Genomic DNA, 135,818 nt, shown 5'->3' with positions numbered 1-135,818 from the left:
GTAAGGTGACAAGGCAACTTTCTATCAATTATTTGAGAATTAGGAACTGATTTCAAGAGGTTTACCCACTTGAAGCAAATATTTTTTTTCAAGTTTATTTTGAGAAAGTGCGTGCAGGTGCAGAGGGGCAGAGCGTGAGGGGGGAGGGGAGAGAATCCCAAGCAGGATAGGATCCAAACTGTCCACACAGAGCCCGATGTGGGGCTGGGTCTCACAAACCATGAGATTGTGACCTGAGCTGAGGTCAACAGTTGGACGCTTAAGCCACGGGCTACCCAGGGGCCCGCAAATGTTTTCCTGATCCTTTAGTATTGCATACGAGCAAAAAACCCCACAAAACATGAAAAAGGAAAGCAGCCAAATGCAAAAGTCTTGTACAAAAATGAAATCATTAAAACTCTCCAAACACAACGCAAAACAAACAAAAATCTGCACATTACATGAGCTACAAAAATTCCTTAAACGTTCACAAAATTAAAAATTAACATCTTTGTCTAAACCTATAGAATTGGAAGTGTCTCACAATTATAAGGACACATGCACTAAAACATGTTAACTTATTTAAAAATACTGATGAGATATAAGGATTTCTGGAAAAATATAAATTGCTTAAATTAATGTTGGAAATGAGTGAGAGGTAAGATACGTGGGGAGAAAAAACAGCTCACCAATGAGCTACCGGCCTCAAAGACAGGCTTCCTAGCACGTACCCTCTTAGACGTTTAAGGAAAAGATGAATCTACAGCGAATGAAATGGTTCCAGGTTCTGAAAAAAGTCTGTGTTGAAGAGATATGATAACATCCAATGAAGGAAGCATGCTCCTTGTACACCTCTGGTTCATGCAAACTGTGTTAGATGAGAAACTTTTAATGAATAAAGTAAATAGGACATTTTTGGTGAATGTTGGCTATCTTTCATTTATGAAGTCAGGAAGCCCGAGCAAGCACTTAGTCAAAGAAATGTAATATTCCACTGGAATCGGGCTGTGGAAAAATGGGGCATGGGGGGGATTAAAGACAAATGATACTGGGAAGGAACTAGGACAAAGAAGGCTTGATGCTGAAGCCCAGAAGTGGAAATAATTATACCTGATCACCATCGAAGGGGGTGAACGAAGAGCACAGGGGTTAAATGAGCAATCGTGCTCGAAGGTTAGGAGACAGTCCAAACAAGGGGAAGCGCCTCACCGCTACGAGTTAACGGGTTACACAAGCATGTAATCCGGGAATGACAGCATTGATAAAATTCAAATATGCACATTTATATTCAATTCTTTTTACTACAACACACATTAAGAAATACATTTCAGGGTCGCCTGGGTGGCTCAGTCAGTTAAGTGTCCGACTTCAGCTCAGGTCACGATCTCACAGTTGGTGGGTTCGAGCCCCACATCGGGCTCCGTGCTGACAGCTCGGAGCCTGGAGCCTGCTTCGGATTCTGTGTCTCCCTCTCTCTCTGCCCCTTCCTGGCTCATACTCTGTGTGTCTTTCTCTCTTTCAAAAATAAACATTAAAAATATTGTTTTAATGAAAAAAAGAAATACATTTTATATTATGACCGAGGTCACACTGGGAAATACACACGCATACCAGTAACTACAAGGAAAGATTTTGGAAACAGCACGCCATTGTGGAAGGATTCTGAGATTGCTCTTCTCCATCATTCTGTTTTGTTCTACTGTTTCCTGGCATCTCCTACTTCATGAAGGGTTCACAACCTGCTGTGCAGAACACTGGGATGATTAAGAACGGCCAAAGCAGCCACGGCCTGCAGATTTCGCCAGTAAAGGAAGCGCACTCTCTGAGCCGCAATGAGTGGCAATGCTGCCTGAGCCGAGCCACTAAGAACGTTCCCTGAGACTTCCAGCCTGGAGTGTGAAGGGACGCATCCAGGGCTGCAGGGCAGTCTGAAGACTTTAGAAACTTGATCCAGAGATGCCAGTGGCTGAGTCTCTCTTGCTCTTAGAGAAATTTAACAAAATGAAGGTGACACCAGAAAAAAAAAAAATGTGTGGCTGCTGAAAGAGAATAGAGGAGGTCTATGTTTCTGTGTCAGTCCCAGCAGCTTTGATTTCCGTTCTAAGGGTAACCACAGCAGAAGACCCTTAACGCCCTCCTCTCTGTACTTAATCTATTTCAGTGATGGGTTTCTTTCACTTGCAAGCACATTTTTGTCTGGCAAATTCATGTGGTACAGCACAAATCCTATCTCCAGCACCATGGTCAATTAAATGCGTTTGGTCTTTAATCCTGGCCCCTCATCACAGTACTCTTTTGGGTGAAATGAAATGGCCTTTTTTACTTTAATGTGCATTTATTTATGTATTTATTTTAATTTTTTTAACGTTTGTTCATTTTTTTTTATTTTTAAATTTTTTTTTTTTTCAACGTTTATTTATTTTTGGGACAGAGAGAGACAGAGCATGAATGGGGGAGGGACAGAGAGAGAGGGAGACACAGAATCGGAAACAGGCTCCAGGCTCTGAGCCATCAGCCCAGAGCCCGACGCGGGGCTCGAACTCACGGACCGCGAGATCGTGACCTGGCTGAAGTCGGACGCTTAACCGACTGCGCCACCCAGGCGCCCCTAACGTTTGTTCATTTTTGAGAGAAAGAGAAAGAGAGAGCAGGAGAGGGGCAGAGAGAGAGGGACACACAGAATCCGAAGCAGGCTCCAGGCTCTGAGCTGTCAGCACAGAGCCCGACGCGGGGCTCGAACTCACGGACTGCGACATCGTGACCTGACCTGAAGTCGGACACATAACCGACTGAGCCACCCAGGAGCGTATTTATTTTGAAGGGGGTGGGGGCAGAGAGAGAGGGAGAGTGAATCCCAAGCAGGCTCTGTGCTATGAGCACAAACCTCGAGATCATGACCTAAGCCAAAATCAAAAGTCAGAGACACTTAACCAACTGAGCCACCCAAGAGCCCCTGAAATGGCCTGGTTTTTAATCAAGGGTATCACTGAGAGATAACTGGCGAATAAGGGTGAAGAGGCAGAGAAACAACATGAATGTTAGCTAAGGGATGGAATTTTCCTCTTTCTTCCAATAGTATAAGGCAATTAAGAAAACTTAACGCCAACATGGGGTATGGCTGGCCGTCTGAGGCTATTTTTGGATCGACAGAACGTTGTGACTCTATTCTATGGGGTCATCAACCCAATCCTATCCTGTGCTGCTAGAAGCCATATGAGGGCAGTGACATAAGCCGGTCTGTCACTTATAGTTTCTTCCCTTGCCCCACGAGTACTCTGAAATCCTGATATTTACCAGAACTGGACCACATTTAACTTTCTACTTAGTAGAAATAAAAGTGGCATATAATTTTCTTCCCATCTTAAACTACTGGATGTTCTTACACAGTGTGTTAATCAAGCAATACTATATGACCATCATGTAACAATGACACCCAAATAACACGATGCTGAAAATAAGAACAAACTTGTTGCATTCCCTGGAAAATAACAATATTGTTGGATCACTGACAGTTTCCCTTTAAAATCTGGCAGCAAAATTTGGGAATCCCCAAATGAATCTCCTCTCCCTTTATCACAGAGAAATTAAATATACAAATTAAATATATATATACATATATATTTATATATACATATGAACATATATATAAATTAAATAAGAGTCAAGTCATTTCATTCCTAACATCTTTCTTCTGATTCTCCTGAATCCCAGCCATTCACGTTCTGCTTGGATTCTAGGTTGGTATGTGTGTTCTTTCTGGGCAATCTAGGATCTCCTATCATCTTAAGGGCCCCAGAAGGGTCTCTAAGTTCAATAACAAGTGTCCTTATAAGAGACCAAAGAGAAGACACAGAGAAGAGAAGATTATGTGAAAGATGAAGGCAGAGATGAAAACAATATGGTTTCAAACCAAGAAACGCCGAAGATTCCTGGAAGCCACCAGAAACCAGGAGGGAAGCACGGGACAAATTCTTTCTCTGAGCATAAAGGAACCAATTCTGCCAACACTTGATTTTGACTTCTTCCTGCCAGAACTAAAGAAGAATAATTTAGAACTAAAGAAGTGATCATTTGCTATGACAGCCACAAGAAACTAATACCCTCTCTTAAGGGGATGAAAAGACAAGCTATCGACGCAAAGAAAATAGCTGTAAAACACACACGTGGCAAGGCACTAGCATCTAGGATATATGAAGAACTTCCGAAACTCTACCCTAAAAGCTACCGAACAATCCAAATAGAACATGGATGAAAAACATGACGGACTTTTCACCAAAAAGGATACACAGATGGCAAATAAACACATGAACTATCACTTGTCAGTATCCTATGTCATTAGGGAATTTCAAATTAAAACCATAATGAGATACCACTATATACCTACTGGAATGACCAAAATCCAAAACACCAACACCATCAATTGTGGCCAGGGGTTGGAATGACAGAAATGACCATTAATCGCCGGCTGTAGTGAAAATCTGCACAGCCACTTTGAAAGACACCGTTGCTTACAAAAGTAAATGTTAGCTTTCTGTTGGATCCAGCAAGATATACGTCTATCTCCCAAATGTTTATAGCAGTTTTATTCACCATTCAATTCAATAGGTGGCTGGAGCAATAAACTATGGTACATCCATATAAGGAAGTATGATTCAGTGATAAAACAAGAAATGAGCTATCAAGCCATGAAAAGGCAGTAGGAATCCTAAAAGCATATTGCTGAGTGAAAGGAGCCAGTCTGAACAGGCAACAGACTGCAGGAGTCTAAGAACATCCTGGAAAAGGCAAAACTATAAAAACAGTAAAAAGAGCCGTGGTTGTCAGGCTTTGGCGCTGGGAGGGGGCAGGGACGAACAGACCGAACACGGGCAAGTTTTAGGACAAGGAAACCATTCTGCGTAATACTCTACAGCGGACATGTGACCTCACGCGTCTGTCAAAACCCATAGACACACAAACCTGCACGACAGAGAGTGAACCCCAATGTGAATTATGGACGTTAGTTAATAATAATATATCAATAGCGGTGCATTAATTGTAACAAATGCACCACACTAATGTAGAGGCGGAGGAGGTATACGAGATATGTGCACTTTCTGCCCAATCTTTCTGTCAACCCGAAACTGCGTTTAAAAATAAAGTCTGTTTTTAAAAAATCAATTGCAAAAGATTACCCTCCTGTAATAATTCAATTTATAGAAACGTTCTTGCAATGACATAGTTAAAGAAACTGAGACTATATCCGTGGCCCAAGAGTTGAGAGGGAGTGTGGGTGGCAGAGACGTGTCTGTGCTAAAAAAGGAAACATGAGAGATCCTTGCTGTGATGGAAGTATTTTGTATTTGACTATATCAAGGTCAACATCGTGGTTGTGACATTGTACTGTTTTGCAAGACGTACCTTTTGGGAAAACTGAGTAAACTACGTGGTATCTGTAATATTTTTTACAACTGCATGTGAACCTACAGTTATCTCAAAGTTTAATTTAAAAAAATTGTAGGATGCAGTCAAAAGAAAGGGAAATCCAGCACGAAACGTTTATATCAGAAAAGGAGAAAGGTCAGGGTGCCTGGGCCAGACTCTCGATTTCGGCTCAGGTCCTGATCCCAGGGTCGTCGGATGGAGCCCCGTGTTGGCTCTGAGGTGAGTGCGGAGTCTGCTCAAGATTCTTTCTCTCCCTCTGCCCCTCCCCCATCTGCTCACGCGTGTGTGTGCATGCTCTCTAAAATTTTTTTTTTAATTTTTAAAAAAAGAAAAGGAGAAAGTTCTCAAACCATTACTACAAACTTCTACATTAAGATACGGAAAAAGCAAAGTTCAGTGCAAAAAGAAAGATAAGAAGATAACTCGATGAGATTAAAAACAGAAAAACAACAGCAAAACTACTGAAACAAAATGTCTTTTTTTTTTTTTTTCAACGTTTATTTATTTTTTTTGGGTGGACAGAGAGAGACAGAGCATGAACGGGGGAGGGGCAGAGAGAGAGGGAGACACAGAATCGGAAACAGGCTCCAGGCTCTGAGCCATCAGCCCAGAGCCTGACGCGGGGCTCGAACTCCCGGACCGCGAGATCGTGACCTGGCTGAAGTCGGACGCTTAACCGACTGCGCCACCCAGGCGCCCCCAAAATGTCTTTAAAAAGGGACAATATAGGGACACCTGGGTGGCTCCGACCTCGTGGTTCGTGAGTTTGAGCCCCGAGTCGGGCTCCGTGTTGACAGCTCAGAGCCTGGAGCCTGCTTCAGATTCTGTGTCTCCCTCTCTCTCTCTGCTCCTCCCCACTCATGCTCGGTCTCTGTTTCTCAAAAAAAATAAACGTTAAAAAAATATTTTTTTAAAAAAATCAATACTGTTGAGAAGCTCTATCAAGATTGATGATAAAAGAGAGAAGGCACAATTTGCAAACACAAATTAGTGAATCTCAGAATGAAAACAGGGGATATAACAGACCATTAAAATGATAAGGTAATATGACAAGCAATCACAAAACCAGAAGAATTCATCCAAGATAAATTAGAAAAATTGAATATTTTTATATCTTTTAAAGAAACTGAAATAGTAACGAAAAACCTTCACCAAATAAAATCTGTAGACCCAGATGGTTTCACTAAAGAATTCTACCAAATGTTTAAAGAAGAAATAACACTGATTTTACACAATTTCTTCCAGAAAATGAAAGAAAAAATACTTTCCAACTCCATTTATGATTCCAAAATTAGCCCAATACTAAAACAATACAAAAACAGTACAAAATAAAACTACAGACCAATATCCCTTATGAACACAGAAACAATAATAGCAAATCAAGTCCAACAATGTATATAGATCAGGAATGCAAGACAGGTTCAATATTCAAATTCAGGTCATCTACCATATTAAGAGTATAAAGAAGAAAACTATGATCATAGTAATGAATGCAGAGAAAACATCTGACAAGTCACTATCCCTTCCTGATTAAAAACTCTCAACAGACTAGGAATAGCAGAGAACTTCCTGAGTCTGAAAAAGGACATCTACAAATATTCTACAGGTAATGTCATCCTAATGAAGAGAGACTCAGTGCTTCCCAGTAAGATCAGGAACAAGGCAAAGATGTTCATTATCACCATTAAATTCAACCCCTGGGGCACCTGGGTGGCTCAGTTGGTTAAACATGCGACTTCTACTCAGTTATGATCTCACAGTTCATGGGTTCAAGCCCCGCGTCGGGCCCTGTGCTGACAGCTCGGAGCCTGGAGCCTGCTTCGGATTCTGTGTCTCCCTCTTTCTCTGCCCCTCCCCTGCTCATGCTCTCTCTCTCTCAAAAATAAATAAACATTTTAAAAAAAATTATAAATTCAACCCCTGAAGTCCTTCATAGCACAATGAAGCAAGAAAAAGAGATTAAAGGCTTATGGGTTTGAAAGGAAGAAATAAAACTCCCTCTGTTTAAAGACAATGTGATTGTCTATGTGGAAAATCACAAAGAATTTACAAAAAAAAGAAAAAGAAAACAAAATTCCTAAAACCAATAACTGAACCAGAATATCAAACGATTTTGAAAAGAAAGAATACAGTGGGAGGAATCGCTCTCCCCAATTTCAAGACTTATTATATAATACAGTGATCAAGACTGTATAGTAATAGGAAGGGATAGATAAAACAGAACCTACAAATAGTCCTACACGGGTAGGGCCAACTACCCTAACACGGGTAGTTTTTGACCATGATGAAAAAGAAATTTAAGGGAGGAAGTATACTCTTTTCAACAAAGACCAACAGGCAAACATATGAAACTCAGCCTAAGCCTCACACCTTCTGCAAAAATTCACTTGAAACTGATGATGGTAGATTTAAAGGTAAAATGTAAAACTGTAAACCTTTTAGAAAAAAAAGAAAAATCTTTGGGATCTGGAACTATGCAAAAAGTTCTTACACATGAAACCTAAATCATCCAGAAGAGAAAAAAATTGGTAGATCTCATCAAAAGTAACGACCTTTGTTTTGTGGAAAGTCCTGCAAAGAAGTTTAAAAAGAGAAGCTATGCACATAAAGAAAATATCTGCAAACTATATACATGACAAAAAGTCTGTATTTAGAATATATTAAGACTTTCTGGAGCTCTAGCTGGCTCAGTCCATAGAGCATGTGACTCTTGATCTCAGGGTAGTGAATTCAAGCTCCTCGTTACGTGTGGAGTCTATTTAAAAAAGAAAAAAAATTAGAGGATATGAACTTTTCCAAGCTCAATAGTAAAAAATCCAAATTATCCCATTCAAAAATGGGCAAAAGTCATGGAAATTAATAACCTTTAGCATTAATGACCATTAGGAAACTGCAAATTCAGATTATGATAAGATACCAATATATACCTATGAGGCAACTAAAATAAAAAATAGTGACAACACTGAATGCTGGCACAAATGTGGAGAAATTCCATGTCTCATACGCTGCCAGTGAGAAAATAAAATGGTACAGTCACTGGAAAATATCTTGGCAGTTTCTTAAAAAGCGAAATGTATGTTTACCATATGATCCCACACTACACTACCAAGCATTCACCCAAGAGAAATGAAAAGTTACATTTACACAAAGACCTAAAAAGGTCCTTTAATAGGTGAATATTAAACGGGCTGTTGTTTATCCCTACCACGGAACGCTACTGAGCAACAAAAAGGAAAAAGCGACCTATACATGCAAAAATCTGGGTACACCTCTGTGGAATTATGCACAGTCAAAATAAAGCCAATCCTAAAAGATTACAGATGATATGATTTCATGTATATATCTCAAAATAAAATTATAGCGTATAAATCAGTGCTTATTTCCAGCTGGTGTCTTCGGTGGTCATCACACAGGAAACATCCATCTGATGAAAGAACTTCCAGGTCTGCAGAAAGCCTTCGCTTCTAGTGAAATTGCCTAGCACGACCCTCGGGGAGCAGAGAGGCTCCCGCCTCCTGCCACTGCCCCATTCCCCAGGAGACTCGGCGCCCACTACCCTCGCTGACCTTTAGGGCAAAGTTGCTTTGGGGTCAGGCCCAACAAACAAAACTCCTGTTGTGATGTCGACGGTGGCGGCCCTGGCATTCCTCATCGCCTTCCCCAGAGACTCACAAAAACCTCGCAGAGAATCAACCACAAGAACGCAAGTTGCTAAGAGAGCCTCGTCACTTTTGGGGACTCAGTGGAAGACTGGTATTTACAGTCCGCGTATTCAAATGAGGATTGAGACAACCAGGTCTGATTGGACAAACGATAACAACAGACTACACACGGAAACGCAGGGCTGCCCGTTCGACTCTCTGGTTGGATAGACGCCTACCCGACCTCAGCCAATCAGAGCACCAAGCGCGCTCCATTGCCGCACCCAAAGTTGCCTGAGGATCCTTCCCTCCGTTGAGCCTTAAGTGCCCTTATTTTTGTTTTCTCTGTTTTTGAAGGTGGGAAGCAGGTAGGCGAGGCTGACCGGAAGGAGGATGGAGCTGGCCCACGGCGTGACAGCTGCGAGGGCAACACCGTCCTGCCTGACCTGGCAGCCACCGTGCAGCCCTGTCCACCGTCCAAGAACACCAGGGACCACCACTGCAGAGGCAGGTATGGCTGAGTCTCCAGCCAGTAAAGCCCAGCGAGGAATATGCATTTCTGGGAAAAGGAGACCACAGCAAACCAAACACCAAAGGCTCTTTCTCAGAGCCGTGCACCCAATTTCAGAGAAAGAGCTTGATTCCCAAGAACAATACACATTTCAATAAATCAGTCCACTTAATATGTTCGCTTGTAAATTATTAGTTATATATAAATAATTATTAATAATAAATAATATATTTCCTCTAAATTAATCTAGGAGAATGGGTTTTACTCGAAACTTAAGACTGTCTGAATAGATTTTAATCCCGTTCTAACCCTTCTCATTACAAATATGCTCTAGGTACCCACTAAATTGATTTCAAGGCACAGCAGAACACTGCAATTTGAAAAATGCTGAGACAGGGGCACCTGGGTGGCTCAGTTGGTTAAGCTTCCGATTCTGGATTTCCACTCAGGTCACGATCTCATGGTTTGGGAGTTGGAACCCTGCGTCTGGTTCTGTACTGACTCGGGATTTTCTCTCTCTCTCTCCCTGCCCCTCCCCTGCTCGTGTTCACACACTCTCTCTCTTTCAAAATAAATAAATAAACTTAAAAAAAAAAAGATAAAAGAAAAATGCTGGGACAATCGGTGGCAAAAGAGTAGTGCCATTCTCCTACTCGCCCCAGACTTACCCCCGCATTCAAAAGCTTTAAGGTAAAGACAGTTGAAGCAGAAAGTGTTCAGGCAGAGTCTGAAGCCGTGTGTGACCTTCCTTAAGAGAGCGCTGGTATTAAGAAAAAAATAAAAGAAAATCTGCTTTTGCTTCGACTCCAAGCTAAGATTAGAATGCTGAGGTGGTTGAACCAAGAGGAAGGAAAATACAGAAAATTTAAGGGAAACTTTTATTTTCTAAAAGATGGAGGGTATGAGGAGAACCCAACAGCTAGGCTCAAGGCTGGAATCCTGACACCATTCCTTATAAGTAGGTTGCTTAATCTCTCTGTGAAGCAAGGATAATGGCAGGTCTATTGCAAGAATTAACAGCATAAGTGTACGTAAAGTACTTGGAACACTGACTAACATACGGAAGTGCTATATAAACGCTCTCCAGAAGAGCACCAGAAACGGATAAAACAGAAGTCCAGGAATCAGAAAGAATAAGGGCACAGTTTTACTTTCTGTAGACAACAGAGTAACTTTCTTGGAGAAAACTCAAGAGAGCCAGTGAAAAGCAAGATAATTTAGTGCAGTGGCAGGATACGAAATGAACACAAAAATCAATAGCAATATTTATAACTATTACCATTTAGAAGATAACAAAAAAGAAAAAGACCAAATTTTTAAAAAATGTTTATTTACTTTTGAGAGAGAGAGAGCAGGGCAGGGGCGGAGAGAGAGGGGGACAGAGGATCCAAAGCAGGCTCTGTGCTGACAGCAGAAAGCCATGAACTGTGAGATCATGATCTGAGCCGAAGTTGGACGCCCAAGCGGCTGAACCACCCAGGCACCCCAAGACCAAATTTTTAAAGGACACAAAATAGTGCATATAAAATACTTAGGAGCAAATTTCATAAGAAATATATAGGCATACCTCAGAGACGTTTTGTGTGTCTGGTTCCACACCAGTGGGATAAAGCCAATATCACAATAAAGTGACTCAAATGAATGTTTTGGTTCCCCAGTGCATATAAACGCTATGCTCACACCATGCTGTAGTCTATTAAGCATGCAATGGCATTATGTCTAAAAAACAATGGATGTACCTTAATTTAAAAGCCTATTTCTTTTAAAAAAGGCTAACCATCATCTGAGCTTCCAGGGAATTATAATCAATGATCGCAATCACCATAATAAATATAATAACAAAGAAAATGTTTGAAATTTCGCAAAATTACCGAAACGTGACACAGAGGCACAAAGTGAGCAAATGCTGCCATAGGCAAACGGCGCTGACAGATTCGCTCCGCGCAGGGTCGCCACAAACCTTCAGTTTGTAAAGATGTGTGCCTGTGGAGTGCAGTAAAGCAAAACACAATCAAACGATCTGTCTGCATGCAAAACCCACACGGGAAAAAAACTGAAACACTCCTAAAAGACTCAAAGGTAGCTCTGAATAAATAAGACCGCCTCCCAGACTTGTGGACGGAGTGACGTGAACATCCTGACAAATTCAGCTTTTCCTGTTTAACTAGATGAAAGTTCACAGGGGGAAAACAGGGCAAATGGCCCTTAAATAGGAACATAGTTTCATTTACAATCAAAATAGAGGGCAAATTAAAACTATAGAGGTAAAAAAAAAAAAAAATTATACAGGAAAAGCCATTCCTTGCCTCTCACGTGGTCAAAAATCGTACAACACACGTAGGTGACGATGTTGGGGAGACACAGGCACACGGGCACATGTACACCTTGCTGGTGGCAGGGTAAAGCAATAGAAGACCTATGGTGGGGACACTGAGTAAAATCTCACAAAGTCACATCTGCCTTAACCTTGGGCCCAGGAATTCTCACTTCTAAGAATGTACTCTGAAAATACAATTCCACGTATATGAGATAGCAAAAATGTACAAAGTTGTTCACATAGTTATTATAATTACATATGCTATCATGTGAAATATTATCACATAACACATTGGAAATTATAATTATTAGGATTTTATATTATTATAATTATATGATATCAAATATTGGAAATAATGTGAATGTCCATCATAGGGGAAACGGTGAATAATCTCCAAGACAGACTCATACTAGAGCACCTGGAAAGCCACAAAAATGAATGAGAATCATTCTTGAAAGTGGGATACAAGCCCCCACCGACTCCACAATTTATACACATATGGCTCTCAGCTGCCTCTGACCAGAGTCTCGTAGCCCTTAGTAACTGTTAAAAAATCCTGTAAAAGTGCCTCAGGGAAAACATAAAAGCTGCCTCCCCCAAAAGTCTGGGGGGATGCTGTTCTGCCTGAGATAACAAATCTAACGTGCCACGTTTGTAAGAAAAAAACAATAATAGTTGGAAGCCTGGTAACAGTCACAGGATGTAGAACATCTGCCCTTGGACTCTAGGTATGACGTCACTACTGCAATCTGCTGGCAATGTTTCTCTCCAGGCCCCTAGATTGCAAGGACCCCCGAAGCAGAACGACTATCTCACTGCAGTCACACCAACACCAGAAAGGGAGACACCAGAATGGATAAGACGATGGAGAAAGGAAATATCTCAGCTGACCCTAATCCCTAATCAATCAGCATGATCCAAACCCCTGACCCCCTTACCCCTTACCCTGAATTTTCACCCTTTAATCCCAGCTGCTTGTATAAGCCATCGGGCAGTTCAGGACTTTTGAGCATTAGCTCCAGTTCTCCTGGATGGCACCGTGTCAATAAATAGCCCATCTTTCTTCACTGCCAAAGCTCAGTGTCTGCTTTTATTGGCTTGCTGTGCACCAGATGGATGAACTCTCATCTGGTTTGGATCCAGCCTTCTCGTAATGATAGAGGAAAAACTCCTTGATACATTGTCAAGTGAAGAAAAAGAAAGAAAGAAGTTAGAAAGGAAGGAAGAGAAAGAAAGAAAGAAAGAAAGAAAGAAAGAAAGAAAGAGAGAGAGAGAGAAATTGGGTACTGAGTGCTGCCCGTGTGTAAAAAGGGGGGAAATGTGAGCCATGTTAATGGTTCAAGAAATCTGAGGGCAAATAAGCAAACTCTAAAATTAAACTGAAATGAATAAAGCTAATTGTGTATCGTATTGGTAATATGGTCACACAGAGAATAGTAGGCTGCGTTCGGGTGCCTGGGTGGCTCAGTTAAGGGGCCGACTCTCGATTTCAGCTCAGGTCATGATCTCAAGGCTCGTGAGATCGAGCCCCACGTCGGGTTCCGTGCGGACAGCGCAGAGCCTGCTTGGGATTCTGTCTCTCCCTCTCTCTGCCCCTCCCCGACTTCCTTTCTCTCTGAAAATAAGTCAATAAACTTAAAAAGTAAATAAATACAGTAGGCTCTGTGTCCAGCACAGAGTCCAACGTGAGGCCTGAACTCACGACCCTGGGATCAAGACCTGAGCTATGATCAAGACTCCGAGGCTCAACCGACTGAGCCCCCCAGGTGCCCCAAGAATACATTATTTCTAATGACTTCTGAATATAATTCTTTGATGATACATTCTTAGTCAGATGCCTTCTATTTCCACCAGAAACTTAAACCAACGAACAAACTCAGATTTTATAAACCATAAAAAAATGCAGTAACTTCTATGGCATGCTATGAGCTAACATTACTCTGATCAAAACAAGACAAACGTAGCACAGGAAAACTCGAAACCACACTCAAATACTAGAGTACATGCAGAAGTCCCAAAACAGAATCATATAAAAATGAACCAAGTGCATTATTAAGGAAACATACACCAGGAAGTACACGGTGTAGCCTCAGAACATCAGTATAGTTAAGGACTTAAAATGTCATCCACCCACTCATCAAACAAGGGTTACTGAGCATGCCCATGTGACAGACACTGCGCCTGGCCCTGGGAAATCGGTGGCAAACCAGACCACCTTTTAAGGAGCTTATGGATAGGGGAGTGAACAGATAAACGAAGCAGATAATTTCACGTAATCGTTAGGTCTTAAAAAAGCTTTTGCTGCAGCAGACATATGTACAGAAGTCTATGAGAGCTACTGGGTTGACTTCTCCAAGGACAAGACTATGAGAGCCGGGCCTGGATGAGGGAGTCACTAAATGCCATGCAGAGAAAAGGCCAAGGTCCAGTGAGGGAGACAGAGGAGCCCCACCCAAGGCACGGAGGGGTGACCTTTGCGGCCTAATCCCTACAACTTGTCACCGCAGAGCCAGTGTTGTGCTACCCGTGAGGCCCAATGGTTACATTTTTGGGGATTCTCCAAGCTTGTTGTCCAGCAGCACCATTATTAAAAAATTAAATTACATAAAGTTGCAATTAAGTAAATTAAATTTACAACAGATGGAGATCCTCACCACTTCCCGATTATTTGCCAACATTGAGTATCGTCTGTGCTCCTGAGGCTATTTTCACCAACTGCATGTGAATGACAGAGGGCCATTTAACGGCATGATGCTGTGCACAACTTCCCAACTCTGATTTCAGAGATGGGCCGGTAGCTAGAAATCAGCCTGGTGGGATTTCTACACCATGGAAATCAACGAGTGCTGTAAATCAGGACTTTACTTATTGTTTTGTTGACTCTTCAAATTTAAGGTTTTATTGATCATCTAGAACATCGTGTAGAAAACGTGGATTAAATGTAAAAGTGGGATACATCTGTAGCCACTGCATCAGCCATGTATCCGTAGACACGGGTAAATAACCCAAAGTATTTAACAAATATTCTTCCAGTATCTGATTGCGCAAGGTAGTTGCTCATGTCATTGCCATCTGAGCAATATTCCGACACCCATCTGTCTGATTCGGTGAAATTTTAAAAAAAGAAATAAAAGAAAATAACCAACACTTATGCCAGCTCTAAACTCATTGGTCAGTGGTGTGTGTGACTTCTTGTCATGGAAATGGATAGCAACCAAGCAGGTAAGCAGTTATTTGCAGTTTGATTTTGTGACACTGCTGTGGCAATAAAATGATAACAATGGCTGTAATTTTATAAAAATTATAAAAATTGCTATTTTGCAAGAAATAGCAATTCATTTGAAGTTTTAGGTCTAACCTGAATTTCCAAGAAGCATTTTAACTTAAAATTTATTTCTACAACTAGATAAAGAAATATTTAACAGAATTTTTTACATCAACCTTCAAGCAGTATCACGTTTTATACACCATTTGTACATATATACGTACGTACATATATGTGTGCTTATTTTTCTCTCAGAGTCAGTCATTAAACATTTACCAGCACATCTCTGTCTCTAAACTAGGAAACTGAGTAAAGGAAACCTCATTTAATTTTTTTTTTCAACGTTTATTTATTTTTGGGACAGAGAGAGACAGAGCATGAACGGGGGAGGGGCAGAGAGAGAGGGAGACACAGAATCGGAAGCAGGCTCCAGGCTCTGAGCCATCAGCCCAGAGCCTGACGCGGGGCTCGAACTCACGGACCGCGAGATCGTGACCTGGCTGAAGTCGGACGCTTAACCGACTGCGCCACCCAGGCGCCCCAGGAAACCTCATTTAAAAATGGAGTCAAGAGACCAGAAAGGAGCGGAAGAAACCTACTTTACTATTCCGGCGGGAGGAAGGCAGACTTTCTTCTTGCCCAGCAACAAGCTCAGCCGATGAGAAAATGCCTCGACTCAGCCAATGAGAAGCTGTCACCGCCCTGAACCCTCACTTTCCTCCACTGGGCTTTCCTTTAAAGCAGCCCCTCCCGACTTCCTCCTTTTCTCTACACAGTAATACTCCTCTCCTTTGATCTCTGGACTTGCCTATGGTTTGCCACAGCTTGGGTGTCCCAAACTGCAAATCCTCTGCTATTCCCAAATAAACCCATTTTTCTGGTAAAATTACTGGCTGTTTTTACTTTTCGTGTTGACAAAACCAGACATCTGAGAGAGGCCCCTGAGTATACATGCACAGAGGACAGGGAGAAGCAAAAAAAAAAAAAAAAAAAACCTTTTAACACTCACTTGTTCTTTGTCTTCAAATCCTAACATGTTTCCTGAGGGGAAGAGGGATTATGGGAAGAACTTCTTTTCCCTGTACTAGAGAGAACAGAGAGGAAACAAAACCTACTCGTTATTCCCATTATAGACTTCCCTAAGTTGAAGGCTTTCTCCCAGGCTCCAGGTTCTTGTATCTCAGACTGATGGAGTATCAATCATCTAAGTAGCCAAAACAGACGATATGGCCTCTTTTCGGAGAGGACTGACTTGGTGCTCACAATACTCTGATCGTGCAGCTGAAACCTCTTAAAGACCAAAATGCATGGGCCCCAAGGGGGCATTTATTAGTTTTTCTCCTTAGAGATCTTCCTTTACTTGAAAAACTTTCTCCCACACTCCTTCCAGTTAACGAGTCCTCAGAGGCTTTCTAGAAACAGTGCTATTGCACAAGATGGCTCCGGAAGTGCTCAAAGACTTGCCTGGAAATAAAAATCGCGTGTTGGACTTTAAGACAGAGGTGAGGGCTCACAAGCTTAGTTTGCAACCCTAATAATAAGTGGAATTAATCGTAATCAACTTGGAGAACTCAGATGTTTATGACATCACTTGTAATGGTTTGCCACAGCTTGTGTGTCCCAAATTGTAAATAATAAATTCAGCAAAAAGATGCATCGTGTCTTACCAAGGAACTGTGTGACTCAGAGCCACTATAAACAAGGAAGACATAATTAATCACAGCCCTTATTTTGGAAACTTAGTTGTTTTGAAAACACTTTGGTTTCTGATGATCTTTAAGCAGCGTATCTTCCGCTGGAGACCTTGAGGACTGCCTCCTAGGGTTCCTTCCCAGAACACAAGGATGATTTCGTACTGGTACGTCCATAAAGGTGATTCGCCAAATTAGTCAGTCAACCCTGCTACAGTACCGTATTCGTAACAATGGTTACTAAAAAACACATTTGAAGATGCTCGCTGTAGGTAGTGTAAAGTTAAAAATCCTTAGTAAACTGAGGACAATGGGATACATTCCAAAAATTGTTGAGTGAACAGTAACAACAACAAAAAAAGCCCAGCATCATATGTTCAATAGTGAACTGATAGTCTTATCGTCATTAGTGTCAAAAGCCTGCAAGAGACAGTCCTTGTCACCACCATACATCTTGTGGACTATTAGACAAAACCACCAGGCGCAGCATTTAACCATGGTCAACTCTAAGACAGTATCATCCTTTCCCATGACTTCATTGCTTACCTGGTATGGTGGCCAGCTTCCAAGATGGTGGCACTCCTTTGGCAATCAGGTCGTAATAGACAATGACGCCTGTTTCAGTCACAAAGCGTCAGAACATAGCAGCTGACTGATTCCCAGCAAGAGACGGCCCATAAAAGGAGGTATTTTCATTTATCACCATTTTCATCGATAAATTCACAGTCCTCTAAAAACAATCTTTGATGTGAAGGACAAGGGCCTCCCCAAGCAGTTCACTGAGAACATCACCAAAGAGGGAGTCCTGATGCCCATGGCTACAGAGGATGCGCGTAGGAGGTGAGCCACTTACCATCTCCTACGGGCGGGCAGAGCAGCTGACCCGGCAGGGTCTTGGGCAGCACTGTCATCTTTTCGGTCAGGGCATCCGTGGAGCTATCCTAGGGTAACCAAGCGAAGTTCAGGTGTTCTTCCATCATGACAACAACACAGTGCTTGAGAAAGAAAAATAAATATGTAGCTAGTAATGGCTGGGCGGGGAGACCTTATTTTAGGGCATTTCTTTCAACGATGTAAGGAGCTGGGCTTACATGGTGATGGGGTTAGCGGCAACGGAAGGAGGCACGTAAACTTTCAGCCTGAGGTTTTCAGGCAAGAGTTTCAGCTCAAGTGCCCGATGGCGGAGGACCCCAAGGACACGGCAATGTCCCCTCACCTCCAAGCCGTGTAATTTCTCCAAGTATCTTCTAGTCAGGAGTGTCCTTCCAAGAAACAGTATATGCTAACCTGGGGAAATGTATAATAGGGGACTTATAACACCAAACCAAAAGATTTCCTTTCAATTCATCACCAGTACTATTGAGAACCTAGACCTGGTCCTTATTCCCGTTTTATTCCTCATTCTTCTCCATAAAAATGAATTTCGTTCTGGCCCGTGGCTCTTGAGACAGCGGTCAAACGAGTTATACGACTGATTTGCTCTGGGTAAATATTAGAATGTAACAACTTTGTCTTGTAATTTCGGTACATTGGTCATCAATTTTCACATCTTAGAGACAAGCTTGTATTTAAATGGCCTTAGATTTGTGTAGGTAAAATGTACTTTCTTCCCATCGAGAAAATAAACATAAAAGATTAGTGATTTGAAGAGAAGCCAAAGCATAGACAAAGCAAGACCCCACAAGTGGTTAAGAGGTGTAATGAAATCAGAGGTACTGTGTAGTGTGGTCACGCTTGGTCCTACGGCTCACGTGGATGTAAAATCACATTCATATAACATACGCCACATAACTGATACTTTTCCTTAATGAGATTTCATCTTTTGTGCTTTCAAAAAGAATCCATTTTATTAAAAATTTAAAACTGGCCTTACTTAAAATAAACTCACATGACAGTAGTTTCTCTGACATAATCTCACTTGAGAGGGGAGTGACTAGGGAGCAGAGTAGTAGAGGCAGGACTGATATGTAAGATGGGCAGGTGCAAAGACTTCCCAATTCTTCTCTTAGAACGAACATTTGAGGAAACTCCATACCGTTTTTGCACCAGTCTGCATTCCCACTGAGAGTACAAGAGTTAAACGTAGAACTACCCTACGATCCAGCAATGGCACCACTAGGTATTTACCCCAAAAATACAAAATACTAATTCGAAGGGATACATGTACCCTGATGTTTACGGCACCATTACCTACAACAGCCAAATTATGGAAATGGCCCAAGTGTCCATCAACTCATGAATGGATAAAGAAGATGTAACATAGGGGTGCCCGGGTGGCTCAATCAATGAAGTGCCTGACTTCGGCTCAGGTCATGATGTCACGGTGTGTGAGTTTGAGCCCCGAGTCAGGTTCTGCACTGACAGTGGGGAGCCTGCTTGGGATGCTCTCTTTCTCCCTCTCTTTCCCCCCTCCCCAACTCATGCTTTCTCTCTCTCTCAAAATAAACAAACTTAAGGAAGATGTGGCATATATATACGATGGAATACTACTCAACCATAAAAAAGAATGAAATCTTGCCATTTGCAACAATGTGGATGGGGCTAGAGAGAAATAAATCAGAGAAAGACAAATACTGTATGATCTCACTCATAAACACCATATGATCTCACTCATATGTGGAATTTCAGCAACAAAACAAACGAGCATAGGGACACAAAGAGAAAGGAGAACCAAGAACTACACTACAGAGAACAAACTGATGGGCACCAGAGGGGTGGTGGGAGGGGCACAGGGGAGACAGGTGATGGGGATTAAGGACAGCACTTGTGGGGACTGGGTGTTGTATATATGTAAGTGTTGAATCACTAAATTGGACACTCGAAACCAATCTTCCAGTTACATTAACTAGAATTTAAATGAAAACTTAAACAAAAAAGAACTAACATTTGGTGGAAAGACATTCATACATTTGGGGATGGTTTTACTTTAATGAATTATTTCTGAGAATGTGTGTTCATCTTTTTCACATCAGTGCTACAGTTCCTCAGAATAGCCTTCCTCTCTTCCCAAGTCATTTTACATCTTAAGTCACACACAAATACATTATTTATTCCACTGCCTTCCAATCCAATGTCCTAAAGCCCACTGCTCAAGGAAGGGGAGCTGTAGTTTTCAATACAAAGAACTTTAATATTGACTTGATGGTAATTAGTCTGTTTTTTCCAGAAAACAAACTGGATATATATGTATAATGCACATCATTTACATGGAAATTTCAAATAGGAGTAGACCGCAAAAATTGTAGTCCAATAGCGCCATGATTAAATATTCCCTTCCCAACCCTCTCATTCACTTTTCATGTTACTTTATTAACTAGTTACTATTAAATTTTAAAAACATAAATTAAAAAAACATACATTTTAACATAGATTTTGCTTTCATATTAAATAACATTTGTGCTAAAAAAAAAAAAAAAATCCCAAGACCCAAAACAGTGTTAAATTCAAAATTTGCTCAAAGGGCATATGTACCTACTTATTACTTATTTTCCCTGAAGAAAACAGTGCTTAGTAAAACAAGACTAACAGTATTCTTAACATGAGCCAAATATATCTCAACCTAAAGTCCAATATCATGTTTGATGATGAAATATTGTACTGTTTCCAGGAGTGTGTGTGTGTGTGTGTGTGTGTGTGTGTGTGTGTGTGTACTAGCTATGGGTGTTTTTTTTTTCCCCTCCTCAAAAAGGCAGAAAAGTTCTGGAAAATATGGAGAGAAAGTTGGATCACAGATAAATTACACAAAAAAATATGTTTCATTTTTATTTAAGTAGAAAATATACGAGTATGGTCAAACCTAATAAAGAACAAGCTCAAAAGTGATCAGTATTGATCAATGTATTTCCTACATTAAAGGTTAGATGTCACCTCTGGGAGAACATTAAATAATGAGCATGTCAGGCCAAACTATGATCCAAATGGCTCCATATTCAGTAATAGGCACAAAGCCAAGTCTGTGGTTCTATCAGTCATCAATCAGGAGAGACAAACCACACAGCGAACTGAGTGAGGAAAGCTTAGTAGGAAGAATCATGAACTCAAAGGACTGCAGACAGGAGGAGGTGGCTGGACGGAAGGAAGAAAACTCTAAGTGACAGGAAGAGCAGAGGTTAGGGGCAGCTGCTGCTCCGCACCCCCCGCCGCCCCCCCCCCCCACCTCCCGCTGAACAGGCACCAAGGACAGAGACCCAGACCTTACTACCAGGGTGGGCTGGGAGTTGCAGACGGCTGTGCCCTGAGGGAGCCAAGTTCAGGTGTCGAGGGGCTGCAGAAGTGGCCCTGGAGCCTGTGGTGGGCACCCACAACCAGCAAGCAAATGCTTTTCTTCCAACAACGTCCCTCTAGGGCCATCTGAGGACACTTCAGTGCCAGCTGACAAAGGCCTAATATTCAGTAAAGGCCAAGTCCATTTCCCGGGAGCGGGCCAAAGGGGATATTTTTGCTAAAACACAGGGCACAGCTGGCCCCTCTGAGGAAGTGTGGAGAAGCCCCAGGACATTCCTGACATCACCTCCAGGCTCTCTCTCTCCAAGCCTTGCCCGGAAGGACCTGAGGAGGTGCCCCCGGGCCGTTGTTACCTTCCTGCCCTTTCCCTCAAGTTGCTCAGAACCGAACATTAACTCAAGTAGGTTCACTTCCCAGGCCATTCTACAAAGAAGAAATAGAAGCAAGCTCTAACACCCGTCCCGCTGGAAACTAAGCTCCTTTCCTCCGTCCATCCAAATCCCCACCATTACTCAGTCGGCCAGGTGAGCAGCCAGATGGAAAAGGAAGGACGCCAGCAATAAGAGGGCTGCAACGTAGTTTCTTTCTGATTATATTCATCAGCTCAATCGAGTATGCCCGTAACTCTCAATTATTGTTTACTGACATAAAACTTCAGGTCCCACTAAAGAGTGTCTTCTAATTGCTGTCGCACAGAGCCAGGACCTGCACAGTAAGCCACAGCTGCTCTGGGGGCCAAACTCGAAAAAATAAATCTGTTCATCTGCTCAGACAAAAAGCTTTTCTCTCTTGGCCCATATTCTAGATGGTCACAACAAAACAAACAAACAAAAACCCCAAAATACTTCCCAATAAAATTAATAACCACAGGCTCTACATCCTTTAGTTTTCGATTCACATATACGCTATTTACATAGTACAAGAAGACCAAGGTCATAAAATGTACATACAAGTGGCCTTGCTATTTAGCAGAAGCAAACAGGAAGTCTGCTCGCGGTCAAAAAGAAATAAACATTAAAAAGCTTTTTTAATGAAAAAGAAAGTACCCAAATTAAGAAAACAGAAATGTGGGCAAAAGGCAGGGGGGGCAAATAAAACTCTGTAAAGGTGAATTTAGTACCAGATTAGACACTGCTCAATTCTTGAACTGTAAGGAACGGCTTAAACGAATAGAATTTTGTTTTTTCCAGCTTCTAGGTGGCCCCAAACTGGTAGACTAGTTCCATGAAGCCAGAAGGAAACGGGCTTTTTCGATTTTTCCGTTCTACTTATGTGTGCACAGATATCTGCTGCCTTTCTTGGAGGAAGGGTTGTACCTCTCTGCCACACGCTGTCCATCCGGTTCACGGGACTTGCCTTGATCAATGCAGTCGAGGCAGAAATAACATGTAATTTCTAGCTGTCAAGTTTTCCCGCATACTCTCTCCTTCCTCTGCCATGAGACTGGCAGTATTTCCCACGGGGGGCTGCCCACCAGCCTGGCATGAAGACAATGGGGCCAGGGGATGCTGGCAGTCTGCACGTGCTACACGTGCAACGTGAAAAGGAAATAAAACACCCCAGATGGAGGTTTCACTTGGCCCACCGCGGCTTAACCACACTCCCGATCAATGCAGAAATTAGTGCAGAGCAGAGGGTGTTACCACACACTGAAAGCAAAACAAAGCCAAGACTACACAATTTTTGCCATTGGCTCCAGGGATGGGACAGGGACAAAAAAGAGACTGTTATTACGGTTTGAAAGGACAGGTGTCCCTAATTTGCCCAATGCTTTCCCTACGATAACTTACAGCTAATTCCCCTATCGACCTTACTAGTTTTGGTGAAGTTTTTGGCAAAACAAATGTACATCGTGTGATGTGCTACTGACTACATTTGACAAAGTACTACCAAAAGTGGGGGGGGGGAGGGGGGGAGACAGAATCAAAAGTAATTGGCTGGTTTACAAACAGGAATGAAAGAAATTGAGAGAAACTAAAAGTTCTAGGCTTCCTGAGTGGAAAGAAGCGACTTCTTCCCAGCACCAACAGTTAAAGGGAAAATCGAGAAATGATTTCAACAAGAAAGCTCTTTTTAGGCTCAGTCGTGGGCAAATACCAGATCAAGGTGCAACCACCTCACTGTTACAACCGTCTCTCAATGGTCTGAGATAATGTCCTGTGAAACACTTTAGTTAACGAAATGGCTCAAGAAAATGAAATTAATGTGATGGCTTTCCTACTGAAGCCTGATAGGCTCAACGTATCCAAAATCAAGAGGTAAGAAGGGTAGGGAAGGAGGAGAAAGAGAGAGACTGAGAATGAACTCTCAAGAGGAGAGGTGGGTGTGGCTACTGATACATGTAAGCAAACAGATAAGAAGGTGATGAACATCCTGAGTTGTGTAATACCGGAGAGCTACCAATCTGAATAAAAGAGGCTACAGGAGGCTGTGACTCATCAAAGGTTCAAAGGTCACTTGGGGTCCTCCCACTTTTTGTACTGTCAGAGGTCGGCCAAGAAATCTGCTTGGTTTGCAAGGACTCTTCAAATGTGGCCAAAGCGGATGGCAGAGAGGGAAGATGCCCCCCAGAGGGTGGAGCCATGAGCCTTGAAGAAAGTTCTGAGGGCACTGCCGTACTCACCATGGGGTGCAGGACCCCCTTCAGAGACTCCTGTCCGTCTCCTGTGTGATTTCTGATTTCAGTAGCACCTACTGTGTGTTCGCCTATTAGCAATTGCCTTGTCTGTGTTCTAGCCTCACACACTGGGTGTGTGTAGGGAAGACATCTTGTTAATACATGGGTTTCTGGAACAAGAGAGGTCACGTTCTGACTGATAAGATAATGCCATGAAAATACTGACCGTCAGGCCTGGTGCTCTGGTTCACTGGGACTTGAGAGCTGGCTATCAAGCTGGCTATGTTTTGTGTGCAGAAAGGAGCATTAACGGAAGACAGTTTAACAGAAGCCTAGACTGTGTTAAACTGTATTAGTGTTCAAAAACATTCCCTGGAGGGACGCCTGGGTGGCTCAGGTGGTTGAATGTCTGACTCTTCAATTCAGCTCAGGTCATGATCCTGCAGTCTGGAGATCGAGTCCCATATGGAGCCCATGTTCAGTGTGGAGCCTGCTTGGGATTCTCTCTCCCTCTCTCTCTCTCTCTCTCTCTCTCTCAATCTCTCTCTCAGAAAGAAAGAAAGAGAGAAAGAAAGAGAAAGAAAGAAAGAAAAATTTCCCTGGCCCTCCTTTGGGACGAGTTATACTTCTCTATCTCTGTTCTGTCAGTTTTGGCCATAGGACTTGTTTTTCCCCCAAGAAATTTGAGTGGAATTGACATCTAGGCAAAACTTTTTTAAATTTTTTTTTTCAACGTTTATTTATTTTTGGGACAGAGAGAGACAGAGCATGAACGGGGGAGGGGCAGAGAGAGAGGGAGACACAGAATCGGAAACAGGCTCCAGGCTCCGAGCCATCAGTCCAGAGCCCGACGCGGGGCTCGAACTCACGGACCGCGAGATCGTGACCTGGCTGAAGTCGGACGCTTAACCGACTGCGCCACCCAGGCGCCCCAAGGCAAAACTTTTAATCCAGCACCCTGGTCACCATGATTTCTCTTTTGGTTCTGCCATGAGACCATCCATGTTCCAGATAACGCCTCATTCATCAGATGGGTCCTAGAGTTATGGTAACATGATGCACAGCTACAGCCAACACACAATGGACATGAATTGCAAACATCATATCAGCCTTTGTGGTTAAAAGCAGCTGAGGTTTGGGGGTCATTTCATACCTCATTCTAATCCAGCTTGTGGTCTTCCCATAGGGCTACACCTCCAGAGCTCCCATCTACAGCCAAGACAGGAAAAGAAGGGGAAAAAAAGATGAGGCACAGGCCTATTTTTTTAATCCATCAATGGCCAGAAATGTGTATTTCCAAGGAAAGCACAAAGAGGAGGATTTTGTTTTTATAGCCATTAACAGTAGAGAGGAAAGCTAGGACACAGAAATTAGAAACTCTACTTGTAAGTAGTAATCTTTCTTTCTTTTTCCTTCTTTCTTTTCTCTTTCTTTCTTTCTTTCTTCCTTTCAAAATTTATTTATTTTGAGAAAAAGAAGGGGGAGGGGCAGAGAGGGAGAGAGAGAGAGAGAACCCCATACTGACAGTGCGGAGCCAGACATGGGGCTTGAACTCAGGACCTGTGAGATCATGACCTGAGCTGAAATCAAGAGGTGGACGCTTAACCAGCTGAGCCACCCAGGCGCCCCTAAGTAGTAATTTTTGTAATTTGTGTGAAGTAAAAGTAATTTAAGTAAAATTCTATGCTCAAATCTAGTCTTCTCCAACCCTCATGCTACTATTCACTTTCCAGAGTTCTCAACCAACTTTTCCATGCATCCTGCCCATATCACAGAAATACATTCCTGGTTTTTGAACCTACTTCTTTAGATTTGTGTTTGGAGTTGTTTTCTTCAAACTTTTTTTTTTCTTTTAATAATCTTTTGGGATTACTATCCAAACATCACATTAGAGGTTTCTTAGAAGAAGTATTTTCAAGTGTTTTATGTTTTCAATAACATCATAAAACATGTGAAATCAACTTGGGGATTTGGGCATTTTGGAAGGAGGAACTGTAAGTGCAAAGGCCCTGAGGCAGGAAAGAGCTCCATGGGGAAGGCAGAGGGAGAGTGGATGGAGCGGAGGTCAGCAAGTGACCTGATAAGTGACACCTGCAAGAGACTGAATTTGGTCCATTTTGTCTTAATTTCATGGAGAAGACTCTGGAAAACTTTAAACCAGTAAGTAGTGTTATCATATTTACATTTTCAACATTATGCCTGCTGCGTGGAGATGCACTAAAAGAGAGGAGAAGCTGTGGGCCAGGTAAGAGTCTGTTCTACTTACTTGGAAGACAGGTGATTGCATGAGAAATGGAGGAAACGACTAGTGATGGTATTTGGAAAGGTCTGAAGGTAGAGCCAACGGAACATGCTGGTGGAGTGAATGCTCACCACCGAGGGGAAGAGCAGACTAATTAAGAAAGACTCTGAGGTTTGGGGCAAGATTAGGTGGGAAAATGGTAATGCCTCCCCCCCCCCCCCACCCAGGGTAGGGGGAGATGGAGAGGGTTCCGGAGTCGTTCTTGTGGTCATGTTAAGACCGAGGCACCTCCTGAATACTCAAGGAGAGATGAAGGCAGCTGAAGAGGTCAAGTTCTGAGCTGAGGGAAGAGGTCAGAGGAAGGGCATGTAAGAAAGGAGACCGGGCTCATCTCGGGAGTGAGCCCGAACACAGAAGAAATTCAAGGACGCCAGCCTGGGCACACCAACAAGGGAGGTTAGAGAAAACATGAGAACCTGTTAAAAAGATTCAGGAGCAGCAACCAATGAGGCACAAGGAAAATCAGGTCCGGCTCACCAGTGATAATCAAGTGAAACAATCCAGGCGAGAAGCAGGTGAGGAAAGCTGTCGGGCTTATCAGACAAAACCTAGGAACTGGCCACTGGATCTGCCAGCGTGGAAGTCACTGATGGCTTCGCCAAGGGCCTTCTCGTCTCGAGTGGGCTCGAGAATGAACTGGACACAAGGGAACAGAACACAGGTCTGGGCGCAGCTTCTGAGATGTTCTGCTACCAAAGGGAGCAGAATCACAGGCGGTTAATTTTCACAGAAAGCCCAGTGGTCTCTGTGCCAACAGCTATAATCATAAAGCCACAAGGCATTTGAGTCAACCGCGGTGGATGCTACGTGTCCGCTCTGTTGAAAGCATCGTTCTGACAAACGGTCCTGGTGGAGACAGGGCTCGAAGGGGACGGGGACACACCCCATCCTGCTGAAGAACAGAATGAACACCCCTGGAAACAGGGGGCATGGGGTGTCAGGACCCTACAGAGAAGGAATGCAGATTCTGATGGGAAGATTGGGGAAGACAGGAGGGACCTTGCCGGCTGCGAAGCATGAAGACGATTTAAGGAGTCTGGTCTACTTGTCAATTGACCAATTAAAGTTAAAGATTAAACCACTGACCCAGTAAAATCTTCCCACCGGGGAGCTTAAAGGCTAACGGTTTTGAGGTAATCATTTACCACATGGGGATTTAAGGCACTGGAGAAAATGCTGAAAAACTTGGAGGCATTTTTGGGAAAGAAATGAGGACCCTGCACTCTCTCAGGTTAGTCTTCAGTCTTTCCCCTCAACATTCTGCTTTTGAGGGGATGGGGGTGGGTCTTTTTCTCATTTGCTATTTTGGGGTAGAGGCTGTGGGGTAGTGAAGACAACTCCTCTTTCCTAAGATAATTCTGCAAAGTGACAGAGAACATCACCTTTGCCTAGTAGAAGCAAGAGCTCCAGAACCCCAGGGAATAAAGCTTTAGGGAACAAAATCATCCAAAACAATAGCTGCAGAAAGAGGGGCGCCTGGGGGGCTCAGTCGGTTAAGCGTCTGACTCGAGCTCAGGTCATGATCTCGCGGTTCGTGGGTTCAAGCCCGGCGTCGGGCTCTGTGCTCACAGCTGGGAGCCTGGAGCCTGCTTGGGGTTCTGTGTCTCCCTTTCTCTCTGCCCCTCTCCCGCTCAGTCTCTTTCTCTCCTTCAAAAATAAATAAACATTAAAAAAAATTAAGTAGCTACAGAAAGAGAGAGAGAGAGTCTGAACTATCTGAAGCACATGGAGGTGAACCAGCAACTTTAAACTATGCTTTAGGGGCGCCTGGGTGGCGCAGTCGGTTAAGCGTCCGACTTCAGCCAGGTCACGATCTCGCGGTCCGTGAGTTCGAGCCCCGCATCGGGCTCTGGGCTGATGGCTCGGAGCCTGGAGCCTGTTTCCGATTCTGTGTCTCCCTCTCTCTCTGCCCCTCCCCCGTTCATGCTCTGTCTCTCTCTGTCCCAAAAAAATAAACGTTGAAAAAAAAAAAAACAAAAAAAAAACTATGCTTTAAGGGTGACTATTACCCAAATACTGGGACTAGACTGGATACCTGCAGCTTAAGAGTCATCTACTGGGCTAATTTTTGTGCAATGCATTAATAATAATAATAATAATAAAGCACTGATCACATCTATGGTGAGATAAAAATGCGAAAGCTGAATTCTGAAAAGGAAGATTTTATCAGGGCTAAAAGATCAAATTAATCAAAACAGACAAGACGCCTCCAATGAACTTATGCATGGGGAGAAGTAAAACAAAATGGGATCCATGACGTTGGGAAGTAGTTATTGGGTGAAGATTTGGGGGCAGGGGACTCTGATTTGGGAGCTGTGAATATGAGTCCCAAGCTGCTTCGTGTACGGAGAAAATGTTCAGTGCTGAGGCCAGGTATAAAAACATGTGAGTTTCTAGCAGCTGAGCTGGAGACCTGAAGGAGGAGTCTCACTCCCCAGGGAGCTCACGAAGAAGACAGGGGTTCGTGCAAAGGGAAGAGACACAGAATCAGCACTGGCCGGGGAAACGGCCAACGGAGAGAAGAATGACGCATTCAGCATCCTTGCGGGTTGTTCCTCATCTACTGAGTCTGATTAAATAGGGAAGAGGGATGACCTTCAAATTTATATCTTACCCGGGCCCCTGGGCCCAAGCTACAGAGTCACAGACGCAGTGCCTGCCAGGCCACCTTCTCTTCTCAGTCTAAAGGCATCTCGAACCCAACAGTCCAAAATGAAACTCTTATTTTCCTTCTGGAAACCCGCTTCCTTCCCGCTCGCTGCTCCCTTTCCCATCTCTACGGAGCACAACGCCACTCCCTCATTTGTTCAAGCCATACATCTAGAAATTTCCAACGATCGGCCCCCTTCTCTCCTCCCCTCCCCACCTCGTCAGCAATTCTTGTTGGCTTTCACTCCAAAACAGCCCCACAAGCAGCCTCACCCAGACATCAATGCTCGCGCAGGCTACCACCGCCTCTGCCCAAGCTCCCGTTCTTGTCCCTTAGAGACCATGCATCACTCAGCAGCCAGGTGAATCCCGTCCCCTTCCTCGACTTGCAGGACCCCACTTGCAGGGGCATGGCCCCTGCCCACCACTTAGGTCTCCCTTGCCACATGAACCTGCTCGCTCCCTCTGCACCGGGCCTGGACGAATCTGCCGCTTCCTTGCCCGGAACGCTCTTGCTCAGGGCTACTATCTTCTCACCCCTCCCACTGCAGCGCACATGGAACTTTCCATGCAACCTGGTAAAGCACTTGCCCTCTTCTTGCTAGTTACCCAGTGGCTGTCACTGAGACCCTCAGCTTCTTCATAGCAAATGCCATTCTCAGGTTTTTCTTTTTCTTTTTTTTTGAAAGTTTATTTCTTTTGAGAGAGAAAGAGGGCATAAGCAGGGGAGGGACACAGAGGGAGAGAGAGGGAATCCCAAGCAGGCTCTGCACTGTCATCCCGGAGCCCGACTCGGGGCTCGAACCCACGAACTGCGAGATCATGACCTGCGCCGAAGATAAGCGTCGGACGCTCGACTGACTGGGCCCCCCAGGTGCCCCAAGGTTTTCCTCCTCCGGGGCGCCTCTCCTGGCGGCCCAGCTGGGGTTGACAAGGCAGTCCAAGCTGGCAGTGGAGGACGAGGGCAGGACACATCTGATGGAGGGCAAGGGACGCCACCGGGGACGACGCGGGAGGCACCGCTGTCGGTTATCAGAAAACCTGGCAAGGGCCTCCGTCCTAGCAAGCACAGAGAGGGGGCATCTCATGAGAACGAAGCCCTTTGGCCACAAATGCAAGAGAAAGGTCTAAGGACGCATAACATTCCATTCGCCGGTTCAACAAACATTTGCCAAATCAATGAAGGAACTAGCAGTCGGTGACCTCTCAGGAGAGTCCTCACAGGGGCTGACCGTTGGGAAAAAGCGTTAGTCTGGAAGCCTTGGATCCCTGTGACAGACACCATCCTTGCAGCTCAACCAAGAGCCCTACAGGTGGGCCGACACGATACAGAAATTACGTCTACAGCAACGCATCCCTTCGTTTGACGGGACTGCTCCCAGGGCCACCAGAGCCACGCACAGTACAAAGTCCGCTGGCTGTCTTCAGCTTTCATATAATCGCATGTTATAACTAAGAGGTCCGGTCCGATGGGAAGCACAGGCCTCCAAACTTTATCTCACAGTACAGCGTCTCCCTACGCAGATAAAGGGGGCTAAGCGTCCACTTGTCGTGCTGAGCACCGGGTCAGGTAGAGAACTTTCGGGTCGTTCTATTGGACGCCCCGAACGAACATGACGCCATGTGTTAACTACGCTTTTAAACACCAGATCTTCTCCCTGTCTCCAGCTTGGGCCTTGGCGGGGGGGGGCGGGTCATGTGGCTTGGCTTCTCGTTCCCTTTTTCGGGCAGCTCCTTGCCTCACCCCGCTGAAGCTTCTGATCTCTCCAGGGCTGGTGGTTAGGGAGCCAGGGAGGCGGCTGGTAAGATGTGGGAAGCGATTTGGGACGGGGACTCTCATGGCCTGGCACTGGTGTTCTCGGGGCTTGGGAGGGCGGTCGATGTGGAGTCCTTCAGAGAGCTCCCCGCTGGGGACACCCTTACCATGCCTCTGTCAGCTGCTGGGCCTCCTGCAGCCCATCCGCCTCTTCTGGGGCCACGTGGCCCCTCTAGACAGTTCTCTGGCGCAGGATTTACTGTCGGCCGGAGCCCTCCCGAGTCGTCCACATCTGGCTCAGAAGGAGCCTGCCGCTCTCTGCCCGGGGCTCTTTGCACCTGCTGCCGGGACAGCTTCAGGTGCCCGACGGCTCGGCCGGCAGGGGCTCTCGCTCTGCTCTGCGCAGCCTCCTGCCCTTGGATTGAGGCAGATGTCGCTCGCCAGCCCCTTCTCTCTCTCACTCGCAGGCACACAGCCAAACCTCCAGCAGACACAGTTCAAGGTCTCTGGACGGACCCCTGGCAGGCAGCTTCTATCATCTGACACAAAGGGCAGGGCAGCGCCCACCTCCCGCAACCCCCTCTCTCACGGAGGCAGGGTGAATGACTGACAGACCAAACCAGCAGCTTTCTCTCGAGAAACTCTCTCTGAGCGTCTACATCTTACCAGTTTGGGCCCTTGAAGTGCCCTCCAAGTGGGCTCAACAGCCTCCTTCTCGGTCCCAGATGCTGGTCTCCTACCACTTGGGAATGGAGGCCACACTCATTGTGGTGTTCTCAAAATAGTCTGGGTTCAGTCGCATCGAGTACAAGTCCCATTTTTTAATTAATTAATTAATTAATTAAAGTTTATTCTGAGAGAGAGAGAGAGAGAGAGAGAGAGAACGAGTGAGGGAGGGGCAGAGAGGGGGACAGAGGACCCGAAGTGGGCTCTGTGCTGACAAGCCTGATGCGGGGCTCGAACCCACGAGCCATGAGATCGTGACCTGACCCGAAGTCGGACACTTAACTGACTGAGCCACCCGGGTGCCCCGAGTAAGAGTCCCACCTTAACATCCAGGCGTGCACACACACAACACACACACATACAGGCGCGTGCGTGCAAATCCGTGTACAATCTGTGAAGGGATCCGTCAGGATGAAAGATTCCCGAGCTCCAGACGCTGCGACCAGCTCTTATGACAGTTGTGCTGTTGCTGCCGTTTTAGATGTATTTTTGAATCACAGCAGTCATTGATAAATATAGCATTGTTGCAGTTCATTCAAACACCACAGATCCAGTTGAGTTCCCTGGTGCCCATTCTTCCCGAGGGAAGGACCACGCTTACCGTATTATTGTAGCTTAATTTTAAAACCAGAGCTCAGGACAACGTAGACGACAGCTGTCATTGTCTCCGTGTTAGGATTTTTCTGTTCATAGTTTTCTGCTCCCTTACAAACACACAAACTACACAATGTAATGTTATATTTATGTACGCTTTCCTTGTTTTATTTCCATGGTACTTCTTGTTCTGTAACTTGCTTTCTCCTTGTTTTTTTCAAGTTTTTATTTTAATTCCAGTTAGTTAACATGCAGTGTCACACTAGCTACAAATGTACAAGACAGTGATTCGACAATTCTGCATTCAGTGCTCATCTCGATGGGTGCCCTCTTTAACCCCCATCACCTGTTTCCCCCTTCCCCCCCCCCCACCCACCTCCCCTCTGGTGACCATCAGTGTGTTCTCTACAGTTAAGTCTGTTCCTTGATTGGTCTCTCTCTCATTCTCTATCAGTTTTGCCCCTCTGCCTGTTTATTTTGTTTCTTCGGTTCCACCTATGAGTGAGATCGTATGGGATTTGTCGTTCTCTGACTTATTTCACTTAGCATTGTACTCTCTAGCTGCATCCACATCATTGCAAATGGCAAGACTGCATTCGTTTTATGGCTCAGTGATAGTCCATCGTATGCGTATATCACTTCTTCTTTATCCATTCATCCATCGATGGACACCTGGGCTGCTTCCATATCTTGGCTACTGTAAATAAGGCTGCAATAAACATCAGGGTGCATGTATCCCTTGGAATTTACAACTTGCTTTTTTCACTTAATATGTCTTTTCTTTTTCTTTTCTTTTTTAAAGTTTATTTATTCTGAGAGAGAGACAGAGAGAGAGAGAGAGAGAGAGAGAGAGAGAGGCAGAGAGAGAATCCCAAGCAGACTCCACACTGTCAGAGCACAGCTCGATGCAGGGCTCGAACTCACGAACTCATGAGATCGTGACCTGAGCTGAAATCAAGAGTCAGATGCTTAACCAACTGAGCCACCCAGGCGCTCCTTAATATGCCTTTTCAATCTTTATATACTTCCGTGGAGAGATTTTATTAATTCTTTTCGATGACTGTATAGTATTCCAAAAAATATGTGCTTTACTTAATTACTTAAATATTAATGACCTTTAATTAGCTGCTAATTTTTCACTTCTCCAAATATTGCGACAAAGACGGTCTTGGGACATACTTTCGTGTGGCTGTGCGTAGTACTCTCTGATAGACGCCATGAAGCACCAATATCAAGTGGAAAGATGCACTGATTCCCACAAATAGCTTATCTCCCCACACTGTTGCCTAAACTCAGCGATAAGTCTTTTAAATATTTATGGAAGCAAATGGGTAAGAAATAACAAGATCTGGTTCTTCTAATGTCCATGTCTTTGACAGTAAGGCAGGGTGTATTTTCCCGTATCTGTTCGTCATCTGTTTATGTATTGTCCTGGTAGCTAACACACTCTTCACCCACTTTCTGATACTTTGTCTTTTTTTTTTTTTTTTATGATCTTGAAGTTTAAAAAACCCCACTCTCTTATCTGATATCATACTGTAATTAATTTCTACCCTCTCATCCCCGCTAATGACCTCTTAGGGCATCTATCGCTACAGATAGTTTCATGCTTTTTTGCATCCCACGGGATCCTTATGATCAGATGCAGGTGTAGCTGGGTGTAGCTTTAACTTCATTTCTCGGGCTTCCGACTCATTGTGATTCCTGAATCTGAGGAATATTGTTTCATCCGTTCTGGAAAAGCCTTGATCATTATTTCTTAAAGTACTGCCTCTCCTCAAGTCTCTTCCTTTTCTTCTCCTAGAAGTCTCACTCGACACATTCTGGACCTTTTCATTCTCTTCTCCAGGCCCCCTAATGTTGCTATCATACCTCATGATCTCCCTGAGCTTTATTCTGTATCATTCACGTAGCTCTATGTTTTATTTCACTCATTCGGTCTTTTAGATACGTCTAGTCACTTAGTTTCCTATTTTAATGCCTAAGTTTGCCGTTCAGATTTCAAGTAGTGTCTTTCTTAAATCTGCCTGTTCTGTTGGGTGCCTTCTATGTTTTAGAGACTATCCTGTATTTCTTCACTTGTTTTAAGCACGCTTATATAATGCGTTTATCAGTGTATTTTACCCTTGGAAGATCTCGGCAATTTGATATGGTCATGTGTTGAGTCTGAGGGTTTGCTTTGGATGGTTGCTTCGGTGACTGTTTGTAATTTTGGATCTCCATATTAAGTGGAGCTTCACCTTCAGTAATTCCATGTGATCTGTGTTGAGGACATCAGCCTGGGCCCAGTTCTTAGAGGAGTTGTTCAGCTGAGAAAGAGTTCTCAGACAATGAAAACTGTGTAAATTCCAACCCCCAACTCTCCATGATACAGCTGTGAATTTTCAGAATTTCCAGGAGAGGCTTTTTATTTTCAAACCAGAGCTCAGGACAGCATAAAGTTGTCATTGGCTCGCTGTTGCAAGGGACAGAGCCTCTTTAACTCAGTTTTGAACTCCTTCAAGGGCTCTGGTTCTGTAATAGGATCTCCACTACAATCGCCTTCCTGGCAAGAAGATAGAGGTCTAAGGCTCTATCCCTCATCCCCAGGGACCTCAAGATCCCGCGTCACAGAAGCTGATGCTGGCTCCTCGCCCCAGTCCCAGGGTCACTGAAGAGTTAGCTCATACTGCAAACTTTTCATTACATCCGTGGGGATATCTCTTGCTATCTTTGGAGCTATGTCTTTAAAAAGATGTTTGCCATATTTCGTCTGGTATCTCTAGATGTTTGTAATAGACAGTTTTTTGGGTAATTTAATCCACTGGAATCTTCTAGATGAAATTTCAAAGACGGCCAAGTTTTAACACCCAGTTGATTCCTATATCCATTGAGAGACACGGGAACACAGAACTGGAAAGAATGTTATGACCCATTAAGGCAACCCATACCGGACCCTTCATTTTTGAGATGCAGAGACTAACACCAGGGTAACTGACCTTTCCAAGGCCACACATTTGCCTACTGATAGAGTCTGGACAATGCATCAGGTCTCCTGAACCCTGGTCTAGCACTTTTCCCACCAAATATTTCCTCCTCCTTCTTAGAATTGGGGCACTGTCATGTGTGATGTTGGACACGTGTCACCCTGTATTTGCTTCTGTGTTCTTTTATTTCAGGAGGTGAACACCAGTCCTGGGAGAAGACAACCAAAATGTCTACCAGAGCAGAAGCTGAGGCAATGGGACATGTTTCCAGTGATGGCAATTTCAACATGGCTCAAGCACAAACCTCCAGGAAAGGTAAGTTCACGTACTTGGATCTGTGTCACCTTGACTTCCCTGTTGGCGATACACAGCGTCTTCTTGCTACCACCAATTGCCAAGGACTCCAGATAGCTATAAAGCATTTTTTACCGAGAATTATTTCACTTCTTGCAAGAAACCTTGAAGGTACATAGGACAGGTAGGTATCAAGACATGATTTACAGATAAATAAAAATTCAGAACAGATGCTAAGTAGAAAACATGGAGACGAGTCTTGGTTTTTCCGATTCTAAACTGAGGAGCATCCCCCTAGATCTCTCTGCCCATATAGATCCACACCTGCCTCAAAGAGAGAAGGCTTTTCCTTTCCACCGTATCTGAGAAGTCAATTTCTGCCTTCCATGTTGTCTAAAGCACGACCAAGAGCTTCTCACTCAGAAGAACTGTTGATCACCTTATTTTACTCTAGATTTCTAATGACTCAAGAGCTGTGTGATTCATTAATTTTCTTACGGATATAAGCTTTTCATAAGATAATGTCTTTGAGGGAGTGCCTGGGTGGCTCAGTGGGTTAAGCTCTATGCTTGATCTCGGCTCAGGTCACGATCTCACGGTTTGTGAGTTCGAGCCCCACCTCGGGCTCTGCACTGATGGCAAAGAGTCTGCTTGGGATTCTGTCTCTCCCACTCTCTGCCCCTCCCCACGTGTGTGCACACACTCTCTCTCTCTTGCTCTCAAAATACATAAATAAACTTAAAAAGAAGACAATGCTTTTGAAAAGTAAAGCACTAACCAAGATGGGATGCTTCACAATACTCAACATTTCGGCCAGGGTGTCTGCTGGGAAGTGGGCATATCTGAAGGACAAGAGGATTCTCTGCATCTTACCCATCGAAGAAGAAATCAGGACAGATGCCTTCTCATACCCCATCTACAGTTAACTATGAGCCACTTGACCTGGAACGAATACTATTCCATTGCCTTAACTTCCTCATCTGCAAAACGGGAGAGCTCAACTCTGGCATCCCTAAGACCTCATCCACTTCTAAGCACTTAAGAGTCTAGAGGACAATACCCTCGGCCAAATTCTCCTATCCTAACTCTCTCTCGCCAACATCAGGAATGTAAAGAACTTGTGTATAAACGTTTCCCACGTTTGCAATCCTGATTTGGCCATTTATGAGCTGTGTGACCTGAGGGAAGTTACTTGAACTTTGTGTGTTTCCGTTTCCTTATCTGTAAAGACAAAATAATAGTGTGTACCTCACATCACAATTTAATGAGGATTAAATTAGTTATAATGTGTAACCCATTTAGAACAATGCCTGGCACACAGAAAACACTATATAAACTTTATACAGAGTTGATGATCATCAGCTCTCACACAGTGTTCCTGGCTCAGCCCACTTTTTGGCAGTGGTGACACTCATAGCCTACCTTCCTGGTTTCTTCTACAGTCTCCTAGGACATCCGCCCTACCATTTTGCTTAGTCCTCTGCTGAGGACTAATAATAATGCATCACTCTGATGACCATGTGCAGCCCTGAGTGGGTGATTTTCAAGGGGACACCCAAACATCACAGGCAGAAATCCCACGTCTACCATCAACAACCCTCATACATGGGCCTGTAGCCGCCTCATGGCATCATGGCTTCTCACCGTCCACCCTTCCAAACCTTGCCAGAACACCGTCCTTGTTGGAATCCTGTTTGCATGGTAGATTGAGGGCTGCCATTTTCAGGTATCTGTCTCTCTGTTACTGTGGAGAACTTGGCAAGGCAAGGATGGCAGTGAGAATCTTCACAAACAGCATCAGGCATAGCTTCCTTCCTCCCCATCGAGAGCCCACGTGGAAAGAGCCCCAGCCCATGGAAAGAATGTCACTCAAAGGCCAGTCTACAATCACATCCCTTTCTGAAAGTCACAGAAATAAACAAGCACACTACTTGAGAAAGTATCTCCATCTAGGTTAAAACTAGGGAACTGTTCCGGGGTGCCTGGGTGGCTCAGCCAGGGTGCCAGGGTGCCTGGGTGCCTGGGTGGCTCAGATGTCCAACGTCAGCTCACGTCATGATTTCACAGTGCTGACAGCTCAGAGACTGGAGCCTGCTTCAGATTCTGTGTCTCCCTCTCTCTCTGCCCTTCCCCCCCCCCCTCTCTCTCTCTCTCAAAAATAAATAAGCATTAAAAACAAATTAAAAAAAAAAACCCACAAAACTAGGGAACTGTCCCTACCACACACTACAAAAGCTAAGACTTGTGGATTGCTTTAATACATTCTGGATGATATTGAGAGAGGATGTCAAGAGCTGACCAAACTCTCGTCCTTGGAGCATGGTACAGTGACACAGAAAGGCAGGGGGACACTGAAGCCTTGGCTCATGCTTCCTAGCTCTGAACGGCAGTGTCTAGAGGCCAGTAGACCACCAGCAGCAGGGCGAGTCTGCAGCGCTGGGATATGGGGTGAAGCTCCCATGGGCCCCCATCCTGATGTCTACCCCTCCACAGCTCACCCATCTTTCTAAACACTGGCATCTTAGCATCTCGAGCCAGTACAACAGACCAAGGGAAAACATGCGTGATGGCAGAAATTAACGGGGACCTTTGGGAGACTTGTCCTCAAAATCTACCAGGTCATCGCAAAATTAAAATGGAAGAGTCCTGGGGCACCTGGGGGGCTCAGTTGGTTAGGTGTTGGACTTCGGCTCAGGTCATGATCTCACAGTTCATGGGTTCGAGCCCCGTGTCAGGCTCTGTGCTGACAGCTGGGCGCCTGGAGCCTGCTTCGGATTCTGCCTCCCTCTTGCTCTGCTCCTCCCCGTCTCTGCTCTCCCCCTGTCTCTCTCAAATATAAATAAACATTTAAAAAAAAATGTTTTTGGGGCGCCTGGGTGGCGCAGTCGGTTAAACGTCCGACTTCAGCCAGGTCACGATCTCGCGGTCCGCGAGTTCGAGCCCCGCGTCGGGCTCTGGGCTGATGGCTCAGAGCCTGGAGCCTGCTTCCGATTCTGTGTCTCCCTCTCTCTCTGCCCCTCCCCCGTTCATGCTCTGTCTCTCTCTGTCCCAAAAATAAATAAACTTTGAAAAAAAAATTTAAAAAAAAAATGTTTTTAATGGAAGAGGAGTTACTTCCCTTGAACTGGTGAAAGAATTGTAAGATGCCATCCTGCCACTCACACACGCACTGTTACCATCACATGACAACGGGGCCTCAGACCACAAAGGTGGCCCATTGCAAAGGTTTCAACACACGGGCACGAAATCACAAATGATTGACCCTTATGGCCCAAGACTGCAGAGACGAAGCACAAGGGACCCATGCGAACACTTTAGCACAGAAAGGAATAAAAAGAAATGTATCAGATAAACGAGCGATCGTCGCATAATGGGTGCATGCTGTGAGCCAGACACTGTTCCGGGCACTTTATACGGATTAATTCACTGAATCCTTGCAACAACCCTTCAAGGAAGGTGTTACTAGCATTGTCACCATTGTACAGGAGCCAGAATTCAAGCACAGAGGAAGTAAGATTTAAGTCATCAAGGCACAAAGAGGCGTCATCTCGATTTCAACCCCAGCGGTCTGATTGCTAACCATTATATCACACTGCTGTGCTGATTTTATCTGGGGACACTGAGGACTGTTTTCATTCCTAATTTCAGTTCTCAAGAATAAGAAGAAGCTTAGACAGTAGGAAGCAAATCAACAGAAGAATGTGAAGGAAGAACCCCACGTAGATGTGAAAGGAAACTGAAGAGGAAAATACATTACTTCAGAGTTAAAAAGGAATTAGCTGCAGCAAGGAAAGAAATCATCACTACAGAAAATCGAATCGGTGACACAGAGCCAAGGCTTCACAAAGCCACGGAGGACGCAGAGGGGTAGCAAGTCAAGTGGACCAAAAAATGATCGGCAGGAAGAAGGGAAGACAATGAAGATTGTCTAAGAATAGATGAAAGCAACTTCATTACGCATCCAGTTCACTGAGTCTACAACTTCAAGGAAAGTACATGGAAAAACAGAACAGACAACTCAAATGTAGAAAAAGTGAACGCAAATCATGAAGGAAATCGCGATGAAATCTACGTATAAGCGCTGATCCTTTGAGAGCAGATGCCATTCGCCGCAGTGAAACAATTCATAACTCAGATCGATCAGGCAGATAGATTCAACATAACTGACGGTGGGGACAAAGGAGACGAGGCATTTAAAATACATAAGGTGTTAGTTACAGGGAAAGCAGATAATATCCATACTTTCTATGAAAATAGAATTTATCAATTTGCATTAAGAAAACTCGCTCATGTCAAAAAACCATGTAAGAAGTGAAGCAAGTTGTTGAAAAGTTAACCCTTTTAAAACAAAGTAGATCTTGGTGGTTTCGCTAGAAAAATTCGGTGAGACTTTATGGAACAGGAAATGTCTATGTATCCAGGGCTGAAGAAATAACAAATATTTACGTAGATGCTACACCTTCAGTGCAGTTCCTCACTGCTTCAGTGTGGACTGTGCATGGGACTTCTTCCAGAGGACAGTCTGGAAAGGGAGAACACGGGGGTAACTTCCCAGGGGAGAAACCTGACACTACCTCAAACCAGGTGATTCAAGGCTAATATCAGCAGTGATAAGTCATGTTGATAGTATGGACCCTCGATACGTGAAGAGAACGGCAGCCTTCCTCTCAAACACACGTTGCCTTAGTCCAGTCATGAAAACATATCAGACAAATCCCAGTCGAGGGACGTTCTATACACTATCTGACCACTGCTCTTCAAGATCCTGAAGGTCATCAGAAAAGAAAAGTCTGAGAAACTGTCATAGCCATACGTATGCCGAGGACATGTGATGATTAAAGGTACTATGCTATCCTGAATGCAATTCTGGAACAGAACACAGACATCAGGTAAAAACCAAGAAGTCTGAATAACGTGTAGACTTTAGCTAATAACAACACATCACAGTAGGTCCATCAAGTGTGACAAATGCACCAGAGCAATAGAAGATGTTTGTAACAGGAGCCCCGGGGTGACTCAGTTGAGCACTGACTCTTGATTTCGGCTCAGGTCATGATCTCAGGGTCATGGGATTGAGCCCCACGTCAGGCTTTGCGCTCAGCATGGAACCTGCTTAAGATTTCTCTCTCTCTCTCTCTCTCTCTCTCTCTCTAAAAAAAAAAAAAAAAAGTTTGCAAAAGAGGAAAATGGGTACAGAAATTCAGTAATTTTGTTAAGTCTAAAACTGTTCTAAAATAAAAAGTATATTAAGACAAAACAAAATGGCTATTCACCTAAAATACTGAGATGGAAAGCCTAAAACTAACTTTCTTTATAAAACTAGCATGTCAAAAATTACACCCCCACAATTATTCACGGTAACATTCACCCAAATTCAATTATATACGCTAACGTAAAATTCTAGCCAAAATATTTGCAAAATAAGTCATGTGTTTTCACTAAAACATCCTATTAGGAAGAGATCAATTCAAGAAAGTAAGGAGAGCCAAATGCTATTAATAAATAATTATAATGAACTTACATAAACTCAATTCTCACTCAGGACCTTGAGGCAGGTTCTATCATTAGCCCCATTTTACAGGTGGAATACCGAGGCCACAGATAGTTCAGGAACTTGCCTGGGAGCACACAGCTGTTACTAGAGCAGATCTGGGTATCCTGACTGTATGATTCAAATACATTTCATAAAACTCATGCAGTCACATAAAAATAATAAGAAACAGGACCAGGATAGCTTCACGCAATGAAAGGGCAAGTCCCACCAGCCTACTTAACAGTGAGATGTGCGAAACATTCCCCAGAAATCCAGATAGGACAGGAGTGGCCGCTCTCTCTGCTTCTATTTAACAGTTTAGAAACTGCCAGTGAATAGATTACCCAAGAGAATGAAATAAATGGTAAACGTGACAACCATAATCACCTATTTTTTTTCTATTATTAGTACTTAACACGTACATAGGATTGGTTTTCTGCTCTCAACTCAAAGGAAGAAAATGTGAGAATGATAGGGAAAAGAAAGGACTGCTCTGGAAACAATAAAAAGTACGTTAAGAAACCTGGGGGGGACGTAAACTGAAGAGAGCTGTAAAATCTCACCCTGGGGGCGCCTGGGTGGCGCAGTCGGTTAAGCGTCCGACTTCAGCCAGGTCACGATCTCGCGGTCCGTGAGTTCGAGCCCCGCGTCGGGCTCTGGGCTGATGGCTCAGAGCCTGGAGCCTGTTTCCGATTCTGTGTCTCCCTCTCTCTCTGCCCCTCCCCCGTTCATGCTCTGTCTCTCTCTGTCCCAAAAATAAATAAACGTTGAAAAAAAAAATTAAAAAAAAAAAAAATCTCACCCTGGGCCAGAGAAAAAGACTTGAATCCCCAGGGAGCCATCGCTACGTTGACTAGGAGCAGACATGCTATACGAGTGGCCATCCCTCTCAATCTGATCTGCCCTATCTATATGATGTTCTCAAAATGCCAACGTCAATTCCTGTGGATGGGGGAGGGGAGAGTCTCAACTAAGTGCCCCCTGAGTTACACCTGGTGATCTATCTGTCCACCCCTGGAACCCGCCAGGAGGATCCCCACACAGCAGGAGATGGGGCTGGCCATCTGGAGCGTGTTTGCCAGGAGCCAGGAAAGGGGGCACCCACGTGCCTTGAGGACAGGGTCACATATTGTATCTCTGGGATTTCTCTACGGGGCCAGCCGATGGATCCTTCTAGCTGCTGCCAAACTAATGCATCTGGGCTCAACCCCAGGGACAGCCCCAGAGCCCCCATGGATCACTGGCACATTTTACGTGAGTCTCGATTATAGTTTCGAGATGAAGTTACATGCTTCTGACATCCGACCTAGCCTACCTTTCAAATTTCGTCTCCTCCCTTCCCCTAACCCGTTAATCAGCCGAGTTCCCTGGTGACAGGGTGGGGCACTTGGGAGTCATTTCCAAAAACTCCTGCTCTTACTATCTGTATCCCATCAACCACGGCTTCTAGCCAGTTCTTTGTCCAATCTCACTTCTTCTTCTTAAATGTTTATTTTTGAGAGAGAGAGAGAGAGAGAGGCAGGAGTGGGGGACAGAGGATCTGAAGTAGGCTCCGTGCTGATAGCACAGAGCCCCATGAGGGGCTCAAACTCACGAACTGTGAGATCATCATCTGAGCCAAAGTCGGATGCTCAACTGACTGAGCCCCCCAGGCGCCCCCCAATCCCACTTCTTTCCAGCCTCTCTCATGAGCTCATCCCAGAGCCGTCTGGAAAACTTTCCTAACACTTGCTCTGGCCAGTTCCACACCTTCTTCAAGTCTCTGCTCAAGTAATGGTTCTGAGGAGGTTCCTGACCCCCTCACCCCCCGGGGGGTGGGGAGGGACAGGTGTCCAACAGACACCTACCCCTGCTCTCTCTCTGTTTCTGCCTCACAGACAGACTGCAATCTTCTCCCCTTTCCAGACTTAGGAAAGGCGGGAGAAAAGCACCCCAATGATAAGACTTTCTGTGCCCCCCACCTCAGGCTTTTGTTCAGTCCGACACGGGCTGGCCCTCATCGTGCATCTCTGCAATTTTTCGATTTTCACCCAACGAATGAACCTGAGCATAGCCATCCCAGCTATGGTGAACAACACAGCCCTGGCTGGCCCATCCAACACCTCCACAGAGAGGCCTCCCACCGCCTCCCAGGACAGCTGGAGTGAAACTCTAAAAGAATTTAAGCCAGTGGTAAGTTTAATGAGACTCTGCACCGTTCGACCTAAAGGGTTATTTACTTATTAAGCACCTACTATGTTCGACGCAGTGTATTACACACAAACATACTGTATCGCTAAGCAGATTATATCTCTACTTGTGTCTAACACTGCAACCAGGGACTAAGCATGCAGGATATCATTCTACGCGTTAGCGGACACATGTTTTTCCCCTACAAGGACGAAAACCACCACGCACACAATTAAGTTCCACAGATTTATGTTACTTTTGCTTTCTTCCTTCGCAGATTTTAAAAATCACCTTGCCTAGCATGCTTTTTTTTGTAGCCTTTCTCTCTTTAAGGGATCTCTTACGTCTTGGTTGGTCGTTAACTGTGTAACCAGGGAAACTGTGTAAAGGCAAAGAGTACCTTGGGCATATGCTTGGGTTTTCTTAATGAACTTGGCAGACTGGAGGCACTGGAGAGAGGTGGCCAAAGATAAACAGTGAGATTCTCTTTGTCACCCAGGCCCCTACGTATGACTGGAGTCCTGACATGCAGGGGATCATTCTCAGCTCTCTCAACTATGGCTCCTTCTTGGCTCCAATCCCTATTGGCTACATGTCTGGAATATATGGAGCGAAGTACTTGATTGGTGTTGGTCTGTTTCTTTCCTCGGTCTTGACCTTCTTCATCCCATTGGCAGCTGATGCTAGAGCGGCCTTCCTCGTTGTCATTCGGATAGTTCAGGGCATAGTCCAGGTACCAAGATGCTTTCTGAGTAAGTATAAGTGGAATACAGATAGGTTCCCAAATGACCTCAGATAGCCAAGAATGGGACTTTTTTTTTTTCCCCCAGGGTATGGTATTAACAAGTCAGCATACAATTTGGGTCAAGTGGGCTCCCCCACTGGAAAAGAGTCAGCTCATCAACATTGCCATATCAGGTAATGGATGCCTTAAATTCTCAGCTCATATGCACTAAGAGTAATCTGCAATGGCCTATGGACAGAAGCCAAGACTTTATAGTCCAACTACCCTGTCTCCTTGCTCTCAAGCACTACTACCCTGCAGTATCTTTTTTCAAATCATAACTGGTTGCCAACTGCGTACCAACCACGGTTGTCAGTGCTTTGCACGTGTAAATGTCATTTTAGCCTTGGAACAATCTTACAATTCAGCTGTATGTCATTATTTCCATTTCACACACAAGGGAATCTGAGATACAAATAGACTAGTCCAACATCCAACTTGTCCAACTTGTCCAACATCACACAGCTCCTGAGTGAAGGAGTGGGATTTGAACCAAGGTAGTCTGGATCGCCGCTCATAACTTTAATCGCTGTGCAACTCAGCTCTGGGAAGGGGTCAGTCTAGAGGAAGCGCACAGAGTCCCAAGCCTGACTCACACTCAGAACATCCTCACATCTTCTGTTCAGGGCAACTGCTGGGATCCTTCATCATTTTCCTCATCGGTGGTTTCCTCTGCCAGACCATAGGGTGGCCTTATATCTTCTATATCTTTGGTGAGTGGGGGCTTTTCATATCTTGGGATTTTGCATCACGACAGAGAATGCTGGGCATGATTTTCGTGATGTGAGTCATCTATGGTTAACCAAATCCTGATAGATAGGAATATTTGTATAACTAAAGTGGATAATGCTCACAGATAATCACGTTATGAATCTCGCAAGATGACATTTAAATCTCAGTAGCCTGAATGTGGAGCTAGAAAAACCAATGGCTTTAAAGGCATCATAACAGTCCATCCTGCTTCTAGACCGAACCCACAAAGAACCCCAGAGAGGTTTCTATTATAAGATGTTGAAAATGTTATCTTGGTGGGATTATGTTTTTAGTTACGTTTATTTAATTCATCTTTTAAAATTCTCCTACTATCACAACCAGAAAATTATGAGACTGTGACCTAACCACAAAATGCCAATTGGCGTAGAGAATCAACCAGTAGAACCTGCAGGACAGGGCAGACCATGTGAGGCTCAAGAGTGGCTGTACTGCCCTCAGAGAAGCTGCAGAAGCTTCCAAAGACACACGGACGATTCCAGAAGCAATATTCTACTACTTCAAAATCCTGCCTTCCCCCTCGCCCTGGTTGGGATCTGCTGGGCTGCTCTCAGCTAATGCTTGTGTTTGGCTTTTTAAAACGTTCTCTGAAACCCCACCTGTACACCGTGTGATTCTTGTAAGACCACTGAGCCCCAAGGGTGCTTCCGTTCGAGGAGAAGACTCTTAGATCAAGGGTGCCTGTATCATCAGGTCCATATATTCACTAGAACAAAAACAGCGTGTGAAGATTGGTTACGATAGCTTGTCAGCCTCCAAAGGCTTTGTGATAGACACTTCAAAGGGCAGGTTACAAAAATGACTCCAGCAATGAGAGGCTAACTCTGCTCAAGATTTTCAGAAACAGTAAGCAGTACCTACAAAGCAGGAACTCAGTACACTATTTGTGGACTTCCTCCGTTCTCGATGTATGACAGCGGTCATTTTTGTGTCTGCTCCTCCCTACTTGGTTTCAAGTTCCTTGATGGCAAAATTGTACCTTTGTACTTACTCTTCTATTCTCAAAACCAAGCAGAATGCCCGTATGGTGTTTCTACACTCTATGGCAACTCCTCACAGTGCCTTTGTGGAAAAATGTGTAAAAGACAAGCTAGCAAGTAAAAAGAGCCATCGAGACTTTAAGACCCTAAAAGAGAAAATGTTAAGATCAATTTTATTTCCACTCAACACTCATCAGGCCGGGTTGCCCAACGGTGTCATCATGGATGTGTAAGTGGTGGGGAAGCACCCTCCACCGATGACAGGGCCACGCAGGAGGGTGTGGATGCAGGGAGGAGTGGAATCTTGGGGACAGTCATTCTGTCAACCGCAGCAATCCTCTCAGTGTGGTGTCAAACTGAAACAACTCGCAAGCAGGGCTAACCGGACCCTCTTCCTAGGTGGAATTGGCTGTGCCTGTTCTTTTCTCTGGTTTCCTCTTTTTTATGACGACCCCATAAATCATCCGTTTATCAGCACTGGTGAGAAGGAATACATCGTGCGTTCACTGGCTCAGCAGGTGCACCGATGAACTTCTCTGCCATTTCCCTGGGCCCGTCTGGGTGGCTCACGGGTGGGGAGGGCATCAGCACAAAGCTCTTGTCTTCTGATGGCAGGGTATTGAGAGATGCTTTCTTCCAGGACTCTTCACCAGCCTGGTCTCTGCCCATTAAGTCTATGGTCAGATCCCTACCACTTTGGGCCATTTTAATCTTTCTCTGCCATTTCCCTGGGTCCGTCTGGGTGGCTCACGGGTGGGGAGGGCATCAGCACAAAGCTCTTGTCTTCTGATGGCAGGGTATTGAGAGATGCTTTCTTCCAGGACTCTTCACCAGCCTGGTCTCTGCCCATTAAGTCTATGGTCAGATCCCTACCACTTTGGGCCATTTTAATCTTTCTCTGCCATTTCCCTGGGTCCGTCTGGGTGGCTCACGGGTGGGGAGGGCATCAGCACAAAGCTCTTGTCTTCTGATGGCAGGGTATTGAGAGATGCTTTCTTCCAGGACTCTTCACCAGCCTGGTCTCTGCCCATTAAGGCTATGGTCAGATCCCTACCACTTTGGGCCATTTTAATCTTTCATTTCACTGAATTCTGGAGTTTTTATATTTTTCTGGACTACACACCAACATACTTCAGCACCATACTTCAAGCTAACCTCAGAGACGTAAGTACAGAGAAAGCCCATTCTGTTCTTCTGTTTAAATGCTTCGTTACGTAAATCTCTGTCCCGCTCACGGCCACAACATCCAAGGAAGTGAGCCTGAGACTTTTGTGTAGGAAATGGAACCCTGTTCACTTGAATTCTGATTCATCTCACTGTGACCTACGGCTTTTTGGGGAAGGCTGGTATGGTTCTAAGTAAGCTTGATGTATGTTCACGGGATGTCGTAATTCCTAAGGGACCTATGTCCCTTATGTTATGTTCAAAACGATCAACATTTGCAAGCAAGGCACCCTGCTGGCAGCACAAACAATAAAGGGGTAACAAAACAAGTTCTGCCTCGGAGAAGAAGGCTCGACAGGGAGGCTTAACAACAAATGCTGAAGGCGAGGGATTATTAACAGGACATAAAGTTCCAAATAAGCTTTCTGCCAGAAACTTAAAGGTAACGTTCTTTAACAAATGTTTTTTATTCAAGTGTGACACATAAAGACAAAAGTGCACACGTGTCCAGCTCTCTGTTCACAAAATGAACAGATGCTGAGATAGTCTGGCAGGAGCCTTTCAATTCCTCTAACATGGAGGCCTTTTTTTAAAAAATGTTTTTATTTTTGAGAGACAGAGAGAGACAGAGCACGAGCAGGGGAGGGGCAGAGAGAGAGGGAGACACAGAATCTGAATCAGGCTCCAGGCTCTGAGCTGTCAGCACAGAGCCCTATGCAGGGCTCGAACTCACGAACTGCAACATGGTGACCTGAGCCGACGCTGGATGCTTAACCGACTGAGCCACCCAGGCGCCCCTGAAATACATTTTTTTTTTTTAGTTTACTTATTTATTTGGAGAGAGAGAGTGTGCATGTGCACAAGTGGGGGAGGAGCAGAAAGGGGGGGGGGAGAGAGAGAGAGAGAGAGAGAGAGAGAGAGAGAGAGAGACTCCCAAGCAGGTTCCACACTGTCAGCACAGAGCCCGATGTGGGGCTCGAACTCACAAACTGGGAGATCATGACCTGATCCGAAGTCGGACCCTTAACCGACTGAGCCACCCAGGTGCCCTGCATAAACGTTTATAGCTATTGTCAAATTGCCCCCACAGGACACTGGTAATATTTGCAAGTACCTGATTACCTACAGCATCACCATTGATCACGTCAAAAAAACTGTTGGGATTTTTGCTAGTTTGATCCATGAAAAATGGCATTCTGACAGCTTTTTGTTTTTGTTTTACTTTGAGGTCAGATATCTTTTAATAGGTTCAGGAGTCACTTATTTTTCCATCCCTGTAAACTGTTCCTATCCTTTGTCTATTTTTCTATTGGGTTTTGTTCTTTTTAAAACCTATTTCCAGGTGACCTTTACACGTAAAGAGAACATTAATTTTTTTTTTTTTCAAATTGAACTACATGCATGTTTTTCCAGGGGTGCTGGAATTGGGTTGGCTCAGTCCAGTAACATGAAATTTGTATTAAAGATGATAATGTATATAAAGAAAAGCTAGGACATTAAAAAAATTAAAAAAAAAAAAAAAAAGGAGGGGGGAAGCGCCTGGGTGGCTCAGTTGGTTAAGCATCCAGCTTCGGCTTGGGTCATGATGTCGCAGTTCGTGGGTTCGAGCCCCATGCCGGGCTCTGTGCCGACAGCTTGGAGCCCAGAGCCTGCTTCAGATTCTGTGTCTCCCTCTCTCTCTGCCCCTCTCCTGTTCCCACTCTGTCTCCTCCTCTCTCTCAAAAATAAACAAACATTTAAAAAAAGAAAAAAGAAAAAAGCTACAGATGTGGACAAGCCACCTTGTCAATCTGTGTCGTGGTGTGGGAAGTGAGGCACGCTGCTCACTTCTCTCTGGTCCTCAGAGTGGGATCCTCACGTCCCTGCTGTTGGTGGCTGCCTTTATCTGCACTATCTTCGGAGGTCTATTGGCAGATTTCCTTCTCTCCAGAAAACTCCTCCGACTCACGAGCATCAGGAAACTGTTCACCGCCATAGGTAAGGACGAAGGGGACGGGGATGGATGCGGGAGGCTCAGGACAGTTGCTTACTTCTCTCTGTGCCTGTCCCGCTGCAGGGGTTCTCGTCCCATCTGCAGCCCTCGTGTCCCTGCACTGGACCAGATCCAGCCTGAGCGCCACCATGGCCTTGTTGGCACTGTCTTTCACCACCACCACTTTCTGCCAAGTAGGCGCTTTGGTTAACATCTTGGACATCGCTCCTCGGTAGGAGCCCCTCGGCCTCATCCTCCCAGAAGCTCAGTTCAGGCAACAGGGGGAGGCAGTGGCCACACTCACCGCTCAACCAGGGGTGGAGGTGGGGGGGGGGGGGGCTCACACCAAGCTCTCTGTCAGGAAATGCTGCAGTCACACAGGGGTGGATCCCTGGAGGGCGCGTAAGGCTCACATAAAGCTTTAATAGAGATCAAGCTTGAATAAAGGGATAGCAAGCGAAACACGGGCCTCTCCTAGAGGTGGTGTGGAAGATGGCTGGGACTTCCACCTGTAGCTCCCGGGACCCTTTCCCGGTCACAACACATGCCAGTTTTAGACACCTAACCACCATGACACAAGGGAGAGGCTTTGGTCTCGCCCAGTGAGGCAAACTTTTTTACCCCAAGACAGGGCCGCAGGATCAGCCTCCTGAGAGACTGAGAGAACACACAAACGTGGTGCAGACCATCCATCTGGACGTTTTGTATCCACCATGCTGACCGGTTCGTACAGCTTGCCCTGGGGAGTCTCAGACCCTCACACGGGCTTCTCCTGATCACCAGTCAGCACGTTTCACTCAGCTTGGACCAAGGGTCAGCCCCAGGCATCCCCAGAGATGAGCACAGGGTTGCAGCAAGTAAGCAGAGATTAACGGTTTGCTTACGCTGGAACATTCTTTTCTGTCTCAGGTACACTGGCTTTCTCAAAGGACTATCAGAAGTCTTTGCTCACGCGTCGGGAGCCATTTCTTCCACTCTTGCTGGATTTATAATGAGTCAGGTGAGGTCGAACGCTCTGGTGAAAATATGCGTAAGAGAAACCCGTACAGGTCACTCAGCAGAAGTCAGGCTGAAGACATTTTTGTCCCCTCCTCAACGTGGCTCAACTTAAAGCTCTAGAGTCCTGAGCCCCCTCGTGATCTAACCCCCTCGTGATCTAACCCTAGGCTCAGCTCATGCTGGGCAATTACCATGTTGAGGGTGTGGAGTGATGAAGAATGCTCAGTTTTGGGAGTTTAGGCTTTAAGAATCCTTAGAAGATGAGCCTTTCATGCTCATCATCAAAATTTCTAGCAATATTCAGGGCACCGCTTGCCACCTATACAGCGGCCAACCGTTCTGATGTGCCTGTGATTGAGGGGCTTCCCTTCCAGTCGCTGACCAACAGCGGTTTTTAATATGGATATTCTCAAACTGAATTTGTTTCCCTTGTTATGCCTTCATGCATTCATCCATTCATTAATTCAACATTAGCACATGCCGCGCACTGTTTCAGGGAATAAAGCAAACAGAAGTCCCTGCTCTGGTGAAGCTTATGTTGTGGCCGACAAAAAACTAATGATATAAGTAAAACATACAGCCTATGGAACAGTGGCCAAGTGCTCAGAGAAGAATAACACAGGAGAGGAGAACAGGGCACATCAGAAGGGGCAGGATTGCAGTTTTAAAAAGGGTGGTTGTGGAAGGACTCGCTGGAAAGTAACATTTAAGTAAAGACTAGAAGCAGACAAGGGAGCCAAATGGCTATCTGGGGGGAGGAATGTTCCAGCAGAGGGAGAGGCCAGGGCACAGGAAATGACCTGTGTCTTCTAGGACAGACCAGGAAGCCCACAGAGGCGGGGGTGGGGGTGGGGAGGAGGACGCGTGCCAGAGCCTTCCTGACTCGGAGGGCCAAGGGCTAGGAGACCGCTGACAATTTGTTGCCTCCTGCTTCCAGGATTCCGAGTTTGGCTGGAGAAATGTCTTCTTGATTTCAGCTTCTGTGAACGTATCAGGCCTGGTCTTCTACCTGATCTTCGGGCAAGCAGAGGTCCGGGACTGGGCCACAGAGCAGACACTCACTCATTTCTGAGCAAACCGGACACCCGAGATCCTAATGCTCAGCCATTCATTGTTTGCCCTCGTGGGCATTCCCTCTTAAGCACCTGCTTGACTGGTTAGCCATTCAATTTGAACTGACTTTGTTTCTAGTAATTTCTCAGAGACCTCGGCTGTGTAGGACTGAAGGTTCCACTCGTGGATCGTTCAGGGGCGGGTAGGGAAAAGCTCGTTATTTAACTGTGAGCTCCTGAGAGCATTGGTGATTCTGCATTTCTAGCGTTCTGCACTCTTTCCTCTATTATTGCGACATAAGAAAAAATATGTAATTGCGGAGGCGCCTGCGTGGCTCAGTCGGTTGAACGTCCGACTCCGGCCCAGGTCACGATCTCACACTTCGTGAGTTCGAGCCCCGCGTCGGGCTCTGTGCTGACCGCTCAGAGCCTGGAGCCTGCTTGGGATTCGGTGTCTCCCTCTCTCTCTGCCCCTCCCCAGCTCACGCTCACACTCTGTCTCTGTCAAAAATAAATAAATTTAAAAAAAAATACGTATTTTGTCTCTGCCGCCGCTCTCTGGCACAGAGCTCCAGAATTTCAGATTAGTAATTCCTCCAGTGATAGACATTATAGGAGCACCTGTTGTCATAGGATCTGGACCCAGTGCCTGGTTCCCAAAAGAGCTTCTGAGACCCTTGGACTCTGTGGAGTGATGACGGTGTCTCTGGTCTTGTAACAGGATGGCTGGGGGCTGGGGGCACTGGGGAGCTTCGGGATGGGGCTGGTCTCCAGAGACACCAAGGCACTGTGGAAGGTTAGGACTTTCAGCTCCGCCATCCTGCCTCCCGGGAGGGGAGAGGGCCTGGAGATGGAGTTATTCATCAGCTGCTAATCATTTCATCACACATGCCTGCGCAATAAACCCTCTATGGACACCTTAAACGACGGGGTTCCGAGAGCACCTGCTCTGGTGAGCGTCCGGAGGCCCCGGAGAAGCGGGGCGCCTGGCGCGGGCACGGGAGCTCTGCGCCCCTGCCCGCACTGCTCGCCCTCAGCAGCTTCTCCATTTGGCCGTTCCTGGGTTGTGTCCTGTGTAAGAAACCAGTAAGAGTAAGTGAACTGTTTTCCTGAGTTCTGTGAATCATTCTAGCCATTTTTCAAACCCGAGGAGGGGGTCGCGGGAACCCACGACCTCGTAGCTCGGTCAAACGGAAGCGTGGGTACCGCGGGCACCCACTACCTTAACTGGTGTCCGAGGTGGGCGCAGCTTTGTGGCACCGAGCCTTTCTTAACCGGTGGGGTCTCTGCTAATGCCAGGTAGTTAGCGTCAGACTTGAATCCCGTTGTGGGACGCCCCGCTGGGGCCCACAGGGGTTTAGAGAACCGCTTGGTGTGGAAAACCCACGCCTTTGGTGTCACAAGTGTTCTGAGCATGGAAACGATTCTCCTTTCGTCATCTGGGTAAAAGCATCAGGGGCCCGAGGGAAGCGTGTCCCCTAACGAAGCAGGAAGCTGGCACCATGGGAGCAAGAACAAGAGAAACTGCGTCCAAACCTCCAGAAGATGAACCCGACAGCGACCTGCAGCAGCAGGGCCAGACAACAGAAGCCGCGGGGTACGCGATGCAGAGTCGTAGGCCAGGAGGTCAGAGCCAGTCAAGCCGGCGTCGCATCAAGGGACGAGGGACGCAGGGCCATTCTGACGCTTCGCATAAGCAAGACGCCCCGGTGAAAAATACCGGGGAGGAGAGGACGATGAAGGCCGAATGCGCTGTGACCGGAGAAATGCACACGCCTGCGACGAACGGCAGTGGGGAGACTTCAACCGCTCCCCACGACTTGCTTCCTACGGACGCTGGCGTTGGAAGCGGAGCCGTTTCCGTGATGCGTATAGTCTCGGGCTTCTCCCAGACTCCGCGTCCAGCAGCTACCTCCTTTCCGGCCACCTGGACCTCTGCCCCACAACTGGTTTGTGGATCCAGGTAGATCCCTTACATCTGAGTGAACAGGCATTGCCTGGTTTCCTTCCTGTGCCCTCAAACACGTGTTCGTGCCACCACACCCGTCTCCGGTGCCCTTCCTGGGCTCCCCTGACTGCCGGAACCCTACCTGCCTTCAGCGAGCCTCCGTCAAGAATCATGTCACTACCTTAACGCTTCTTCCAAAAACCTGTGTTTAAGCCCTACACCGGCTTGACCCCATCCCAAACATCCGGGGAGTGTGTGGTGGGCAGTACTGGGGCCATCAACAAGAGCCACAGCATTAAGCACCAAATGAATATTCGTGAACGCACAACATGGGGGCATGGCCGAGACCAAAGTCAGAGCTAGCCTCGGGGAGGACAGTGTCTCAGGAGAGTGGATGGCACAATGCCTGTGGAAAACGGAATAACCGGGGCTATGTCGGCCGCAAGCACGGGTGATCAGAGCACACGTGTGGGTCTGAGGGTGACGGAGGGCCCCCAGCTGCACAGTTTCAGCCGAGCTGGGGCTCGAAGGACAACAGTGAACAGATACAGGAGGTGGATGGGGAGGGCCCTCGACAAAGAGGGCACAGCACCAGCAAAGGTTTGGTGGCAGGAGGGAACAATCCAGTATCCAGAGTACAGGGAATGAGCGACGTGTGGTTTGTGAGGAGGCTGGAGATGTGGGTAGAGTGAGAACACACCGTGCGGCGGGGAAGCGCGTTGGTCTTTTATCCGGAAATCAACAGGAGAGGTGTCAGGGGAAGGGCTGTAATCAGGGTCGTAGGAACGGTTCCGAGGTTTTCGCGTGAGGGACCGGGCGGAAGTAGGAGCTGGCGGTGTAATCCAGGGGCAAGCGCTGGGCACCGGAGGTGGGAGCTCACGTGGTGCGGGGTAAACAGACTGTTTGCCACAGGAGATACGCCTGACAAGACTCGGGAACTAGACGGGAGCGGAAGGTGTCTGGGGTGACTCTGAAGTCTTGGTTTGCTACCCAATGGAGGGAGATGCCTCTGAGACAGACAGAGTTCATTCCCAAGTGAGGATGACAAGAAGGAAGGTCTGGGCTTCACGCAGGAGATCTTGGCTTCAGGCAGAAATCCAGCAAGCGTCTTGATGTAGGCGGTGCTTGAAATGCTTAGCATGGCTGAGGGGGCCCTGGGGGACAGGATGGCACAAGGGAGGGAAAGCCTGAGAAGGAGCCTCTAAGAACTCCAACACTGAATGGCCGGCCTGGGGGTAATTCATCTTTTTAAGAAAAGGGAAAAAAAGAAACGACTAGAATGAGAGGAGGAGAACCAAGAGACTATGGTGCTAAGAGACGGCAGACAAGAGCCTGTGCTCCAGAAAAGAGTGCAGTCGCCCATGCCATCTGCGGGGACGAGTAGGTTAGGGGGTCAGGCAGTGGGAAGAGGGAGTCAGGCAGTCGGGTGCTGATAGGTCTGGCAGTGGAGGGGAGGGGAGAGGCGAGGGGGCAGGAGCAGGAGGACACGGAATGGAGAAAGGAGCTTACAGGGGCACCCGGGGGGCTCAGTCGGTTGAGCATCTGACTCTTGACTTCGGCTCAGGTCACGATCTCAGGGTTCATGGGATGGAGCCCCGCATCGGGCTCTGTGCTGACAGCGTGGAGCCTGGTTGGGATTCTCTCTCCCCCTCTCTCTGTTACACTCTCTCTGTCAAGATAAATACGTGAACTTTAAAAAAAAGAAAAAGAAAGAAAGAAAGAAAGAAAGGAGCTTACAGCAAGTACGTTTAGAACCTGGGGGCAGAATGTAGCTGAAAGAAAAAAATGGGTTCTGCTAAAGCACATGTGAATGGCAGGTTTCTGGAAAGGCTGGGGGAAGGGAGGAGCACTGGGGCCGGAAGCCCAGCTGGGTGGATGATGAGCGATGCGTGAGGGTGGCTCCTGCCCTTTCGCCAGATGGCCCAAGACCGTGCCCTGCCCACTAGCAGGACTCCAGGGGGCTCTCGTCGGGGTACGTGGCTTCTCTTGTCTTCCAGCACGTGGGTAAGTGAAAGGTCGGCGGTGCTCCTTTGAGAAAGGGGGAAGCGACCTGTGAGACACCAAGACGCCCTGCGGGTGGCCGCCTCCCTTGGGGCACCTCGGAGCTCCTCCCCCACTGCCCCCCTGACTGCAGACCACGACATACATTATGTATGCAGTGTCTCGTACACAGTGTCAATGAGTGTGTGTGCCTGAGTGTGTGTTCAATCCCTGCATGACTCCATGAATGGAAGGAATGGCCCGTGGGGGTGCGGGAGACCAGTTAGCCAAGAAATGACTGACAGGGTAAAGGACCCAATTTTTCTTTCATTTCCTTTGTTTTCCAGAACACAGAATTATCTAAGCCTACGAACTCCTTTCCTCGTCCCATCTGGTGTTGAGTTGGGGGGACCGGGTGTCTGCACTCAGCAACTCCAGCAATCGAAAGCCAGTCCCAGGCTCTCAGCAGCGGGGATCACGGCGTGTGCCCACCATGGCAGAGTCTCTTATCGGTTTCCGAGCCATCCCATCGATACGTACTCCTCCCCTTTCCCTCCGTGGCCTCTTCTGGTTCTCCTCATCTGTCACTTTGAGTTATTCCTGAAAAGAAGTTTGATTTCTCCCTGGGCCTGACGAGTAAGTGTAGTTTCCCCCCAAACGGGCTTCCATAAAGTACAGAAACCTTCTCACATTTTCCACTAACCCACACATCTACAACACACGGGAGTGAAAGCTGAAAATTCTAGAAGAGTCCTTTCACCAAATCTTGGAGTAAAATGTATTTTCTTGCACTTGCTTATTGGCTTGCTTGACAGTCATTCACAAAGCAACTGGTGCACAGGGGAAGACAAACAAACCTGCGTTGAAAACGCAGGCCCAGGGCGCCTGGGTGGCGCAGTCGGTTAAGCATCCGACTTCAGCCAGGTCACGATCTCGCGGTCCGTGAGTTCGAGCCCCGCGTCGGGCTCTGGGCTGATGGCTCAGAGCCTGGAGCCTGTTTCCGATTCTGTGTCTCCCTCTCTCTCTGCCCCTCCCCCGTTCATGCTCTGTCTCTCTCTGTCCCAAAAATAAAGAAACGTTGAAAACGCAGGCCCAACACGTGGAACCAGAACTATATGGTGCAGAAGAGATGCACACGGGCTGTGGGGGGGCCCGGCCCCCCCAGGGAGGCACGGCCATCTTCTTCCTGGGTCGGGGACCGCCCCTCAGACCCAGCTCCTGTGCTGGTCCCTCTTCCCTTGAATGAGGACATCAGTCCCAGGCCCTGCCGGCGCTCTATTGGACACTAAGTCTTGTAGAGAAAGAAAAGAGTGCACACAAACGTCACTGTTGAGTCCCTGAACCTGGAGGATAGAAGAAGGCTTTAACACAGTTCAAAGGTATAGTCTGGCTGAGTGTGTGTGTGGGTGTGTGTGTATATATACATATATATATATACATATATATACATATATATATGTATATATATATATATGTGTGTGTATATATTAAGGTCTTTACTTATTTTTGAAACAGAGACAGAGCATGAGTAGGGGAGGGGCAGAGAGAGAGGGAGACACAGAATCCGAAGCAGGTCCCAGGCTCCGAGCTGTCAGCACAGAGCCCGACACGGGGCTCGAACTCAGTAACGGTGAGATCATGACCTGAGCTGAAGTCGGACGCTCAACTGACTGAGTACATTTCTCTCAAGCTGTCTTCCTTGTCCCAGTGACAGGTTATCCTGGGCATCCAATACACATCTCTCCTCCCGACGTAAAAAGAAACAGGACGGTGTGGTGAACGACTGTGACACGGCGTGAGGGCCAGGCACGTAGTATGAAGCCGTCCATCCTTTGCTCAGCGTGGGTGCTGAATCCTGAAACACTGCTCAGCTCGGGGGTTGGAGCCCCAGCGGTCAGACTGCTGCCTTCCCTAATCAAAGTACATTGTATCTACAGCAATCACAAGGCGCACTTTTTGTACTAGAACGAATTCCCGCTTTTTTGTAACTCCTCTGTTACTAAGAAAATGAAGAGAAAGACTTCGCTCTGAGACGAGCGTTCTCTGGTCCTGCTCAGAAGCATCCCTGGTCCTTTCGAAGAACGAACTGCCGTTTCCTGGGCCAACTGGCCGAGTGCTGCCTGGTATGCTGGACGGAAAGCCTGCTTTACCTGGTTACAAAAGCCAGAAAGGACAAGTGGCCGAGGTGCTAAAGTGGGGTACCCGCTAAAGGACCCACCTGGGGGAACAACGGGGGAGGCACCACGTGTCATCCACATGCAGGGACATTTTCTGGGCTTCTCGGTAAAACAGCTAATGCCACTGACTAATGCCTGGTCGTCAGGCCCCCAGGTGTGTTTCTACATGTGAGTTGTTTATAAACACGCCTCTAACCCAGGCGCCCCCCCCCCACCCACCCCGCCCCGTCCGCATTTTCTCCAAGCGAGGGGAAATGCCAGGCGAGGACAGGTGTTTCACCAGAGGCTGAGCACGCATATGACGTCTCTCACCAAAACGTCACTGCTTTCAGTAAACACAGTCCATTGGAAGGAAGAAGGGTATCCCTTAGTTCTCTTTTCTGGGATCTATATTTGGCCCAACTTATGGTAACTAACTCTGTAACAGGGTGTGCGACGTCACATCGAAGACTGGGGTAGGCGGCAATGTGTAACAGATGTAAAATTCCAAAGTGAAGAAGTTAGAGTACCTCACAGAGGTCGTTCAGGGTGTGATTAAAACCCAGTCGTGTGGGGAGGCGCCAAGAGGGCAGAACAGCATGGAAGTTTTTTGTGTGTCTCGCATCCATGAAATATAGCCAGACCAACACTAAACCATCCTGCACACCTAGAAAACCGATCTGAGGATTAACACAACAATCTGTACAATCTGAACCACAGAACTCAGCAGGTACACGGTGCGGAGAGGTGAACTTGGGGGGAGAGAAGCCACGGAGGGCAGGGAGCCGCTTTTGCATGCAGAGAGAGGACAGAGACCGGGGGGGGGGGGGTGGAGAATACGGGAAAAGCACCCCTCCCCAAAAGCAGCCGGAGAGAAGTGGAAAATTGGAAATGGCCACAGGGACTACACTAAAAAGGGAGAAAGGGGAGGGTTTGAATTCCATTAAGACTGTAAACAAGGGGAGCGTGAAGGCTGCAACTCCACAGCTCAATACCTGGCAGTGCTCTGGTGGGAAGGGCTCTGTTCCCCAGGAACAGAGTGGGGTCCGTGAGGTTCTCGGGCCACGTGGGGAAAAGCGGTTCCACTGCTGGAAGGGCATTTGGTAGAGATTGTTGAAGCCACCTGGTCCCAGCAGACCCGGAAGGCAGCCACATTCGCCGGTGCCGGGGCAAGGTCGTTGAGGGTGAAGCCTGGTGCCAGATGTGTGTTGTGGTTTTCCATAATCCCTAAAACGCTGATGTTACACTATCTTGCGGACTTTTTCTGGGATGGGCTAGCACCTGGCCGCAGTCTCGGGGCACTGGCAACAGCAGGGTCCAGTGGGCATTCCTGGGTGCAGCCAACATTGGACCACTGCTCATTCAGCCATTGCTCGGTGAGACCCTCCCACAGAGGGGTGGGAAGTAAGTCCTTCGGAAGTAAGGGGCCGGGGAAAACAGCCACATCTGAGACAAAACTTGGGAGAGAGGTGCTGCCCGGGGCCTGGTCACGGAGAGTGAAAAAGCGGGGAGTGGACGAGAGCTGAGGACAGAGGACGGGTGCGCGATTGCTGATCTGGGAGAAGAGAAATGGGTGGCTGGGCGGCGCCATTTTGACCGCCCCCGCACATGCGCATACACACCTACGAGTACCACAACAATCCACCCCAGTAGGCTAGCAGCGCCGTCTAGAGGAGTGGGGAGCCATTGCACTGAGCCCCGCCCAACTGGGCCAACCTGGCTCTTCAAGAACACAAGTCTCACCGCCTACTTAGTTTATGGACTATAAAGCACCTCATAGTTTGACTTTTAGAGAAAAACAAAGTAATTTCAGTCGTATTTCAGTCTGTTAGCTGATCCATCTATTCAATTTTCTTTCTTTCTTTCTTTCTTTCTTTCTTTCTTTCTTTCTTTCTTTCTTTCTTTTTTTTCCCCCCTTTTTTCTCTCATCTATCAAGCCACTTTCAATACCCAGACCAAAACACACCTAGGATCTAGCATCATTTATTAGATTTTGTGCATGTGTGTGTGTGTGTGTAATTTTTTATTTGAATATTTTTTTATTTTAATTTTTTTAATTTTAATTTTTTCTACCTCATTAATTCATTTTCTCCGCTTCAAAATGACGAAACAAAGGAATTCACCCCAAAAGAAAGAGCAGGAAGAAACGACAGCCAGGGACTTAACCAATACAGATAAAAGCAAGACGTCTGAACCAGAATTTAGAATCACTATAATAAGAATACTAGCTGGAGTCAAAAATAGATTAGAATCCCTTTCTGTGGGGATAAAAGAAGTCAGAGCTAGTCAGGATGAAATCAAAAATGCTGTAACTGAGCTGCAGTCACAGATGGCTGCAGTGGAGGCGAGGATAGACAAGGCAGGACAGAGAATCAGCGATATAGAGGACAAACTTCTAGAGAATAATGAAGCAGAAAAAAAGAGGGAGATTAGGGCAAAAGAGCACGATTTAAGAATTAGAGAAATCAGTGACTCATTAAAAAGGAACAACATCAGAATCATAGGGGTCCCAGAAGAGGAAGAGAGAGAAATAGAAAGAGAAGGATTATGTGAGCAAATCATAGTGGAAAACTTTCCTAACTTGGGGAAAGACACAGACATCAAAATCCAGGAAGCACAGAGGACCCCATTAGATTCAACAAAAACCGACCATCAACAAGGCATATCATAGTCAAATTCACAAAATACTCAGGCAAGGAGAGAATCATGAAAGCAGCAAGGGAAAAAAAGTCCCTAACCTACAAGGGAGGACAGATCACGTTTGCAGCAGACCTACCCACAGAAACTTGGCAGGCCAGAAAGGAGTGGCAGGATATATTCAGTGTGCTGAATCAGAAAAATATGGAGCCAAGAATTCTTTAGCCAGCAAGGCTGTCATTCAAAATAGAAGGAGAGAGAAAAAGTTTCCCAGACAAACAAAAATTAAAGGAGTTTGTGGCCACTAAACCAGCCTAGCAAGATTTTTAAGGGGGACTTTCTGAGGGGAGAAATGATCAAAAAAAATATATATATATATATATATTCATACACACACACATACACACACATACACACACACCAAAAGCAACAAAAGATTACCAAGGACCAGAGAGCACCACCAGAAACTCCAACTCTACAAGCATCATAATGGCAATAAATTTGTATCTTTCAGTACTCATTCTAAACGTCAATGGACTCAATGCTCAATCAAAAGACATAGGGTAACAGAATGGATAAGAAAACAAGTTCCATCTATATGCTGTTTACAAGAGACCCATTTAGACCTAAAGACACCTTCAGATTGAAAATAAGGGGATGGAGAACCATCTATCATGCTAATGGTCAACAAAAGCAAGTCAGAGTAGCCATACTTGTATCAGACAACCTAGACTTTAAAATAAAGATTGTATCAAGGGACGCAGAAGGGCATTATATCATAATCAAGGGGTCTACAGACCAAGAAGGCCTAACAATTGTAAACATTTATTTGCCAAATGTGGCGGCACCCAAATATATAAATCAATTAATCACAAACATAAAGAAACTCATCAATAGTAAAATCATAATAGTAGGAGACTTCAACACCCCACTCACAGCAATGGACCCATCATCTAATCAAAAATCAATAAGGAAACAATGGCTTTGAATGACACACTGGACCGGACGGACTTAACAGACATATTCAGAACATTTCATCCCAAAGCAGCAGAATATACATTCTTCTCCAGGGCACATGGAACATTCTCCAGAATAGATCACATACTGGGACACAAATCAGCCCTCAGCAAGTACAAAAAGATTGAGATCATACCGTGCATATTTTCAGAGCACAATGCTATGAAACTCAAAATCAACCACAAGAAAAAATTTCGAAAGGTAACAAATACTTGGTGACTAAAGAACATCCTACTAAAGAACGAATGGGCCAATGAAGAAGTTAAAGAGGAAATTAAAAAGTATATGGAAGCCAATGAAAATGATAACACCACAACCCCAAACCTCTGGGATGCAGCAAGGTGGTCATAAGAGGAAAGCATATAGCAATCCAGGCCTTCCTAAAGAAGAAAGAAAGATCTCAGATACCCAACCTAACCTTACGCCTAAGGAGCTGGAAAAAGAACAGCAAATAAAACCCAAAACCAGCAGAAGACCGGAAACAATAAAGATTAGAGCAGAAATTAATGCCATCTAAAAACAACAATGACAAAAAAAAAAAAAACAGTAGAACAAATCAATGAAACCAGAAGCTGGTTCTTTGAAAGAATTAACAAAATTGATAAACCATTAGCCAGTTTGATCAAAAAGAAAAAGGAAAGGACCCAAATAATTCAAATCAAGAATGAAAGAGGAGAGATCACAACCAACACAGCAGAAATACAAACACTAATAGGAGAATATTATGAGCAATTATATGCCAATAAAATGGGCAATCTGGAAGCAATGGACAAATTCCTAGCAACATATACACTACCAAAACTGAAACAGGAAGAAATAGAAAATTTGAACAGACCCATAACCAGGAAAGAAATCGAATTAATAATAAAAAATCTCCCAAAAAACAAGAGTCCAGGGCCAGCTGGCTTTCCAGGGTAATTCTATCAAACATTTAAGGAAGCGTTAACACCTATTCTCTTGAAGCTCTTCCAAAAAATAGAAATGGAAGGAAAACTTCCAAACTCTTTCTATGAAGCCAGCATTACCCTGATTCCAAATCCAGAGACCCCACTAAAAAGGAGAACTATAGACCAATTTCCCTGATGAACACGGATGCAAAAATCCTCAACAAGATATTAGCCAATCGGATCCAACGATACATTCAAAAAGTTATTCACCACCACCAAGTGGGATTTATTCCTGGGATGCAGGGCTGGTTCAATATCCAGAAAACAATTAACGTGATTCATCACATCAATAAAAGAAAGGACAAGAACCACATGATCCTCTCAATAGATGCAGAGAAAGCATTTGACAAAATACAACATACTTTCTTGATAAAAACCCTCAAGAAAGTAGGGACAGAAGGATCATACCTCGAGATCATAAAAGCCACATATGAACAACCCAATGCTAGTATCATCCTCGATCGGGGAAAACGGAGAGCTTTCCCCCTAAGGTCAGGAACAAGACAGGGATGTCCACTCTCGCCACTGTTATTCAACATAGTATTGGCAGTCTTAGCCTCAGCAATCAGACAACACAAAGAAATAAAAGGCATCCAAATTGGCCATGAGGAGGTCAAACTTTCACTCTTCACAGATGACATGATACTCTATATGGAAAACCCAAAAGATGCCACCAAAAAACTGCCAGAATTGATTCATAAATTCAGCAAGGTTGCAGGATATAAAATCAATGCACAGAAATCGGCTGCATTCCTATACACCAACAATGAAGCCACAGAAAGAGAAATCAAGTAATCGATCCTATTTACAATTGCACCAAAAACCATAAAATACCTAGGAATAAATCTAATCAAAGAGGTGAAAAATCTGTACACTGAAAACTATAGAAAGCTTATGAAAGAAATGGAAGAAGACACAAAAAAAAATGGAAATAGATTCCATGCTCCTGGATAGGAAGAACAAATACTGCTAAAATGTCGATACTACCCAAAGCAATCTACATATTCAACGCAATCCCTATCAAAGTAACACATCATTCTTCACAGAGCTAGAACAAACAATCCTAAAATCTGTATGGAACCAGAAAAGACCCCGAATAGCCAAAGCGATCTTGAAAAAGAAAACCAAAGCAGGAGGCATCACAATCCCAGACTTCAAGCTCTACTACAAAGCTGTCCTCATCAAGACAGTATGGTACTGGCACAAGAATAGACAGATCAATGGAACAGAATAGAGAACCCAGAAATGGACCCACAAAGCTATGGCCAACTCATCTTTGACAAAGCAGGAAAGACTATCCAATGGAATAAAGACAGTCTCTTCAGCAAGTGGTGCTGGGAAAACTGGACGGCGACATGCAGAAAAATGAACCTGGACCACTTTCTTACACCAGACACAAAAATAAACTCAAAATGGAGGAAAGACCTCAATGTAAGACAGGAAGCCATCAAAATCCTCGAGGAGAAAGCAGGGAAAAACCTCTTTGATCTTGGCCACAGCAACTTTCTTAGTCAGCAACGTCTCCGGAGGCAAGGGAAACAAAAGCAAAAATGAACAAATGGGATGACATCAAACTAAACAGCTTTTGCACAGTGAGGGGAACCACCAACTTTTGTTGGAAAAGGCAACCTCCTGAATAGAAAATATTCATAAATGATGTACTGATAAGAAATTAACACCAAAAATACATAAAGAATGCCTACAATTCATTTTTTTTTTAAAAAAACTAACGATTCCAATTAAAAAATAGGCCGGGGGGGGGGGGGGGGGGTGCCTGGGTGGCTAAGTCAGTGGAGCGGCCGACTTCGACTCAGGTCATGATCTCCCAGGTGCGTGAGTTCGAGCCCCGCGTCGGGCTCTGTGCTGACAGCTCAGAGCCTGGAGCTTGCTTCGGATTCTGTGTCACCTTCTCTCTCTGCGCCCCCCAACCCGGCCCCGCTCACACTCTGTCTCTCTCTCAAAAATAAACATTAAAAAATATTTTTTTAAACTAGGCAGAGGACCTGAATAGACATCTCTCCAAAGCAGACATCCAGATCGCCAACTGACATGAAAAAACGCTCATCATCACCATCATCAGGGAAATGCAAGTCAAAACTGCAATGAGGAATATCACTCACACCTGTCAGAATGGCTCTTATCAAAAAGCTAAGAAATAACAAGCGCTGGCAAGAATGTGGATGGAAAAAAAGAAAACCTCTCATGCACTGTGCGTGGGAAAATAAACTGGTGCAGTCACTACGGAGACTAGTACAGAAATCCCTCAAAAAATTAAAAATAGAACTATCACAGAATTCCGCAATTCCACATCGAGGTATTTATCTGAAGACAATGAAGACACGAATTCAAAAGGACACATGCACACCTATGTTCATCACAGCATTATTTCCAATAAACAACATACGGAAGCTACCTAAATGTCCGTCGGTAGATGAATCAATAAAGAAGACGCACCGTATTTATCCAACAGAATATTCCTCAGCTGTAAAAAAAGAATGAAATCTTGTCATTTGCAGCCACACGGATGGAGCCCGACGCTAACTGGGGTAAGTCAGAGCAAGACAAATACCGTATGGTTGCACTTATTTGCGAATAAAACACAAAACAAAACAACCAACAAAACAGAAGCAGGTTCACAGATACAGAGGACAAACGGGATGGTTGCCAGAGGGAAGGGGGGTGAAGAGATGGACCAAACAAGTAAATGAAACTAAGAGATACGCTCTTCCAGTTAAATAAGACACAGGGGGGGCGCCTGGGTGGCTCAGTCGGTTGAGCGTCCGACTTCAGCTCAGGTCACTCCATGGGTTCGAGCCCCACGTCGGGCTCTGTGCTGACGGCTCGGAGCCTGGAGCCTGCTTCGGATTCCGTGTCTCCCCCTCTCTCTCTCTGCCCCTCCCCTGCTCACGCTCTGTCTCTCTCTGTCTCAAAAATAAATAACATTAAAAAAAAATTTTTTTTTTAATGAAATAAATAGGGACACTTTTGGGTGGCTCAGCCGGTTAAGCGACCGACTTCAGCTCAGGTCACGACCTCAACATCGTGGGCTCCAGCCCTTCGTCAGGCTCTGTGCTAATAACTGGGAGCCTGGAAACTGTTTCGGATTCTGTGTATCCCTCTCTCTCTGCCTCTCCCCTCCTCATACTCTCTCTCTGTCTCTCAAAAATTAACAGAAATAAAATAAAACATTTAAAAAATTTTTAATAGTTAAATAAATAAAAATAAGCAAACAACTTATTAGAGTAAAACTAGAGTTTATGCATTTAAAGTCATAAAGAATAATGGAATACTGACAAGAGGGGAGAAGAAAGAGATAAAATATCAAAAGGGAGGAAGGAAAAATATTATTTGCAAATGATACGATTATCTACCTAGAAACCAGAGAATCAACTTACAAACCATCCTAGCAAGGTATCTCGGCCACAGTTACGTTTCTCAGTTTAAAAAAGTAAATCTATTCAAACAATATCTTCCCTATATCCCAGCCCAAACTTGTAAGAAAACATAAGAAGTAAAAACCCCATTCAGGAAATATAAGTTAAATTTGATAAGAAATGCATAGGAAATACGTAAAGCAAACTGTAGCACTGGGCTGAAGAAAAAGTGAACCTTCCTTTGGCATTGGCGGGGGGGGGGGGGGTAGTCTTACTACGTTCTCTTAAGGGAGGTCATGCTATTACAGCAATCTTAATTTCTCCTAAATAGATTTAGTGCAATCTCATGCAATTAGATTGCAATTCGGTGCAACTTAAGTACTGCGGTTAAGTCTTTATTAAAATGGCCCAATGATTATAAACTTTCCTGGAATTAAAAGCAGCCGAGGCTACATATTATCATCTTCAAAAATAAAAATGATAACAGTTGTTTGATCAGTCTGATAGCTACATCTATTAAAAATTTAGACCAACCACTATATTAATAACAGGTCCTTGTAACAATAGATATTAAACTATGTATTAAGCCCAGAAACACATATAAACATATCGAAGTTTATTTTACCAAAAGTTGGTATTTTAAATCAGAAGAAACAAATGTGAAGTATTCCAAAAAAAAATGTTGGTAGAACTCAATCACTTTGAAAACAAGTCTGAATCCTGACTTAAGCTGCGCGACAAACATCTGTAGATGAAGTAAAGACAATAAAGAAACAATGAACTTTTAGGAAGGAAACGTCTATGCTGTATGCGGTCGGTTTCTCTCTTTCTCTCCTTTCCCCTCCGTGTGAGCTCGATGATGGCAAGGTCAAAGACTGCCCTAACTGGTTGAGGCAGCCCATTTGTAAAGTCTGCAAGGACCTCAGAGTAACGCACAGTCGTAAGGAATGACAGTATTGCATTCCTGAAACTATTATAACCTGTGTGGTTAACTGCACTGGAATTAAAATTAAAAAATAATAAAAATGAATAAAAACTAAAACTAACACAAAAAGCTCTCAGGAGATTGAAGTCTGCTGATGGTCGGTCCTGGTATCCTGGTGAGAGTGTCAGAGGGGGACAGGCCGGTGCAGTGACCGCCCACAGATGCACCGGCTAGGGGAACCTTTTCTGTCACCCATGTGGCTTCACTCTGACATTCTTCATTCTGCAGGGCCGTACGGGTCCACTTGTCTTTACACACCCAAACACGTTCACCTAAAGCCACCCGGTCAATAAAATCCCTTTATATCAACAAAACAGAACATACAACAAGTTTACAGATTTTCGGACCACATAATTATGGCATCTAATTTACAAAGCCTCTAAGCCAAGTTTTCTATTGTTGCACAAACCACTGGCAGTCCTGATGACATTATATACAGTTCTGTGTGGTCTTTACTGATTTCCCGCCCCACCTCACCCTCAAACAAAGGCAACTACAACCAACGTACAAAAAGACAAAAAACTAGGGAACTACCTCATGCCAGAACCATCAAGGGCTGTTTGCTAAATTAGTGACCAGGAGGACCCAAAGAATAGGTGACATTGGAGTCAACTCACAGCTCCCTGCCAGACACCTGGGCTCCGCTCCTTCCTCAGAAAGGGCAGGAGAGGAAACCGACTGGGGGTCAGGGCGGGTCAGGGCGGCCGGATCCTTCCAGCAGCAGGAAGTGGGCGGAGCAAGTGCTCCCGGGAACCAGAGGCGGTCTTGCAATTCCGGGGGGCCAGGCCCTCGGTGCGCAAAGGCTCTGGGCCCGAGGGGAGACGCGTGACCGTGACTGCCCTCTGACATTTCCCCCCAGCTGCTTCGCTCGAGGCGGAAAATTGACATGGACCAGCTTTGCAACAATGTGTCAGTGTGACTGAGCCGAGCAAATACTGCGGATTCTGCAGACCAGCTGAGCGCTGCCTCGTGGCCCAGTGCCCCGAGGATGCAGGGTGTTGAAGAAGCCTTGCTTCCTCCTCCCAGAGCCGCAGAACTGAGAGCAGGGCCAAAGAGGACGCTTCTGGGACCCCGCCACCGGTGCTGGGGTCCCCGCGCTGGCTGTCACCTGGCCTTGGGTCTGCAAGGTGGATTTCAAGCTCCCAGCCCTCCGGCACCCGCCCAATGGAAGCTGCAGAGGCCACGGAGGTAAACAGGGGGTTCCACCTCTGCTGTGTTTGGGGAGTGACACCCTCAGGCAGGCGCCGTCCGTCCGGGCAGGAGAAAAGTTACTAGAAAAGTCCGAGGGGTGAGATATTTTGGAGGGGAAAAGAAGGCAGCAAAAGAGAGTATTACCTTCCAGTGAAAAATGGACAGCTTTTCCAAGAAGGTTTAATCAGAGCGTGTAAGCACAATCAGCATTTGAAATATTCCCTGTACCTTCGGAATTATTAGCGGGGGCAAGGAAGCAAGAGGAGGAGGAGGAGGACAGAGATAAGGGGGACATGGTTTTAGGGGAGTATAAAATACAGTATAAAATACAACCATTAAGTGTATGTGTCATGATAACAAAGGCTGTTGGGTTAAACTCACCCCTGCAAAGGAGACCGTGTTCAGCGTGGGGAAAGTATTTGTAAGAAACACAGATTAAGTGAAATGGCTCAGAAAGGGAGAAACCAAAGGCGACGGCACTGCATTCCAGAGAATCTGAAGCAAGCACACACACAAGAAATGTGAGAGGGCAGTAATTTTAAACAACTTTAGAAAAACAAAGTTAACCTTTCCAGGGGGGGACACACTTACCGAATCTTTTTTGATATTGTAATATAACATCAGGATATTCAATAAAAACTGCTTGGAGGGGAGCCTGGGTGGCTTAGTCGGTTAAGCGTCTGACTCTTGACCTCAGCTCAGGTCATGATGTGACGGTTTGTCAGTTCGAGCCCCGTGTTGGGCTCTGCCCTGACAGCCCGGAGCCTGGTTGGGATCCTCATACTCTCTCTCTCTTCCTGTCCCTTTCTCTATCTCTCTCAAAATAAGTAAACATTAAAAAAATTTTTTTTAAACTGCTTGGACATAAATGGAAATTAAAAGAGATAATAATGGAAAACTTCAATATACCTTATAGATTTTAATAGGTCAACTATGTAGAAACAAATAAGATTTTTGGGTCTGAATATGATTACTGCCATAGCTATGCCCAGCTCCATATCTTGGAAATAGAGGATAAACCTTTGCTAATACCTATGGAGTATTTCCCAGCTTTCTTATGTGCTTATTCATAAGGACAACCTCAGTAGTTTCTCTATTAAAATAATTTGTATGAGCTCCCATGTTTTTAGCTTCTGGTTGTGTTTCCTTCACTTACACAAAATTAACTAACGAAGACATGTTTAATTCCAGATCCAGAGTTTTGCCATTTCTAATCAGCAACCTTGCATATAAATGCATCTTGATGAATTTTTGTGATGCACTGTTATGGGAACTCTTACTACTGGCAATACTGAGTTTTGAATTTTTTCTAATGTTTGTTTATTTTTGAGAGAGAGAGAGAGACAGAGCATGAGCAGGGGAGGGGCAGAGAGGGAGGGAGTCACAGAATCCGAAGCGGGCTCCAGGCTCCGAGCTGTCAGCACAGAGCCCGACGTGGAGCTCGAACCCATAGACCGCGAGACCATGACTGGAGGTGAAGTCGGATGCTTAACCCACTGAGCCACCCAGGCGCCCCTATTGAACTTTTGATTGATACCTACCAAATTTCCCTCCAACCATCATTTGGACCATTTCTTTCAATAAATTCGCTAACCAGTTATTATTATCGCTTAACATGAAGAAATTTATTTCTGTATTAATTGATCAGGAAAGTTCCCGGGTGTGTTTACTGTTTCTGTAGCTTTCCAGTCAACCCACTTTGATTTTCAAGGTAAGCAATCATGTCATTTACACATAATGTGAATTTCACCCTTTCTTTCCCAGGGTTGATTTCTTTATTTTGCTCTCAACTCCTTCCTCTTAAGTGAAAACCTCACTGCTTATTGCACAGACGAAACGCCAACCCATGTACTGACCCGCCACGTGGCTGCCCATAAATCCCACCTTCTCTGGGCTACTTCGGATTAACTCTAGGTTACGTCCAAGGCCCACGCCTGCGGTGTGCTTGGGTTTCATCCTCTCTGGATGACTCAAATACTTTCATTCTGCGTGTGCGCCTCTCTCCCACGGTGAAACCGCATGGCTGAATAACGCCATCATCTTAGGTGTTACTACTGCACCTAAGTCTAAGACAGACAAACAATCCACGTCCCCCCACAGGGACTGTGTCATTTATCTGCTCCCTTTTACAGTGCTGTTTGTTCTTGCTGTCTCCATTTCCTCCGCTCACATTCCCTCCTTCCTCACCCCCACTCCCCCTTCTCTCCCTCCGTCCCCCTCCCCTTCCTTCCTTCCTTCCTTCCTTCCTTCCTTCCTTCCTTCCTTCCAAAACACAGGTAGAGAAAACTGCCTGAAACAAACATGTCATTCCGTGAACGCTCTTTTAATCGCCACTGTGGACATAAAAGTAGAATATTGCCAGAACCTCGTAAGTTTTCCATGTGGTCTGTCCTAATCACATCTTCCTCCCTTTAAAAGTAGTAACTATCCTGACATTTAGAACAATGTCTTCTCTGCGTGTCTTTACGGATTGGCCACCCTCCACCCTGATAGCGTTGCCAGTTTTTAAAAATGGAATGCTTTTAAAGTCACTTTTGACCTAGACGCTCCCCCTCCTGTCCCCTTTGTTTTTCTTTGTCATTTGTCTGTTAAAAAATCTATTAAGGCCTTGGACTGTAAAGTTCCCACAGTTTAGATTTGCTGACGATGTCCCTCGGATTTTGATGCACGCGTTGTGCACTCTCCAGTCTCTGTCTTTCTTGCAAAACAGCAGCTGCTATCTACAGGCTTGACTGTACTCAGCTGCTGTTCTTAGCAAGGCCCTGGTGACGTGTGTTCTTGGGTCAGGATGTACACGGTGTGTCTGTATCTCTCTTTGTGATGTTAACCGCTGTCGGGGCAAAAACAAAACAAAACAAAACAAACAGATCCCTTTATTCACTGGAGTTTGTTCAGTAAAGATATCCTACATATACCAATTCTTATTTATGCATTAGGGGAAATAATTCTATAAAGACACACGTCGACTCTTTATTTACCTCTGACGGAGTTGAAAGAAGAAAGGCACAGGATCAGATTCTCTTTTGAACTTGAATGTGCCCTTAGTCTCCATCATTCGTTCGAGTCAGGGTCACCTTTAAGGTACCTCTTGCCAAACCCATTAGTAAATTGCAGACCTTATGTAATTTGACCTCTGGGTAACATTTCCCTCCCGGGGTGATACCACATTCTCCACCTGCGCTCCCTGCTCAACCCAGGGCCCTGCCCAGTCCCCCCTTGGAAGCCTCCCCTTCTCTTCCCCACCCTTAAGGTTAGACAGTCCCAGCCCCACTGGTTCCCCAGAATCTCAGAGCGACACCTCTCCTGGGCTGCGTGCTGTCCCCACCTGGACATGGCCCCCTCCTTCCCCCAAACCCAAACTTGTACCCCGCCCAGCACCACAGGCTGCTCAGGGGGTACCCTCAACCCTGCCCTCTCCTGCACCCCCACTTTCAAAATCGGACCTCAAGCCGATCACTTCTTACCTTCAGAGGCGTGTTTGTTCTGGTCTGTCTTTATCCCAGTCCTGAATTTCTGCTTTCCCAAATATGAGACAGAAAAGGAGGCTTGTCACATTAACGCCTGCCGTCAGGAAGAAGATTTTAAACCAGCCAGATTCCGGATTCTGAGGATTTTAGTGCAAAGTAATTATAAATTAGTGGGCTTGAGGTGCTTTTTAACACTTCCAATATCATATTAAAATCAGTACAGGTTCAGCACAAATCACTTTACAGACATGGAAAAACACACTCATAAGGAGCAAAAAAAATTTGTCAGTTCACTCTACAAAGATAATTACCATTTATCTTTCTCCTTTTTTTGATTTGTGTCTATGTACATATAATTTTTCATGTATCAAAATGGCATTATGATGTACATAGTGCCCAAGCCGAGAATGCATATGTTTTTATTTAACATATAAACGTGTTTTAAAAACAAGAAATATGAACGTTTGCATATCAAGAAATATTCGACCTTTACTGACTTATTAGTAATCCAGAGTTTAGATTTATAAAATGTGTAAAACATCCCTTATTTCCTTATATTTAAGTGGTTTTTCACTTTTTGCTGCTATAAATTGGAGTACTTTTGAACAAAATTTATCAAATACCTTTTCCTTATTCCTAACTCATTTTCCCTTTGAGCCTGTAATACGATCAGTTTCATTAATAGATCTTGTAATATTCAGCCACTTTAACTTTCGTAGAAAATGGCTTACTTAATCATGGTGTCATAGGCATATATTTTAATATGCTGGTGGACTCTATGCACAGGTAATTTATTTCATTTTTGCATCTATATTCAAACATGGCATTGAATTTTAATTATGTTTGAGATCTGATTTACCATTTTGCCTTTTAACTTTTTTATCAGCTTAAAATTAAATTTTATGTAGTTGAATGTATAATGCATCGTGATTGGGTTTAAATGTCTGGTGTCATGCTTTCGAAGGATGTCCAACCAGAAATTTATATAATTACTAAGTCCTATTTTACATTAGTATCTTTATTGTTCTTTCCTTCCTTTACATCTTTCATCATCTAGAATAAATTTTGGGGTCAGGTGTGAGAACAGAGTATAATTGTATTTTTCTACAAGGGGGTTTGCCACTATGTTTTTGTTTTGTTTTTTTTTTTTAAATAAATCCATGCCCTCGGTTTGAAATGAAACTTCATCATCCAGAATGTATTTTTTTCGCAACTTGACCAAATCATCATCGGTTTTAAAATATAATTTAGGAGAAAAAAAAATACATATATATATATATATATATATATATATATATATATATATATATATAATTTAGGAGTAGACCTTGAGAAACTAAAACAACATGTTTCCAGACTAAACATTAAATATATTTAATTATACTGATCTCTCTAATTTAAACATGCCACGCTTGGCAGGTCATTGGCAAAGTCAAGAAAAGGAGCGAGACCTGCCCAGAAATTCAATGACAAATAATACAGTTTGCAATGATTTGAAGTTAATACAATTCATTGTGATTTGGAATTGAAGTCCAGCATGGAAGCTTGACTGTGCCTCTTTCTTCGTGTATTTTCACTGATACTGCTTCTAGGTGTGCAGTTTTCTTCATAGGGGACTTTGCACAAATTTCATTTTTCCCCCCGTAGGTATTTTGTGTATGGGTTGATAAACTGCTCTTTAGATTTTTCCACAATATGCGAACTGACTTTGATTCTCCCCAGGGGGACACTCTGTTCTCTGTACATCATGTTATTTTGTTCTTCTGCATTTACATTGTATATACCTGTAACTTACTTTTCTTGAGCAACTGGGTTTGCTAGCATTTTGCTGCAGGATAAGATAGCAAACACGAGTTTGCTTTTCCTGATTTCAAAGGGTGCGCAAGTAATGATACTAATAGCAGTTATGGGTTGAGTATATGAGCGTCTGACACTTGCATGCATGATCGGATTCAGTAAACCCATAAATCCCATGATGTTTCTATGTCATTTTGGCCATTTATAGCTGGAGACACTAAGAATTAGAGGGAAAAATGTTTCTGGGTCACGTAGCTTAGAAGTAGCTGAATAAGATAGTTTTGCCAGAGAAATACACACTCTAAACAGCTAAGCGGCTGACCCTCAATTGTTTCCACTATTATTGCTTAAAGAAAACTTTTTTCCTGATAATATAGCAATGCCATCTTTCTTTGGTTAATGTTTGCTTCATTCTTTTTTTATGCCGTCCTTACAACTTTCAATATTTCTATCTCTTTATTCTAGGCAGGTATCTTATATATTAATGGTCTAAGAATGGATTGAGTTTTTAATCCAGTCTTAAAAACTTTGTCCTTTAACCACAGGAGTTACTGCATCTATATTTATTGTGACCACTGGCGTATTTGCTACAATTTCTGTGTTTTCAATCTTTCCTATATATTAACCATATTCTTACTCACCACCCCCCCCCCCACACACATATCATTTCTTCTTTCAAATCGAGGGGGTTTTGCCTTTTTTGTTTTCCGCATCACATTTTTCTCCTCTACCCTGGTTTGAAAGTTTCACATTCTGCCTATTTTTAATGGTTACCCATATACCAAAAAAAGAAAATTGTAATATTAATCCCTATATTTTAAAAAATCAGAAGGACCAGGAGGAGGGGAAACAGGGAGTTGTTCAGTGAGGAAAAAGTTTCAGTCATGCAAGATAACGAAGTTCTAAAGATCTGTTGTACGACAACGTACACATAGTTAACAATACTCTTCAATACTCTTAATACTGTAACGTACACTTAAAAATTAAGAGGACAAATTTATGTGTCTTTTACTACAATAAATTTTTTTTAGAAAAAGTCAGAGAAGAATCCTATAGCCTCTGAATAAAAACTGATTCATTAAAAAAAATGAGCTCTTTAGTTTCTCATCAGTGTCTCCCAGATTAGTTTTTCTTATACTCTAGCTCTGTCTTGTTTTTCCTTATAACTGTACATGTTGTGTTATTAAGAGTATGTTATAAAGTCAGTATTTTTAAAAATTATGTTTATGTTACTTTCCTTTTGAAAGAGAGAGAGGGAGAAAATGAGTGGGGGAGGGGCAGAGAGAGAGGGCGAGACACAGAATCCGAAGCAGACTCCGGGCTCTGAGCTGTCAGCACAGAGCCATCATGATGCAGGGCTCAAACCCACGATGGTGAGATCATGACCTGAGCTGAAGTCAGACAGTTAACCGATTGAGCCACCTAGGTGCCCTTATAAAGTCAGTATTTTAAAAAAATTTCTCCATTACCGTCTTGCATATTTTGGGGTGTATTCTAATTCCAAAACAATTCCTTTTGTTAGTAGTGTGAATGATGCCATATATATATAAAATGCCCACTAGGTAACATTTCTGGTATTTATAAACGCTGCTATTTAAGTATGTTGATTTCATTTTGAGCAAACTTACTGAACTCCATTCTTACTTTCTTCCATTTTCTATTTTTTATTGCTCGTGTTGGTTTTCTGAAGCCTTATTTTATTCTCTCTCATTCTTAAATCTATATTTTTCTTTCCTTTTAAAACAGCGTCTCGAAATTCCAGTCCAGTGTTAAAAAGTTGGTAAATAATGTAGGTATGAGCATCCTTTTCTCATTTCTCACCTTCAGGAGTATGCATCTTATTTTTTATTCAACTTTTTAATTTCCTTATTGTTTCTTTTATAAACTGTCAGCTGCCATCATATACAAAGCTTTGTGAGGTTACATTACTGACGAAACATCGTCACTTAACATCATCTAATGCAAATAATTGCTTTTACCACCTTTTCCAAATGCAAATACCTGCTTTGAAACACTTTAAGTTCTTCTTCTTCTTTTTTGGAATGAAATATCTAGCTTTATTTATTTTTTTTTTTTGGAATTTTTTTTTGGTTTTATTTAAATTCCAGCAGTTAACATACAGTGCTATATTCCTTTCAGGAGTACGATATAGTGATTCAACACATCCACACGTTACCTGGTGAGAAGTCACCCCCACCCCGTGACCATCCGTGAGTTCTCGATAGTTAAGAATCTGTTTCTTGGTTTGCCTCTTTCCCTCTCTTTTTTCCCCTTTGCTCATTTGTTTTATTTCTTAAATTCCACTTGTGAGTGAAGTCATATGGGATTTGTCTTTCTTTGACTGACTGATTTCACATCGCGTAATACTCTCTACCTCTATCCACATCAGAAATGCATCTTAAATTTCTTCATCCGGTAAAAATAATCTATAGTATTTTGGCGTAAAAAATTTCTACATTGGGGTGCCTGGGTGGCTCAGTCGGTTGAGCGTCCGACTTCAGCTTTGGTCGGGATCTCGCAGTTTGCGAGTTCGAGCCCCACCTCGGGCTCTGTGCTGACAGCTCAAAACCTGAAGCCTGCTTCGGATTCTGTGTCTCCCTCTCTCTCTGTCCCCTTCCTGCTCATGTTCTGTCTCTCTCTGTCTCTCAAAAATGAATAAACATTAAAAAAAAAAAGTTGAAAAAAATTTCCACATTAAAGAAGTTCCTTTCTTTCCTTATTTTGCTAATCGGATGCAAAAAAAAAAAAAAAAAAAAAAAAAGCTCATACGAATTTTGGCATTTTATGTGCCAGTTGAGATAATCATAGAAGTTTTTTTTTTCTACGTTGATCTAATGCGATGAATTACACCGGTAAATACACTTACATTAAACTATCTTTGTTTTACTGAAATAAAATCCACTTGGTCATGAGGTATTGTTTTTTAATATACTCTTAGCTTTGGTTGACTAATCATTTCTTTAGGACTTTTGCATCTCTGTTCATGAGTTAAATAGGCCTAAATATTTCTTCCATTGCTATCATCTGGTTCTGGAATCAAAATTATACTAGCCTTATAAGTGCTTTCAGAATTCTTTTTCTTAATTTCCGGCATCAGTAGTTGAGAACAGGAATAAACTATCCAATATTAGGTAGCACACAGCTGGTAAGCCACCTCGGCCTGAGTTCAGGTTCAAGATGTTTGAATGCTACTTCAGGTTTTCCATTTTGATTGGTCCATCTGTGGTCTCTATCTTTCGTGAGCCAATTTGGGTAAATTATATATTTTTAGAAATGATTTTGTTCATCCAGGTTTCGCCACTTTTCAGCCTGGGGTTGTTCTGAATATTCTTGGCTTTTAATCTACATTGTCCCTGAAAACATTTCCCTTTTCTCATTTGGCATTTTATTTGAATCTTGTCTCTCGTATCCTGCTCCAGAAAGTTTATCTGATTAATCTTTTCACGTTACCAATTTTAAGTTTCTATATCTTCTCTATGGTTTTATTAACTGTAGAATTTACTTATTTTCAGTTTATTTATTTTTGGTTGTTTTTCTGGTGTTTTCTTCTATAAATTAGGTGAAGTTGTAAATTACCCTTAATGTCCCATATACTTCCAAATGTACCAATTTCACCATCATTCAGTTCAAGTGTTACTTGATTCTTTTTTCGATGTTCTCTTAAACCTAATAATTATTTACTGTTATGTTGTTCAGTTTTATAAACGTACGTGACCTTCTTAGAAATCCTGTCGGTATTGATTTTGGGTGTTATCGCACTTTGGTTTTCTATAGGATACTGGTCCTCTGGAATCTGATTTACCATCTTTTCTCAGCGGAAGAACCGAGTCAAATCACTGAGCTTGCCAATATAGGCAATTGGCAATCTAAGACATTTCTTATTTTCGAAATATACGTGGCTTTTTCTACGTGGCTTTTCTCTTTCATTTCTGTCATAAATGAACTGTGATTGGAGGACACATTTTGTGTAATCGCAGTCCTGTTTACAATTGCTAGGATTTACATAATGGCACAGTATGTGGTCAGATTTTGTTAATGTTCCGGGACACCTTGAAAGGAATGAGGATTCTGTGGTTGTTGAGTGGGGCATTACTCTGTACGTGTCAGTTAGGCCAAGTGTGTTAATGGTGTTGCTCACGTCTTTTATATTCGTATAGATTTGTCCTCCTTGCTGCAACAACCACGATAAGTGGTGTATTGAAATCTTTCACCATAGATGTCTCTGTGCCTTTTAATGGCAGAGATTTGTGAGTGTTTTGGTTATACCGGGGTGCACAGCAGGTTGGCTGGGAGCTATACTCCAGTCCCCTCGTTCCCAGACCCTGGACGGTAGGGATGTGGTCACCGTTGTGATTGGTACCAGTCGCTGTGTCAGAGCACGAGAATGGCCTCCTGATTCTTAACGCTTCTCTTCGGAATTAACCCGTATAACTTCATCTCCTATGTCGTTGGCCAAAATAACTCGCACGAGTATGTTTAACTCCACGGAAGTGGGAAAACGCCAAGAAGAGAACCAGAAAAATTATTGTGGCTGCAGTAATTAACCTCCTGCTCTGCCCTTCTGGTCACCACAGATCTGATTGACTCACCTTACCCCACACAGAACACATTAATCAAGGCCGAGCACTCATTTGATCACCTCAGGACCCGATCAGAGGGCGTTCAAGTGCACAGCGAGAGGTAGCCCTCGGGATGCCTGCCTCACCTCCATAAACCAGCTGCTGCTGTCTGTCTCCCAATCTGGCTTCCAGAAAGGAAGGATTTATGATGGCTGTTGGATGGCCGTGCTACCACAGGATACGGCACGATGGAGCTTCCGGCCTTTTAAGTTGCCTTTACTAACAGAATTGGCCCAAATTACTCTCTCATTACTGGAGTCAGAAGCCTCACCAATTCTCTTGTTAGCTGCATTTAATCCGAAATTTTTTATTTTATTTTTTATATTTTTGGTTACCAAAGGTTAGATTTGGTTCTTTGTCGGATGCTATGCTTCTTATTTATACTTTCGATCCTCTCTTTTGCTTCTTTAAATACATACATAGGGGTGCCTGGGTCAAGCGTCCGACTTCAGCTCAGGTCATGATCTCGCGGTTCGTGAGTTCGAGCCTCGAGTCGGGCTCTGTGCTGACATCTCGGAGCCTGGAGCCTGCTTCGGGTTCTGTGCCTGCCTCTCTCTCTGCCCCTCCCCTGCTCGTGCTCTGTCTCTCTTTCTCTCTCTCTTTCGAAAATAAACATTTAAAAACATTTTTTAAATATATACATAGATTTCAAATACCTTTAAAGATATATTCCAAATTTTTTTTATTCTCTCACATGACCCCTTGTTTCTTCACGTGTTTGGTGACTCTTGGTTGATTGTGAAATCACATTCCCTAAACTTCCCTGCACGAGAAAATCCTGGAGTATGAATTTAGGGTGAGTTTCTCCGGAGAAATTTCACTAGTTTCTACCAGGCATCTGTGGCCTCCTCGAAATTTCAATTCTTGGCTTATGGCACTTGAAACCAGTCGAGTTTGAATCTGGGCCCCCAAACCTTGTGAAAATTGGTGTATTGATTCAGGTATTCAGAAGGTCTTTATTCTGTTTTTCCTTTCCCTCCGAGCAGGGGCTGAGACAGACCAGTTCCCCCACTGGACGGAGACAGTTTTGGCGTCTCTGGAGCCACGTTTCCTCGGAGCCTTCGGAAACCAGCGGAGAAGTCAGCTCACCTGACAAGCTTTTGGAGGTGCGCTCAGCACATCCGAGCGAGGTAAACCCAAAAACAGACCGAGTGGGCTCTGTGCTGGGGGCAGGGGGCAGCCTGGGCTCCTGGAGCTCTGCCTTTCCACGGAGGCCACCTCTCTCATCAGGGAGTTTCCACGCGTATAGTGATTTCTCCTGCCTTCCCGATACCTTACGTATGTGGAGCGTGATGGTGGAGGGCTCCCCTCTTTGGGAAATCTGGCCATGGCAGACGCAGACCATCTCTCCTTGGCCCGGGTGATCAGGACCACGTAGAGGAATTGCCTGGATCCTGCTACACCACAGCTCATGGGCTTTCCCCCAAAGACACCAAGTTTGTATATGACCTTCACGGGGCTAGCGGTGTGAAGGGGCAGTCCTTTGTGATTACAGATTTATGCCGGCATGTCTGTCCTGACTTTTTTTTTTTGAGTGATTTTGGGATATTATCTCTTGTTCCTGGTTTGTCCATCACAGCTGAAGAGGAAGGTCACCCAGGGTGGCCCGTGGCTTCAGCGGGCATTTATGTCCCTGGGATCAAGCTCTTCCTTCGTGTTCGATCTCTGAAATTTTCTCTTGCGTCTTTTTCAAGATCAGCTCGGCACGTAGAATGATTGTTTAAGCTTGATAGGGCATTTTAGTGTTCTTAAGAGAAGGGTTTCAGGTAACCCTGCCCACAACACTTGTAGAAACACAAGTCAGCCTTTCTAGAAGTGTTTCTTCTGGTCTTTCATTCTAATTTGCTCCTGATTTTCAATTCCTTTTCTAGCAAAACTGTATCTTGTTACTTATATCACCATTCACCCAGCCAAATTCCTGTTTTGATCAGGCCACACACCATTATTAAAAATCACAGAGGTCCTGGGCACGTGGCTGGCTCAGTCGGTTAAGAGTCAGACTTTGGTTCAGCTCATGATCTCAAGGTCTTGTGGGTTTGAGCCCCGCATCCAGCTCTGCATTGAGAGCTCAGAGCCTGGAGCCGGCTTTGGATTCTGGGTCTCCCTCTCTCTCTGCCCCTCCCCACTTGTGTGTGCTCTCTCTCTCTCAAATATTTTTTTAAATCACAGAGGTCCAATTCTGTCCCCCTGACCAACGACAAAAATGTTCCCAGCACAACTAATTGACATCCGGTGAGAAAGAAATTGTATTATCTGTAGGTTTGGAGGGATGCCTGATCTGACCAGGTTTGATGTGACAGAATATCTCATTACTCACCTCTGGCAGATGTCACCTCTACAATTGTTTGTATATACATTACCTTCTTTCTGTACAATTAATATGAGAAAGGTAACCTCCCGTGTCTGAATGCTGCTTACCTCATTCAGGATCATTCCACACAGAATGGAAGAAATTAGTCCTCCTATCATTCCAATTACATTTGTAACTCCCTTAAGAAATCCATAATAACTGTGCAAAAAAGAACGACAAAACACAGCTGTAAAGTCGTACAAACACTACAGGAAAAGCCAGCCTAATGAAATGAGGTTTAAGAGAGCTAACTGTTTATTTCCTGAATTTTTCATTCCTCCTCCTCAAATTCCATTAAAATGTCAAAAAAGTATGCCGAGGGGCGCCTGGGTGGCTCAGTCAGTTGAGCGTCCGACTTCGGCTCAGGTCACGATCTCATGGTCCGTGAGTTCGAGCCCCGCGTCGGGCTCTGGGCTGATGGCTCAGAGCCTGGAGCCTGCTTCGGATTCTGTGTCTCCCTCTCTCTCTGCCCCTCCCCCGTTCATGCTCTGTCTCTCTCTGTCTCAAAAATAAATAAACGTTAAAAAAAAAAAATTAAAAAAAAAAAAAAAGTATGCCGATATAATTAACTTTCCGGTTACAGCACAAAGTCAGAAAAGTTGGCTTTTTAAGAGATTGAGAAAATGAGACCATAGTAGAGGGACAGCCAGCAGGATTAGGAAATCTGTAAATTGAGAAATTCGGAAAGTGATGTTTATTGGTAATAGAAACCGGTTTAGGGTTAATACAGAATCAAAGGACTCTATTCACCTGGCCTGTTGCCACAGTCCCAGATCCTGGCCCCAGCGACTGCTCCAGTCCTCAGACAAGGAGGGCAGAAGCTGGTTTCCAAACAACAGTGCTTGGCCAGTCCTGGGTACCCAGACCCAGCTCTGCCACAAGTCAACTACAAAAGCAGGGAAGCCCCAGAGAACGATCAGTAGACTAGGGGTCCAATCTATCTGTCAATCCACAGAGCATAAGGAAGTGCCTTTCAGAGACTGGAATCAGTGTCTTACCGAGAAATGAGTTCTCTCCAGGATGGGGAGAAGGTCACCAGACCTTTCCTGCCTAACAGATTTCACCATTAGAGGTTCTGTGTGTTCTTCCTTTTTCTGAGAGTGAGGGTTTTCTGTTTGTTTTGTTCTGTCCATTTGCTTTTGTGTCCCTGGGTCTATTTTATTCCTCCTCTGCCTTCACATGTGGGAGGCTGTGTGTAGTTGGTCTGTTAGTTTCTGTGTCTTAAGAGAGGCATCACCTAGGGACCCAGAGTCCCTGCAAGCAGCTGTAGGCAGTCACTGGGTGCAAATTTGATTTGCTTTTTCGGGGGAGCTAGAGGGTGTGTCCTAATGTGTAAAGAAGAACATTTATGATCGTGAGCAGCCACAGGTGCAGATCGGGGCAGAGAACTCCAACTGTCCCCGGAAGGTAGAGTTCTCTTTTTCATTTTAGCGGTAGGACCCCTAAGGTCTTTGTGGGAATTGGGCCACTGAGGACTTTTGTGGGCCTTTGTCACATTTGCCTTCATGAGCCCCTCTCCCCATAACGATATTAAAAATTATATTTTATGACTGTGTGTGTGTGTGTGTTGAAGAACTTTTCAGTGTCATCTAATTGTCAGATTTACTGACATGAAGTTGTCCATAATATGATTTCCTTTTTATATGCTGTGACTTACCATAATGCACACTTTGATGTTACTCATTTGACCGTTTTTCTCTTTATTTTTCTTAATCAGCCTTCATTATTTTATTAATTTTATTCATTCCCAAAGAACCAACCTGTGACATTGTCGATTTTATGTTATGACTTTCTTCCCCCTAATCTTCATAATTTGGGGGGAGGGTTAAATTTGCTCCTTTTTTCCTGGCTACTTGAGATCAAAACATGATTACTGATTTGAAGACTTAACTGTCTTTCGATGTATATGTTTAAAGCTATACATGTCTCTCTGGGCATGATTTTAAAACCATCCCACATACTTTGAAATGTCCTGTTTCATTATAATTTAGTGAAAGTATTTTCTAATTCCAACTGTGATTTCTTCTTTAACTCAGACATTAATTTGAAAGCAATAGGTTATGTGTCATTTACTTTTGATGGCAACCTTAATTCACTGTGATCTAAGAATATACAGTAAAACCTTGGTATGTGAGCATAATTCGTTCCAGAAACGTCCTTGTCATCGAAAGCAGGTGTATATCAGAGTGAATTTCAAGAACCGTTGGCTCAGTTGTGATCAGGTGACGTTCGGCCTCATGTGCAACTCGTATTGCAAGACGTCACTCATTTATCAAGTTAAAATTTATTAGAAGTGTTTGCTTGTCCTGCAGAACACTCACAGGACAAGTTACTTGCAGTCCAAGATGTTACTCTTCTGAATGATTTCAATCGTTTTAAATTAATTGCAGCTCGCTTTATGATCCAGCATATTGTCAGTTTCAGTAACTGTCCTGTAGGCAACTGAAAATAATTGGGATCCTCTCCTCGTTGAGCACAGTGTCGTGTTCCATATTCGTCAATTAGGTCAAGCCCGTCACATTTTGTTCTTGTCATTCTAGTCGTCCACGTCCTTACTAACTTCGTGTCTCCCTCATATTTTGTACAAGCTGTTCAAAGAGGTTATGAAAATTTCTCCCTCTGTGGTACGTTTGTCTAGCTCTTTGAGTCCTCTCAGTTTGTACTGAATATAAATTAAGGCTGTATTCTTGGATTCAGAGGTATAATTCTGATATTTTTCTCTTCACCATTGTGAACTAACACTTTATTTCTAGTAGTGTTCCACTTTCTCCGATACTAGCATAGTTGTTTCAATCTTCTTTTGATTAATATTTGCGTGGGATACCTCTCTATATCCTTTAATTGCATCCGTGCTATGTCCTCATGTTTATTGCATGTTTTATTTGTAGCAGGCTTCAGTGTCCTTTATCATTGAGCTGGACGGTCTTGATACTCACTTGGAATATTTCATCCATATTGGTCTAATACAATAACTGATATACTTAAGATTGTCTATCTGTTCACTATTTTCTTTTTGACCTCCACTTTCACATTCCACTTTTTCTTTCTTCTAGATGCATCGGTTTTATTTTTTCCGTCTATGACAGTATTTCACTGTTGTTTTCAAGCGCTGAAGATATTATAGCATGTGCTTTTCACTTTAGTATGAATTATACTTTTACTCTTTTCTCTACAACACCGGAAGCTTAGAACATTTTTAAGATTTTAATATTTTAACATTTCTGTGCATCTCCCTCTTTGCATTGTTGCATCCTGTATTTTAATTCCTTAATGCAGTTTGGTTTGATGTGCATTTCAACTCACAAGGTATTCTCTACTGTTTTGCAAATCAGTGGTCTCTATAATTACACACATATTTACCCCCTTATCGCTCCTGAGTCGTCCTAGCACAATCAGGTTTCAACAGGGATAATTTCTTTTTACCTGAAAATTTTCTTTCGGTATCTCTTTTAGTGAACATCCACTGGTGACAATTTCTCTGTCTGAAAACATTTTTATTTTGCTTTGACTTTCGAAGAGTGTTTTCACTAGGTATAAAATTCTAGGCTGACATTTATTTGTCTTTTAGCACTTTATAGAGCTCATCTCATTACCTCTGGATTTCATGGTTTCTATTGAAACCAGAGGTCAGGCTTAATATTGTGCTACTTGGAAGTAACATGCCTTTTCTCTCTAGTTCCTTTTAAGATTTTTTTCTTTGTCTTTGATTTTTAGCATTCTTAATATATATATTATAATTTACATGTCACATGATTGAAATTCACAGAGCTTTGTGCATGTGTGGTTTACCGTTTTTCATTACTTTCGTATTATTTGGGGCTGTTTTCTCGTAAAATATGGCTTATGTCCCATTTTATTTCTCCTTTCCTTCTGAGACTCAAGTACAGATTTGTTAGCCTTTTTACCTCATTCCACATTTCCGTTTATTCTCTTTTTTTTTTCCTGTATATTTTAGTTTGGATATTTCCTATGATACACCTTCCTATTTACCAATCCTGTCTTCTCTTTGTGGCTAATTTGTCATTAAACCTATCTGTTGGGGCGCCTGGGTGGCTCAGTCGGTTGGGCGGCCAACTACAGTTCAGGTCATGATCTCGCAGTCTGTGAGTTCAAGCCCTGTATCAGGCTCTGTCATGAGAGCTCAGAGCCTGGAACCTGCTTCCGATTCTGGTTCCCCCTCTCTCTGCCCCTTCCCTGCTTGCTCTCTGTCTCTCTCCCTCTCAATAATAATAAAAAAAAAAAATAAAAAAAATTAAAAAAAAAACCCTACCTATTAAGATTTTAATTGCAGACATTTTATTCTTCAGCTCTCAAACTTCCATTTGATTGTTTTTATAGATTCCATTGCTGGTCAAATTCTTTATCTTTTCATGTCTTTTCTTCAGCTTTCCCCCCTGGTTTCTTGGTATATTCATCACAGCTATTGCAAAGTTCTTCTCACCTGATAATTTTAATATCTGTATCAGTGGTAGGACTATTTCTGATGCATTTATGGTTACTGATCACATGGCCCTATCCCTTGTCATGCCTAGTAATTTTTTATTAAATGCTGGGCATTGTGAATAAGAGCTGTAGGGACTCCAAGAATATGTCATACTTTTCAAGAAAAGATTCACTGTTCTCTGTGCTAGATTTGGAGAGGAGGGAATAGATCACTAATCTAATTAGGGAATGAAGTAAGATAAGGCTAGGTTCCACTGTTGGCAAGAGTCAGTTTACCTCTAGAACTCCCCTAGGTATTGCACTCCATGTTGTTACATGGAGAGTTCAGTATATTTGGCCCGGACCCTCCAGGCTTTGGTAGATCTTGTCTCCTTTGTTCAAATAGTATAGGAAATTCTGCCCCTTGCCCCGTCGAACTTCAGAATTCAACAAATATCTCAAGGAGAGAAAGTGACTTTATGTTCAAATTCTCTTCATTTCCAATGTTGTCACTCCAGCCCGTGCACCTGGAAGCTTGGCTAATCTCTCTCTCCAGAGAAGCAGCCTCCTCCCAGGGCCAAACCTGGATTATTAGCCATTTGCCGATTGGCACATGACCCCAAGAAAAAAGTGGCAGGAACTGTCCACTCACCTCAGAGGTGCCGTCCCCTTGTGTTTTTGGTCTTATTGGCCTCTGCTGCAGCCTGATGTCTTTTAATGACTGTTTTTGGTATGTCTTTTAAAGATGTTTTTTTCAGGTAATCTCTACACCCTACATGGGGCTCGAACCTACAACCCCAAGATCAAGAGTCGCACACCCTACTGACTGAGCCAGACAGGCGTCCCTACTTTTGTTACTTTATTTGGCCTTTTCAAAGGTTTCCCACCTGGAATGTCAGTCATCCACAGCTGCTCAATCCTGTGTGGAAGTTGAACAGTTTTCTCAAATTTTGCTTTGCAGTTGTACAATGTTGGGTGCATAGAAACTTAGAAACTTATTTCTTCTATTGAATTGAAATAATCATTAAAAATTCTTATTTCTAGTAATGCATCTTGACTTAAAGTCTACTTTGGCTGATCTGTTTTCCTTGATTTTGCTTTTAATCTATTATATTTTGTTTTTGTTTTTATTTTAATCCAGATTAATTTGGAACATATAGTCCTTTTATATTTTATGGTTTTTTTTCTGATACATTTGACTTAAAATGATCATCATTCTTTTTCCCACCAATTTTATGTTCCTTTTTAAACTTTACTCTTTACTTCTTTTTCATTGTTTTTTAAAAATATTTCCTTTACATCGTTATTTTCCTTCAGTAGTTACCCTAGAGATTAAAATATATATTCTTGACTTATTTTAGTCTAATAAAAATGAATAGTCTTGCAAATTCCCATTAATGAAAACACCTTAGAACACATATTCACATATTCATTTGTGCCTTTTTATCTTTTGTGCTGTTCATTGTTGTGCATTTTAATTTACATATTTTTATACCCTAATGCTATTGTCTTTTGTGAATTCAATAATTATTAGATTTATTTTATTTTTTCCTCTCTATCTCTCTTTCTTCATTCCATATTTCTATGCTTCATCTGTGATTATTTTTCTTCTGTCCAAAGAATTCCCATTTAATAAGTTTTCATTGGGTGTCTGTTGCTGATGAATTCTCATAATTTGCCTGAAAATATTTTTATATTACCTTAATTCTTGAAGGAATTGTTGCTGAAGATAGATTTCTAGTTAACAGTGATTTTAGTTTATTTAATTATTTTTTTTACCTATTTGAGATTCGTTTCTAGCTTTCATTCAGAAGCTGCCAGTCTTATTATTTCTTCTTTGAAAGCAACGTGCCTTTTGCACTTGGCTGTTTTTAAGAGATCTTTCTCCCTCCCCACCTTCTGGTTTTGGTAATTTTACTATGACAAGTGTAGGAGCGATTTTCTTTATATTTGTCCTGTTATCTCTTCGGTAACTAGGACATCTTTGACGACTGTGTTTTCCTCCCAGATTCAGAAGTCTTTAGCATGTTGTTACCGGGGAAAGGATGTGACCTATTTGTACTAAGAGAGGTGATTTAATTCCATAGTTGAAGAAATAAACAGAATCTTCGGTGTCAAGATCCTGAATGCCTTGACAATTCCTCTGAAAACCATGAGCCCATCCATACGATGGAACGGACGGTTCTTTTGATCTGAGAGTGGCAAGGGGAGAACGTGTGATGCTCTAATCCTCATGCCAGTCAGTCCTCAAACAGTAGCTATTTGATATGAGGAATGAAAACAACCTGGAGGTTGCTGTAACGCAGGATCATCTTCTGGACAACAGTCTCCTCTACATTTGCTCATTCCTCAGCTGCAACAGTCTGGGGTAAAAAGCATTTTGGAAATTTAAACAGCCACTGAAGTAGACTTTCAATTTTATCCGTTTTATATTTTGGCGTACTATGATTTAGTAGGGCCCAAATAATATTCTAATACCTGAACTACAGTTGAGACCCACATGGAGGGGGTGCACAATCCATCCAGTCAAAAATAATTAAAAGTGGGGGCTCCTGGGTGGCTCGGTCAGTTAAGCGTTGGACTTCGGCCCAGGTCATGATCTCACAGTTTGTGAGCTCGAGCCCCGGGTCGGGCTCTGTGCTGACAGCTCAAAGCTTGGAGCCTCCTTTGCATTCTGTGGCTCCCTCTCTCTCTGTCCTTCCCCTGCTTACACTCTGTCTGTCTCTCTCTCTCTCTCTCTCTCTCTCTCTCTCTCTCTGTCTTTCAAAACTAAACAAACATTTTAAAAAATTATTTGAAAAATAATAATTAAAAGTAATTCAAATCTTTTTTGGAGCCTTCTTTTAAGAATGTCAAGGCAATGACAGTTTCTTCTTAACGCATCACAGAACATCTTTCTAATTCTCTGGGCTTTTCTACTCTTGGTACCCACCATAAGCAATAGAGGCCACTACATTCTTAGGTCTTCTCTGTCTCACTCAATCCTAGTTTCCAAACAGTACTCTCACAAAACCACGTGTGTGTGTTTCTGCTTCCTTCCAGAACTTTCTTCCCCACCACCTTTGTTCTGCTCCAACCTATATAATCCCTGTACTACTCTTCAGTTCTAACAAAGACCAAATTTCCCCGAGAGGACAATTCAGAACTGTATCTGCTAAGAGAACTCTCTCTAATAGGCAAGAGAAGTATATGATTAGGAACATTCTGCTTTAAGTAAGTTTGGTCTCCATCCCATTAGTAAAAGGCGATTAAGCCCTACACATTGATATGGTTGAGCTATAATGCACGTATGCCCTAAAGACCGAGGATGACCTAGCTTAAGAGACTGAGAATTGTTTCTAGTTTGTGTGTTAGGATATTTATTTTCCCCGACTCTACAAAATTAGCTGGCCGACCTAGAGTTTGGGTCCATTGGAACAGTGCAACTCAGGCCAAGTGCTGTGTTACCCCAGCCCCTGCTGGTTGAGATATTTCAGGTCCTACTGAGCAGATGCTAGCAACTGGCACTGTTGAGGGAGTGACTACAGCTGGTCCACTTTGGAAGCAGACGTATGTAGGTATGCACCCTCCGTCCTTATTGCTGTATGACTTAACATAAATTCCTTACCCTGATCTTTTGTTTCCTCGCCCACACTCATGTGGATAACATGATCTCATTCACATTGCGGCATGATGGGCACATGAAAAATACTCAAGAAATGCTACTATTTATAATTTCCTTTCTCATTCTTTTTGGGTTTTTTTTTTTTTTATGTTTATTTGTTTTTGAGAGAGAGAGAGCACAAGTGGGAGAGGGGCAGAGAGAGGGAGACACAGAATCCGAAGCAGGCTCCAGGCTCTGAGCTGTCAGCACAGACCCCGATGTGGGGCTCGAACCCATGAACCGTGAGATCATGACCCGAGCCGAAATCGGACGCTTAACCGACTGAGCTGCCCAGGCACCCCTCCTTTCTCATCCTTGACCTCAAAGTGCATATGGCTCAGTTGACATGGTGCTTTCTATATCAAATAATCCTTACACGTTTTTATACAACACCAGGTGATCAGAACACCTGTGGGCATTTTTAAGGAGGGTCTCGGAACTGAATGAAACAAATGGATACATGTCCTCATCACTCTGACACTCACCTTGTGTAGATATGATGGACGAGGTTCTTTGTAAGAGTTGACAAGTGGATTTTTTTTTGTTGATTTTGCATCTCTCGCCCCACGGCCCCTGCGTTACTAAACTTCAGAGAATCGTGTTCATAGTGGATCTAAGTTCCCCAGGGACTACTAGCCCCGCAAAGTATGATGTAGACAGCGCCCCCTGGAGCTGTGCAAATGGCAGAACTGCTGCCATCAGTCACACTTAGTGTATCTTCAACAAGGGCAGAACTGGGGACCCTGGGTGGCTCAATCAGTGACGTGTCTGACTTCGGCTCGGGTCATGATCTCACGGTTTGTGAGGTCAGGCCCCATGTCAGACTCTGTGCTGACAGCTTGGAGCCTGGAGCCTGCTTCACACTCTGTGTCTCTCTCTCTCTCTCTCTCTCTCTCAAAAAAAAACATAAACATTAAAAAAAATTTTAAATAAAAAATTTAAGTTAAACTAAATTCAATTAAAAAGCGGAACAGTAAAGAGAGCAAAAAGATCTTGCTAGACGGATCTGGATTCAAATCCTAAGTAAGATCCCAAACCAGTGATGAGATCTTAGACGGACAAGTATCTGACCCTCAGTTTCCTTGGTTGTTGAATAAGTATGTTTACTAACTGGGGGGTTGTCACGAAGATTCATAATATATAAACATGCATACGCTAACGACGACAGCAGAGCAACTAACCTTTACGCGGTGTTCGCCGTGTGCCCGGCGCTCTTCTGTGTATTTGACCTGTTAACTTATTTAATCCTCTAATAACCCTATGAGGTCAACATTCTCTTATTACCCCCGTTTTGTGGAGGTGAAGCAGGCACAGAGAAGGTAAGCAGGTTGCTTGAGCGGCGTGTTCACGCTGTTACCGAAACCGAACCTTCCGAGTTTAGAACCTGTGCTCTGAATCACTGGGCTACACTTCATACACGTAAGAGTTGCACACATTAATATATCCTGAGGCACATAATTATTACTTAGAGGAGATTTCTGAACTATACTGATGCTTCTTTGGGAAGCATTTTGGCCTGCCGGCCATGAACTCACAGCACAGTGGAAATCTTAAAACGCCCTTGAGAGCTTGAATACGAGAAAGAGATGTTTACCTGGGAGCAATATCCAAGCCATTTATAAGTAGTCCGGCCATACAGAAGCTTCCTGTGGAACCAGTAAGTATCAGGAAAACGATGGTGCTATAGAAGCCGAAACTCAGGTGAATCAGGCACAGACCGAAGACGGGAGGCAGGAAGAGTCCTGGGGAGCCATCCAGACAACACAGTTAGGGGTGTCCCGAAGATGGGGTGAAGTAACTCAAAGTGCTTGAAGGTCCTGGCTGCTCCTTACCTAGTGTGCTGAAGAGCTTCCGGATGGTATTGAGGCGGAGAATATTCCTGGACAGGAAGAAGTCTGCAGCGTGACCTGCCAGGATACCAAAGCTCCAGGCAAACAAATAGGGGAGGGCTGACAGCAGCCCATTCTGAGAAAGAAATGTCATCGGAAGGATGAGTCCAGTAGCCAGAGCCATCCCTACACTGAAGTTCAGTACTGAACATCTGTATTGCCATAGGAGACACCATCAACATACAACCACAGAATTCTGACTTGGGGCCACACCACCCAAAAGAAAGAGGAACATAGCCTTGAGGTCAGACATAGTTGTCACGGGGCGCCTGGGTGGCTCGGTCAGATGAGTGTCAAACCCTTAATTTTGGCTCAGGTCACGATCCCAGGGTTGTGCAGTCAAGCCCCACATCGCGTTCTGCGCTGAGTGAGGATTGCTTGGGGTTCTCACTCTCCCTCTGCCCCTCTCCCCTCTCCCCTCTCCCCTCTCTCCCATCTCCCCTCTCCCTGCTCGCATGCTCGCGCTCTCTCACTCCAGTAAATAAATAAATAAATAAAAAACGGTCGTCACAGTATGTCTAGTTTTCTATTGGTAGTGTCACGGGAACCGAAAGTTCTGGATAATAGAGATGAAGACTACACTTGGGAACGGGGACAGCTGGCTCGGGGGAGAAAGAGTGATGACAACAATTACAAACATTTATGTGGTGCTTACTCTGGATCGCTGCTATTAATTATTTCAACCCCTCCATGGTCTCGTGGAAGGCAAAATTGAATCAGAAAGAGCTTAAATGACCTCACTGTCATGTTGGCCCCTAGGCTAGGTTCCTGGAGGTTCACTGCAGAATGCCACTTTGGGCGTTCCATTTCTATGGGAGTCTTTTCTGGTTACCATGGCATCAGACATAAGGTTCCAGGCATCAGTGAGTCTCCAAGTCAGACAAGCAATGAGAGAGCCCATCGTTTCAAAGCAAGACCTGAGTCATGGGTTCTCAGCCCGGGACTCATTGCCTTGTTCCGAGAGATAGGATGGGTGTGACTGGGCACGGTGGAGGGGAGGATGAGTCCCTGTAGGGAACAATGGTGTTGAGCCTTGAGTACTACGGCAGGGCAATAATACCGTGAATGGTGGGGAAAGGCACTACGGGAACAGGAGTGTGTTTTGTGGAGGCCAGACACGGTGCCTACACCTTTTGTTCTGGGAAATGGTGACAGAAAAAGTGGAAACAGTGAGTCTCCAGGTGCAGAGCATCAGCTAGACAGTGTAGAGAGGCCAAGAGCTAGGACTAGAGTCATGAGAAGTTTCATAAAGTTAAAAGGAGAGGAAAGGTGTCCTTACCTCTTTTACATTCACATGAAGGTTGGAGTCGACAAACGTCGGGGTGTAGAAAAGCATGATGTTGTTTGTCCAGTGGAAAGCAAAAGAACCGAAAACAATGGCCCAGAGTGGGAGAGACTTAATCATAGCCTTGATCGGCAGAGACCGTGTTCTTGAGCTGCTCTGGGAAAAAACAGCAACAACAACAACAAAACGTTGATTGTTAGCCCATTAGGAGAAGCTGGAACACGGTTTCTTTGGGCACAGAATCTGGGAGCTGCCACCGTGGAGCGTCCGTGTCCTACCTGCTGCTGGTTGAGGGATGACAAGATGTAGTTCTTCTCACTGACGCTTATACACGGGTGGGTCTCAGGGTCGTCATAGAACAGAAGGAACCAGAGAAGACTCACGCCACAGCCACAGGCGCCTCTCAAAGCAGAACAGGTTAGAATTGAAATTGCTTCTGTCCGTAGTAAGTGCCCTTCCCACCTTGACGTGACTCGTCATCGGTCCGAGAACCTGAACCTCCTCTTTCTTCTTTGCAACTTTACAGCAAGGCTTGCATTTTGGGCAGTCCTCTCTGTATCCAAGGCTGCCTCTGCCTCCAGAATGTATTTTGCGGAAAGGGCGGCAAGCCCTCTGGCCCTCGAGCCTCTGTATCCCTCCACTCATGAGAGTGAACCTCCCTGCTCCTAGACAGACCCTCATCTCTAGATCCCCGATGTGTCCCACCGTGAGAGGACGGCACGGCCGAGACCTCAAAGGGCTTGACCATCACCTAGCTTTGGGAGCTTCGGTCTTGGCCATGCTCCTAAGACACAGCCCCGGCCTGAGGGATTATACAAGTCCTCCATGAGTTTGCCAAAGGATTTGTCGTTTTTGAGTGTTTTGTACTAATGACCCTTTAGCAATCCTGTTAGGACCAGGGGTGCAGTGCTCGTCAGTACATCTTCCAGAAATGCATTCGTTCATTCAAAAAGTAGTGACGAAATGCTCATTCTGTACCATTCGCTATTCTAGGCGCTGGGGGTACAGCAGTGGATAGACCAGACAGATATTTCTGTCTTCGTGGAGTTTATTTTCTAGTGGATGAGAAAGAGAGCATGAAAAGTAAGTAGGTAAAAGGTGTTAAATGTCAGTGGTAAGAGCTGTAGAGAGAAGTTGCAGGGGAGGAGGTGAGGCGTGTCGGGCTCCATGGAGGCTGGGATGTGGATGTGGGGCCAGGCAGAGGGAGCAGAGAGTGCCAGAGCCCTAGGTTATGAGGCCAGTGTGACTGGAGAGGAAGCAAGGGCTGGGGCGAGGCGGTGAGGGGTGGGAGGGTCCTGGTGGCTCCGTCGGTTGAGAGTCCGACTTCGGCTCGGGTCATGATCTCGTGGTTCGGGAGTTCGAGCCCCGCGTCAGGCTCTGTGCTGATGGCTCGGAGTCTGAAGCCTGCTTCCGATTCTGTGTCTCCCCCTCTCTCTGCCCCTGCCTTGCTCGTGCTCTGCCTCTCTCTCTCAAAAACAAATAAGCATTAACAAAAAAAAAAAATTTAAAGCGTATTGACAACATACAACTCCCACCTCACTCCGTGGCCTGAGGACCTAATCCCAAGGTGACGCGTAAGTGGAGAGAAGCCCCCTAAGACATGGGCAATATGTACATTTCTGTGTGACAGTTTAGCCCTCAGGAAAGTCCTGTGGTGCTGTCAGGGAATATTGATGTGCGGAAAGGTCAGCTTGCTCGCTCCGAGACGCGTGGTTAGTAAGTGGTCACCGACACTTAGCATGAATCACGTTTTTAGGGAGGGAATACGGTCCTAGAGGAGGAGCCTGGGGCAGAGCTTTGAAGAAAGCCAGGAGTTCGTGGCAAGGAGAAGAGGAAAAGTCTGCAGAAGACTGAGCAGGAATGGCCAGAAGAATGAAGTCTGGTCAGGGGGTCAGGCAGGGCCCCCCCCCCTCCCCCCCGCTGCCCCTGGTATTGTTGGATGTGATTGAGAGTTCAGGTTCAGGACCGAAGAACCTCCACTTGATTTGTGGGCATGGAGGTTTGGCCAGCTCTAACATTTGTGAGGCCCGGGGCAAGACACAGGAACATTTAAAAGTCGCAAATAGGGGCGCCTGGGTGGCGCAGTCGGTTAAGCGTCCGACTTCAGCCAGGTCACGATCTCGCGGTCCGTGAGTTCGAGCCCCGCGTCGGGCTCTGGGCGATGGCTCAGAGCCTGGAGCCTGTTTCCGATTCTGTGTCTCCCTCTCTCTCTGCCCCCTCCCCCGTTCATGCTCTCTCTCTGTCCCAAAAATAAATAAACGTTGAAAAAAAAAAAATTTTAAAGTCGCAAATAAAGCTACTGATTTGTACTACACTGGAATATAATATGTCTTCTCGTCCTGTGTTGACCCCGCTAACTTCAGGATGGCCTGGAGAGAGACTTCTGCTTTCTGATCCGGCACGTAAGGAACTTGGAAGAGTCATCCTTCCCGTCCTCGTGACCAGAAAAGTATTTAGCAGACTAAAAATCAACAAGTCGTCTTCGATCCCGCAGAGAGTTGAGGTCATAGGGCAAGCTGTTGCTCCCCCAAATTGGAGAGACGGACAGGTGGACACAGAGAATGGCGGCTCCCCGGAAGAGAGGACTGGAAGCGTAAAACTGCACGGAACCAGTACCAGGGCAGGAGGAAATTAATGAAGGCTGACCTCTTACCCTCCATGAGATTCATGATTTTTAAAGCCATTAACTTTATATAAATCATTACGTTATAGTCAGGTGGTTTTTTTTTTTTTTTAATTTTTTCAGTTCTGAATAATGACTGGGATTTTACAGAAAGAGACTCACCAAAAATATAGAAGACCACGGGCCAGCCCAGGGATTGGCAGATGAATCCAGTCACAAGCAGAACAATGAAGGGCCCCAGCAGAACCCCTAATCAGAAAGCAGAAAGAGCGCCCCTAAGGAGCAGACATCTGAACCTAGAGATAATGTAGCGTCAGGGTAGCAATGAACGATTTCCGGTGAAATACATTTGTAGAGCAAAACACTGGGCAGAAGAAGCGAATAAAATACTTGCTTTCCCCCCTCTCTCTCTCCCTTTTTCTGTTGTTTGAGATAAAGAAGCCTCTCCTTCTTTCTAGACAGTTTCCGCATCTTTAAAGGGGGGCTGCCGGAACAGATGGTTTCCAAAGCCCCCGACAGTTCAAAACACACATCTTTTACAGCTCTAGGAAGAACACGGAACAGTGAGGTAGCAGTGACACTCACACCTTTGAGTCCCTAGGTCGTTACCTGAGAGACTCAGGGAGGTGAGTCGGCCTCGTTCCAAGGGTGGAGCCCACTTGACCCATATTGCGTGCTGAGCTATTAATGCTGACCCCTGAAATCAGAAGGATTAGGACATCTGATCTCTGATGCTTCCTGTGAATTTCAGCCCTGTTCACTTGTTGCGTTATCTTAGTACCTGGAAAACTCCCTGGGCCGCCCGACATGCGATGATCCAAGCTTCTCCACCTTCAGCGGCCATCGGCAGGACCAGGCTAAACAGGGAGCTGAGGAATAGTGCAGAGCCGATCATTTTCTTGATGGAGTATTTTTCAGACAAGTATCCAACAGGAATTTGGGTGATGAGTATGCCATAGAAGATGGAACTGAAGATGATGCCCTGGGTTTTAGGACTCCAGTTGTACACGGGGTTCTGGGGGGAAAAAAGAGAGAGAGAGAGAGTCGCATGGAGCCACTCTGCATCCTGGTGAGTTACTGTGATAGTCAGGGATGCAGGGACACTGGTCTGCAGGCTTCCTGGGGGTCAAGGTGCTCCCCTCTGCTTCATTTTCCATCATGGGACCTTTGCTGCTCCTTTATAACATCATTTCCTGTGTGTACTGACATTTCACACTGGTATCTTCAAGGCCAATGGCGAGTCCTTGCACCGTCTCTACCCCCAGTACGGTGTAGACGTTTAATACTTATTCCTGGAACATTGCTACTCTGCATGTCAGGTCTTCTGTGGAATACTACACTTGCCGCCATCGTTAATTGTCCGTTGCCTTCTGTCTTCCTCCGACTCCTCCGTTAAGTTACCCTCATTCCCCAGACAGACATTTCCCCACATACGTACTACTCCCGGAGACAGAAACGGTGATCGATCAAATCGCGAAGAGAAGGTGTCGGGCTGAACCGTGAAAATCATTGGATGAGACAGTGAAGGAAGAGGGCCAATTCTCTTTTGGTGCTTGGTTCTCTCCTTTTCTAAAATGTTCTGTCTCGTGTTTCCAAAATCCTCCCCTGAGATCTGTCAGCTCACTTGTATTCCACGCTCTACTGCCTGAGCACAGCCTCCTGTCACCGGGTCACCTCTGCTCTGAGCTCCTGTGTCTACTGTTGCCCATAAATATAATTGCCTCCCTAGTTTTTAGCTGCATTTTCTAATTTCAGGTTACAACTCAGATCTGCTCTGTGGAAACAATTTTCTGGTGAGTTTTCATCTTTTGGATGTGTTTGGAAAATACATGCTGTATTTTCTCTCTCTCTCTCTCTCTCTCTCTCTCTCTCCCCCCCTCCCTCTCTCTCTCCCTCCCTCTCTCTCTCTCTCTCTCTCTCTCTCTCTTCCGTCTAGTTCCTTTGTATGGCCGCGAAGAGAATTCCTTTTGTGTGACTCCGATGTGAAGGAGATCAGTTTCCCTGGATCTTCTAAAGAGGCTCTTTTTTTACGTGTGTGGCCCCTGCGAATACCCATTTCTCTAGAATATGGGGTTCTCAATATTTAAACCAAAGCAATGGAATACTACAAATGTTTCAGGATTTCGTTCAAGGAAAAATTGGATAAAAAGATTTTAACAGATTTCTGAGGGACAAACGATGCAATAAACTGCATACTTAATCTTTGACATAAAATGTACAACTTGACGCGTGTAATTACGTGCACACTCACAAAACCGTCACCACAGTCAAGGAAATGTACGTGTTCCTCACCTCCAAAAGTTTCCTTACTTCTTTTTGCAATTCCTCTTTCCTGCTGTTCTCCCACCACTGATCTTCTCTGCCTGTCACTACGTCATCGTTTTTATTTTCTGGAGGTTTTCTGTAAATTCGCCATACTTATTTTGAGTTTCATCCATTTATTTTTAGCATTCATTTATGATTAGTGCTAGGCAGTACCCTGTTTCAGGACTGTACTATAGTGTGTGCATTCATTCATCTGTTGAACCTTTTTATTGTTTCCAGTCTGGGGCTGTTACAAATAAAGCGACTGTGAGCATTTACGTACAAGTCTCTGTACAGACACGTGTTTTCATTTCTCTTCCGTAAATACCTGGCATGGAATGGGGGGATCATACGGTAGGTCACTGAAGTGATTGTACCATTTTACGTCCTCCCCAGCGATGTTAGAGGCTTCGGTGTGTAGTCATAAACCTTTATGGATTTAATTTGTTTGTCCCTAATGACTGATGATGTGGGACATCTTTTTGTGAGTATTTGCCATCCTTCCCTGTATCTTCCTTGGCGAAAAGACTGTTTACGTTTTTCCCATTTTCTTATTGGGCTTTTGTTTAATTTTTATCGAGTTTTGATAGAATTCCTTTATTAGACAGGATTTGCAAACATTTATCCCTGTCTCGGGTCTCTTTATTCTCTCAACAGCTCTTTGGAATGGAATGGAAAGGAGTCCAATTTTATGTATTTTCTTTTGTGGATCAGGAAAAAATTCAGGAGTTTATATCTGTGTGAGTTGATTTCTGAACTCTCTTATTTTATTTCATTGACTGTTTTTTGTGAGCTATACCACACTGTTTTGATTACTGTAACTTTACGACAAGCCTTAAAACCAAGTAAGTGGTATCAGTCCTACAAATACTGACTTTTCAACAAACATCCAAAGACAATTGACAAATGGTGGTAGAACAATTGTATATCTGTATGTAAAAAAAGAATCTTCAACCCAACATACATAAAAATTAAGTCTAAATGAATCATATGTTTAAATGTAAAGCCTGAAATTATACAACTTCTAGAAGAAAACATAGCAAGAAGAGTGTTTTTTTTGCCTCGGGCTATGCAAAGATTTCTTAGGTATAAAAACGAAAGCATTACCCACAAAAGAAATTTTAATAGAAGTTCTTTCTGCAGAAGGAAATGAAATCGCTCAGGACCATGGATCTGTATTAAAAAAGGAAGTGCATCAGAAAAGAATCAACGAAGGGATAAAATGGTTTATTTTGGAGGTGCCTGCGTGGCTCAGTCAGTTGAGGGTCCCGACTCCTCCTTTTGGCTCAGGTCATGATCCCAGGGTTGTGGGATTGAGTCCCGCCCCGCATCGGGCTCTGTGCTGAGTGTGGAGCCTGCTTAGAATTCTCTCTCTCTCCCTCTGCCTCTCTCTCTCTCTCTCTCTCTCTAAAAGTAAATAAATGAAAAGGATATTTCACTTTGAATTATTCTAAAAGATAACTATTTGTTTAAAGCAGTAATGTAATCATGTATTTATAATGTGGATACTGAAATGAATAACAGCACTTGCCCAAGAGACGGGAGAGCAAAATTGGGAATAATGTGTTATAAAGTACCTGCAGTGCACATGAAGCAGTTTGGTATTATTTGACGGTGGATTTAAATTTTTTTTTAATATTTATTTATTATTGAGAGACAGAGAGAGACAGAGCATGAGCGGGGGGCAGGGGGCAGAGAGAGGGGGGAGACACAGAATCCAAAGCAGGCTCCAGGCTCTGAGCTGTCGGCACAGAGCCCGACGCGGGGCTCGAACTCCCAAACTGTGAGATCATGACCTGAGCTAAAGTCAGACACTTAACCGATGGAGCCACCCAGACACCCCGATTTGATGGTGGATTTAGATGATTAAAAAATGTATATTGTAAATGCTGGGGCAACTACTAAATCAGGTGTCTTTTGGGGGTTGCCTGGGTGGCTCAGTTGGTTAAGCATCTGACTCTTCATTTTGGCTCAGGTCATGACCCCACACACAGTTCAAGAGATTGAGCCCCATGTCAGGCTCTCACTGACATTCTAGAGCCTGCTTGGGATTCTCTCTCTCCCTCCCTCTCTGGCCCTCCCCTGCTCGCTCTTGCTCAAAATAAATAAATGAAAAATGAAATAAAACGGGTGTTTTTTAAAGTCTAAATGATACATGAAAAGAAGAAATAAAATTGAATCACTTAAATAATTAAACCCAGAGAAGGCAAAAAAGAGAATTCAAAAAAAGGAAACAGAGAACAGATGTAACAAATAGAAAACAGTTACCGGTTTTATATTCGTCTCTTTCTCCTTTCAGTTCTAACAGTTTTCACCTTCTGTATTTTGCTGCTCTGTTGTTAGGGACATGCATGTTCAGGATTGTTGTATCTTTTTGGAGACTTGAGTCCTTTATCATTAGGTAATACCCCTTTATCTCTGATAATCTTCCTTGCTATAAATTCTGCTTTGTCTGAAGTTAATATGGCTACTTAAGTTTTCTTCTGATTAGTGTTTTCGCGGCTGCATCACATCTTTCTTTATCCCTTTACTTTTTATCTATCTGAGTCTTTGTATTTAAGAAGAGTTTCTTGTAGATTCCATGTCTAATGACCTTTATTTCTTATCCATATCTGATCATTTCTGTCTTTTAACTGGTATATATGGACCATTCATATTTAAAATGATTATTGATATGGTTGGATTAAAACCTACTTTCTTTTTTTTTTTTAACATTTCTTGTATGGCCGGCCTGTTGGCAGTAAATTACCTCAGTTTTTATTTGCCTGAAATAGTCTTCATTCTTTCACTCTGGGGGTAATTTCATTGGATGTAGAATTCCATTTTGGCAGATTCTTTTTCTTTCAACACTGCAAAGATTTTTTCCCCTTCTCTTCTTGTTTGAATGGTTTCTGATAAGAAGTCTTCTCAATTCGTCTCCTTGTTCTTCTGTCGGTAAGATACTTTTCTCTCTGGCTTCATTCAGGATGTTCTCTGTGTTCTGGTTTTCTGCAATTTCAATATGTCCAGTTGGTTTTTCTTGTTGTGAATTATTTGCCTTTTTGGTATTTATCCTGTTTGGCGTTCTCTGAGCTTCTTGGACTTGTGATTTGGTGCCCGCCAGTAATTTTGGAAAGTTCTCCGCCATGAGTTTGTCAAGTATTACTTCTTGGGATTCTTTCTCTCTAACCCCTCTCCCACTCAGGTGTGCTCTCTCCCTCTCTCTCAAAATTAATAAATAATATCATATATTGAAAAAAAATTAATAAATAATAAAGACATTAAAAAAAAAAACAAATGTTACTTTTGCCACTCTCTCTTTTCTTCTCTCTCTTTTTTTTTTTTTTTTTGCTTGGCCAAACATCTCAATTCTAGACTCCCTAATGTGCTTGGTTTTTATCCTTCTTCACAGGGAAGGATTCACACAACAAAGCCCTTCACAAATATCGAGGAATGCTGTAATCATGGGACATGTTTAGTTAGGTTATTATTAGCAAGGTGGTCGAAGCCTTAGACTTCTTGTTCTGATTATTAGTGTCCCATCAATTATGATAACACGCAATCTCTATGCCACCTAGTTAGAAAGACAGGATTTGCAATTTAGGACTACAGAGTATTTTTCGTATACCTTCATGACATCCAGGCTGTCCTCTGTGGAGGTGTTGGGCACACCGTGTGGGTCCGAGCTGTTCACCATGACCACCATTGTGAGGCTCAGACACATGCGCTGTGACATGATGATACTGTTACAGACGTGCAAGAGGAGAGACAATCCGTAGCGGAAGGAGCAAACACTTGGAACTAAGAAGTAAAACAGAAAGTGTCCTTTGTTAACACAGCTGAGGTAAAATCATACAGTAACTTTAGGAAGGGCACTCGGAAACTTGGAGCCATTCTAATATTATTTACTATATATTTTATATTTTATATATAATATATAAGTATATATTATATATAAAATATATATTATATATATAATATATATATTATATATCGCAGTTTATATCGCAGATTATATATATATATCGCAGTTCGTGGGTTCGAGCCTCACCTTGGGCTCTGTGCTGACAGCTCAGAGCCTGGAGCCTGCTCGCCATGCTGTGTCCCCCTCTCTCTCTGCCCCTCCCCCCCTCACGGTCTGCCTCTCGGCCTCTCAAAAATGAATAAACATTTAAAAATTTTTGTTTAAAAAGAAAGGAATTAGACTTTTAAAGGTCGATACTGTATCCAGCCAGCTAGCCAAAAGTCACTGTCGTTTCTAAAAATACATCTGCTGTTTGGGGTAGGTTTTCTATGTGGGGAATACACAAATAGTGATGATTTTGTTGGTTCTTTGGCGATCCTCGTGTCTTTAATTTCCTGTTCTCCTTGGATCAGAACCGCCAGTGAATTGTTGGCCGCACTTAGCATCCCTGGTTTTCATACCATGGTTCCTGATTTACACGGAGTAGCTCTGTTGTTTGTACATTTCAGACAACGCTTGTCGAAGGCTTTGTTGTGGATGTGCTTTCCTAAGTGTGTTTTCTCTTGCTGGGTAAAAAAAGTTTGCAAACCGAATGGCCTAAAACGACACCCATTTGTTAAGACAGTTCTGCAGTTGAGAAGTTTTAGCATAGAGTTAGCATAGTGCACTTAAGTTTTCTGCTCATGATCTCAAAGGCTAAAATCAAGGGATCAGCCAGGCTAAGTTCTCAGCTGAAGGTTCTAAGCAAGGATCTATTTCCATTCTCGCTCAGGTTATGGTAAGGATTCAGTTGTCTGTGGATACGGTACTGAGGTGGCCATCTCCCTGCTGGCTGTCGGCTGGGAGATGCTTACAGTTCCAAGCGGCTGTTCCTGTGACTTGTCACATGGCTTCCTGCAGCTCTGAAACCAGCCCGAAAGAATCTGGCTTCATGTTGAACCCTCTCACACTTGGACTCTGCCTAGCTGCTTGGTCTCTGACCTCTAGACCCAAGTCGAAGGGCTGGGTAATTTCCTGGATGATTTCCCTATTTTAAGATCAGCTCATTTGGGACCATGTTTAAATCTGCTAAATCCCCAGTCGGTTAAGCGTCCGACTTCAGCCAGGTCACGATCTCGCGGTCTGTGAGTTTGAGCCCCGCGTCGGGCTCTGGGCTGATGGCTCAGAGCCTGGAGCCTGTTTCCGATTCTGTGTCTCCCTCTCTCTCTGCCCCTCCCCCGCTCATGCTCTGTCTCTCTCTGTCCCAAAAATAAATAAACGTTGAAAAAAAAAAACATTTTAAATCTGCTAAATCCCTTCAGGCGGCACCTAGCTTAGTGTTTGCTTAAATAACTTGCGGGAGGTGCACACACACCGGGGGCCAGAATCTTAGGGGGAGTCTTAGACGGCTAGCCACCACGGTCCACCCTCTGGTCCTTAAAAGTTCATGTTCATCCCCCCCGCAAAACACATTCACCCCCTTCCACGGTTCCTTAAAAGTCTCAGCTTATCATACAATATCAGCCCACATCCATTGCCTCCTCCAGATCTCAAAGTCACAGATCTCATCGAAATAATCTTAAACCCATGTGAAGGAGGTTCCTAGAAATAACCCCCGCTAGGGCACGGTATTTCTGTATCTGCGGACTTACGAAGGGGGAGACGAGGTATGTGTCCCCAGGACTCCGGCCACACATGCTGCGGCACACTGGACACTTGCTACGGCTCTCCCAGTTCCAGAAGGGGGAGAGAGGGTAAAAGGGCATTGCTGATTCTGAAGTGTTTTGAAGTTCGGCTAAACAAATGTTGGATTTGCTGCTAAGTGGGAAAAAAAAAAGGCGGTAAATGCCTGGAAAATTCGTTTTCTGCACGGCTCTCCCTTTGTAAACAGATAAAAATAGCAGGCGAAATATATTTAAAATAAAGTATGTCCTTAAAAGCATGGATGATCTGCCAGGAAAAATGAAATATTCAGGCCGAGGGTTCCGTGAAGACGGACTCCTCAAGGCATAAACTGATCTTTGAAGGCAGATTTTTTTTTTTCCCTGAAAGCATTTGATCTCAGTGTCTTTTTGTTTTTGTTTCTGTTTTGCCTCCCAGGGCTTGGGGACAACAGGAGTCAAATACCAATCCCCAGGCAATGGGAGGGGTCTGGTAAGAGACCTTCTTCTCAGATACCCAGATGCCAAACACCTCCTGGCTCGGTGAAGGGTGAACACGCCGACACACAGCCTTGCCAGGGGCACTGCTGAAACTTCCGCCCTGTGCAGACAGGCCCTGGAGCTCAGCAGAGGGAAGAAAACCATTCAGTCATCAGCCAGTCCTGCCAATGGCTTGTAGCCTAACACGGACTGTCCAGGGGCCATCAGAAAAATGTGTCCAGCTGCACATGGGTGCACGCACCCTGAGAATGGCTCGCTCCAAAGCTTTCTAAGCCTCATCTTTAAAATCAAAAGGAGGGGCGCCTGGGTGGCGCAGTCGGTGGGGCGTCCGACTTCAGCCAGGTCCCGATCTCGCGGTCCGTGAGTTCAAGCCCCGCGTCGGGCTCTGGGCGGATGGCTCAGAGCCTGGAGCCCGTTTCCGATTCTGTGTCTCCCTCTCTCTCTGCCCCTCCCCCGTTCATGCTCTGTCTCTCTCTGTCCCAAAAATAAAAATAAACGTTAAAATAAATAAATAAATAAATAAAATCAAAAGGAAAGGGGCGCCTGGGTGGCTCAGTCTCAGGTGAAGCGTCCGACTTCGGCTCAGGTCATGATCTCACGGTTCCTAAGTTCAAGCCCTGCGTCAGGCTCAGTGCTGACGGCTCAGAGCCTGGAGCCTACAACGGAGTCTGTGTCTCCCTCTCTCTCTCTTTCTCTCTCTGCCCCTCCCCTAATCGCATTCTGTCTGTCTGTCTGTCTCTCTTTCTCAAAAATAAACATTAAAAAACTAATAGGAACACTGGGGGGGGGGGAAATCTCTGGAAGAGAGAAAAAAGCTTCCAGAGAGCCAGGGGGAGCAGGCCTCATGTGCAGAGGAGGGTTCGTGTCACGGTCGTTGGGGGGCCTGTTTCAGTTTATTCTCTTACTCCAGGAAGAACGTGAGTTACTTCTAAGTAAGTCTTGAGTTAGAAAGTAAACCACAAGGGAAATTGTAAAGTGCTCAGGCCGGGCAACAGGAAAATACTGCAGGTGCAACTCCTGGGCAGTTAGAGCAAAAGGTGCACCCCGAGGATGTTAACCAGAAAAGAAGAGAAAATTCAAGGACTTGGGACATTAACAAAGGAACACACCGCAAGAGCCTGACAGGAAGGAAACATGAAGCAGAAGGGCAGAATCAATGATAGATGCATGTGAGCTTATGTGGTTTATGTGCTTTTGTGTTTATGCATTTTATACACTCATATGTAAATTTGAGTATCGATTAAGTGGACGATAGAAAAATGACCAAAATCACAAAAAAGCAAAAATAATACAAGAAGAAACGTGAGATGTAACAGACCCCTCATCTTTACAAAAATTATTCATTGCCCCGCCCCCTGCCGGGATTCTGTTCCCTATGACACTCACCCAATTCTAAGACCCTAGTGCTACTTTCTTCTCGTCCTTTCCCTGCCCGACTCAGAATAAACAGTTTTCAGTAAATATCCACGTGTTGATGTCCAAGGATGCGGTGACTCAGGACCATTCATCCTGTCTTCGCTTCCACCCATGTCTTTCTCCTTGAGACAGGGCAGAAGTAGTGGACCCTTTCTGGTCCTCTCCACCACGTGATTAAGTGGACGAGTGTGTAAGAATTGAAATAAAGAATACGAATTGTTTTTATTTAGGGTTTTTCTTTTTTTTTTAAGTTTTTCATTTATTTTGAAAGAGAGAGAGAGAGGCAGAGAGAGAGAGAGAGATCCCAAGGGGGCCCCCCCCCCCCCGCACCGTGAGTGCTCAGAGCCTGACAAGGGGCTCAAACTCACGAACCCGTGAGATCATGACCCAAGCCGAAATGAAGAGTCAGATGCTTAATCGACTGAGCCACCCAGGTGGCCCTAGGGTCTTCCAAATGGAAAACTATAGCAGGACGAAGGTTTTCACCTCTTTTCCCGGACATTCCTAAGGCCCTTTATGTGTCTTCATGGAAAATCTGTGATGTCATGTAAGAAGGAGAAAGTGTAACCAGTGAGACAGAATAATTTCTACCTTTCCTAGGAGAGAACTGGTTATCCATCTGCACGAATGGGATTCCGGTTTCTTCTTTTCTTGCTGCCGGGTTTGGTCTCCACTGCAAGAGCAAAACACTTTGGTGTCAGCATAACAGGGAAGAACTGACTAAACACCACCCAGTACCACCTTCTGATTGAAAACACGCATCACGGGGAAACGCTGCATACCCCCGCCCCCACTTAACTCAATCACGTGTCTCCTCTGACGCTGCACTTGGACGCTTTGTGGGTTGATTAAAAATATATAACCCCCCTGAAAACTATTTTTAAAAAGAATAAAAACCCTGCTAACCCATGATTCTATGTCCCGTGAAAATATCCCTCAAAAGTGAACCAACCGAGCAAAAACTGAGGGAATTCGCTGATGGTAGACCTGCCCTGCAAGGAATGTTAAAAGACGTTTTATGATGGCCTTTGTGGAGCCAAAAAAATAAAGATGGTTTTCAGGCAGGGAGAGATTGCTAAAGGTCAGAAGCTCGAATGTACCAAAAAAGGACGTCAGAAAAGGAGTAAGTAATGGTAAAATAAATTATTTTTTCTTCTAGCTTAATAGAGCTGGAAGAGAACTCTCTGTGGGTTAACTTCGCCTTCTCACGGGCAGGCGGATCATTCCGCACAGGACTTTCCCCTTGGACAGACCGGCCGCTGCTGCTCCGTCTGCCCTTAACCGTCCGCAGACGCTGGTCCTGGGCTCGTCTACAACTTTGACGTGCGGCCCCATCCCCTTAGATGACCGGATGCTTGAAAGACAAATTCCTGAGGTTGGATTTGCCAAGTAGTTTTGAGTAAACAGCTGGGCCACCAGCATTATCATTTGCCGAACTGTCTGCTTGGCTGCTGTTTATTTCAAAATACACACACGCACAGACACACCCACATGCCACACGCATCCTGTACAAACACACACGTGCTCTGCGCCCACTTACGAACGCATCTCAACCCACACGTACAAACTCCAGCACAGACATCGCAAACATACTTCTGCATACTTTCCACCATACGCACCACAGACACCCCCGCACCACTCACACAGCACCACGCAATGCACAACACGTGGCTTCTCTTTCCTTGTCTGTCCACACAACTGCTCTCCTCCCCTTACTCCCTAGAAATAGGTTCTTTTTACTTTCCCTTAGGAAAAATCTGTGGAAATAGATCTTGCCCCCAAATGTCCCCAGCTTGCTAAACTGATAGGATCTTTAACGGAGAAGCTCCCCCCACCCCCCAGCCATCACTCTGGGGAACTGTTAATTGCATTTAGCGAGTAGCAATATAAGAGTGAGACTGACCTGATTCAGGACAGAAAAGCAATTCCTTCTTCCCTTGGATGACTTTGAGCTTTTGAAAAGTACTGAATTTCTGGATTTACCGATTTTAGCCCCACTAATCCTTCACCAAATCCTCATGACGACCTCGTTATGTCAAAGTTAAAAGCTTACTCTTTAACTTTCACCTTTCCTCGAGTCTTCAGGGGAGGAGTATGACTGTTCGAATCTTCCAGTAGACTAGAAACGTCCTGGAAATCCACCATCAAGTTCATGACCGTAGTAGACCGCATCGCTAGTCTCCTGCCAGGAGGGAGAGAACCAGCCTGGCAGTCAGTGCTCCTAGGACAGATGTTTTCTATTGAGGATGGATCTGGGTTCACAGTACCACTCCTACAGGAATGCGGTGGCTTTTTATGCCCCGTGAATGCCCCGTTAGCTTTTTGCCAGCCCGCCTTCCTTTTTCCCTTTTTTTCCCTTCTCTCTGTCTTGCTTCCCTTCCCTTCCCTCCCCTCCCCTCCCCTTCCCTCCCTTTTGCAAAGGCCACATCTGTCTGACATTCAAGCTACTCAGAGAGAGATGCATTTTATTAAAGTGCATCCTGCAAAGGGAGTGATTTCCCCATGGCTTCTGCAATGAGCAAATTCTCCTGGTTCCACCACCTCTCCGTAGATCTACCCAAGAGTGCGTTTACCTCGGAGTTCTGTGAAGGCAACCTACTGACCAGATAGGAACATCTAAGCCCTTAAATCGGGGATTTTGGACGATAGTTTCTTACATACATAAGATTATTTTTTTTAAAGATGTGTGAGTATGCTTATAAAGTGCCTAATACATGTTTGGCACTTAGCAGACACTCTACAAATTGAATCAGTTATTTTCTCTCTAAAGAAATGCTGAAGACTTTTTTTATGATGATTTATCTTTGAGAGAGAGACAGAGCTTGAGCAGGGAAGGGGCAGAGAGAGGGAGACACAAAATCCGAAGCAGACTTCAGGCTCTGAGCTGTCAGCACAGAACTTGACACAGGGCTTGAACCATGAACCGTGAGATCACGACCTGAGCCGAAGTTGGACGCTTGACCAACTGAGCCACCCCGGCGCCCCAGGAAGTGACGAAAACTTTAACTTGCTTGCCCAGGAGACTTTGATGTCTTATACATTCCGCTGGATTTTTTTCCTTGTGAGAATTCCAGATTTTGGTTTGTACGGTTTGAGGGCAAGGCTGGTGGTTTCTGGCATTTTCTGACCATTTAGTGGTTAAAAGCCCCAGATCACCAGTTGTTCAATGTCCATGTTTTAAGTAAACAACGTTCCCACTTAGTATCAACGTCTCTGGTTCCAGTTACTGATTACCCGGAGGGAACTATCCTTCCGTGTGTTGGCTCCAAAACTTTCTGTTGCTCTGTGATATGCTTTCAAATCACTTCTGGGTTCTACATTTGGATTCTGTGCTTTTCTTATTAAGTTTTTAGATGTACCATTATACTGGAATTTTCAAACGTGCAAGAAAAGTAGGACAGTCTAATATAACCACGTGCCCATTCATCAGTAATTATCAACGTTTGGCCACTGAAGATACACATAGACATATCTCCAATGTTTGTTTTCTGTAGTATTTTAATATTTATTTGTTTTTGAGACAGAGACAGACAGAGCATGAACGGGGGAGGAGCAGAGAGAGAGGGAGACACAGAATCCGAAGCGGGCTCCAGGCTCCGAGCCGTCGGCACAGAGCCCGACGCGGGGCTCGGACCCACGGACCGCGAGATCATGACCTGAGCCGAAGTCGGATGCTCAACCGACCGAGCCACCCAGGCGCCCTTGTTTTCTGGAGTATTTTAAAGTAAACCTCAGGCATTATGTTATTTCTCCCATAAAAAGTACAGCATGGATATATAACTCATTAGTGCTTTAAAAAAAAAAAAAAAAACATAACTAGCATGCTATCAGCACTTGTAAAAAACAGTAATCCCTTAGTATCACCAGAGAGCTAGTCATTATGAAAATGTTTCCAGTTGCTTCAGAGTTGTCCTTTTACACTTGATTTATTTAAATGAAGCTCCAAACAAGATCTGCCTGTGGCACTCACGTGTTACGACTCTCACCTCTCCTTAATTTTGTGACCGTTCCTTCCTTCACTTTATATTTGCTGTTACTTAAAAATAACAACAACAGTCGTCGTAACAAAACAAGGCCATTTGCAGAGTGACTTCCATAACTGATTTGGCTAATTCCTTCCTTTTAGTGTTGTTTGATAAATTTCTTTATCCCTTATAGCCCCCAAACTGCTCGTATATGGAGAGGCTTGCTTAGATCCAGGACAAGAAGAACTCGTGGGGTGCCGGAGACTTCCACGGTGGTGGCCTGTCTCGCTTTGAGTGACATAAGATTGCTCAGTGGGTTCAGATATTCTCAGCTTGATTGGAAGTTCTCAGCCTATGGCCTTTGCCATTTGTTGGTAAGTGCTGAATCACTAAAAGATCCGTTATTTTATTTCTATCATGCATTCTTTAGGTAGGAGCTGGAATTTTCTACAAAATAAGAAATTTGCCTAATCTAATATTTGGCTACCCTGAAATACAGATTTCATAGGAAAGTCAGGATACTTTATAAAGTTGTAGAATAATAATTTAGTGCCTTAGCAAAGCTGACCAAGGAAAATTATGACCTCCTGGGTTTTCTTGGATGTGTTTCAGTCTGCTGAGTCCCTATTTTTTGACGCTTAAATTGTCTCTTCTTTGGCCAGTAGGAAGCTATTCAAGCCGGTCTCTATTGTCCTTAAGACCTGACCTCGTTGTCTGGGATAGTGTCCTTGTTTTCTAACACACACGCACGTGCGCGCGCGCGCGCGCGCATGCACATTCCAAGCTCCTCTAGCGTATTTCCTGTTCTCAGACCTGGGCTTTCTCATGGAATGCAGATTCCTTTCAGTAGGAAAAAGCATCCAGAGACCACACTCTAAGCATTGAGTATTCATTGCTCCTAGGTCCCATGGCTTCTAGGCCTTTTCAGTGGAAGAACTTCAAAAGTTGTTGTTTTTTTCAGTTACAAACTCTGTGTGTTATTTCCAATTCAAATGAAATGTTTGAGGGATATTTTAGAACCTCTGATTTGACACTCTTGACTTTTTCTCTTACATTGAACATCTCGATTCCTAATAAATATAATTACTTTTTTGTTTTATTGTAATGTACCTGTATACTTGTTCAGTGCCTACGCTGAAGGCTCAACAAAGGCATGGCACAGCCTCAGAACCTCTGGGGCTTCAATACAATAGTCCTGTCCCTTTAGTACTCATGGTGACCACACGAAGAGCTTGTCATTAGCACGGGACATCCTTATTAGAAGGACATATTTTGACAGAGACAGACATGTGCAGAGGGAAAAAGATACGAAGATGCAGGGAGGAGGCCATCTTCAAGCTGAGGAATTCTGGAGGCTACCAGGAGAGAGAGTCACGGGACCGATTCTCCCTCAACGCGCGGACAGAATGGACTTCGCTGACATATTCAGACTTCTCTATCTGTGAGACAAGAAATTATGGCTTTTCAGCCACCCAGTTGGTGGCACTTCATAATGGCGGCCCCAGGAAACGAAGCCACATGCCCACTTGATTATCTCATTATCACCACTAACGTGTCCCAAAGTCAATTCGTTATCTTCCCTCTAAAAAGGATTCGTCTTCTTGCAGTCTCCGGCCAGGTGTTCGGACCCTGTCTGTGCAGTCTCTCAGGTTAGAGACCCCGACTCCTTGGTGTCTCTCTTCTCCACCCCAGCTCTTCCCTCCCTGGTTCAGTCCTCGTCACTGCTATGTGGGCCACACTGCAGATAGTCATTTAATAGACTTCCTGGTTCTGGAATTGGGCCGGAGTGTTCCATCCAGAGAGAAAATCCGTGCCTGTCACTCTTGCTTTGTGGGATACCCCTCAAGCTCCCTAACATGGCCAACGTGACCTTTATGCACTGGTCATACCCCCCTCCCTAAGCTCATCTTCTGTTCTTTCCCAACTGATCATGCATGATTCCTTTCAGAATCCATCCTGTTGTTTTTTGTGGTTTTTTTAGGTTTATTTACTTTGAGGGAGAGAAAGCAAGCACACAAGAGCATGGGTGGGGCAGGGGCAGAGAGAGAGGGAGTCAGAGAATCCCAAGCAGGCTCCATGCTGTCAGCACAAAGCCCGATGGGGGCTCGATCTGATGAACCGTGAGCTCATGACCAGAGCCAAAGTCAGTCGTCGGGCCCTCCACCGACTGAGTCACCCGGGCACCCCAGAATCCATCCTGTTTCTTGTTCCCATGCTTTTGTACAAGTGGGGCTCCAATGTGGGGAATCTTACCATAAAACTCCCTATTTAGCTCAGGAATTCCTTGCAGAAGGAATTCCCTCCTCCCCCACCATGCTTTTCCACATGGGATCGTAACTATTCGCGTAGTCTCCCCTGACGGACGGTGTGTTCCTCTGCCGTGTGCCTAAGACCATGCCCTGGCAGCCATTATGTCTGTCCTCCACACTGGACTGGAGAATCGTGACTCTCCGATCTCAAGGACCTAGATTCGAGACTGGAGCAAGATCTCAGTAATTGTTCTTGGATTTATTCGGATTTGACCTCTGTCTTCTTGCCGTGGCTTTTCATTCAGAACTGTGACCATCACATCACCTCTGTGTGAAATGACTTGCTGGCCGTACTGTCTACACGGTGAAGATCACCACGGGGAGCAACTGAGAAAATGGCCCTGGCCCCTCTGCACATGCTCTAACCCACCGATACCTATAAATTACCATTTTACAAACATGTTGATCCATTTCATGTTGTGAACCTTCTATATGATGGAACCACTGAATTGGTTGGTTCCCGGAAGGAAAACATGGCAGACTCCCACCAGGTAGGTAATTTGAAGACGGTGTTAAAAGAGACAGTTTACACAGGATTGGGAATGGAGTGAAGGCCAAAAAAAAAAAAAAAAAAGGCCTGAAGGCACAGGAGAAGAGAGAAGCAACCAGAATGTGTGGAAGTCCTGCCAGTCAGGTGATCTGAACAGTAGAGGAAGCATCAGCCACCGGCAGACCCCACAGGAGGAACCGTAGGGACAGAGATACTCCCTGTCCTCACTCTTCAGCCTGCATTGAAAATCCGGCAGAGGCCAGTGGACTCGGGAGTGTGGATACAAAACAGGTCAGCTCCCGGGGCCTAAGCAGGGCGAAGAGTGGAACACACAAAGGCAGGGGCGTGTGGACCATATCCGATCTAACAAATACAAATTAATACTCCCTTTTACAAATAGGAAAAACTGTTGTCCTAGTGAGGTTATGTCCTCAGATTCAGAGTCTCAAAACACCCGATTCCTGTTTTGAGATCCAGAAACTGTGAGTCTGGCCAGTTAGCTCTGATACAACAGTTCTTCTAAGTCCACGGGAATTCCATGAAGATGACAACTTTGTTCATGGCTATCACTTTATTTGAATTTTCATTCGTTGGATATTTTCCCCCGGAGGAAATCTTAGCAACATAAAGAACCGATCTCAGATGTGAAAAGAATGGCAGCAAACAAGGTTCTCTCCCCTGGTCTTCTCATCACCAGAGGCTTCTCCTTTGTGAAGAGAGGTGCCCAGTGACTTTCCATCCTACCGAGGTGAGATAACTAAGGAAGAAAAAGGACGTCGAATTAAAAATTTCAATAGTGTTCCTCTAGTTAAATGCATAGATGAAACCGCTATCCTTTACCTTCATAAACGAGTGAGTTTCCTGTCCTTAGCCCAGTCTTGGACGACTGCATCTCCAAATATAAGGTAGAAGATCAATCCTGATAGGTTAATGGCAAACAACAACAGAAAGACATTTCTCCATCCGAATTCGGGATCCTGAGGACACAAAACCTCCAGTAAAGTTTCCTCCTTCATCCTTTTTTTTGCTACGAGCCCATATTAATAGTTTAGAAGACCATATTTGCTAGTGGCTCTCCACATAGACGTTCATTTCCTGCAAGAGGCTTGATGGTTGGAAAGAAAGAATTTCAGAGTGCATTTAGAATATTCCTAATAAATGGGATTTGGGGACCTTTACAGTTAACCTACAGAACTGCGTTTGTCACTATTTATCGAAGTGCCATGCGTTTTCTCTTGTGTGCCAATCATGACACGCCAAGTATGCTAAGAGTGTTTTCTTCTTGCGTTGCTGTGGTGTGGGGGAAACATCGCAGGCTCTGGAGCTAGACGGGTCTAAGAAGGAAGAATTCTGACTCTGCATCCTCTCAGTGGAAAGACTTGTTCTATCAGATTTTCAGCTTTATCATCAGAAAGTGAGGACCACAATATACCATTCTCGTAATGGGCATGGGCATCAATAATTAAATGAGATTACTGCATATGAAATACCTACAATCATGCCTGCGTGTACGAGACACGTCAGCACATCTGCTTTTACTATCTGTCTGCTTTGGGATGGTTATGCAAATGAAAATTTCACCGCGTTGCCAAAGACGTGGCAAGTTGCATCGGGGCATGGAATTTACCATCTCACGACATCGGTACGGCTGTGTGATTTCAGTTTCAAAGACTGAATGTTGCCAGGGGATCATCACTTCTTTGGCTTCAGAACAAGGAAAGACTGAGGTCACGAAAGGAATTGTTCTACATTTTTCTCTGCCAGGTTGACCTCATGACAAAGTTACCCACAGTTTGCTTTTATTTTCTACGACGCAAGCACATGCTTTAGGGACACTACTAACTTTACAAATGGATTTGGCAGAGCATTTTCAGAGTCCTTGACCCGAACACTCTACCTGACTGAGGAGAAACCCGCTGATGGTGGGTGCCAGGATAGCTGCTATGTATCCGAATTCCCTTGAGGTTCCCATGAGAAAACTGGAATGCCTGTGGGTGACAGGAATGTTCCAGGCTAGATCCGGAGATGCTTCACGGTATCCTTCAGCCTTGCTCATGTAATTACATCAGAAAGCACTTGCACTGTGTACGTTCAGTGAGGGGCACTGAGACAAATCAATAACCCCCCCTCTCCCCACATCCCTGAAAAAAATGGCCACAGGTCCATCTGTGGTCCTTGCCTGTGATTTATTATGTCCCAAAGTTTGGGGCTCCCAGAAAGCTTCGGGCTAAGTCTTTTTCAGAACAGGTGAAATATAAGAGTGGAGATGACCATCCTACCTCGGAGCAATGTCTAAGGCGTTGATATAGATCCCTGACTGACAGAAGGGGGTTAACCCACATGAGACTATGAGGAGGGTCATTGTGGTGATGTAGTCAGGGGTGAGGTAGGACAGAGCCACGAGGAGCACTGAAGAGGGGAAATTTCCTAGGGAACGAGGAACAGACAAATTAAACAATGAGATACACCTTTGGCTGTTGTATTTGTATGCTTTGTGAATCATCTGACCCTCAAGCCCTGTTCTTACCAAGAAATGTGGCAATTTTCCTCACGGTAACGAGCCTGAAATTCTTGGTCAGGAGGAAATCTGCCAGTTGGCCTCCCAGGATACCAGTGACCCAGGAAACGATAAAAGGAAAGGCAGACAGGAACCCATTCTGAGGGGGAAAAGACGTGCGTAAATCATCATAATAGGGGTGGTGAGCCCACACCTTTTTTTGAGAAACCACTGATAATCATACTGACAACCCCGAAGACAGCCCTGAGAGCGGGGGAGGAGCAGAGAGAGAGAGACAGAGGATCCAAAGCAGGTTCTGGGCTCCGTGCTGACAGGCTGACAGCAGACAGCCAGATGCGGGGCTCGAACTCACCCAACTGTGAGATCATGACCTGAGCTGAAGTCAGATGCTCAACCGACTAAGACACCCAGGCGCCCCTAAGACCATTCTTTCTTTCTCATTTCTTTTTTTTTTTTTTAATGCTTATTTTATTTTTAAGAGAGAGAGAGAGAGAGAGCATGGCCAGGGCGAGGGGCAGAGAGAGAGGGAGACACAGAATCTGAAGCAGGCTCCAGGCTCCGAGCCATCAGCACAGAGCCCGAGGGGGGGCTTGAACCCACCAACGGCAAGATCATGACCTGAGCTGAAGTCAGATGCTCAACCAACGAAGCCACTCAGGCGCCCCTGAAATCCTACTTTCTTAACAACATCAGGAGCCTTTTCAGTCATGTCCTTAGAGAAGCTACCAGCGTGAGTGTTAAATATTAGATCATTTCGTGGTAGGTAGTAGAGGATAAACTTTCCTGTATGGAACGATTTGTGAAGACGAAGTGATTGGTGAGTCATGCGCGCTGGAGAAAGGCCCAGAGGGAAAGGCACTCACGTCTCTGATATTAATGTTGAACACCGAGCTGATGTAAGTTGGCATGTATACAATCAGTATGGTGATCAGCCACTGGTGGCTGAAACTGCACAGACAAATGGCATACAGGGGTAGAGACCTGAGCATGGCCTTGAACGGAAGAGGCTGCTTACAAGGGCTGACCTGGAAACAAGCGTACTGGTTAGGACGGTAAGATCTGGGCCGGGCCCACGTGTGAGCTTCGTTACCCCCTCGAAATGCAGAGGCCGACGCGAGCTCTCTGCAGATGGTCGCAGCCCTTACGTGTACCTGTTGGGCCAAGGAAGATACGATATACTCCTTTTCTGTGACGCTTATCCATGGGTGAGAGACGGGGTCATCGTACACCAGAACAAACCAGAGAAGGCAGTAGACGCAGCCAATGCCTCCTGTAAGCAGAGGATAAAATTGGTTACCGTGCCGGTTTCTACTTTCTGTGGAAATTTCTTTTATGTTGGCACATTTTCCAGCGCGAGTGCTGGGACAAGCCTTTGCTCATAATATCCCCTTTGCAAGTCTCAAAAAAAAAAAAAAAAAGCGCACGAATATCACAACTTTCTAGAACCCTCTTTTTTTTTTTTTTTTTTTTTTTTTACATCTCTTGATTATTCATATGTATGGAAATCACAGACCCTAGGACTTGGTTTTCTCAACCTTTTTAATATTACCAAAGGAAAGCCGTCCCTTTCCGCGCTTTCGACGGCAAACGTGTAGGTTTTCGCATTAAGCAACCCTCCAAGTTCTCCACGGACGCCAGCTTGGCTCAGCTTTGACGCTAACTACTGGTAGTTGGCACAGACACTGCAGGGGGAGGGCTCAGTCCCACAAGGCTGCCCCCCACTTCGGATGCCAGTCACAAGCAGTGGGTCCCCGGGTTACGCACGCTTCTGACTTGACTGCAAAGTGGGGGTTCCTACAACCCCCTCTCGGTTTTGATAATTGGCGGGAACATCTCACCAAAGTCAAGGAAGCATTTACTTACATTTACTTACGTCTGCCAGTTTGTTACAAAGGATATTGTACAGGCTGCAGATGAACAGCCAGACAAACAGGTAACACAGGGCAAGGTCTGGAAGGGGTTCTGAGCACAGGAGCCCCTGTGGAGCTGGGATACGCCACCCTCCCAGCACATGGAGGTGTTCACCGATCTGGGAGATCCCACGGTTCAGGGATCTTTAGGGAGGTGACATCACGTAGGCATAATAGATTATTAATTCATCCTGCAGCCTCCTTCCCTCCTGGAGGATGGAGGCTGAAGCTTCCAAGCTTCTAATCAGGGTTTGTTCTTTCTGGTGCCCAGCCCTCATCGTGAAGCTGTCTCGGGTCCACCAAGAGCTGTCTCGTTAGGACAAAAGATGTTCATAACACTCAGGCGATTACAGGGGTTTTAGGAGCTCTGGGTCGGAACCTGGGGACAGAGACCACATCCACATTTCTTAACTGTGTCACAATGAGCCATTGTAACAGGTGTTCAGAGGTTCTTTCATTCTCAGTTGCATTCCCCTCGTGACGAAAGATGTTGAGCACCTTTCCATGTGTTTGCTTTCCCTCTCTGAAGCATCTTTGCCACTGCTAAACCATTTTTTGTTCTGTTTTCTTATAATTGAGTGTTGAGAATTATTTACACATTCTGGATAAAAGTCTTTATTACATACGTGTTTTGCAAGTATTTTTTCCCTGTCTTTATTATCCTAATAACGGCTCGTAAAGACAAGTTTTTACTCTGATGAAATCCAGCCTATCAGTTTGTAATTTTACAGATCAAGCCTTTGGTGTCACGTCTAAGAAATCTTTGCCTAACTAGAGAGCAAGGATTTTCTCATAGGCTTTCTTCTGGAAGGATAATAACTTCAGATTTTAAAATTAGGTCCAGGATTTATTTGGAGTTTGTTTTTGTGTAGGGTATAAGACTGGACCAAAGTATCCAGTTTTTGAGCGACATCTTGTTGAAAAGCCTATTCCTTTCTCCATTGGATTCCCTTTGCATCTTTGTCAAAAATCAACTTGCCTTTTATGTGTGAGTCTGTTTGGGATTGTGCTCCGCTGATTTATTTTCTGCCAATATGCCAACACTGCCGTGTCCCGATGGCGTAATCTTCTGTGTCTTAACATCGGGCAGTGTGAGTCCTCCAACTTTGTAACTCATTTGCAAAATTATTTGGCTCTTCTAGAATCCTTTTATTTTCATGAGAACGGTTTTCAGGGCATCGGTCTTTCCCACCTTTTGTCGGATTTATTCCTATGTTACGTACTTGCCCATGCTATTGAAAACGGTACTGCTATTTTTAATTTAAATTTCTTAGTCTCTCAACTTTGGTGTGGCTAAAAATGTCCTTATTTTGTCTGTTTTTGACCTTTTTCCCCCCAGAATTCTATGTTGACGGTTTGTTTCTTTGTTTGTTTTCCTTGCAGGACGTGAAAACTTTTATTTCACTGCCTTCCTCCTTGCGTTGCTTCCGACAGGAAGGCTACCCTCTTCACTGTCTCTGTTGTTCTGTGTGTGATATGTATTTAGCTTTCACTGCTTTTAAAATTTTCATCTTGGGGCGCCTGGGTGGCGCAGTCGGTTAAGCGTCCGACTTCAGCCAGGTCACGATCTCGCGGTCCGGGAGTTCGAGCCCCGCGTCGGGCTCTGGGCTGATGGCTCGGAGCCTGGAGCCTGTTTCCGATTCTGTGTCTCTCCCTCTCTCTCTGCCCCTCCCCCGTTCATGCTCTGTCTCTCTCTGTCCCAAAAATAAAATTTTCATCTTTATCACTGGCTTTCAGCCATCCGGTTACCTATAACTTGGTGTCGTTTTCTTCATGTTGCCTGTGCTTGAGATCCATTGTTCTTGGGTCTGTGAGCGTGTAGTTTTCATTGACTTTGGCAACGCTTCACCCATTATTCTAACATCGGTGCCAGTTCTGCGTCCGTTTTGATTGATCTTTTTACTCTTCTTTTTACAGGTTGTGTTTTCCTGCTTTTATGTTGCCACGCCTGGTAATCTACGATGGGAACCAGACATCGTGGATGACACCGAGGTGGGTGCTGAGTGTCTTTGTCTTCCTCTACCAGATGTTTGAGCTTTTGTCTGCGCTACAGTTAGCTTGCAGAGAAATAGTTCGATCCTTTTAGGTCTTGCGTCGTCATTTGTCAAAGGGCCCCCCAGTGCTTCCTCTGGAGCCGCTGGAGAAAGAAGGCGGTGGGCATTCTGCCCAACTGCCTCTGAATTGTCAGTGTTTTCAGTCTGTCTTGTGGGAACAGACTCTGTCTCCGATTCTTTGCAAGTCCTCGATTCTGTTCTTTGATCTTTTCCAGTGATTTTTCCCCACCACGGGCTCAGATGATGTCTTCACGCACGTGCCCCGCAAATAACCGGGTTTCCTCTGTATGTCGTGGCCTTTATTGGGTGCTCTTTCCTGCCTCACGCTCTCCCGGCTTTTAGATTTGTCTCCTCAGTTCTGTTTCTGCTGAGTTCCCTCTTCTTGCGCCCTGCCCTAGACCTCCAGGTTGTGGTCCCTCCTCGCCTTCGCCTTGTTGGTGTTTAGTGTTTTCTCTCCTTTCAGAAGCTTGCACCCAACCCAGGCCCCTGTCCTGATGCACTTGATGGGAGAGAAAACCCACAGCGGTGGCTTGCTCTCGGCGCGTCTTTCTTTCATCTGTCCCAAACCACTGCTCTGCAAGCCTGTCACCTGCAGCCGGAACCGGGGGCAGGGGGAGGCGAGGGCGGGGGGGGGGGGGGGCGCAGCGCACGCCCAACCACTGCGTGCTAATGATGCTTTATGGCAGATCGATAGCATCGCAGACTGATCCTTGGACACTCGCCCTGAATATGAAACCCTGGAATGGGGAGACAGCTGCTTACCAAAGATATAGAAGACAAAAGGCCACCCGAGGGTTTGGCTGATGATGCCACCCAGGAGGATGATGGCGAAGGTTCCCAGCATCATTCCTGCAAAGAGACAGAGTAACCTGTGGGGCTGTGGACCGCCACTGGATAGACACCCGACAGAATGACGGATGATATGTTAACCTGGTGTCACCAACCATAACCAGACTAGCATATCAGAATACGTGAACTTCAGATTTATCCCTTAGTTCTCCTGAGGGCCCATTTTTCTGGCAGTTCCCTAATAGCATTGCAGACAACAGCCACGCTTCTTCCTCCCGTGTTATTTTAATTTTTAATTACACAAGTCATGTGACATATGCTTATTGAGAAAGTAAATTATCAGGAAGCAGAGTCCGCGACGTGCCGCCCCCATCCGTTCCCACTCTTGTCTCTAATGTTAACCATTACCTCTTATGTGATATATCGTTGCATAGCTTTCCTCCCTGCAAACATATATAATATGTATCTACACACACACTTACCTCTTTGTAAAGGCATTTAAGCGACATGCAGGCAGAAAGTAGATTTGTCTGTTATGGTGCTAATAACACTTTTAATTTCCCTGGCTTCACAGAGCATTCTCATACATAGTAGGGCACCCTTCCTTCCAACAACTTTTCCAAAACTAGGCTATTATGTGTTTTTATTTTCCAGATTAACATCAACTTGTCAAATTACAGATGCGTGAGTTCTTATTTGTTTGTTTGCTCCTTTTATTTATTATCTATTTATTTAGTTTTTAATTTAATTTTTCTTATTTTTTAAGGTTTATTTATTTTCGAGAGAGAGACAGGATTCATAAGCCGTGTTCATTAACGATATGTAATTCACTAAGAATGACATGTTTGTCTTGGAATGTAGATAGAAAAAGGTGGAAAGACCAGCAGACACATGATACTAGGTAGGCAATAATTATAAACACAAGACTCTAGCTATTCACGGGCATATCCAATCGGAGATGTGTGGGAACCAGAGAAAAGTGTGCACATCTCTTCCCAACTCGGCATTCAGTGACTTGAAGTTGCTGTCTTTAAATCAGCCGTGATGGTAGTATTTAGAGCACAGAAATTGATAAATATTTTGAATCAGCTTTTTTTTTTCCTTCCTAGAAAAAGCCTGTTTACCAGCCCAATGGTGGTGACTTGTGACAGTGGGGGCCTCATTCAGCCATCCGCCGGGAATTCCCATTCTGGCCCCCAGACCACTCTGCCTGCAGACGGAAGTAACACCCCTGGCAGTAACAGGTTCTTTAGTGACTAAGTGGAGGCCCCCCGGCCCTGTGTCTCTCGCATAGAGCAAGTGTGTGTCACTGGCCCAGGATGCCGCCCCTCCGTGGGCTCCCTCGCCTGAAGCCCAGCTCTGGTTCTCCCATCCACACCACCAACGGGCAGGATAATGCAGCAGACAGACAGAGACAGGGTGTTCGAATATTCAGCACGCGTGACCCAGGTAGGGTGATCCTTCCACCCACTTTACCTTAAACGTGTTCAGTTACCCGATTTCCCGCCTTACATCTCACTCTGTGCTTCGAAGTAGTTTAACTGTACAGTTACGGTGCCTGATTTGGCCTGTGAGCCTGTCTGCCCCATGACCTCTGGGACAGCTTGCCAGGTGGTGTACTTGGGGCTGACCTTGCATCAAGGCAATTTCCTCCCTAACAGACACGCTTTATTCGTTCTGCATTTGTGTTTCTAACACTACCCATGTGGCTGTCTGAAAATCGCAGGGTTTTGGTTTTTTTCCTATTTTCACTGCTGTATGATAAACCATCATCTTCAGGTTGTGTGTGTGTGTGTGTGTGTGTGTGTGTGTTTCTATTACCTATGAGGCCTGCCTCAAATATGAGATACCAGTTCTGTTTTGTCTGCTTAGCCTTCCTCCCTTAAGTGGCTACAAAGTTTCCTGCCTCTAGATGTGCCTTTGTGGTTCCTTGGAGAGAAAGACCTAGTATGTTTTGCCCCAGAGGCTGGCAGTACTGGGCCCTTCCACCGTTAGGTGTCTTTGTGGGAAGTCTTCCTTCAACCTCACGGGATGAGTCCTACTGCTTACCAGTGCAGCCTGTTGAGAAGTCCTAGAATCACCAGAAATGGCCATTTCTGTAAGAACTACTGAGGCAGGTGGGTAGGCTTAGCCCATCCCACCTACTGATGGGTTCCTCCAATGGCTTCCTGTTGGCCCCTTAGACAGCCATTGGATCTGTGCTCTTCTGAAGCAGAAAAGGTTTCTAGAGGCCAGTAGAGACTACCTTCTTGGGGCCACTAAGATGGTCCCTAACACCCAAAACAAGGAAGCCTCTGGAACTTGCAGTCTTCTAGATTCCCAAGATTCTCCTAGTCAGTTGACCTGTTCCAGGAGCACTATGCCTATAGAGCAGGAAACGAGAGGGAGGGAGCAGCTACTTCTACAAGGTCACTGTCTTCCTTCCAAGATTTTAAACTTTTCTTCCATGCTTTCCATGGAAGGCCATCTCCCTTCGTTTAGGTATCCAGACCACTCATTGCAGTTAAAAATATTAGCGATTTTACTTTTCATTACCAACGACTATTTTTATAGCAGTCTGGTTTTTGTAATTACTTTTTTTAAATTTTTAATTGAAGCATGGTTGATATTAGTTTCAGGTGTACAACATAGTGATTTGGCAATTACATTACAAAATGCCACAGTAAGCATAGTTACCATCTATCCCCATACTCACTTATTACAACATTATCGAGTATGTTCCCTACGCCGTACTTTTCATTCCCTTGACTTATTTATTTTATACCTGGAAGTTTGTATCTCTTAATCTCCCTCTCCTGTTTGGCCTATCTCCCACCCCCACCCAACCTCTGGAAACCACTGGTTGGTTCTCTATATTTATGAGTCTGTTTCTCTTTCCTGTTGTTATTGTTATTTGGTGGTTCTTTTAGATGCCACGTATAAGTGAGACTGCACGATAATTGTCTTTCTCTGTCTGACTTACATGACTTAGCGAAACAGCCTTTTTGGGTTCATTCATGTTGTTGCAAATGGCAAGATTTCGTTCTTTTTGGTGACCCAATGACATTCCATTATGTAAACACACCATATCGTCTTCGTCCATCCATCTATTGGTGGACATCTGGGCTGCTTTCATATCTTGGCTATTGTAAACGATGCTGCAGTAAACCCAGGAGTGCATATATGTCTTTCGCATTGGTGTTTTCATTTCCCTCAGGTAAATACTCAGATGTGCAGTCATTGGGTGGTATGGTACTTTTACTTTTAGCTTTTTGAGGAACCTCTATCCTGTTTTCCACGGTCGCTGCACCAATTTACATCCCTACAAATAGGACACAGAGATTCTCTTTTCTCCACATCCTCACCAACCCTTATTATTTCTTGTCTTTTGGATGCTCGCCGTTCTGACGGTTTTTTCTTTTTAAATAAATGTTATGGTACATAGTCCCTTAGATCTCTCCCGTGGTATTGGTTAATCATGTAAAAGTTTCTTTTAATTTCTTCTCCATTTGGATTTGTTCTCACAGTTTTTGAGTTTGGTCTCTCTCTTTTGTGCTCTTGTTTTCTTTAACATGTTTGAGGTTTTGTGGGGGAAGGGGGCCAATCTCAATGCTTGAGAAGCCCCATTAGTCAGCTGCGATGACGGATGTGAGTTTCCTCATAGTCCAAATTAGTGGACTATTCCCCTATCAGTGGATATGAGCTCTGGTGACGGAAAATACTTCTCCAGGGTTGTAAAGGGCTCTAGAGGGTCCAGAGGGGGGTGAGATCAGTCAGGGTGTGTGTGTGTATGTGTGTCTTGTTTTCTGGGCTTGAAGAGTCCCTGACTCCCTTGTGATCCATAAGTTAGCTGGGGAGTTACCCCAGTTTTCTTATCCAGAAACTGCTTCATCAATCTCCTGGTTGTTAGCCCTATTCTTTCTGTTTTTCATTCTTCCCCAATATTTTTAGAATATTCATTCCAGATACACTGTCCAGGCAAATCATGATCAGAAAGCAGTTCTCAGAACAACTGAGAACTCTGCCAAAGAAGATTAAGTTAGATCTGTACCTCATACATAGAATACCAATATAGACTCCCAGTGTATTAGAAATTTAGGTATGAAAACGAAATCAGGCAAGTTCAAGGAAAAACGTGGGTGGATGCTTCTGTAACTTGTCCATCTATGACTCAAAATCCAGAAGCCATAAAAGAGAAGGATGATCAATTCAAATATGCAAGAATATATTTTTTACACATAGGAAAAGTCATTATAAGCAAAGCCATGTTATAAATGACAACTTGGGGAAAAATGACAGAAAGCGGGGCACCTGAGTGGTTCAGTCGATTGAGCGTCCGACTTCGGCTCAGGTCACGATCTCGCGGTTCGTGAGCTCGAGCCTTGCGTCGGGCTCTGTGTCGACAGCTCGGAGCCTGGAGCCTGCTTCGGATTCTGTGTCTCCCTCCCTCTCTGCCCCTCGCCCACTCGCACTTTGTCTCTCTCTCTCTCTCCGAAAAATAAACATTTAAAAAATTTAAAAAAAAAAACTGAAAGTCATGGCACGAAGGATCCATCTCCTTAATTTATAAATATTTGGTCGCCATTGAGGAAAAAAGAAAAACACATTCAACAGAGAAATTCTCACGTACCCCAGGGTGAGAATGTTGGATTGAGTGGACTCATTTCGGTTATGTGTTTCTACCTGATAGAGCGAGGGTGCAGAGGCGGCTTCGTTCATGCGGAGGACCCCATCTCTCCCAAAGCGCGTGCTGGCCCCCAAATATCGAGCCCTGAAGTCAAAACAGTTAGAGCTGTAGGTATGTGGTGCCATGTAGAAATTCATATCCATTTCATATTCGCAAACTGTCTGGATACCTGGGCCAGGCCCTGGACTGTTCGAGTTGCAATGAGGAAGGCTAGCCCCAGGTCAGCCGCCAGCGGGGTGAAGATAGTGAGAAGGGAGGATACAACCAAAGAAACGCCAACCACACGCTTTGTTCCTATTCTTCCAGCCAGGTACCCGCTGGGAGCCGTTGTCAGCATCATGCCATAGTTGACAGAACCAAAAATGACGCCTTGGATTTGAGGGCTCCAGTCATACACAGGGGCCTTGAAGAAACAGAGAATGCTGTAGTAAGCCGTTTACACGAAGGTTCTTACATAACTGAAGACACCTCTTTATATCTCTCACTTGCTTTCAAATCACTATTTTGCCAAGTAAAACTTCTCTTAAGTGTTAATTTATTTTGAGAGAGAGAGAGAGAGAGAGCACGAGAGAGGGGTGGGGCAGAGAGAGAGGGAGAGAGAGAGAGAGAATCCCAAACAGCCTCTGTGTTGTCAACGTGGGGCCCAATGCAGAGCTCGAACTCACGAACCGTGAGATCATGACCTGAGCCAAAATCTCAGGAATCGGACGCTTAACTGACTGAGCCACCCGGGTGCCCCCCCCCAAATAAAACTTGTTAACACATAAGCTCTAAACAAACAGCAAAAACAAGAACACAGCCTAAATCTCGTATTGCTTACCTCTGCTGGAAGACTGTTTGGCACATCATTTGAGCCACCAAGTGCGTCAAGAGGCAGACTCTCGGTGGAGCCATTAAACTGGGGCTGATAGTTTGTGCCGTTGACCATGGCCACCATGCTGATGTTGATGGCAGCATACTGTGCCATCAGTATAAAATTGCAGAAATGTGCGATAAAGGCTATTCCATAGCGAGTGGAGCGGAAGCTGAGAACTGGAAATATCATAACATGACATTAGTGCTTTCCTTATTAAGCCATCATTTGCTTCTCGCAAGTTATACCACAGGAAGGTACCACAGACCATCACCTAATAAGTTAAATGGCTTTGCTATTGGCTTTAGGAAAGATACAAAAGGAGGCAATCACTGAGTTGAACTGAAGGTTGTTTTCATACCATGACTGTGTAGAGACTGACTTGCTCTGAGGCATCTATCCTTCCTATGGTTTTGTCTCTCCCGTTCTTGGGTTATTGTATTCTATAGTTGATGAAATTACTCGGAAGTAAATACCTATGTGGCAAAATATACATTTTATATACATATAAGGAAGTGTATGTGTATGTACCTATTTAAGTCACATAATTTAATCAACTAAATTTAATTAAATTACATAATTTATATTGTATGTCCTATATTACACATTATATATAGAAAATGTAATTTTTTAAACTCTGAGGGAATTGTTTGTTGGGGTAGATGATTGTTCTCCGCATGTGTCCAGTCATTGAGGACAAGCTTTCATTTAAAGTTTAAAATCAAGCCCCTAGAAAGATTTTCTCATTAGAGAAATTGACAACTACAAACTATGAAAAAATATAGCGAAAAAAATAGCAGAAAGAGAAGTGAGCACAGCATTCAAGGCTGTTTTTGTATTTCTGGGGAAGATGGCTGTTGCCGGGAAGAGGCTATTGCAATAATGCAGAAGAGAAGTGAGGAGCATTGGATTGTGGTGGGAGCAGCAGAAGAGGGAAAATGTAATCGGATCCCAAATGGACCCGTGGGGTGGGGGAAAGGCACACTAAATCAAGCTTTAGCTTTTACAGACCAGTGGGGGAGGGGCACCAGAGAGGTTCTTGTCTAGGAACGAGAAGAGTAGAGTTGAGGTTCACTGAGGAAGGGAGTTGTGTGGCCAGAGCAGGGGTTTGGAGAGTGTGGGGATCAACAACTTATTGTTGGACCAACAGAGCTCCCTTTTAGGCACTCTGAGTGTTGAGAATGTTGTTGGATACACAACTCTAGAGTTTAGAAGAGAGGTAGGAGTTGAGGTGTAAGACTGGGAGTTAATAATCTACACATGATACCTGAAGCCATGATATTTGGGAAGTGAGAAGGCAGAGAGAAGAGAGCCAAGGACTGACCCTGGGGGTTCCAATGTTTAGAAAGGCCAAATGAATGGGGAGAGACCAACAAAGGAAACTGAAAAGGGATGATCAGTAGGTTTTGGAAGAAAACTAGGAGAGCGTGGTGTCCTGAAAGCCCAGGGGAAAAGGGCTTCAGGGAGGAGGGAGTCAGCAGGTGCGTCAGATGGCTCCGATAGGTCATGGAACATAATGAGTGAGAATTAATTCACTAAATCCTCTGAAGCCGCTACCATGGCTATCCTCATTTTATGGATGAGAAGGCCATAGATACAGAGAGACCCGCTACGTGTCAGGTGTCTATGCTGTTAACCATTGTTGGGCAAGTATATGATGGCTTTTATTTTGTCCTAGATGACCCCATGAGAATACCTTTGCTGTAAGTCAAGTGCACTCATCTGTGGGGTTTACATGGTGTGGGATAAGAGGTCCCTGTGTGTCTTCAAGAAGTCCTCAAAACTTCAAGGAAGGAGGTACCTTGAGATAACAAAAGAGTCTTCCCCCACAAGGGCATACTGTTATCTCATTTAGTGAATGGGGTGGGGGAGGCAGAATTTGGAAAAAAAAAAACTGTAAAACATACCCAAATTAGAGTGAGAAGCTCAAATACAATATTTTTGTGAAAGTTTTCCTTCCTGATTCAAAGCTGGGTGGTGACTTCTTATGTCAGTCAAGTCAACTAATAATTTGTGAGTTCTTGTGTTCTCTGATTTCTCCACATGGCCTGGGATCTTAGAGACCAAAGGCTACTGAAAAACAGTATCAGCAAACCAAGAGACTAATGGCTCACAAATGAGTGGGTTGAACATCGGTCTCGTTAGGTTGCTGAAAGATTAAGTAGAGGATGTGTTTAAAAGGCTAAGCCTGATGCTTGCTTGCTAATAAGTATTTCCTACAGTCCACTACATGTGTCCTTAAAGATTGTTTCTGTCCTATGTCCATAATGGATGAATCATTCCAGCCATATCCACTCTAATAGATTGGTGCCAGCGTCATGCTGGCTGTGAAATATTTTCAAGGATTACCCTTAGCTACATGAGAGTGTGTGAGTTTGTATGTATGTGTGAGTGTGTGCAAATTAATAAATATCTTATAGGCATAGTATTTAACCGCTGGAAGAGAGCACTGACACTATGAAATCATCGACTTTTGAAACTTGAAGGTTATATATGGAAGAATTCGATACTACTCTCATCAGAGTCCAGGAGACTTGTTTTTTAACATGATGTGACAAACAGAGCCTAGGGTGACTCCAAAGATTCCCACCTCATGAGTTCACAAATGTGTGTAATCCCCTCCACTCGAATGGGGGCAAGACCTATGAGCTGCTTCTAGCCAGCAAGTGAAGGGATGCACTCTCATGATTTTCATTATAAGACTCCAAACTGAAGCTGGATACTTTACTCATGGGCTTGATAAAGGACGCAGAGAGTTGGAGAAGCCCACACGGTGAGGAACTATGGGCTGCCTCTAGGACAAGAGAGTGGCCTCTAGCCAAAATCCTGCCCAAACCAGGACCTTCAGCTGTACAGTTGTAAGGGGATGAATTCTCCCAACAACCTGAATGATCTCGGAAGTGGGATCTTCCCCAGTCTAGCCTCCAGATGAGAACACAACCTGGACAACTGCTCAATTGCAGCCTTGTGAGATGTAGAGAAGAACCAACTAAACCAAGGCATGTCTTAACCCCTGACCCACAGAAGTTGTGACATCGTAAATGTGTGTCATTTTAGGCCATTAAGTTTGTGGTAATATGTTTGCAGGGATAGAAAATAAATACGGTTGGCATCAAATAATAAAGATGCGTTATATATATTAACAGACTACATGAAAGGTTTTTTTGGAGGAGAGGGCACACGTTGAAAGATGTTTGCATTACACAGCATTGAAATTTGTTACAAGTCTAAAATAAGACACCAATAAAAAGAGAAAATCTAAGGAACAATAGAAAAACATCCAAAAAAAATCATACAGTGAGTAAAGGACATTACGGCAATTCATGGAGGAAAGCTAAATTATACATGTGATTCTGAGCTAGCTGGTTAGATATATGGAAAAATAAAGTTGGAACAATATCTCCTATTTTAAATCAAAATAAAGTCAAGGTATAATACTGTAGCAGTGCGTTTTGTCAAATTAAAGCTGCCATTGATTTTAAGATGTGTCATTTTTTGTTCCACTAAAAATCAATTGATAAGCTAATCAAAAAATCAAACTTAATAGATTCTGAATCTATCAAACTAAATGCCTGAGCTCTCCCTCCCAAGCTTGGTCCACCCACATTCTTTCCCAACTCAGATGATGGAAATTCTATCCTTCCAGACACTTGATTTCTTTCTTTTGCGCCTTAGATCCAGTCTGTCTGGAACATACTATTGTCTTTACATGGAAAATGTGTACAGAATCCAACCACTTCTCACCAGAGCCATTGCTGTCTCTTGGTTTAGAGCTGTTTCCAGAGGATTCTGGCTACCAACACCTCTTGCTTGGATATTTGCAATAGCCTTTAACTTGACTTCCTGCTTCCAATCTATTTTATGTTTTTTTTTTAAATGTTAATTTAGTTGAGAGAGAGAGAGAGAGAGAGAGCAACTGGGGGAGGGGCAGAGAGAGAGGGAGACACTGAATCCGAAGCAGGCTCCAGGCTCTGAGCTGTCAGCACAGAGCCTGACACGGGGCTTGAACTCATGAACCACGAGATCATGACCTGAGCCAAAGTTGGACGCTCAACCGACTGAGCCACCCAGGCGCCCCTCCAATCTATTTACAGTATAGCAAATGAACTGTTGTAGTCATGCCACAAATTAGATCACCCCTTCTTCCACTCAAAATCCTCTATGTGGCTTCACTTTAGTTCAGATTGGATACTAAGGTCTCTATGGTGGCCAGTGGAAAGGAAATATTTATGGCCTTTGCATCAAAATTTTCACTCATTAGGAATACACACTGAAGAAATAATAATTCCAACTTCGGACAAGTGCTACGTTAAAGAATGTTTGCATATGTATAATATATGTACAGATAGCTTAGTAGCAAAACAAAACTCTAACTTAAATTTCCAACCGCAAGAGGATTTTTCAGGTAAATAATGCTCTATCTATTGGACATCCTGAAACACTAATACGCATCCTTAAGAATAGTTGTGAGTGGGGCGCCTGGGTGGCGCAGTCGGTTAAGCGTCCGACTTCAGCCAGGTCACGATCTCGCGGTCCGTGAGTTCGAGCCCCGCATCAGGCTCTGGGCTGATGGCTCAGAGCCTGGAGCCTGTTTCCGATTCTGTGTCTCCCTCTCTCTCTGCCCCTCCCCCGTTCATGCTCTGTCTCTCTCTGTCCCAAAAATAAATAAACGTTGAAAAAAAAAAAAAAAATTTAAAAAAGAATAGTTGTGAGTATTAGAAAGCAATATGGAAAAGTACGTGTGGTCAAATTAAAAGTTTTCTTACTATACCTAATTAAGCAATACAATTATGTTTACAATATTCCATGCAGTGACAAGAAGAACACACAATAGTGGGTGTATACAAATTTGGCAGCAGCTATCAAAAACCGTAAATGCACATGGACAAAGATTAAAAGATAATCCTCAGAAATGCAAGATTTTTTTCGAACAGTGATATTTATTTCCTTCATATATTTGAAAAGCACACATTAACATTACCTGATTTTTTAAAAGAATTCAACAACTTATATGAATTCATCTGTTTGTCTTATGACAGTGCACGTAAAGAATCCACTACCAAATCCTAAACCCAAGGAGTCAAGGTTGAGTTTACCTTTCTCGGGAACGACACTCTCATCCACTCGTGTATCTTGGGAGTATTTAGTCTTCCCTGCTCTGGGACTCAATTCCGTCATGGTGGCCATCGTGTTCTTTCCCCAGATGTTTTTCACCTGTCGGGGCAATATGCAATCCACAGGTGTCAGCCAAGAGAGACTCCTCTGATACGCATAAACGGTGGTCACCAAACAATTTAAAGCTAGGCCGTTTCATGTGGGTGGGGTCCTGGAAGGATGATTATTCCCTCCAGGCCTCCTACAACCGGTGCACCATGCCTAACGGGAGGAACTGTTTATTATTAGGATCTAGAGTGGTCCCTGTGCCAGGGTAAGAGTGCTGGCTTTGGATCTGGGCATTTCCAAGGTCAAATCCAGGCTCATGATTTACCTAACGTGCCAAGTGTCACCAGGAGCAGATTTGTGTGTTTCCGTTTCTTATCTGTTGTAAGAATACCCACCACCACCACGGCGGCAGCACCTTCATCAAAGATCACAAGGGTTCAATAGACTGCGCAGGTCTGGCACTCAACGAGTGGTTGTCACATAGTCTACTGTCATCGTTGTCAGAGCCACCACAGATGTGGGTCACTTCAGAACTGTGCTCCTCTGGAATCTTCTACTGCACCCGAAAACCTGCTTTCTAGTGCCCTCATGATTCCCAAACTGCTTCCCCATTTGACCCCCCTGTGAGGATTCCTGTATGTATGTCACTAATACTTGGGGACCATATTTGCATGTAATGATACAATTTTAATCCTGTATTATTTATGGCCACAGATGATAATGTGTCTGCGAAGTTCTGGAAATAACTAACATGGGGATCTAGGCACTAATAGTTGTTTGGGGTCCCTACAATTTGGACCCACGACCGCCTCAGATGCACAATGTTTCTGTTATAAGCAGGATCTGCTTGGCTTCAAGTTCTAAATATCCTGTTGTTTAATTAACAGGTAGTTGGGATTGTGAGGTTGGTTTTAACTGACCCATAGCATGAAAAACTAAAACCATGTCTATAATCTGGCAGGGAAAATGGAGGTAAAATTGGATGATCAAAATGTGATTCCTTAGCAGTTGGGTCTGAGATCAGAAACAATGCCCACATGTTTGAATATACTCATTTTAGCAGCCACAGATGAAAGCTTAAGACTCTGAGCCCTCTCAACTTTTGATGTTGGATCATGTTCTTAGTTTCCCCTTCCTTAGACTCTTTGATTAGGGCCATGCGACATCTGACAGTTGTCTCACCAAGAAATACAATAATTTCTGGATGGGAGGGTGGTTGGCTTTTTGTAGAAGCACTTTACATGGAAGTCCTAAACAAAACAAAACAAACAAACAAACACGCACAAAAAAACAACATGACAACCAAACGGGCATCATCAGAAATGTTAAGCTATATAGGGAAAAATTATGTAAATAGATGAAGGCAGAACCTGAATTAAGATAGGAAAACCAGAGAACACAAGATGGCTCCATCAGAGAGGAGGGTACGGGGTAAGACCGTGGGGTATTGGAGTCAGGTCACATGGGCCGGCAAAAGCAGACTGCTACATTTCTAGGAATTTTGCAAGCCGGTTGTTGAAAACAGCCATTATTGGCAATTAAATTATATAAATTTGGAATGAAAGAAAATAACAGTTTAAAAAGGTAAATATTTGCAGCCCATGACTTCATAATTATGTTACTGAGTTTTACTCTTGGGTATGCTCTTGGACTCGTTCATGTCTCCCGCATCTAGATGGTGGGAATACTATATAAAGACGTGGTGTTGCATATTTCTTCCTAACTCTGAATTCAGTGATGTCATGTTGGTGGCTTGAAACTGGCCACAACTGGAGTATTCACATGGAAAAACAAAAAGGACGAATGGTACAAATTTGGGCTTGATTTGTTGGTTTCCTGGACTTAAGAAATTTATTAAATAATATTATGTTAGACATATGGGGGTGCCTCAGTCGGGTAAGCGTCCAACTCTTGACTTTGGCTCAGGTCATGATCTCCCGGTTCCTGAGTCCGAGCTCCATGTTGAGCCCTGCGCTGACAGCACAGAGCCTGCTTGGGATTCTCTCTAGCTCTCTCCCTCTGCCCTTCTCCCTGTCTAGCACTTTCTCTCTCTCTCTCAAAAAAATAAAAAATAAAAAATAAATAAAGGGGGAAGAGAAGGAGGTATGGCGATGTATGGAATTCTCCCTTTAAAAAAATGTATAAAGATATTAGTGTCAGAAAGTTTATGTTAACTCTCACGTGGTATTGTAAATTTTAGTAACATGAAGTTAATTTTGAAAATGTATGCATTTTGCAGATGGTAATGTAGAATCAAACAGCTCCGATCCCTGCAACTATATGAAAAGCTAAATAATAATAAAAATTTTTGGACTATTGTGATTCAGAGTGTGCAAGCTGAAAATGGTTTCGGTCTGGTGAATGTAATCTGTATGAGAGAGAAATAATTCAACAGTAGATCAGGTATGACATTTAATGACAACAAATATATTGGGAAGAATTGGCAGATTGAGATTCAATTTCATTTGTCAAACTGTGGTTGAATTTCAGCCATAGGTTGCTACCAACACAGTGTTTAGCAAAAATACATGAAAGTTTTACACCTTAGATACACAAAATGTCTATTTGTTTACTACACCTCAATAAACCTGGAGACAAAGGACAGTACTACATGATAATCAACTGACTATACAGAACTTATAATAACAGTATTGTATATTATTATTCGTAAGCTGTGTGCCTCAGATTCTATTGGTAAAATTAAAAAAAAAATTAGTTTATTTATTTATTTTGAGAGAGAGTGAGTGAGTGTGAGTGACGGAGGGGCAGAAGGAGGGAGAGAGAGAATCCCAAGCAGCCTCCATGCTGTCAGCGCAGAGCCCAACATGGGGCTCGATCCCACAAACCATGAGATCATAACTTGAGCCAAAATCAAGAGTTGGATGCTTAACCAACTGAGCCACCTAGGCGCCCCAATAAAATTTATAATATACCCATGTGTGTTTGCATATGTGTTTTTCCCACCCTGGAAAGCCAGTTGGGAAATACCAGCGCACCACCAGGGTAAGGAAACCCGTCACCCATCTTCCCCTTGGGCCTCTGCACTTGGTGCAACCATTTACTATGAACCCACATTTTTTATTTTGCCCTCGGCATTTAAAATTTTTCCTACAGGGATTTATATCATTTGACACCCTGTTTCAGGAATTCCAGAGAGCCGGGTATAGGGAAGTCTCCCCTGCATCCCCCCCCCCGCCCCCCAGGAACAAAGGCCCCGTTTCCCTGCTGAACGAACAGATGTGGAATCTGGTGCCTGGGATCCATGTTCATTCTTACTTTACGTCCCAGCACAAGGCACTCGGACCAAACTCCTCTACAAACATGAGTATGTCGGGAGATTCATTAGGCCCTCCCACTTCCCACAGACGTGGTGGTTCTCATGGAAAAGAATAAAGAGGGATTCCATCCTACACAAGTCCCAGGATTAAATTCCAAGTGTTATTTGTTTCCACTGACCCGTGGCTGCTGGCCCAATTTTACGAACCAAGTATCCTTCTGTGTGTGGCTTGTTGACTTCTTCAGGACTGATGCTGTCTGATCCGTGTGATATACTGAGCATCCTTTTGCTTTATGAACAATCAGCTTGTTGCCTACCTGGACCGTGTTCTTCAAACCACCTGGACTTAATGTCTTGCCGTCTCCTTTTCGTGGCTTCTTTCAACTGTATGCTACGCCATTTTCAGGGACACCAGGAGAACCGTGAGCTGGAGTCTCAGGCACTGAAATTCGTCCATGACATCCTAGCTGGCCAAACTTTGCACATGGTGCCGTAATCATTCCACAGACAAGCAACAGCATATAGTGATTATAGAGTGATCTCGATCTTAAGGCTATTTTACTCTTTGCTTTTATGCCTGGACTGCCTAACAGCTGGCCCTGAGGACGGAGAGCAACATCCTGTCCCCTGGGTTTGAGGCCACATTCCACTGGATGAAAGCACTATGGCGTGCCACATTCCTGGTTTCCCACAACTTGACCTATTCTTAAAGGTGTGTGTCTGGGACCTTTCTATCATGGCAGGACGGAGTTCTTGAACTCTCCAGCGCTGAGTCGGTGTCTCCAGGATGGCATCCCCAGTGAAACTTCTCTATTCCACAGAAGATCTTTTTGTCCATTTTCAAGTCACTTTCAAGACTCATAAACGGGAATACTATCTCAGTATTTATTGATAGTGTTCTCAGGGTATCAGCTTTCTTGGAAGCAGACGCTTAAATAATAACCTGAGTAAAGTCATCTCAGGTACTTTTAGTTCTCTATTATCTCTATTCTAGACAGCCAGACATGCCTTGCTCTGGAAACCTCGGTGCCCAATCCCATGTCTATGATATGACCGTATCTATGATCATATATATATATATATGTAATTTTTTACAAACAGCTACCTTGATTTTCCAGTATTGGTCCAGAACACTGTGCTGGTCGCCTGGGTCAGAGACCGTATATGGCATCCTGAGATGTTTCTGCTTCCAGGCAGTGCCCCCGAGGAATCACACTGAAGGTCAACTTCCTGCAGACCTTTAGGTTTCAAGCCATGGGTGTCCTGCTAATGTCTGTGAGGTCACAAGTGCCATCAAAAAGTTGCAGCTCCTATGTTCCTGCCTTGAGGACTCTCTCTGATTATCTTCCACCTGCCCTCAGCCCCACCTACCAACTGCTGTTGACCCTAGTGCCCTTCCGTCGCCCCCATCTCCGCAATTCCTCTTCTCTCCTCAGCCATCTTGGTTTGGTTACATTTTCATCATGTCGTGAGTCATGACTCAGCTCGGCCTTCTTCTAGATGCTGCCTTGGACGAGAGCCGCCCCCAGCCTTATCTTGTGTCAAAGCCCTGGACCCTCTTTGGTCCGGGAGGGAAACCAAGGGGATGAACCTGATTACAAGAGGCTGGGGTCCTTCAGCACGCCAGGAATAGCCTGTTGCCGCTATGAATCCGTCCAAGAGAAAAGCCCAGTACAGACGTCTTGGTTGCAGCGAATCTTCGTGTAAGGGATGGAGAGGTGGTGGCCCGTTGCTTCTTATCTGAAATATTTCTTGGACGCTACCCTCCATCTGTTCCTTGTGTCCTGCCAGCTGTTGGTATAATGGAAGTCATGCCAGCCTCTGCTCCTAACTACTGTACCGACCAGCTTACATCAACCCTAGGTGGAGATTTTGACACTCTTCGTCCAGGACACCCAGCTGGTAAATAAAAGAGCTGATACTTGTTTCACAGGCCCCTGAATTTAACCCCCCAAATTCAGCTTCTACACCCCTCACTAGAGTCCCTGTTTCTTGAAAATGCCATCCACACTTGACATTTTATGCACGTTTATGGACGATCAGGCACAAGACTTCAGCCCTCTGCTTGTACCTCGCTTCCCTCTGCCTTGTTAAGACAGGGTTTTGCATCTGACTTCGACTCAGGTCATGATCTCACAGTCCATGGGTTCGAGCCCCACGTCAGGCTCTGTGCTGACAGCTCAGAGCCTGGAGCCTGCTACAGATTCTGTGTCTCCCTCTCTCTCTGTTCCTCCCCCACTCATGCTCTGTCTCTTAAAAATAAATAAACGTTAAAAGAAAGAAAGAAAGTAGGGGTTTCTACATCTTCCCTCACCTTATTTTTAAATCAATATGAGAAAACCTGGGACTCTGGGAGCATATAAAAATGGTCAGTCTTTACACAGAAAGGACCCTTAGAGTTTCATATGAATCGGTAGGACAAGTGACTTACCAACTTAATGTCCGAAGGATGACTTAGACAGAACTGGCTACTCCTTAGTGCTCTCTCCCTTCACTCCCAGCAGAAGGCTGAGGCTTCTTTCCTACCCTGGGGCTCGAATTGCTAATCATTAACGAGATTCATCCAACGAGATTTATACAAAAAGTGGAATCTTTTTTTTTCTCCCTTGTGTTTTTTTCCCTGTGAATTTTTGTTAATTTTTTTCTTTGAAATATGTGAATTATAATGTTACAGATCAGCTTGACCTTCCATGTTGGTTTTCCTTGTCCTTTCTCTTTTGACACCCCATAATAACAAAACCATTTCACATAAATTCAGTGAAGTTTCTCCATACTGTTTTATTTTAACTACCCGTAGGTGGGTTCCTAAACTATATAAAGCAATGCTTTGTCTGCGACTTAAGTTTGTATACCTGCTGCCATGCAGTGTGGACTATTCCATAACTCACTTTGGACAATAAGCAACGTGGATTGGGAAGAGCCACAAGGGCACAGTCGAGGTCATCGCCTTTCAGTTTCTTTTGCTTGGCTCGTTTTCGACAATACCCCTACGTGGCTGAAAACCTCCTGACTTGTCTGTAGTTCCTCGTCCTCAGCTCAAAGAGGAGGCAAAGGGGTCACCCCCAGCTTCCTGCAGACGGTTCGTTTCCAGCTCCCCGCATGCTCGGTGCCTACATAGCAGACCCCTTTTCCCATGACAGCGTTCCAGCCCGTCTCCAGCCGTGGAAAATTAAACCTGTGCTTGGGAGCCTCCTTGCTTCCGATCCTACTCATCGCCTTGACTTTGAGTTCCTTCTTGGTTAATGGCCCCAGAGATCTCCTTCTGATTTGGAGCGTGGCTCTTTGTATCTATTTGAACTGTCCTGGGTGGGGGAGTAAACCACCCACTCGCACCTTGGAAGAGTGGGAGCCGGCAGAGCGCATCCTTGAGCTCAAGAATTCAGAAGGAGCCCAGCCTCGGAGATTCAGAGCTCCTGTTTACCTAGCATTCATTATGTGTCTTCTCACCCTTCTTTTAGGCAACTTGTATGGTATTCTTAAAAGATAAGAAGAGAAAAGAAAAGCGGATTTGTCCCTTTGCACTTGGGGGATTTAAGCATGGACGCTCAAAGTTCATGATGCAGGAAGGGGGGATGTAAATTTCAACTTTCTGTGCAACAGACTTTTCCCTGAGTCAGTTTCGAAAGACTCTGGACTCTGGACCCCGCGATAAATGAGTAGCAACTTACGAATTCAACTCTCATGTGAAATGTCGCTAACCCTGAATCATTATCCAAGCCAGAGAATCCAACCTTTGGTTTTGCGATTAACTTTTAACTTCATTTTAAGGTTCCCGAGCGCTGGTCGCCCTTCCGTTCCACAAATTTGACTGCGAAGAAAGAGCCTCATGTTGTTGTGTGGGAAAAAAAATTCAACATTGCAAACGTCTATAATGAATTTTTGGAAACTTGACTACAGGTTGAAATATTTCCTTGACTCAGATTGTACTGTCCGCCTGTATGAAATTTACGTTTTCCTTTTGAAAAATGTTGATGTTTAAATCACTTTGTTTTAGTCCTGAGAATTAGTGCACATTTCTCCTTGGATGTGCGTCCAAGTTATCCTCAGAGTGGTTTCCCTAAGACGGTATACAACTGTCATTAATAATGAGCCACACGACGAGGCAGCAGGATGCCGGCTCTGATTCTGGGTGCTGTTTCAGAGGACTTCAGGGCACTGTCCTATCGTGATCACAGAGAGCCTGTTGTTTCCAGTCTAGAAGGCCAAGGTGGCCTCGGCAGAGGAAATACCTCTCATGTGCACTCTGCCCCCTAGTATCTGGCAGTGACTCGGGAGATCCAGGGACAACTGTCAAACAAACACATCAGATAAGTCTAACTCCCGAGACGAAAGACTTGACTAAATGGTAACCGTCATTCTCTGGAGCTTGGCAGCTTTTTCAAACACTCTTTAAACCGTGAACCCACATGTTGGCCTGTTACACCCGCTTAGAACCTTAAGTCTTCGTTGTGGTTCTGGCGAAGCCTTTTTTTTCTCCAAGTCACATTCCTCTTTTGCCTCACTGTCTCTGTAGCATATGGGGCCAATCCGGTCATCAAGCTCATAGTGGAACCTCACCCGTATTGTTCTGCCTTCTGTCAGAATTCCAATCAATATTCCAACATGACTCTCCGTAGAACTTGCTAGCTAAATGTGTTTGCGAGTAAAGATGGTGGTTATCTCTTCGTTTCCAATCCTTTGTTTTTAATTATTTACTAAAAAAAATTTATTAGTGTTTATTTGGGGTGGGGGGAGGGGCAGAGAGAGAGGGAGACAGAGAATCCGAAGCAGGCTCCAGGCTGTGAGCTGTCAGCACAGAGCCTGACACGGGGCTCCAACTCACAAACTGTGAGATCATGACCTGAGCCGAAGTCAGACACTCAACTGGGTCACCCAGGCGCCCCCCCCCCCGTCTTCCTTTCCAATTCTTCTTCTACTCCATCTCTCACCCCCTTTTCAGTGACTCCCTTGGATGGGGTCACTGATTGAACACCAAGGGTGTGCTGGGCACTGTTCTGAACGCTTTCCATACAACATTTTTACTGCCTGCTCACGGCAAAACTCTATGGAGACAACTGTTACTATTCCCATTTTACAGAGAAGTTAAGCAATTTGTTAGTAAGATGTGGAGTTGGGCATCCAGTCACCCAGGGAATCTGGGAAAATTGGTCATTTCTAAGAAAACTTTGCTTTTCATACATCTGATTCGTGTTGGAAGAGTGTTACAACATTCTGGGATGGCGGGTGAGATAGTGAAAAGGGTATAGTTGTCATGACGTATAGAATTGTTGAGTCACTGTATCGTACACCTGAAATCAATATGTATCTCTG

General features: G+C 44.4%; 3 protein-coding genes across 9 annotated transcripts; 1 reads left to right on the top strand and 2 right to left on the bottom strand.

Annotated features, from left to right (window-relative positions):
* The first annotated feature begins 27,105 nt into the window (after window positions 1-27,105).
* Window positions 27,106-50,771, top strand: SLC17A4 (solute carrier family 17 member 4). 3 transcript variants are annotated; one of them, XM_045497176.1, is made up of 12 exons: window positions 27,106-27,202; window positions 34,855-34,977; window positions 42,456-42,661; window positions 43,158-43,391; window positions 43,489-43,576; window positions 44,069-44,155; window positions 45,593-45,711; window positions 46,196-46,357; window positions 48,202-48,334; window positions 48,414-48,523; window positions 49,239-49,329; window positions 50,266-50,771. In XM_045497176.1, exons 2-12 carry the CDS (start codon window positions 34,890-34,892, stop codon window positions 50,487-50,489), a joined length of 1,542 nt encoding a protein of 513 aa, XP_045353132.1. In that variant the 5' UTR covers window positions 27,106-27,202; window positions 34,855-34,889; the 3' UTR covers window positions 50,490-50,771. The 3 variants fall into 3 exon arrangements, with proteins under 3 accessions (XP_045353132.1, XP_045353133.1, XP_045353135.1); XM_045497177.1 differs by having other exon boundaries at window positions 48,414-48,561; window positions 50,266-50,508; XM_045497179.1 differs by lacking the exons at window positions 27,106-27,202; window positions 42,456-42,661 and having other exon boundaries at window positions 34,892-34,977.
* Window positions 50,772-68,921: 18,150 nt separating this feature from the next.
* Window positions 68,922-104,676, bottom strand: SLC17A1 (solute carrier family 17 member 1). 2 transcript variants are annotated; one of them, XM_045497175.1, is made up of 13 exons: window positions 104,568-104,676; window positions 103,106-103,187; window positions 98,622-98,794; window positions 93,492-93,725; window positions 93,320-93,407; window positions 92,873-92,959; window positions 90,366-90,487; window positions 90,082-90,243; window positions 88,746-88,878; window positions 88,508-88,655; window positions 78,917-79,007; window positions 70,080-70,219; window positions 68,922-69,445 (listed from the first exon to the last, which is right to left on the bottom strand). In XM_045497175.1, the coding sequence occupies exons 2-12, from the start codon at window positions 103,131-103,133 to the stop codon at window positions 70,082-70,084; spliced, it is 1,404 nt and encodes a 467-aa protein (XP_045353131.1). In that variant the 5' UTR covers window positions 103,134-103,187; window positions 104,568-104,676; the 3' UTR covers window positions 68,922-69,445; window positions 70,080-70,081. The 2 variants fall into 2 exon arrangements, with proteins under 2 accessions (XP_045353131.1, XP_045353130.1); XM_045497174.1 differs by lacking the exon at window positions 104,568-104,676 and adding an exon at window positions 104,418-104,545.
* A 5,158-nt stretch (window positions 104,677-109,834) lies between these two features.
* On the bottom strand, window positions 109,835-134,347 carry SLC17A3 (solute carrier family 17 member 3). Of its 4 annotated transcripts, none has more exons than XM_045497168.1 (13): window positions 133,361-134,347; window positions 127,165-127,282; window positions 122,036-122,247; window positions 121,385-121,618; window positions 121,212-121,299; window positions 116,523-116,609; window positions 112,948-113,066; window positions 112,660-112,821; window positions 111,806-111,935; window positions 111,558-111,705; window positions 111,176-111,266; window positions 110,119-110,255; window positions 109,835-110,035 (listed from the first exon to the last, which is right to left on the bottom strand). In XM_045497168.1, exons 2-12 carry the CDS (start codon window positions 127,253-127,255, stop codon window positions 110,121-110,123), a joined length of 1,497 nt encoding a protein of 498 aa, XP_045353124.1. In that variant the 5' UTR covers window positions 127,256-127,282; window positions 133,361-134,347; the 3' UTR covers window positions 109,835-110,035; window positions 110,119-110,120. The 4 variants fall into 4 exon arrangements, with proteins under 4 accessions (XP_045353124.1, XP_045353123.1, XP_045353125.1 ...); XM_045497167.1 differs by lacking the exon at window positions 133,361-134,347 and adding an exon at window positions 132,940-133,070; XM_045497169.1 differs by lacking the exons at window positions 112,660-112,821; window positions 133,361-134,347 and adding an exon at window positions 132,940-133,070.
* Between the last annotated feature and the right edge of the window lie 1,471 nt (window positions 134,348-135,818).

This window comes from Leopardus geoffroyi, chromosome B2, assembly GCF_018350155.1.
Source record: "Leopardus geoffroyi isolate Oge1 chromosome B2, O.geoffroyi_Oge1_pat1.0, whole genome shotgun sequence".
Lineage (NCBI taxonomy): Eukaryota > Metazoa > Chordata > Mammalia > Carnivora > Felidae > Leopardus > Leopardus geoffroyi.
The sequence above is the reverse complement of the archived record's forward strand: the minus strand, read 5'-3'. Positions and strand labels throughout refer to the sequence as shown.

Excerpts from the sequence above, each read along its gene's own strand:
- SLC17A4 (XM_045497176.1), top strand. The coding sequence starts at position 34,890 with ATGTCTACCAGAGCAGAAGCTGAGGCAATGGGACATGTTTCCAGTGAT. Across the intron at positions 43,577-44,068 it reads CATCAACATTGCCATATCAG|GGCAACTGCTGGGATCCTTC; the intron begins GTAATGGATGCC and ends TCTTCTGTTCAG. Across the intron at positions 48,335-48,413 it reads GAAACTGTTCACCGCCATAG|GGGTTCTCGTCCCATCTGCA; the intron begins GTAAGGACGAAG and ends GTCCCGCTGCAG.
- SLC17A1 (XM_045497175.1), bottom strand. The coding sequence starts at position 103,133 with ATGGATAACCAGTTCTCTCCTAGGAAAG. Across the intron at positions 93,726-98,621 it reads ACAGCCTGGATGTCATGAAG|AACCCCGTGTACAACTGGAG; the intron begins GTATACGAAAAA and ends TTTTCCCCCCAG. Across the intron at positions 90,488-92,872 it reads CGTGGTCTTCTATATTTTTG|GCGCCTGTGGCTGTGGCGTG; the intron begins GTGAGTCTCTTT and ends CTGCTTTGAGAG.
- SLC17A3 (XM_045497168.1), bottom strand. The coding sequence starts at position 127,255 with ATGGCCACCATGACGGAATTGAGTCCCAGAGCAGGGAAGACTAAATAC. Across the intron at positions 116,610-121,211 it reads CTGCACCCTCGCTCTATCAG|GAATGATGCTGGGAACCTTC; the intron begins GTAGAAACACAT and ends GTCTCTTTGCAG. Across the intron at positions 111,936-112,659 it reads TCAACATTAATATCAGAGAC|AATGGGTTCCTGTCTGCCTT; the intron begins GTGAGTGCCTTT and ends TTTCCCCCTCAG.